At 32.4% G+C, this 144,179-nt stretch overlaps 1 protein-coding gene across 2 annotated transcripts; it reads left to right on the top strand.

Moving 5' to 3' along the window:
- The first annotated feature begins 26,265 nt into the window (after positions 1-26,265).
- LOC127704398 (uncharacterized) lies at positions 26,266-98,155 on the top strand. 2 transcript variants are annotated; one of them, XR_007983264.1, is made up of 3 exons: positions 26,358-26,371; positions 50,170-50,191; positions 98,099-98,155. XR_007983264.1 is itself a non-coding variant. In XM_052208440.1 (2 exons), the coding sequence occupies exons 1-2, from the start codon at positions 26,286-26,288 to the stop codon at positions 51,074-51,076; spliced, it is 993 nt and encodes a 330-aa protein (XP_052064400.1). In that variant the 5' UTR covers positions 26,266-26,285; the 3' UTR covers positions 51,077-51,115. The 2 variants fall into 2 exon arrangements, 1 of the variants encoding a protein (XP_052064400.1); XM_052208440.1 differs by lacking the exon at positions 98,099-98,155 and having other exon boundaries at positions 26,266-26,371; positions 50,170-51,115.
- The last annotated feature ends 46,024 nt before the right edge of the window (positions 98,156-144,179 follow it).

The following is a 144,179-nucleotide window of genomic DNA, read 5'->3' as shown; positions in this document are numbered from 1 at the left end:
CCTATTCTCAAATTTTGATATTTTGTTAGGTACACCCCAATGAACAATATATGGGAAATTTAAGAAAGTTCATTGGCTAGATTTTTTTGGCCTACAGTGTCCTTAGCAATTTATATTCGGATATTCATACGCCAATCTTTTTACAACTAGATTGCAATGTAAAATCGGACATGCTAAAAGTAAATACATGTATTAGAAATAATGACAAATACATAGGTAAATGGAAACATGAAAAGAGTACTGATTTTACAAGTAACATAAACAGAGATGAGGTTAATGAATTATTGTCACATATCTTAGAAATACATGATGATATCAGTAAAGTGGATCAAAGTAGTGTAAATGAAATTGTTACCAATGTTACTAAGATTTTGCTTGATTCAGCAGAAAAAACTTTTGGTGTATTTACGAAAGATTGTAGTAATTCAAAAGAAGATTATAACAATAAAGAATGGTTTAATCCCGATTGTAAAAATAGTAGAAAAGATTATAGAAAGTCATTAAGATTGTATAAACATTATGGGTCTAATATTTTCAAAGTTAGACTACGAAATAGTGAAAAAATATATAAAAAAACTATGGATGATAGCATTCGTCTCTTTAATCATGATTTGAAGAAGAAAATGAAAGCATTACGTAAGAAAAGTCCACGTGATTTTTGGAAAATTTTCAATAAGTTTAAACGTACAGTAAATAATGACATTGATATCAAACAGTTTTATGATTTTTTTAAAGAATTGAATAAAGATAATCTTAATAAAGCGAATATTGAACTAGATAACAATTTTGATACTGATAGATCAAATTATTTCTTGAATAAAACAATAACAAGAGACGAGGTTATCAAAGGTATACAAAGTGTTAAAAATAATAAGTCACCTGGTGACGACTTAATAATAAATGAATATATTTTATCATCTTCTGAATTGATGTTAGATATATATGTATATATGTTCAATTTAATTTTCGATACAGGTTTCTTACCTGAAATATGGCTTTTAGGAAATGTTATTCCAGTGTTTAAAAACAAAGGCAGTAAAAGGGAACCGAAAAACTATCGGCCAATAACGTTACTATCCAGTTTAGGTAAAATATTTACTTCCATTTTAAACAATAGACTTTGTGATTATTTAGATGAGTTTTTAATTTTACAAGAAAATCAAGCAGGTTTTAGACCAGGATACAGCACAAATGATCATATTTTTGCTCTTTATGCCTTTTTTGAACTCTTGAAATTAAAGAAGAAAAAGTTTTATTGTGCGTTTATTGATTTTCAGAGAGCTTTTGATTCTATTCAAAGAAATCCCCTTTTATTTAAACTTTTGAACAATAATATTAACGGAAAGTTTTTCCGAATTATACAAAATATGTATAAAGATATAAAATCCCGTATTGTCTTCAATAATGAGAAATCTGACTTCTTCCCTTGTGAAATTGGTGTACGACAAGGTGAAAATTTATCTCCTGCTTTGTTTTCTGTATATCTGAATGATTTACAAGCATTTTTAGAAGAGTTAGATACAAAAGGTTTACAGTCAATAAGTGCAGACCTAGAAAATGAACTAGATGTGTATCTGAAGATTTTCTTATTGTTATATGCTGATGACACTGTTTTATTAGCAGATAGTAACACTGAATTACAAAATATGTTAAACAAATTTGCCATATATTGTAACAAATGGCAACTTGAGGTAAATGTTGATAAAACAAAAGTTCTTGTTTTTGCTAATGGTAGAATTCCACAAAATTTGAATTTCTCTATTAATGATACTGAAATTGAGATTGTTAAAAATTATAAATATTTAGGAATATTTTTTTCAAAAAGTGGTTCATTTTTACAAACTAGAAAATATTTAAGAGACCAAGGAATAAAGGCTATGTATTCTATATTGAAGAAGAGTAGAATTAATAATTTATCTATTGAATGTCAACTAGATCTCTTTGATAAGGCTGTTGTACCTATTTTGTTATATGGGTCAGAGATTTGGGGTTTTGAAAACTTTGACTTATTAGAGCGGGTGCACCTAAAATTTTGCAAACTCATTTTACATTTAAAGCAATCAACCCCAGACTGTATAGTTTATGCTGAACTAGGCAGATTCCCAATACTTCTTTATGCAAAAGTTCGTATGATAAATTTTTGGGGCAGAATTATAAACGGTAAAGAGTGTAAAATTTCTCATGTTCTTTATAAATTATTACATATAAATTTAAATAACTATGGTTTCGAAAGTAAATGGTTGATTTATATAAAAAATGTTTTAGATAATTGTGGAATGTCTAATATTTGGAATATGCAGTTTGCTGACAAATGGGTATCAAAAAGTGTGGAACAAAAACTTAAAGATCAGTTCACACAATTATGTTTGTCACATATAGATAGCTTACCTAAATGCCTATGTTATAGAATTTTTAAGACTAATTTGAAATTTGAGAATTATCTCAACATATTGCCTAATAATTTATTATTTGTATACTGCAAATTTAGATGTGGAAGTCACCGGTTACCAATTGAGACGGGAAGATGGCGAGGCTTGTCACGAAACGACAGACTTTGTCATCTCTGCGATTCAAGTGGTATTGGTGACGAATATCATTACATCATGACTTGTAAATCTTTGGATGTAGAGAGAAAGAAATTTTTACCTGAATATTGCTGTAAAAATCCAAATACATACAAATTTAATGGTTTATTTAATTCAGACAATACTATCATTTTAGAAAAATTATGTAAGTTTATAAAAATAATACAGGTGAAAGTCAGTCCTCCAAGTTAAGTTACGTTTGTTCACACATGTGCATGCTTATATATACATATATGCAATTGTAGATATATATTTTCTCTGTAACTATGACATGTAGTTTTGTGAGAATAAAGTTCATTCATAAACATTTTCTACATTTACACGTGATCATGTTAAAGGTCAGTTTTGATTGGATGCAGCCAGTTACGACTGCGACCAATGGAAAGCATCACCTCGTGGATCCGAAATTCTCTCTTAATCCGCCAAGGGTGGATAGGAGGGGACTGGATCGTAACACTTGGCTAGCGAAGATGCATGTGTGTCAACCATGCCTACTCTGCATATAATCGATTCATTCATTTATACACTAAACTGTAAACTGAAAGTATGTCTATTTAAACATGCATATCCTTGATAACCAAAAAAAAAAAAAAAACGATTTCTAGAACAAATGAACAAATGTTTATGTTCTTCTCTCAGTATCATGAAATAATGAAAATCCGCGTATATTTAAAATAAAACCACATACACTTTAGTGCATGTTTCTATATCTATTTATTTCATTTATTTCAAATAATAATTATTTGAATATCTTGACGCTAAATTTATCTTCTTGTCGTTAAATTATGCTTCTTAACCCTTCTTCTCGCTTCTTGTCGCTGCTTGTCGTTTTTGACGCTTCTTGTCCCTAATTAGTGAGACCCCAGTTCTGCACAGGATAAATTATAATCATTTTATATAAATCTTAGAGCTCGTTCATATATTTTCTCGATTCAAGCTGTATTTTCAAACCGTAGAAGTGCCATGCAATGTATGATTAATTAAAATTTGACAATATAAATGAATAATATACAGTTAATCTACTTATTTTTTTTAGTTTTCTAACAATCCTTTTCGGTTCATTAATAATTGTCTTGACTATGTTTTTTTGTTTTTTTTTTGTCTTTTTTGTCTAAGATACTCGATTTCTTAATAAGTGAATTAGCTTTCAGTAACTGGCAGTACTTTCAGATCGGTACTTTGTGACTTTAGCGTTTTTGTTAGTTGTTTTTACCTGCTTCTCCGAAGGCGGAAGCAGGTCTAGTTTCCGATCTACTCCGTCCGTCCGTCCGTCCGTCCGTCCGTCCGTCCGTCCGTCCGTCCGTCCGAAGAAAAATAAAACTTTCGTCAAAGTTTTCTTGGCACCTATGAAAGGAAATGATTTAAATTTGGTCTGCAGCTTGATAATGTCAAATTGTAGAGAGTAAGCAATTTTTACATCTGCCGTGTAGCCACTTCCTGTTTGCCGATAATTTGAAATTTTACATTAATCATTGTACAAGGAAAACTTTAGTCAAAGTTTTCTTGGTTTCTATGAAAGGGAATGATTTGATATTCGGTCTGCAGCTTGGTAATGTAATGTAGTAGCCAGTAAGCAATTTTTACACCTGTCGGGTAACAATTGTTTGTCGATAGTTTGATATGTTACACACTCATTGTAGAAGGAAAATTTTCGTCAAACCTTTCTTGGCTCCGTTTGAAGTGAATGATTTTAATAATTGGTCCGGTTATAATCAGTTATGCTCCAGTAGCGACGCAGGTCCAAACCCTGTATTGGTCTTATTGTGCTTTGTTTCGATTTGGTAAGTCAAGTCCTTTTAAACCGATTTTAACAGTTTGTCCTTATGTTGTGTTGTATAACCACTGTTCTACAAAATGTAGGTTAGGGAAAGTGTTAGGCGCCCGTTGTTTAATCCCGCCAAATTCCGTATGCTCCAGTGCAAAGTCAGGAGCATATAATTCAGTGGTGTCGTTTGTTGCTGTTTATCATTGTTTTCGTTTTTCGTTTTTCGTTTGTTGTTTGTACATTTATCAGGCCGTTAGTTTTCTCCTTTGAGTTGTTATGGATATGGGTTTTAGTCATTGTTGATGGCCGTACGGTACCATAGTTGCTACTATCTACGCCATTTGGTCTCTGGTGGGTATTTGTCTCATTGGAAAACATACCACATCGTCATATTTTCATATATCATAATGTTTTTGTTATTTGAGCTTAAGTGTTTATTACAGATCTTTGGTATTTCCTGACGGTTCTGAGCTTGCCATATTGTATATATACCTGTCTAAGGATGAAGGCCGTATGTCGAAATCTAGATTTTTAGAGTTTTTTTTGTGTTCTTTGGTCGCTGACTCATTAACATATCATTCCCCATCCACCTTTAATCATATACATAGACTTGTAAATGTAGAGACATAACAGAGCAATTTAACTGCTAAAAAATCTAGACAAAACCTACAACATGTTATATGTCTGCCCTCTACATGCTCTAGTCTTGGAACTCGTCAGTGGTGGTCCTTACCAATTTTATACCCTTGTCCCGTTTTTTGAAGCGAGTGGTACATGTAAATGATGATAGGGGCGTCCGTTCGTTCATCCATTCGTCCTTCCGTCCTGCTATGATAGCCGCTTTTGCCTTTGAACCGCTTGACCGAATTTTGTGAAACTTTCAGAGAACTTAACTCACATAATGTACTTTTGTACCTCAACTTTCATTTTTTAATGATTTCTTTGGTATCACTGAAATATTCGCACACTACAGTACAATTTTATAGCCACGTCTACTCCTAAACCCCTAATGAGAATTTAATGATACTTTCTCAGAATCTTTCCCATATAATGCCACTGATCACCTCTTTTTAAATCTTTTATCATGAATCATTTCATGCGCACTTCGACTATGCATGATCTTTTGTACCGTTTATTTCATAAAGATTGTTAGTCCTTTTTGTGTTATACAACCTTAATAATGATATACACAAAACAGAAGATCCTGCATTTTCTTGAGTTTTCATGTCATGCTTTATGTTTTAGTACGTTATATTGCAAAGACAAACTTACTCCCTTTAGTGTTGTTAGTCTCGTTGGTGAAAGATGTTCGCCTTGAGTGCGAGAGGTCGTAGATGGTAGGTTGGTCGCCTGGAGCGCGAGAGGTCGTAAGTTCGATCCCGACCGGGTAAGACTTGAAAATTGGGTTTTCTTGTTCTTGCCTAAGTTTGCGGCAAATAGGAGTAAGAGCAAAGATTAGTCGTTATACAGTCATAATAATTTAATCGGCCTAGGTGTCTTCTTGTGGTCTTATAACTTATGTCCTAGCACGTTAAAAAACCGGCTCAGCGTGTCGGTCTTGTACAAAGCAGGTTTTACATTCATATCCCATTACATGTTCTCGTTCTGAAGTGCATGCACTATTTACAATTGGACGCGTTAGACATCGATTCGTTCATCCATCCGTCCATTCATCTTTTGAATGTTTTTTCGAAACAAACCCTAGCTGTCATTGGACTTCCGTAATATTGTTATTTGTATTCAATTGAAATCTCGTTATTCTTGAATCCTTTAAAGTGTTCCTCGAGTTTTCCCAAGTTGTGCTCTTTGATATAGGTTCCAACCTATACTACTGTGCACCAGTTGGCAAAAATTCCACTATTTCTTTTTTTGGAGTAGCATCAACTTTAAATTAAGGATAATACTGATACAGTTAATTTTGCCTCATATCTTTTCTTACATCTAGAAATTATAACGAGGGATGATTGAGAACAAAATTTTACCACAAAAGAGACTTTCAGCTTCCCAATTGTGAATTTTCATTTTCTTTGTAACAACATTCCAGCACCCGGTTCGTCGTTGGGTTGCTGTCTTATTGACGTATTCACACTTTCTTTTTCCATTCATTTAAGAATTAAATGCTTTTTCTTTAATTTTATTGTGGTGTTAAAGCGTTGACCGAAGCACATTTTGTATGAAGCGTTTCATATTAGAAATGTGCGCACGATCAACGCTTTTATACACCGAAAATATCACAAAAAAGTATTCAATTCTTATAATTACATTATTATGCTACGACAATGAAATTACAAGTTATATCAAGTTTTTGTTTAATTTCCTGTGCATTGTTGTGACTTTGTTATGGAAAGCACTTGTTGTCATCAATGTTGCAATTCATTTTACATTACAGGTATTTTTAATAAGAATTCGTACTTTTAATTGGCTGAAAGCAAATGCAAGGCATTCCAATATCATTTTTTTCTCTCTCAATATAATTCAAAATGCATGACACCACGTGCTTCTCATCACGTCACAACAATGCATAGGAAAAACAAACGAAAAAATCAAAAACAAAATCGTAATTTCAGGGTTGAGGCATACAAATATAATTATAAGAATTGAATGCTTCATTTTGTATTTATATAGGTTTGTAAAAGCCTTGATCGTGCTGACATTTTTAGTATGAAGCTTCTATGTCGTTGGTCTCTGGTAGAGAGTTTCTCACTGGCAATCATGCCATATCTTCTTATTTTTATAAAGCACATGTTTTTAAAGACTGTAATCATGGTAAAACATCAACAAACGTAAAATAGATCAGCAAAAAAAATTGAATACACCTTATACACAAGCATATATATAGTACAAGTAGACAAATAACATTGACTCATTGGTTTAAAGTAAAAGCATAACATTGACTCATATGTTTAAAGTAAAAGCATAACATTGACACATATGTTTAAAGTAAAAGCATAACATTGACTTATATGTTTAAAGTAAAAGCATAACATTGATTCATATGTTTAAAGTAAAAACATAACATTAATTCATATGTTTAAAGTAAAAGCATAATATTGACTGATATGTTTAAAGTAAAAGCATAACATTAATTCATATGTTTAAAGTAAAAATCATACCATTGACTCATATGTTTAAAGTAAAAGCTTAACATTGATTCATATGTTTAAAGTAAAAGCATACCATTGAACCATATGTTTGAAGTAAAAGAATAACATTGATGCATATGTTTAAAGTAAAAACTTAACATTGATTCATATGTTTAAAATAAAAGAATAACATTGATTCATATATGTTTAAAGTAAAAGCATACCATTGACTCATATATTTAAAGTAAAAGAATAACATTGATGCATATGTTTAAAGTAAAAGAATAACATTGATTCATATGTTTAAAGTAAAAGCATAATATTGACTGATATGTTTAAAGTAAAAGCATAACATTGACTTATATGTTTAAAGTAAAAGCATAACATTGATTAATATGTTTAAAATAAAAACATAACATTAATTCATATGTTTAAAGTAAAAAGCATACCATTGACTCATATGTTCAAAGTAAAAGCTTAACATTGATTGATATGTTTAAAGTAAAAGAATAACATTGATTCATATGTTTAAAGTAAAAGCATAACATTGAACCATATGTTTAAAGTAAAAGAATAACATTGATGCATATGTTTAAAGTAAAAACTTAACATTGATTCATATGTTTAAAATAAAAGAATAACATTGACTGATATGTTTAAAGTAAAAGCATACCATTGACTCATATGTTTAAAGTAAAAGAATAACATTGATGCATATGTTTAAAGTAAAAGAATAACATTGATTCATATGTTTAAAGTTAAAGCATAATATTGACTGATATGTTTAAAGTAAAAGAATAACATTGATGCATATGTTTAAAGTAAAAGCATACCATTGACTCATATGTTTAAAGTCAAAGCATAACATTGATTCATATGTTTAAAGTAAAAGAATAACATTGATTCATATGTTTAAAGTAAAAGCATAACATTGATTCATATGTTTTAAGTAAAAGCATAACATTGATTCATATGTTTAAAGTAAGCATAAAATTGATTCATATGTTTAAAGTAAAAGAATAACATTGATTCATATGTTTAAAGTAAAAGCATAACATTGATTCATATGTTTAAAGTAAAAGCTAAACATTGACTCATATGTTTAAAGTAAAAACATAACATTGACTCATATGTTTAAAGTAAAAGCATAACATGGACTCATATGTTTAAAGTAAATGCATAACATTGATTCATATGTTTAAATTAAGCATACCATTGATTCATATGTATTAAGTAAGCATAACATTACAAGATAACTACGAAAAGTTCTCTTCCTGCATTTTAAAAAGATAAGCTTGACAATTTACTTTAAAAACATGGCTAAGTTTTACTATTTAAAAAATCCTCTTTTTTATCAACAGTCTTCAGAAATGTACTGCTATTGAATTATTGTCGTATTCAGTGACCTTAACCATGACACCCTTCGTTAGAACTTCAACAATCGCACATAGCAAGTGCGATGGAAAACCGTGATGAAAGAAAATGCAAACAAACGTGAAAAGAAGATAGTATAACATATACCGATACTGAAATTAAAAAAAAAAATACACAAATCATTTAACAACTGTTATGACAAAGTTTACTTAACAAATGGGTACGCATGAAATACATAAAAAAATAGACACATCACACTATCGTCTCACTACTTTTCAACGTGTTCAATGATTCTATGTTGATTATTTATCAAAAGGTAACGATCAGTAAACTTCGGCACCAAAACCCGAAATTTAACTTGCAGGTGAAAATTTCAGCAATCACAGGATGAAATATTTGATATAGATTATACAGTATGGATTTGTATTAAAGGTGAAAGAAGACTCCGTTTAATATATATGCATGCACTAGTTCAATAATTTCCTCAACATGATAATTACCAGAAACTCGTTTCATATGACTTTAAGACCTGCAAAAAATTGAACTATAAATAAATTGTTCATTGAGGTAAGTTAAGTATAAACCTTTGACACGGTTTGCTTAATAACAAAAAGCAGGACGTAATAAGCAATACTATTTGTTTTAAAAATGTCAAAATGGCGAAATCAATGGAATATACAAGTATTAGAAAAACGCAAGTGCCAGTTTCATGCTATTTTTGCAAAATACAAGAAATTAAATGGGAATGTGAAGATTGCGATGTTCGCATGTGTAATTCCTGTAAAGTCACTTTTCACCAAGGACTTCAATCTGCACAAGATCATGACGTTGTTTCCATTCAGGATAAAAGCAGGTCATCACTCGGTTCCCAGGAGGTAACGCTTGCAATTTTTTGTCAGTTTTGAATTCATTCTCAACTACTTTGCCAGCTGTTCATACATTACTTAGCTCGGGTGACAATTTGCTTTACTTTAGCTCTAACCTTCAAAAGTATGAAGACAATCAATTTATGAAAGGAAAACTTTTAAAACAATCAATACAGATTTTGCAGACGTTAAACGAAAAAATGTGTGACATTGCAATAAATAAAGGCGGTGACATATTTCTTATTGAACACCATGACAACAAGATTCAAATGTTATTACCTGTGAGGGAAATAAAGACTGTTTTAAATACTTCTCCAATGATATCTTTGGCCATACATGTAAACAAAGATGATGAAGTAATAATTGGAATTAGAGAACAAGGGCCACCGTTTCCAGTCTAGGATTTTTCAGTCAGACAAGTTATAATTTTCAATAGTGATTATCAACGGAAAGTTACATTAGAATTCGACAAAAAGGGGAACAAGTTGTTCAGTTATGCATTACGCATTCGCACTGATTCTAGAAATGTTGTCTATGTTATTGATCGTGTAGACAATGACAACAACGGTAGAATAGTAGCTGTACATAAAAATGGCCGCTTGAAGTTTACCTATTATGGACAACTGTATTCAGAAATATTTAAACCACAGGGAATTACTGTTACGCCAAGTGATAACATTGTAGTTTCTGATTCAGGTAAAAATGCACTACATGTTATAAATTCGAATGGAGATTTACTTGCTGTGCAGTTAGTTAAGAACGATTTTGGAATTCAATGTCCACTCAGTCTATGCTTTGACGCTGAAGGATGTTTATTAATTGGATGTCATAAAGGAAAAAATGAAGACTACGGAAAAATTCATGCTGTTAAAATGGTAGACAGTCTTATGTAATATGAAGTGTGAAAAAAAGTTATAAAATGCAACCCATTTTCTATGGCGTATAACATGTATAATGAACCTATTCTATTCTAAATAGTATAGGTAGTCTAATTTATCTGTTAAGTACACCACACCACAGTTGCTTGATGCATATACCCCTTTATATGTGTTTTGAATATTTTTCATAGAACTTCAATATCATTTCAGCTTATTCTAGTTTTTTTAATGTGTTCTTGATATAACTGAATCAATTATACATTGAGAACATGTCACTCCTGTAATCTTTTTTTTCCAGACTTGAGTTATTTAACTGTAGTGAAGCAGTACATATAAACTGCTATCAAATATGAAATATTATGTTAGAAATAGAAATGGAAAGAACACATTAGATAAATTAAAATTAGCTGATATAATGAAGAGGTTTTTGAAATTAAATGTATCACAGAAAAATACAATTCATATGGTTAGCTCCCGTGCATCAAGATACAAATAAGGAGGTGTGGTATGATTGATCAACGAAACAACTATGCAACAAAGACGAAAGTAATGGATGTAACGAACGAATGGCATTCAACAAGGAGGAAAAACCTATACCAAGCATTCACCTATGAAATCCCGAGCATGACAAAATGTGACATTTTGAACGAGAAATCAGCGGTTAGATTTGTGGTAAAACAGTAAACGAATAACAAATATGACAGACAGCAATCAAAGACAACAACTGATTAACAAGTTCATGAAGCTCTTGACTTGGGACAGGAACATAACAAATGTGGCGGTGTTAAACATGTTTGTGAGGGCTCATTTGGAAAGGGATTGATTGTTCAGGATGGTTCTAAGCACAACACAACTAACAGAAACACAAACGAGACAACATGTTGATTCAAGAGTGACCTCACTTATTAAAGAACCAATTAATCTAAAGGAGAAAAGCATGAACTTGCGCAATTCCAAAATATCAGAATCAAAAGTTTGTAGTACCATAGATGGCCAAAACATTTTCGCCGTTTAATTATGGAAAATTTGTTATTTAAGCAAAATGTAAGGGGCTCACTTGCTCGTAATAGCAATACTTACCGTCTGACGATAAATTCTACTGTCGAAACGTAAATAAATATTGTCAACCAAGATTTTAGAGATGAATAAAGCATATAAATTAACAAAAACATACAAAGAAAATAATTCATTACAGAAAATCGCTTCAGATGCACAACATGTATAAACTTTTTTTTCCATTTACTAACACTCTGACGGTGGACTGTAGTCCCCATGGGTATAGTCAAATCGGTTGTTAGTGCTTCGGTACTGACATAATTTATAACATACATTTCTAAAATTCCATGTTGATAAATTATCTAGAAACTAAGGTTTCAATTCCCTCATGCAAATTCTTTACATTAATTTGGATATTTTTTATGTCCTATTTGGTCATAAAGCTACTAACGTTTCTATGACATTTTACATCATTGGCTTTCAGATGTGTAGGTATGAGAGTTCCTCATGAAGGAAACCAAGAAAAGTGGTTCGAACGCACGTTATTTACAAAGTGTTATCATGTTTATTTCCACTATTGTGTATGCTCTATTTCAAAATTTTAAAAGTACTTTATCAAGTCAGGAAACAAGTTTAAAGGATAAAACAGTAAGTTGTAGAACAGTTAAATGTTACGAGGAAAATTCAAGTTAAAATGTGGTAATTTATTGATTGTCTGATATCTGCAGTATAGTGTTTAGGTCATACCACTCCTGCACCTCGATGTTCGCTGCTTTGTCGTCTGATATTCACATAAAGCATGTTCCGATAAATTGAAGTCTAATTCTAATCTTGGATCTGGAGTATGTATTGAAAATTACAAAAGGAACCTTGTAAATATCATATGCAAATATCTGCAATATTCATACGTTTATTATTTTAAAACAAGTGATTTTATATCGGATTTCTCCAGTTACACCATTTGTTGCATTTGGATAAAAAAAAGCATGTATATTGCACTTTATTATCAATGGTGTCCGATAGTTTGATCCTTTCTTCCAGAAAAAGTATAACATCTCGGTCTTGAAGGATGTTAAGGTATCCTGTATACCAGCTTTTTATGGCCATGTTTAATTAATTTTTATTTAATTTTTAATGATGTATAAATTAAAAAGAACTTAATCATGGCGATCTGCAGTAATATCTTTTTTTAAATAGATACATTTTAGTTTTAGGTGTCTTTTAAAGGATTGGAGGCTTTCGACAGAGTATCATCAATTTATTTGTCATGAGAGATTTTTAATTTATCCACTTATTCAGTATATATTTTGATTAATATCTTAATTCGAATCACATTTGACAAATTTTCCGTTTTACTGTTTTCGTCGATATTTGATAACAATCTTGTAGTTTATTCCTAAAATACTTATTTCTGGTTACAAAATTTTGTCAATTTCCTAATACAATCATATTTGTGATGTTTTGAATAGAGTTACATTTGACAAAATTTCCGGTTTCTTGTTCCCTGAGATCTGATGATAAAAATCTTAGTTTTTGTAAAATTATATTTGTTTCTTGTCATTAAAATTTATCTATTTCCTTATACAATCATGGTTGTGATGTTTCAAATCAAGTTACATTAGACAAATGTTCCGGTTTCAAGTTTTCAGGGATTTGATGATACAAATCTTAGTTTTTGTGTCAAAATACTAGTAACAGGTCATGATATTTAAAATTTGTTATATTCCTTAAACAATCATATTTTTTGTGCTGTTTCAAAAAGAGTAAAATTGAAATTAAAGATGTAGCTCTATTAAAATGACATAAATACCAAAATTTTTGTTTTCATTGATTTTCTAAAATTAAACCCCACATCGTCAATTTCCACCTATTTAATCTTAATCCACCTAGTATATAAAAAGTAACCACACTATAAACATTAAAATACAGATCCTGTGTCCAAGCTTTGCTTACAAGGATCTGAACACGCTCCGTTTTACTTTCTGTTTTAAAGAAATTTCGGGATCTTCTGGTTTTTTCGGGTTAATATACAAAAAATTGAAGGATGAAATTACATTCGCTGATCGCATATCTTGGACATAGGGTCTGTATTTTAATCAGATTGTAAACACAATAACACTTTTAAAGTAGTTTCTGTTGCAATTTTCATTGAGCTTTAAACATTTTCTGCATAGATTGACTGCACTATTTCGCCACTTAAAATTTGCTATGACAGCAATATGAGAAGTTACTGCTAATATGAAGATTACGAGTAATCTCATCAATCGTTAGTAGATTATTTTCATACTGGATATATTATTTTTAAATGATAACTACTGAAATAAATAAACATTGAAAATTTTGCTCAATCTGGCTTAAAAAAGTCTGAACTTCCGTTTAGGATCAACTGGTGTTCGTAATAGTTTATTTTCTCATGGTTGTGGCCTGTTACATCTTTCGCGCATGAAGTAATTAACGAAGTATGCTATGAATAAAAAAGTATAACAAAAATACCGAACTCCAAGGTAAATTCAGAAAGAGGAAGTCCATAAAAACTGACAAAATTAAACGTTAGACTTTATCAACCAACAGAACGAATAAAAAAAAAACTGTCACATTGCTGACTTGGAACAGGCATTTTACGAAAATAACTTTTTCTTAGGTCAAAGTGACTTTAAGTGTCACAACGGACTATTTTTCCATGATAACGGAGGATTTTGATTTTTTCAATACTATACAAAACACTCACATGTTTCACCTAAAGGTGGTTTTTTGGGTTAAATATGAATCCATTCTGAAGCATTAAAAAGCTCGAAAAAGTCTGATATTAATGTTTGACACCAGAGGCAAACTTATAACGTCTTACTGTTTATGTGCAATTGACAATTACAGTGTTTTGCAGAAGGTTATTTTTAAAACATAAATTATTTTGTCTTAAGAGAACAAGTGTGGACACAGATCAGTGTGGATAGTAATTGTTAAATTAGTGTTAGTATGTCTGATAGTGTTTTCTCTAGATAATTCATGCATGGTCGTGCCCCATCATATGTTTTCTAGAATTTTTCTAGGGTTCTATGTCAGAGCTATCTTGATTTAAGATAAGAAGCAAAACCTCAGAATTAACCAAGTGTCATTTATTCATTCTCTGGTTATAATGTTCACGACTGTTTAAGAGAGTTAGCTATTTGTTTGGAATTCCAACATGATGATACCTTAATTTACTTTAAAAAGTGGTAGGCACGAAAAACTAAAAAATAGTTTTGATGTATTCTGAGAATCTGTATGCAAGTATTTAAAGTATGGTTTTATTTTGTTCTACCGTGGTGGTGATTTCTAATTTCGGTTTGGCAACAAAAACTGTAAATTACTATAGGATCATCTCTGTATCATAAGTGTAGGAATTCATGAGATTGTTTTTGACAAGGAACACAAATTTAGATTTCCAAAATAATCATAAAAGTTGAATAATGCAAGTTGTTTCAAAAACAACTCGGATCTTATCGCTGGTAGCAGTTTTTGGTGTATTGAATGCTTTTTTTATTTGACTTTCTTGAAGACAACGTTCAAATGGACATACAATACTTTAATATAACAGAAATAATGTAATGCTCCAACAATACATACCTTGTGCTGACTGTTATAATGGTAAATATATCCAAAATGTTTCAACCATCTTACCTAACAATAAAGGGTCTTTTCAAATCATAATTCACACGAAATGCATATGGCTGACAATGATCTCAGCTCAATGAAAATACTATATAAAATTGAGAATGGAAACGGGGAATGTGTCAAAGTTACAACAACCCTACCAAAGAGCAGAAAACAGCCCAAGGCCACCAATGGGTCTTCAACACAGCGAGAAAATCCCGCACCCGAAGGTGGGCTCCAGCTGTACCCTAAACAAAAATGTGTATAGTTCAGTGAAAATGACACTTAACTCCGAAACATATAAATGAACCAAAATTAAAAAAAAACATACAAGACTAACAAAGGCCAGAGGCTCCTGACTTGGGACAGGCGAAAAAGTGCGGCGGGGTTAAACATGTTTTGTGAGATCTCAACCCTCTCACTATACCTCTAGCCAATATAGAATAAACAAACACGCAAACAAATACGCACAGCAAAACTCAGTTTAGAAAAAGTCCGAGTCCGATGTTAGAATAGGTAACAGAAGAAACTAAGCAAAATGACAATGATACATAAATTAACAAAGGACTACTAGCAGTTACTGACGAGCCAGCTCCAGACCTCAATTAAACTGATTGAAAGATTATGTCTTCATCATATGAAAATCAAGCACAATTCCTCCCGTTATAAAATATACGAGAAGAACATAACCCGTATCATGCCAACAACTGGTTTCAGAATAAATGTGTTTATTTCCGATGCAAAGACCCCTCGAGTGAATCAATATTAATTCCAAAAATGCCATCTTTAATGACCTGACAACAGTATCGTAACTATATCCCTTCGAAATAAGTCTGTTTAGAGGTTTGATTAGGATTTGAGGTGAATGGCGACATTTTTGTGCTTTGTATAGATTATTACCATAAGCGAGTGGATGTGAAATACCTGAACGTATAAGATGTCTGCACGTTGATTTATATTCACGAATGATGTCTTTGTACCGATGATAAAATTTAGTAAATGTTTTGACAAGTTTGTGATATCAGTTGTCAGTAATACAGAGATTTCTTTCGTTAAAATCAACAGTTCAGCTGGATAAATCTCTTAAGTGTACATACTGAAGTCGTCATTATTGAGAGCCAATATATCATCCAAATATCTAAAAGTGTTCTTAAATTTTTGTATCTGATTTTGTTTCGATGGGTCTTTGGTGATTTTAGTCATAAATTGTAACTCGTAACAATACAGAAACAGGTCTGCAATAAGTGGAGCACAGTAAGTCCCCATTGGAATTCCGATAACTTGACGATATACGGAATCTCCAAAGCAAAGAAAAATGTTAACTTATAAAAATTCAAGTGCATTTATCGTATCAAAGCAGGTCCAATTGACATAGTTCTTTTGTTTGCTTAATGAGAAAAATACCTAAAAGAGTTTGAACATATATATTTGCATTCTGATTTTTTAAATGCCCATTTAATTAGGTGTGCGATTTTTTTCGTAATGAGATTATGAGTCAAAATGGTATATAGGGTATAAGAATCAAAACTTTGAACAGATTCGAAATCACCAATATGAGCATGCAATTTATCAAGTACTTCCAACGAATTTTTGACACTCTAAAAGTAATTAATTCCATTATGTTCAGAGGCCTTATTTGAACAATTCATTACCAGGTTTTTGATTGTACCAAGTGAACTAGTAAGTAATATAGACAGTTTAGTGGTGGAACAATGGCTTGAAGACGAAATAAATGTATATTTGTAAGGTGTTTTGTGCAGCTTCGGAAGCTTGTACATAGTTGGAACTTTCATGTTATTCGGCTCTGCTTGTAAAGAGGTAGCTGAAAGTTGATGTTTGTTACAGACGTCATTTTCCAAAAATTGAGTCAGTTGGAATGTTGGTGAATTCGTGATTTCCTTTTGCAGAACCTCTATGTAAAATTTACGTCAAACAATAATGATATTATTGGCAGCCTTATCAGCCGGGACAGAAACAAATTCCTTGTCGAGTTCTTTTAGCTTATGTTTGATACGAGAAATAGGGCTATCATTGTTTTGTTAGGAGTAAAATGTTATTTAAAATGTTTAATACGCATATAAGCTATGTTCATAACTGAATTACAAAAAGAATCTAAGGATTTTTTGTCAGCTTTTCTCGTTTTATCCATTTCGTGCAGTAAGTACGGAATGAGTCGTTGATGATGTTACGACACTCATTCCAATAAATAATTGACGGAGGACGATATTTAGCTCCTTTACTGAGGGATGATTTCAACTCCCGGTCATGGACGATGTTAAGGTCTCCTGTTATAACATGGGAACTGGGGCAATAAATGTATTTGGAATTACTGCAATTTCATAACGTAGGTGTATTGTCACTGATATTAACACCTTTACAAACTTCGCTATAATTAAACACATATTTCCGGGTAGATTTTTTTTTGTAAACATAACAAATAAGAGGGAGCGCAGTATTATTAAAATAGCAAGGAATTTGTTCTTTCACGGAATGACCATTAAAAATACCGGGAATATTCACAAAATCAAAACCTTTATTGACATATTTGATTTCAATGAAATTTTTTTTTATGATCTTCAGGGCGATCAATTCTTGGAAATAGTTTAGAATAACAATATGCATTTATAATTTTGACAATTTCATACTTAGGACTGCAATATGGAATTGTGTTGCAATCCTCTAAAATTTGGTAAAGATTAGATATTGGTTAAAAAATAATGTCTGCCGTTGTTTTTTGAAATAGTAATTAGGTCCGAAATATTTGTATTGTTGGTACGAATTTTTTCTCTGATTGCCATTTAATGTAATTTACTGTAATTTACTGTAATTTTTTAATCGAATTCAATTCAATTATTTTCCGTGATCGTACAAATTTTGAATGAGATGCCACAGGCTGCTTATTTACTACTTCTAAAGGTTGAACTTATAAATATTTAATATGATGATTGTGCTTCTTGGTTGTGTTCATGAATGATACTTTTAAATCTACGGGGTCTTCTAAAACGATAAAGGTGTTCTTGTGTGCGTTTAGATTAAAAGCGTCCGGTTTCACCTACGTACTGAATACCGCATCCCGGTTTGTTTCATGTAAGTAAATAGATAATACTGTTAGTTTTTCAATTTATATCAGTTTCAAAATTTAAGGAAAGTGTGCGACCATTAAACGTGGACCTTATCGTATTGTCGGCGGAAAAACGGGGACATTTTTTGGCATGACGCTTACGTACACTTCGGCAGAGTGCATACTCCAGTGATATACTTCGTAAAACTGGCTATGTCCTAAATTCTTAACCACTGTTTGTTACCAAACTGCTTGGGGGTCCTGAAAAGGACTAAAAATAAGAACTTCATGAAATTTGTTATGAAGCTAAGCCGCTTTATTTGAACATGCTATACCATGTAATGCGTCTTCAAATTTGTCGCTCGTCAACTTCCTGTTTACCAGATACTTATATATTCAAATTCATGATGGACACGTATCAAATTATTGTCTCATTTATCTATTTAAGGAACTATTATTTAGGAATTTCTAAAATTTGTTATCAGGTTTTATCGTGCGATGTTTTTTTCAGATGCATCACTCATTAACTTCCTCTTTACACAATTCTTATATATTTTAATACATGTACATAATGGCCATGTTGTAATTTTTAGTCGCATTCTTCTAGAGAACTATGGATAAGAGCTTCCTGAAAATAGGTATGAGGCTAAACCGCTTCATGTGAACAAACTATTCCGTGTGATGCATTCTCATATCGATTGCTTTTCATCTTTCTGTTTACAGAATACCTAAAGCGGAAGAATCAATAGTGAGGAATAGCTCATTGTTCTATTTGTTTTTATTAACAATTTTTAATGATTTTATAACTATAAAACGCATTCTTCTTAAACTACTGAAGGCCATTTTGATTTTTTTTTATCAGTTCTGTATAGGACTAATTATAATGTGTAGGTCTTAGAGGACGTTAATTTTTTTGGTGTATATCTTAGCTGTATTTTTCACATTGCCATGTAATTAGACAGTATTTAAAATTAAGCAATATAAATAAGTTATATACAGTAAATCTAACTACTTTATGTGTATGGGTATTTACCGATGCTTTACACCTTATATTTACAGCCCCTCTGGCCATGTTTTTACTGGGGATCTAAACATAATTCAACATGAAAATCTACGAAAGGTGATTTCTCATGGTCCTACATTTTGAGTTAAGAGAACCCCAACACATCAATTGGAACCATAACTTCAAAAATAATTATGGATTCCATTGAGAACTACGCCAGAGCATGGGCTAAACGAGAAGTTGAACTGGACACTTTGTCAGAATGGGTCAAAACAATCAGGTCTCTGATTAAACGTCGCATTCATAAGTTGAAAAACTGTGTGAATGATCGACCAAAGTCCATTTTCAGAGACAAAGAGGCTGTGAAATGTTTATCATCTCTTCATGATAAGTATGTTGTTGTTCCTGCGGACAAAGCTTCAAATAATATTGTCTTTGTATGTAAATCGTATTACTACGAATGTCTTGTAAAAGAATTAGGAATCAATGAGCACTCAGGTAATCCCACATACAAAGACATATCATTTGACAAGGATGAGATTCTGGTGAATCATAAGTCCTTCATGGCTTCAATGAACATTACATTGAATAACAAATCAGAGGACTTACCTTGCTTGTTTTAGATACATAAGCTTCACAAAATTCCGTACAAACAACGGTACATTGTCGGCTCATCTGCATGTTTCACCAAAGAATTGTCCATTAGATTGACTAAAATACCGTCCGCAGTGAAAGAGGGTCTTCAGAAATACTGTGAAAGTGTTTACTCGCGTAGTGGTATTAATCATATGTGGATTCTTAAAAATTCTAAAGAACTTCTGGATAATTTTTAATCTCGGTCTTTTTCTGAAATTAGTTCTATCAAAACTTTAGATTTTTTCAACCCTGTATACCACCATTCTCCATGTGAAATTGAAAAATCGCCTAAAAGAAATAATCCACAATGCCTTTCAACATAAAAATGGTAGCATACGCTATAAATTTATTACTTTGGGATACCATAAGACATATTTTGTAAATAGCGAACAAAAGGGTAAAACATGCTACACAGAGGAACAAGTGATCAGTATGCTGGAGTTTCTTATCGACAACATTTTTGTTGAATTTGGAGGTAGACTTTTTCAACAAATTGTCGGCATTCCTATAGGAACGAACTGTGCGCCTCTCCTTGCCGACCTCTTCTTATTTTCATATGAATCGGAATTCCTTCAGACACTTGTCATAAACAAGAAGATCAAAGAAGCCAGATTATTTAATTTAACTTTCAGATATACTGATGATGTTCTTTCCATTAACAATCCGAACTTTTCTGATTGGGTTCCATTAATATATCCCCAAGAACTAGAAATTAAAGAAACAACAGACACAGCTTCCTCCGCCTCATCTTTAGACTTATACCTCGAATTTGACATACACAGTCATCTCAGTACCAGAATCTATGACAAACGAGACGATTCTAATTTTATAATTATCAATTTCCCCCACCTTAGTAGCAATATACCAACTTCACCTGCATATTGGATATACATTTCCCAACTTATTCGGTATGCAAGAGCTTGCAGCTCCTACTCACACTTTGTAAAACGTCTCCAGTGTCTGAGCAGAAAGTTGATGAACCAGGGGTATGTCAAAGAAAGTCTCGTCTTTTTTCTAAAAAAGTTCATCGGAAGGTACCAAGACCTTATTGATAAATATTTCGTATCAACTTCACAAATAATACATAATGGTCTTGAAGTATAGATTATGCGTATTGACGCTGTTTATCACCTTAATAACGTGTTAAAGTGTTCTTTTATTTGTCTTTATTAATATTACTTTTACTGTTTGGTCTGTTTTGGTGATATACATTTGACGTGGCTCTGTACTTATGCATCCCGTCGTTGTGTTGTTTGTATTATTTTTCATTTTTACTTGTGTGCTTTGTTCGTGTGACTTTTTATGTTTCTTTGATACATATGACGTGTCTCTATACTTTAAACATCCCGCCATTGTGTTATTTTTCTATTATAATTTTTGCATACTTTGAACGACAAAATTATTTTATATCTCTACCTGTGTGAGGTTTACATTCTGACGTCAAACACGCGATTCTACGCCAGAGTTAATGTTAAAATTACGATTCGGTCCCAGTGCTTAAAATCCCTCGATCCTTTATGGGTTGATTTGGCATACATAAATAAAATACAAAAATAAGTAAGCAATGAACGAGGTTGTTAAATGTGATATATGCTTTTTTGTGCTTCTTTGTTAAATATTTGTTTGTTTTTGTTGTGATTAAGATTGTGACACGGTGTTGACTGCTGTACCCCTATTTTAACATTTTTACCTATTATGTCTGTTTGTTTTATTCACGCATCGTTGTCAATATCATGGAATTTGATGCGACTGTCATACAAGTGAGAGGTTTATCGCTATAAAACCAGGTTCAATCCACCATTTTCTACATAAGAAAATGCCTGTACCAAGTCAGGAATATGACAGTTGTTGTCCATTCGTTTGATGTGTTTGTGCTTTTGCTTTTGCCATTTGATTAGGGACTTTCCGTTTTGAATTTCCTTGGAGTTCAGTATTTTTGTGACTTAACTTTTTACAGTACAGTACTACCTGTGTCATTATCTTACTAATGGTGGCCATAAAAAATATGGTCACCATGATGGCCCTTGATGTCCATCATTGTACCTCCTGTTGCTTAATTAATGCACAAGGTATTAAACTAGTCAAGGATAATGGGAAATCAGGACTGCATTGAAGTGTTAAAATTATATAACTTACAGGTAAAGTGTCTCAGGTAAAATATATGTGTTTGTCAAATTTAATAACTGTGATTATGGCAAGAAAATTCTAAAATAAAATGAAATAATAAAACTAGTTAAACATATAGCTTCCTAACTTTTTTTTGTAAAATTTTTCTCATGACTGTTTGTTTTGATATTATACCATGTATACCTTTTAAATAATTCTCTCAATTCAAGGTATTTAATACATGTATTTTTTGGCAAGTGAATAACAAATGAATATCATCTTCTAATATAATGCAAACTTTCACATCACCTGCCTTTTTCTATTGAAAAGGTGTTTCTCAAATTAATTTTCTAAAATCAAAATTGTTTATACTTACTGCATTCAACATTGTTTAACAAATGTTTAAGATTATCTTTAGGACTTATTCTAAATAAAATTTAGGCAATTCATTATTTCTCTATTGAATAAATACATGTATATCATTACAGAAAAATTTGATAATATTTTTATTGTCATATAAACATTTTACAATTTAATCAAGTTTCTGACAAAAAAACAAAAACAAACATTATAATGCAAAGAAATAACAATTCTATAAGAAATCAAAACACATGGAAAAAAATTATTAGGTTTCTGCCCTCAGTTCTAATGACTTTTTTTTATAAAGGAGCCAATATTTTAAACATGTTCCATGTTATAGAGGTTTAGCATTTCTTTTACTTTTTGTTCTTGGTTAAAATTTTATTCATAAGATTCAAGATTTTATTCATAAACTGGTCAGAGACATTATTATGAGAAGGTAAACAATTTTCAAATTGATTATCTCTAAGTTGTTATGTTTATTTTACAAACAATTCTATCCTTTATAGGAATTTTTATCCACCATCTTCTATATCTAAATATGACCAATAATTCTTTACTTAGTGAAGCTTTTGAGTTTACTGTTTTCATCATAAGTTTTTATTTTATTTTCAAAAATGTTTTTAATTTTTTTCTTAAATTTAATTTTTAATCAAGGACTTTAAAGAATCTAATTCATTCAAGTACCCTGCAATTATTAACTTTATCTAAAAGGCCAGAGTTGAGTGAAATATTTTTTGCAAATGTATACCAAGAATAAGTATCATGCATATGCCAGTCCTGCACTTTCCAACAATATAATACACAGAACAAAACGTGATTTAATTAACGGACCATAAAAATGTCACAATCTATATGGAAGTGTACTTTATTTTTTTCTGGAGACAAATTTTGCCTGTTAATTGACAAAATTAGCCAAACTGAAGATAACATACTTGATAAGTTTACAATTGTTTCAACAGAGACATATATATGTGTATATATGTCTCGGGTTTCAAAAAGCAAGACATTTTTTTCTTTAAATACAATTTCTTTTCATAAGATTTACTTTATTCAGAGATAAGAACATTTTTCATTATGATTAGCATTTATCCAAATTTGATAATAACTAGGTAGCCATTTGGGAAATTTAAGTCTCTTTAGTGGTTCTTCATGCACAACTCCAGTTTTGAGATTTGAAAAATATAAAAGATAAACAAAAATAGTTTATTCCTATACCATATAATGATATTTGTAGTTTTCCTGAATAATAATCATGATATTAGATTATACAACTTTGTTGACAAAATTTATTGTAAAAGAATTGATATTCATGATATTGATAATTTTAATTTGTTAAGAAACAGGCTTGTTAAATTACTTGCTTGATGGTTCCTTTAAACATCATTTTCATGATTATAAGTTATAATTAATAATAATTCATATTATAATGCAAACAAACAATAGAATTCCATGCACATCATGCATGTCATGTACAATAACTTTTTTTTATTGAAAAAAAAATTATTTAAAGAATTCTCTGTTTTGTTTTCAAATGCTAGTCAATAACTTATCTTTGAATTTTTGTCATTTTTACTCAAAATTCTTTCCAAGCAGAAATTAAGAGAATAAGAAGCAAAAATACAATTAAAAAATAAAAAATAACATAAAAAAATAAAAAAATAAAAACATTAGAAAAAAAAGAAAATATGTAAAATTAGACAGAAAAACCAACAAATGATATGAATTAAGTTCAATTAACAAAGACTAAAGCAACAATCTATTCTACATTTTCAAGAAAAGGTGAAATTTCAATTTGAGAAAAAACCTGAGATACCTGTACAGGTAAATTTTAATGAAACATACAAGCTGAAAACTTTAATGCTGATTGATTTCAACAGGTAACATAATTGATAAAACATCAACCTATGTTTTATGACCCCAATAAATGGCCAACATCTCAAGATTGAATACCCCAATAAATGGCCACCATTCGATGGTGACCATACAAGAGGGTGGACATAACTAAGAGGAAGTCACAGGTTGTACTGTACATTAAGATGTCGTGATCTTTTTTATTATTACTAATTTCTGACATATGTTAACAAAACTTAATTTATAACCTGTTGTGACACCAAGTTATTCTACATCTTTTTCACGCTCTATCTCATTTCCATTTAAACTAAATACAATAAATAATTTAGTTCCAATAGCAACAGTGTGTGATTTATCTGCATTAAATTGTTTTCAAACCAATCCAGTATTTTTAAACTATCACTCTCAAAATTTTCAATAAGTTTTCCAATGTCATTACTGGCATACGACAGAGAGTTAGCATTTGCCTTGTTGTACATAATACTATTATCTTCAACATAAAATTTCGTATATAAAAATACATAGAAGAATAGGGCTTACTATTGATCCTTGTGGCACTCCTTTATACATAGGTTCAAATGTATAACTTTTCAAACACTGTTTTTTTGCATGATAAGTTCATTTTTAATAAAGAAATAGATCTTTGTGACAGAACAAAAGCTTGTAATTTCAACAAAAGTAAAACATGTGGCAATCGATCGAAAGCTTTAGATCGAAATTGCAGCTACAAATTTATTTTCATTTACTGTCTTTTCTCTATAATGCAGTTTTGACACCCATGTCAAGCTTTAAGTGCTGACGACAAAGGATTAAAATGTTTATTGAAGAACTCAATTAACTTAACATTAAAAAAAATATTGATTTAGTAGGCGGTTCACTGACTGAACGGTAGTTCACTTTTTCTTGTTTATTATTTATCTTAAAAGAATGGTCTGACCTGTATCTCCTTTAGTTTTTTAAGGAAAAAAAGCTGGCTTAATAGATATGTAAATATTTGTTATTGGTGTAACAATCATAGACTTTTACAGTTATATATATTTTTGGGTGATATACCATCATATCCTGTAGCCTTTTTAATATTCATCTTTTATTTGTTTGCTGACAAATTCTTAACTGACAGGTTTGCAAATAAGATCTTCAGTTATTACCATTTTTTTGGCGGATTGAATAATTTGTTTTTCCTTCAGCGCTTACCAGGCCAGGCTATTCATTTTCAAAATCCTCTTGCCATCCTCTCAGAAAATCTAATGGTCGTCCCCTTATGAAGAATTGATACCTTGGATGGATTATTTACTATCTGTCCAGCTTCACACAGTGTTATGTTATAAGTGTTATATTGTTCGATTGCACACCTTTATTCGACAAAAATAATTGTATAAATTTTAAATTATTTTTTGACATACGGTTTTATTCGAATCCCGTATTCATCCCAGTTTGTTTTGTATCTATTTTTAAGAGACACTTTATTTAATATTCTACTTGCTGATTTCTAAAGGACTTTGCATACAGTTTTATTCATGATTGGAGTGGGGAATGGTGTTGGTTTCCTTTTTTCACAGGAATATGTTTGTTTACAATATGAAAACATGATCTTTTAAAATTTTCACAAAGTCTATCTATATTTTTAATCTCTGAGGCTGCTTCTAATTTTGCCGTTTTTACGTTAAAATTTTTGAAACTTCTTTAAGTTATAAAAACCAGTATTAGCTTAAAGTGTATGAACTTCAATATGTACAGATATTATATTGTCATAATCAATATACGATATTCAAATGATAAAATTTCAGTTTTGTATATCTTTTATCAGTATCTATGCAGAAATCTTAGAGTTGAGTTTATCTAAAATATATCTTTATCCCGTGAAAAGGTGGAACTTCCATTACAACTTAGTCAAGAACTAACCTTTGACACTATTTACCGAGAAACAACGTACAAGGAAGTCATACGCGTGACCACTTTGTTTTTTCACTTCTAGTTAAGTCGACATTATTGAAATCATCAAGTATTAGAAAAGAACAAGTGCCAGTTTCATGCTATTTTTGTAAAGGAAAAGAGATTACATGGAAATGTGACGATTGCAATGTTCGCATGTGTAACTCCTGTAAAGTTACCGTCCATCAAGGGCTTCTGTCTTCACAAGATCATGACGTCATTTCTATTCAGGATATCAGCAAGTCATCACCAGGATCCGAGGAGGTAACGTCTGTCGTTATTTCATCAGTTTTTAATTCATACTCAACTACTCATGCTGTTCATCAGTTACCTTGCGTGAATGACGATTTGCTTTACTTTTCCTCTTACCTTAAAGAATATGAGGAAAACAAATTTGTGAAAGGGAAACTTTTGAAATCATCAATAAACCTATTGCAGACGTTGAAGAAAAAAATATTCTACTTTGAAATAAAGAAAGACGGTGAAATACTTTTAAAAGAATTCGATGTCTTTAAAGGTATAAAACCACTAATTCATAATCCCATTGCTTTCTATGTTAAATTCTGCAATTTCAAGCATGAATGGCTACTTTGTCTCAAGTTCAAATACAATTTTATGTCAAAACTATACCTTATCCTGACTTGTGCTGAAAAATTCAACATACCTTTAATTGCATATTAAAGCGTACTGGTTCCCGGAAGTTTGATAGTACAAAAACAGGTACTTCAGTTCTGATCTGGACTACAGGGAAAATGTGACCTCCTATTATAATTTTATATATTTTTTTATTATTCAAAAGAAACTTTCAACCAGGGTTCTACAGTGATCCCAAGTCCCCAAGCTTTCATTTGATACCAGAACTATCCAAATATTTCACCTATTGACAAAGATACAGGTATGCGTAGGAACTATTTTGTTTAAAATATGTACTACTTTCTTGAATGTTCTTTCCGACCGGGCCCGTATTAGTGGTTCTTTACCTATAACAGCACCAAACTTGTTATATTGACTTCTGATTTACATAATTTTCTGCTATGATCTATTTCTAGCATCGAAAAACAAATAAAGCTTTTGGCAAAACACTATATCACTAAATTCAAGCTCAAATTGGACTGGTAGAAACATATTCGTTATACAAAGAAAACTCCATATGGATACTAATAGTGACAGATATGAGACTTTTTCAATATTTACCAGTTCTGATTTGTTAACATCTTCTCAAATAACAATGTTCTTACCTATATGTCTTTTTTTTATCAGAGATCGTTACTTGAATATAAATATAGTGGTCCAAATATAAAATATAATTGATAACTTTGTCCCCCCCCCCCTTTTTCTACATGTTGAAAAAGGAGAGTGATTTGGTAAAGCCATACTTTTATGTAAAAACATGGATCAACAAGAGCAATTTATGTATCTCCCAGCTAGACAACTTACTAAACTGGTTATAAATTGCATTTCAAGTGAGATTTTGAAATTCCAATATAAGTAACCACAAATTTCATTTGAAATAAATGATACACTAAGAAATCCTATAAAACTTGAACACCCACTATACAATTTGACTTAAAGCTATATTTATACTATAAACCAGTCATAATATACATGTGTCATTGGTTTCAGTTTAAGATAATGCACAAATTTAAACTTTAGGTAAAGTCTTAACTGTACGCATGCTAAATGACCTAATTTGACCCCAACATGATTGTTACATAAAAAAAATAATGTTACATGATTACTAACAACAAATGTGAACAATTTTCATTGATATGGGTATGATTTATAAAATTTGGATTTCACATGCCTTTCAGTAATAGGTATAAAACCACTAATTCATAACCCCATTACTTTCTATGTTAAATTCTGCAATTTCAAGCATTGATGGTTACTTTGCCTCAAGTTCAAATAAAATGGCAGCCATTTCATGTCAAAACTATACCTTATCCTGACTTTCACCTATTGACAAAGATACAGCTATGCATAGGAACTTTTTGTTTAAAATATGTACTACTTTCTTGAATGTGTTTTCCGACCGGGCCCGAATTAGTGGTTGTATACGAAAAAGGAATGTTGGGATTGATTTTGGGGGTTATGACCATAACGGTTTAGGAAAAAGGGGCCAAAAACAATACTTTTGTAATACTTTGTATAAATTGATTATTTCTTGACCAATTTCAATGGAATTTAATTCAAAGTCTTGAAGTCTTGGGGTTCTTTAATATGCTGAATCTAACTGTGTATTTTAAATTTGGGTTTTGGGCCCAGTTTTTGAATTGGGCCATATTAAGTTCTAAAGGGTCCAAAATTTAACTTTGTTTGATTTCATCAAAATTGAATTATTGGTGTTCTTTGATATGAAGAATCTAACCGTGTATTTAGATTTTTGATTTTCGGACCGGTTTTCAAATTGGTCTTCATTTAAGTTCAAAGAGTCCAAAATTAAACTTTGTTTGATTTTAACAATAATTGAATTCAAGGGGTTCTTTGATATGCTGAATCTAACATGTACTAAGGTTTTTGATTTTGGGCCCAGTTTTCAAGTTGTTCAAAATTGGGGTACAAAATTAAACTTTATTTGATTTTAACAAAAAATGAATATATGAAGTTTTTTGATATGCTGAATCTAACCATGTATTTAGATTTTTGATTTTAGGGTCTGTTATCAAATTGGATCACATTGAGGTCCAAAGGGTCCAAAATAAAACTATGTTTTGTTACATCAAAAATTAAAATTCTAGGGGTTCTATGATATGCTGAATCTAACCGTGTATTAGATTTTGGATATTGGACCATTAAAGTTAAAGTTCAATTTCAAAATTTTTAGTTCATTCACCACATTTATTCTGTATCAGAAACCTATAATGTGTCAAATATTTAATCACAATCCAAATTCAGAGCTGCATCAAGTTTGAATGTAGTGTCCATACTTGCCCCAACTGTTCAGGGTTCGACCTCTGCTGTCGTATCAAGCTGCGCCCTGCGGAGCATTTTTTATTAACTTATAACATGAATTCAAACAGACCTAGAAAAATCCAATTGCAGGTGGTCGCAATCTATTTATATTTATGTTTATGTTTATATCGGGTTATGTGACCGTCGGTAGTCTTCGGAGGTCATCTGACAGCTAATGCCCCTTTAATTTAAATCCTACATTCCTATAGCATGTATAGTGTTTGTTTGTTTTAAATATGAATATCATGGATCGATTGCTTTTCAGTGACAGTATTACTGTTTACACACATCATGAATATTGTTTGTTTACAAGATTTCTGAATGGCTCATTTGTTAATAAATTCTTTGCTTTTGTAAGTATTTAAACAAAAATGACACAATAACTTTCGTTGAAATATTTTGATATGAAATGTGTCCAATATAAACAACATGAACAATGGACAACTTGTAATTTAGTCACATACTTGATGCCATAATTCTGTACTTCAGGGATTCTAATTTCTGTATACCTTGCCTGAAGACGCCGATCTAATCAGTTAAACCTGTCGACCAATAAAAGCAATTTACTTAAGTATTGTCAATTAAGCAGTATTTAAGCAGTATTTAATAAATTTGTATTCAATAACCCTGCATACCATCCATATCCACTTGAGGGAACTCTACCAACAGCAAATTTAGGGGCGTTAGGTCAGCATTTCTTTATTTCTTCCAATCTAAAAACTATAAGCCCACAGTTTAAATTATCTTAATTCAGTAATCACAGTATACAGAATAGTAATTTTTCAGTTACTCAAGCAATTATTTATCTTGAATAGAAAACATAATTTTTATTTCTTTAAAACTGACTGTACCATAAAATATATTTTAAGGTTCAGTGGTTTTGGAGAGCTTTGAGATCTTTTGATCAAGCAGACAGAGCCCAATTCTTACAATTTGTAACTGGTACTTCAAAAGAACTGGTACTTCAAAAGTTCCTTTGCAAGGCTTTGGTCTCTTGGAAGGAATGAATGGATACCAAAAGTTCCAAATCCACAGAGATGACAGCTCATACTTGGTAGGTTTGAAGTAACTATATCAATTCTGTCAGATCATTACTGACATTAAGGGATGTATATGAACAGGGACCGAGTAGCCTGCAGTTCATAAAATTTGATAGGAAAATCTAAAAATTTGTTAACCAGGTACAGAGGTGGCCCTTAGAGATGTGTCAAATTTTGTATGCCCCCGCCGTGGCGGAGGGGGCAATAAGTTTTACCCTTGCCCGTCTGTACGTCCGTACGTTTACGATTATGAATCTTATAGACAATGCTTATTACCACAAAACACAGATCAAGTTTGAATTTCGGTGATGTCACTTTTACCATTCTAGAGTTGTGACCCTTTGTAAATGGAAAAATTGCTGAATTTTTCGTTTCCGTTCTTTAACTTAAGTTTGCCTTAACCAAATGTTATGAAACTTATACACAATGCTTATTATCACAAATCTCAGATCTAGTACGAAGATTATAAGGTCCAAAATAAATGTAATTTAGTAACACAAGTTGCCATTACTTTAAAGGGGGCCTCGGTGGCCAAGTGCTCTAAGTAGTTACTACTGTAATCACTAGCCAGTCAACACTGAGGTTGTGAGTTCGAACCCCGCTCGTGCGGTTGCACTCGACTTCAATCTTAATTGACTAGGATTGTCAGTTTTCCTATCGAAGGTCGGTGGTTTTCTCCGGGCACTCCGGCTTCCTCCACCAATAAAAACTGGTCACCACTTTAAAACCATTTGATTTTGTATTTGCTTAAGCATAAGTAGTGAAAAAGTTATATTGTTATAGTTGTAAGTAATTTTATGTTATACCTTATAAATGCTATATGTAAACAGTTTAAAACAACATGGCTGAGTTGTTATAATTTGATTAACTTATCAGGTTCTTCTCTTGAATATATTTATTGAAATGTGCTTATAGATCTGACAATAATGTTTTCAGTTGCAAACACGTAAATTAAAAATTGTGATTTAATGGATAAGTTTCTTTTAAAATAAATGTTATCAGTGTTTTGTTTTGCTTTTTGTTTGTTTGTTTTTCTTTTCTTTTCAATTGATGAAATGCAATAACTAGTTACCTCTTGTATTACAAAATTTAAAAGAAAATATGTTTTCTTTTGTTTTACAGTTTTAACCAGTTAGATCTACCTGCCTATGAAACATACGACAAACTAAGAAAGATGCTATTGTTGGCAATTAATGAATGTTCTGAAGGATTTGGTCTGGCGTAGAGGACAATAAATGTCCCCTAAAGATTAGTTTGACATTCATGTAGAGGGCCATGATGTGTACGTTACGAGTGAAGTTTTGGTTGACATGGAAACCACAAGAAGTACTTTTGTTAGTGAAATTCTTAACGATACCAGAATTCTGTCTGAGCTAGTAAAATTAAATGGAACACTTTATATGTATATATATATATATATTTGAACTTGTAAAAAGAAAAGTTATTCGTAGCATATGTGAAATACATATTTACGAACTTCAAAACATTGACATTACTCACTGTATGGAGTATAAAAATTTTTGTTAAGTGTTACGTTAGGTATGTAATTATATGTGTGTACGAGTTATTTAAGGATGAATACTTTTATGCAGTAAATATTTTACCAGTATTTGAAAGGAATTTGACTTGAGTGTGGTGAAAGGGAAAGAAATAGAGTCAGACAAGAGAATTTTGCTTCATTAAAAATGAAATTATGGGCAAATGTTGCTATAGTTGTTATTGTAAAAGTTGTATCATGCACTATCTTTAACAGAACGGTTACATTTGCAGCAGAAGTGTAAAATTAATTTGTTTTATTTCACACACAGTGTATACTGATAAAATTCATTATGTGGTGTGAACCGTGCTAATTGTTTCGTTTCTTTATTTCCTTTTACATTTATTTGCTTGGTCTTTGTAAGTGTATAAGGCATAATTTGTCAGGACTGATTTTTATGTGTGTATTGCGTTATTGTTGGTGCAGTTGTATCTTATTTACTAAATTGCTTTTACAATGTTCCACATGATTGGATATGCATAATGTTGAGACTGTTTCATTTGTTTTCCAAATGGGACCATGCTTCTGAGAAATTAATTAAGATGTACAAAACTAATATAGAAATATGAGTAAAATTGGGTCGTGTATTCCATAACTATTGAAGTGCTTTACATGGATTGTCCAAACTGTTCTGGATTGGGCATTTATTTTCCTTCTGTTTGATTCGTTGTTTATAATTTATTTTCTGTTATATAAATATATACATGTATACCTTATATATAATTTGCTTGTAAAATAACAGTTTTGTGTAGCTTGTTGTTAAATGTTCTTCAGACTTCTAAAAGTAAAAAATAAATTGCACGCTTTAAGTATGCTTATTGGTTATAAAGGTGACATAATATGCCCATATTTTTACCACAATTCTGTGACTCTTTTCACAAAAAATTTTACAATTAAAATTAATTGTAAGTTATACTGAAATGTGTATGACTTACTTGTGATTTTACTCTTTAAGATTTTTCATGAAAAGAGCTACATGAATTATTTGTTGTCAGACCATATTATCACAGTGTAGATACTATTCTGTACGCTATCTGGAAGTCGCGATTTTCGAAGCGATGATTTCCAACTGGCTACAGGACGGTTTTGCCTACGGTGACTTTTCTCATCATTTGTTTACTCCTATATCTATTAGGTGCTTTGAACATCTTTAAGGTATGTATAGCATCATAAATATGAGTAACTGTAACAAAAACATGCATAAGAATATAAAATATACGTGTGCATCACACCAACTTGATAGAAAAAAGTGAAATCGATGGACAATTTTGCTCTCGTAGTACAAAGCAAATAATCTTTTAATGCAAATATTTGCATCAGTTTACAGTTAAATATATACTGTTTCAATATTATTTTCGTATTTAAGTAGAATATTCGTATTTCCCATAAAAAAATATGTTTTCCTTGAGGATCCCAAAATAAATTACTGTACGATCAGTCTAGAACTGACTGTATTCTAGAAGCGATTTCAGATTTTTTTACCGTATGACCAGTCATGATTTTGAAAAAGAAACAACGGCAATTTGAAGGTATATACGTGTCTATGTGATATTATGAACTGTCCAGGGAACTATAACGTGTAATTTCTTTCATCAGACAATACAAATATACTTCTGATGATTTTTGTAGACGGCATTTGTATGGGAACATATATTTGGAATCTCTTTTCTCCTGGATTGGACCCCCTCTCCATTTAAAAATAGCTGAACCCACAATGTATATCAAGTGGTTTATGAGGAGATGCACTTACAAAACCGACGAAACATATTGTACCGGTCCAACAGAAAGACGGACTTCATTATCACTATAAACCCCCGCTTTACAAAGTGGTGTACAATTGAGTGTCAAAGAGACAGCTCTACATCCAAAACAAAGTGAAGGAACTGTGATCAATTATAGGCTACAGTACGGCCTCGAATGTGTGTAAATACATGCATTTTTGTATAACAATTAAATCTGTGTGTTTGTACAATTTTAAGTATAACGGAGGACATTTCTGAAACTTATATATACAACAAACCTTCCTCTTATTTTAGCAACATTTAATCATCCTTATACTTAATGTAGTAAGTCGAGTACACCCCATCAAGCTAAAACATGTTTCATAAGTTTTCAGGATGTGAATTTATTGAAATATATTTGTGTTATTTAGAAAAATGCCACCTTCTAATGTATCGTAAATAACTTTGAAATCACCACTAAAATACAGTGAAATAAAGACTGATCATACAGTTTCAAAATATACAAGCGAGACTGATCGTACAGTGAGAAATTTAAACAAGTGTAATTTTCTTATTTCTGGCTTCAAAGATCTGGTTGAAACTTTTACCACCACTTGAAATATACATCATTTAGTTAATTACATCTGGTTTTACGTTAATTTGTACACTAAGAGGGTAAAAAGATTGTTTTTAGGTTCACCGACTGATTTTCCTTAGTGATGCACTTGAAAATCTCTTAATTAAGGCAAAGATACAAATAATGAATGTGCTGAATTTAATTCTAACCATTTTAGAATATCGATGTCAGCTGAATTAATCATTAAGCAATGTACAGATGATCAACTTACCGTTTAATTCAGTATATCCATCAAATTTAAAATGTGACCCAAAAAGTTCTCGCTTCGAAAATCGCGACTTCCGGATAGCGTACAGAATAGTATCTACACTGTGATTATGCCATGACATTGATGAAAGTTAAATCTTACACCAGGAAATGAATACAGAATGACACTTTTAAATGTTACTTTTTGATTTTGATTGAAATCATATGTTATTTATATACATTTGATATGTAAATAATATCTAGTTTATTGCTGTTGCAGGTTTTGTTTTCTCATTGTATCTTTTTTTTTTATTGGAAGCAAAACTTATCATTAAAACAGCAGTAGATAAATTCAAGTTTATCTTTATATAAAGTAAGCAGAAACCACTGCAGTGTTGAAATGGTAAAATTACTCATCTCAATTCTTAGTTATAAATTTTTGACAAGTTTGTGGGTTCTTGTTGCTTTCACTTTAGTTTTCTGTCTTGTACTTTTTGATATTCATTTTTCAATGTCTTGTGTTGTTTCTGTAGGTACTGCTCTTGTGAAAATCCTTTGTAATGAAACACATATACTTTTTTTTACAATTGGCCATATATGTTTGTTTTAGACTATACATGCGCTGATTATGTATAAATTTTGATATGTATAAGGTTTCTACTTGAGACATCTGCCAATTCCCTATTGCCTTGTCACCAATCATGATTTTTCATCAGAGTTTTAACACAAAATAATGTACGTCTTACATGACGATGGAACAGCTGGCCATTTTTTTTTGCATCAAAATTCCCTCATACTGTTTTTATACGACCGCAAAAAATTTTGCGGTCGTATATTGGTATCACGTAGTCGTCGTCGTCATCCGTAGACATTTGGTTTTTGCACAATAACTTTGGTGTAAGTAAATAGAATCTATGAAATTTAAACACAAGGTTTTTGACCACAAAAGGAAGGTTGGGATTGATTTTGGGGGTTATGGTCCCAACAGTTTAGGAATTAGGGGCCAAAAAGGGGCCCAAATAAGCATTTTTCTAGTTTCCAGACAATAACTTGTGGAATGGTGTATGAATCTCTCTGAAATTATACTACAAGTTTCCATACCACAAAGGGATGGTTAAAATTGGCTTTGGGGGGTTATGGCTCAAACCGTTTAGGAATTAGGAATTAGGGACAAAAAAGGGGGAAAACAAGGGTGTCCTGGTTAATGGACAATTACTTAAGTACAAAACATAATTTAAAAGCAGTGTAAGGGAAGTAATTCAAACACAAGATTTGGTTGCAAACTTCATTGGAAATTTGAATTGAGATTATGACCATATCTTGAGGGAAAGAATATATTTTTTTTGGGGGGGGATGGTCAATTCGCAACAGCATAGTGTATTGCACAAAAGCAAAAAAATGAATATAATTTCAAATCACATAACCAATTCAAGTTCTTTGACTACAGTTATTCTGTGTCAGAAACCTATTATGTGTCAAATATTTAATTACAATCCAAATTCAGACCTGTATCAAGTGCGAATATTGTGTCCATTGTTGCCCCAACTGTTCAGGGTTGGACCTCTGCAGTCGTATCCAGCTGCGCTTGGTGAAGCAATTTATTTTTTAATGGGATTGTGTTGTTTGTCTTCCTTCAACTATTTTTTATAACCACTTTTACTATTTTTGGTCAAACAAACAATTTTTACTTTAAATAGGCAGGTTTCATTTAGTTGAAAAGTAGAAGCAAAAAGCTAGTTGACATGGAGTCGGAAAGAATTGATTGATTGATTGTTGTTTGTTTAGCATCCAGTGGCAATTATTTCATGCATATTCAGGATAGGAAAGTATTATCACTTAATACAATGAGAAAGTAAGCAAGAAGGGATGAAAGGTGGAAACCAATGGTATGTTGGATAAGAGAAGTAATTTCACATTGCCACAGGCCACCTACAGGCCCCTCATATAGTTGCAAGGGTTCTTGAACATAAAGATAGTGTTGCACTCTGTTTACAGAAGGCATCAGATTTAAAGTCCTAATTATGATCAGATGTTTGACTTTAAAATTTTGCATCCTGCACAGCTAAATGGCAAGGGTTTTGCTGCCTTTTGGAAGAAGCCCATGGTGACCATATTTCTATGACACCTTCACCCTTGGGGTGGAGTCTGTAAGAAATTTCCATTGGTTAAAGTATGCTTACATGTATGTATAAAGTTCTCTTTTAAATTTTTAAAATACAGTTACTGAATAGAATTCACTAGACTTTTCTTTTTTTTATACGACCGCAAAAATTTTTTTGGGTTCGTATAATGCTATGATGTCGTCGTCGTCGTCCGAAGACACATTTGGTTTCCGAACAATAACTTTAGTTTAAGTGAATGGATCTCTATGAAATTTTACAAGAAGGTTCAATACCACAAAAGGAAGGTTGGGATTGATTTTTGGGGATATGGTACCAACAGTTTAGGAATTAGGGGCCAAAAACAAGCATTTTTGTACCTTCTGGACAATAACTTGTGTGTAAGTGTATGGATCTCTGACATTGTACCACAAGGTTCAATATCACAAAGGGAAGGCTGGTATTGAGTTTGGGGATAATTGCCCCAAATGTGCAGGAATTAGGGGCAAAAAGGGGCCAAAAGCAAGCATTTTTCTAGTTTCCGGACAATGACTTGTGTTTAAGCGTATGGATCTTTCTAAAATTGTACTACAAGGTTCCATACTACAAAGGGAAGGCTGGGATTGAGTTTGGGGTAATTGTTCGAAAAGGGGGGGGGGTTCAAAAAGTTTTGTTTTTTTTCTAATTTTCTTAAGGGGTTCAAATTTTTGAAAAGTTTTAAGAAGAAATCTTCAATTGCACAGTATTTGCGCAATAAATTTTTAAGATCTTTGACCACATTTATTTTGTGTCAGAAACCTATATTGTGTCAAAAATTTGATCACAATCCAAATTTAGACGTACCAAGCTTGAATATTGTGTACAAATTTGCCCCAACTGTTCAGGGTTCGACCTCGGGGGTCGTATCAGGCTGCGCTCAGCGAGGCATTTTATTTTCTGTGTGACCTTTCAGAAAATACTCCTCAGGATTAGTGTTTTTTAATTCCAATCTCGAGTACAAAATTAATTGGATGTCTGAATGTGTAAATTTCTGCTGAATGGTTAAAATGGTTTCTCGCCATATCTTTAAACAAAATGATTGGAAATGTGGGATGAGTAGTTCTTTTTTGTGCTTTTCTGAACTTGTGATTTTGCAGTCAATCTTAAATTGGTGATTGCTTTCACAGCACAACAACTTGTAGTTTACTATAGAACTGTACTATAGTCCACAGGAATCACAATACAAGCTTCAAAATAGAAATATTTACAGTTTTTATTAATATCGTATATGGATTACAATACACTGGATATCTGATTTAAGACTACAATCAGATGGAACAACAATGTCATAAACACTAAGGTTGTGAGTTCGAATCCCGCACAGGGCAGGTGCACTCGACTCCAATTTTAATTGACAAGGATTGTCAGTTTTCCTACCAAAGGTCGGTGGTTCTCTCCGGGCACTCCGGCTTCCTCCACCAATAAAAACTGACCTCCATGAAATAGCACCATAGTGTCGAAAGTGACGTTAAACACCAATCAATCAATCAATCAGTCGTCAACACTATTACAGTTACAATACCATTCTTGCATCAGCACTTAAACTATATACATTAGGAAAGCTGATTGGATAAAAATGACAGGCTGTCAAACGTCTCAATTTTTAACCGGATTTTCGAAGTAAAAATCGGTTATAGATTTGGGGATGTACGGCGGGCGGCTGCCAAACAGTGTCCGTTCATTTACATAAAAACGCTTTGAAGAAATTTTTTCAAATTTAGATATGTTGTTTCCCATGACCAAATGAAGGTCAAGTTTAATTTTCACGATTTTAGCTTTTCTCGTTGTTCAGTTATAGCCCTTTCCCAAGAATTCAATTTTTGATGAATTAATCCATTTGTGTTCAAAGGGAAATAACTCATTTTTTTCAAGTTTTTTAATTTTTGTTGTGTGTGTTAATTTTAATTTTTACTTGATCCTGTTTGGGGTTCCAGATTTGCAAATTCATTAGATAATAATCTATTTTCATTAAAGGATATATTTCATTACATAACATTGTGTAGATAAAGTTGTAGACATTCATAGATAAGTTGCAGATCTATATTAGTTTGTTACAGATGAAAGAAAAAATACTGGGAACTATTAACTACATTCATGATTGTATAAATATAAAGTTTGATTACACAAAGTGTTTTTAAATGATTTTCACCTTTTATCAAGTTAACACACCATCTGGTAGTTGTCAATCACCCAGTTATAATTGGAGTGACAGATTTGTTTGAAAACTATTACTTATATTTGATTATAATTTGAAAATAAATATAACATCATATCTAATTACGCTCGTACGGGCGCACTCGACTCCAATCTTAATTGACTAGGATTGTCAGTTTTCCTATCGAAGGTCTGTTGTTTTCTCCGGGCACTCCGGCTTCCTCCACCAATAAAAACTGGCCGCCACGAAATAGCCCAAAAGCGGTGCTTAAAAGTGACGTTAAAACACCAAAAATAAAAAAAATCATATCTCATTTTAGAGAACTATGGTTAAATCATATCTAATTTTAGATATACATTATTGGTTCATGGAAATAAAGTTTGAGTTATTTCCCTTTGAACAGAAATGGTTTAACTAAGAAGTATTTCATTAAAAATTGAATTCTTAGGGTTCTTTGATATGCTGATTCTAGTAATGTACTTATATTTTGGATATTGGACCATAATAGGTAAATGCCCAATTTCAAATTTTTCAGTTCTTTGACCATATTTATTTTGTGTCCCAAACCAATGCTGTATCAAATATTTAATCACAATCCAAATTCAGAGCTGTTTTAAGCTAAAATATTGTGTCCATACTTGCTCAACTGTTCAGGGTTCGACCTCTGCAGGAAAATCCGGTTTGCTGTTTCTCTGACAGCCTCTTGTTACCTTTTGTATTTAAATTAGCCTTGAGTAATTTATTTTATTGCCAAGGAAATTAAACCTTTCACTGTATCAGTTGATGTTAGTCAGGGTATTTATAAAATAATTTTGAATAGCTATTGTATTTAATCGATGGGACAGTTCTTCCAAGAGGTAAAATATCCCAGCTGATATTTTTGAAAAGTTTTGTTACTTTTACAATACAATACAATATGTTCTGATTAATTATTAATTTACAGTTTCAATTGGCATTGTAAATGCAATGAAGCCACGGAAAATGTATTTAAACAACATTTTTAAAGATGACCTCTTTGACTGTTTAAACCAAACCATTAAGTTTTATTATCACAGGATTTTCTCCCCTATTCTGAGTGAAAAGTAAACTTTAGCTGGTGTATAGACTTATTAAAAGGTCTGCATGTCTGTCGTGTAAGATTCCCCAGATTTTGACCTCATTTTATGGTTGGAAAATTTTTGGTCAAGTAGGTTCCTCAGATACTATAAGTTATAGGTCAACTATATTTAGTGTATGAAATGATTGTTAAGTACACATTTTAGCAAGAATAATCTGACCTTGACCTCATTTGTATGGTTTATTGGTCCAAGTTAAGTTTTCGTGGTAAGGTTTTCTTCTCAAGATACTGTAAGCAGTATGTCAACTATATTTGGTGTATGAAATGTATGTGTACATGTCCATCTACTTGGGTTTGTCTTACCATGACCTAATTTTCATGAATCCTTAATAATCAAGTTTGTGTGACACCTATAGCATAAACACATGAAGACTCCACATAAAATTCAATCATGATCAGTAAAGCTGGTAAGACATTCCAGAATGTGCACACATTGTCTTCCTATTGGAGGTTTATATAAATATTTTATGTTTTCATTAAACCAGGGATTTACTTAACAAGATCTTATTAATCTGTGTTTAAACCTTTATTCATTTGAATTTTAAATTTTGCAAGTAAGATTGGGTTCATTTTCTTTAGACTTGTTATTTTGAACTTGGACATGCTATTCAAGGTTCCTATTGCCTATGTACATAGTTAAAATAGATACCACATAGTCACATGTGTAGATGCTATGCTATCAGCTGTGTAGGACTGGTGATCAATACAGGATTTTTTGGAACCCCTTTAGTGACTTAGTCTAAAGATTTCTTATAAAATAACCCACCTACATATTGTCTAACCTGAAATGAAGGTCGTTGAACAGTGCAAGACGAGTATCAAATCTAAATCTATGAAGTCATTAACCCAAAGTTGGTCACAAAATGAATCAACTTAATTCTGTGCTAGAACCTTTCCTGTTATGTTTAAACTGTTGTTCAAGTTTCAGCTGACCAATCAACATGACCGGTTGTGTTATTAATGGTTTAAACAGTCATTTGATTGCTATAAAAAGAAAAAAAAATATAGACAACTCTCCACCAGAGACCAAATGAATTAGAATCTACTTTTGTTAACAGGCTCAGTTGAGACCATGCACTGTCTATGACAATGAGGGATATTGTGTCTTCTGGTATGTGCATCCGTTTGTTTTCGTCCCGTATCATGTTAAATGTTTTGGTTATGTAGTTCCAAATTTCACGATTCACTGAACATGGAAATGTGATAATTCTCAGCTTAAAGTTAGATCTAAGTTTAATGTTACTTTGTAGATAACCTCCAGGTCATGGTCAAATAAATTTTTGGTATGCATGTTTATTTTTATGTGTTTTAAGGATTCACTCAACATGAAAGTACAAGCGGGCTAATATGTCATGTGGACACATATTCTTTTTAGTAAATATTCTTTAATATTTCAACTTATTTTCCTTTATTTCATGTGTTCTTGATTTTTTCCATACAACATTGAAGAAAGAAGATTAAAGGGGCAACACGCGTAAACTATACAGTTATTTGAAATTTTATGGATAACAGCAAGCACACATAAAATAAGGGATCTTAAGTTGAAATGTTAAAGATAGACTAAGTTTTAAAAAAAACTTGTACACAAAACAAAATATCGAGATAACGAAAGTCCATACCCTAAGCGTCTGTTAATATTATAATGCAGCTTGCTGACATTGTTCGGCCTTGTTTTGTTGACACTGATATATTGCATCTACATGCTTGGAATAGTATACCATAGATAAACTACTCAGAATATTTCCCACTAAGTAGTCCCTTTGAAATATCAAAAGCACGGCTAAAATATGTAAGTGTATATATGAGAAAGCAATGAAAATTGAAAGGCTGTAAAAGTTGTTTAATTGAAATTTATTTGGAGAACATCGGTATACAAATAAGAAGGTTATGCTGCTGTTGAAAGAACGAAATAGATAAATCATAGAAATGGAAATACAATAAACTGCTTCGCCGAGCGCAGCTGGATACGACCGCAGAGGTCCAACCCTGAACAGTTGGGGCAAAAATGGACACAATATTCAAGCTTGATACAGGTCTGAATTTGGATTGTAATTAAATATTTGACACATTATAGGTTTCTGACACAGAACAAATGTAGTCAAAGAACTTGAAATTGGTTGTATGATTTTAAATTATATTCAATTGAATATTTCTTGCTGTTGTGCAATACACTGTGCTGTAGCCTGTTGCGCAATACTCAGTAAATCTGTTTTCAGACTATATACAAAGAATTAGCAAAATAAATTGTGACCCCCAATTTTTTTCTTTGGAAAATTGACAATTTCTTAAATCTTGTGGGAAAAAAAAATGACCCCCCCCCAAAAAAATTATATTTGAAGAGAATTTTCTTTTGAGGAAAAAAAATTGCCCCCCCCCCCCTAAAAAAAAAATTTACCCCCCCCCCCCCCCCTTTTTCCAAAAAAATTAATTTTGAAGAAATTTTCTTTTTGTAAAATGTGGTACAAATGAAGAGACATCCATACACTTAAACACAAGTTATTGTCTGAAAACTAGAAAAATGCTTGTTTTAGACCCTTTTTGACCCCTACTTCCTGAACGGTTTGGGCAATTACCCCCAAAATGAATCCCAACCTTCTACTTGTGGTATTGAACCTTGTGGTACAACCCTGAACAGTTGGGTCAAAAATGGACACAATATTCAAGCTTGATACAGGTCTGAATTCGGATTGTAATTAAATATTTGACACATTATAGGTTTCTGACACAGAATAAATGTAATAAAAAAACTTGAAATTGGTTGTATGATTTGAATTTATATTCAATTGAAGATTTCTTGCTGTTGTGCAATACACTGTGCTGTTGTGCAATACTTAGTAAATCTGTTTTCAGACTATATACAAAGAATTAGCAAAAGAAATTGTGACCTCCAATTTTTTTCTTTGGTAAATTGACAAGTTCTTAAATCTTGAGGAAAAAAAAATTGACCCCCCCAAAAATTTTTTTTTACCCCCCTCCAGAAAAAATAATATTTGAAGAGAATTTTCTTTTGAGAAAAAAAATGCCCCCCAAAAAAATTTTTTTTTTTTACCCCACCCCCCTTCCAAAAAAATTAATTTTGAAGAAATTTTTCTTTTTGTAAAATGTGGTACAAATTAAGAGACATCAGTGGCGGATCCAGTGGGGGGGGGGGGGGGGGGGGGTGGGAGGGTTCCGGGGGTTGGCACCCCCCTTTTTTTTGACGATCAATGCATTTGAATGGGGACATATAAATTAATTTTGAAGAAATTTTCTTTTTGTAAAATGTAGTACAAATGAAGAGACATCCATACACTTAAACACAAGTTATTGTCTGAAAACTAGAAAAATGCTTGTTTTAGACCCTTTTTGACCCCTACTTCCTGAACGGTTTGGGCAATTACCCCCAAAATGAATCCCAACCTTCTACTTGTTTTATTGAACATTGTGGTACAATTTCAGAGCAATCAAAATACTTATACACAAGTTATTGTCCTGAAACTAGAAAAATGCTTGTTGTGGCCCCTAATTCCTAAACGGTTGGGACCATCACCCCCAAAAACATTCCCAACCTTCCTTTTGTGGTATTGAACCTTTTGGTTAAATTTCATAGAGATCCATACACTTTAACTAAAGTTATTGTCCGGAAACCAATGTCTTCGGACGACGCCGACGACGACGCTGACGACGACGACAACGACGACGTGATCCAATATACGACCGCAAAAAATGTTTGCGGTCGTATAAAAAATGAAAGCCATACAAGAGCACTGTTTATAAATGATAATGATAGGCACAATAATAAGCTAGATGTTAAAGCACATGCAATAAAAGCTGATATAGCCAAACATTGGTAAACTTTGAATATAAGACTAAAGATGGGTATGATCTAAATTGGTAAAATACTTTGAATATAAGACTAAAGATGGGTATGATCTAAATTGGTAAAAATTTAACAAATGTATTACGGTATTTACATTGTAGGGTTGAGACCTAAAATCTAAAAGGTTAACTTAATGTGTTGTTGGTGTGCTGTCTCTTATTCCATTCATATGTATACGATTTTAAATAAAGAAACTAAATGTCATTCACCCAGATGACGTAAATGCAGTTTACTTTTCAAGATTTATACCCAGTCAGTATTTGTTGAGAGTACAAAGACCTAACACAAAGGATACTACGTTGTTATTAGGGTGTGTTTGGGGCTGAGGCGCTCACAAAGATATTACTCAGGGAAGGCGTTGCTGGCTTTAAATCGGAAAATATGTTTTTGCAAAAACAAATTTTGAAAAAAAATGAACAACGAAAGAACAAATGACAATTACACCAAAAACCTTTTGTTTTATTAAGATCACTTTCCAATACAATAATTGTGTCACTCACCAAGACGGTTTCTTGAAAACAAAACTTTTAAATTGATTTTAACACTGCCAGCGTCAATATTTATTTCACAGCCATTTTTCTCATGTTTGGGTGGTCTCCTTTAGCACCAATTTGGTTGACAATGCTCGTTGTAAGTTTTGTTTTTGGTGCTTTTAGGTATTTATTTTTGCGAAAGATTTTTGATCTCGTCCGTCTCTGGATATAAAAATCCACATCTGTGTTGCTCTCATTCTTCCTAACATCATTTTCAGCTACAACGAAAATGAAAAAAAAAAAAAATAACGCTTCTAACGCTTGATAGATCATGCCGCAATACGTGGACCGCAAGTAAAATAATTTTATTATCATAATTAGGAGAAATCGTTCATCTGATGACGTTGTTTTACTAAGTGTTGATGTGAAAGCCACAGATTGTTCCTTGGACAGAATAGTTAATTACGAATTTGATTAACAACCTAAACCTCATCCCGTGTACAAAGTGCAGATCGAAAACTTGCTTCATGAACTAAGGGGCTACACATTTTTTTTTTAATTTTCAGATGTCGTTGATAAGCGTTGTATTGTATTATATTCCTATACAGGCAATAATATCAGAATTTTCAATAAAAGACTAGTAAATCAACACCAAATCAACGCCGGTGAATATAAGACACAGAAAAAAGGAACACGTAACCACAAGTTAAAGAAATCAATCGTATGTCCGATTCGCACTTTGTTCGTAGTGATCCTTTTTTTCTTCTTCAGAAAACGATGTAGTATCTTGAAATTAAATAACCGTAGGTGCTAGATTAAATCATATGTTTGTTAAATAAGTTTTTATACAGTTTGTAATTGTGTAAAATTTTTTTAACAAAAAACCATTTTCTGCATTGAATTGAGTAAAAAATGGGGAGTTATTAATAAAGGTATTTTTACTATGAGTATATATAACATAAAAATACGAATTACATTTGTTTCCTTCCAATGTATTTATAAACAGTCTCAAACACATACGATCTCAAAAGTAAAATTGATTGTCAATGAGTACAATAAATATATATTAAGCACAAAAACAAGGATATTCACACTTACAATGCTTTGTTTTGAAAGAAAAAAAAAAAGAAAGCATTGTTAACATGGGGAAATCGAGGGACAAAAATAATATTTGTCGGTACTAAACATGAAAAAAAGGACAGCAATACGCAAAAAAACTATAAAATGAGCGACACGAACCTTGCAGAAAAAACAGGAAAGGGGGGTCGGGGGTATTCATGTGGTCCGGTTTAGAGCCTTCTCGTGGGGTTTTTGATTATGTGATTACTAGGCCGTTTTTATAGTGATTATTTGATTACCAGACCAAATATTTCATGATTATTTGATTATTTGATAATCTAGGACTGTATTTTTGATTATTTGATTATCTTGTTTCAAAAAATAATTAATGATTATGTGATTATATTGGCAAAAAATTTGTGATTATGTGATTAGGTAAACAATAACTGTCTCTTGCAAATAATGGAGGGGATATACAGTTATATATATAATGTTTATAAATGTGGTCAGATTATGTTTGTATGTTTATGTATAGTCAATGTTTATTGTCTTGGTAACAATCCTATAATTTTGGATTTTGAACCAATAAAATTATCTTATCTTATCTTATCTGCAAGACAACCGCCGAGTTAAAGTCAATTTCTGTGAACGAGGAAGAAAGAGGGGCGGGGGCCTTCGTCATACGGGAAAATAATGAATCAATATATTTTTTTCATGTATAGTAGGTTAATACGTCTGATTGATTTCTTGATCGCCGGATATTTCATGGCAATGAATTTAGATATTATAACTATATTAATTCATTTTTGCAAGTAAAATATATAATATTTGGATCATAATTCTCTAATAATTCATTGAAAAAAGGTGGGAATCCCAAAGAACAAAAAAAACAAAATTTAAAATTGCTTGCATGCTTGTTATATCTTCATGTGCGCTCATTCAGTATATTTAATAGTGTTGTATTTGAAATAAAACCGACTGCGGTGTACTCGATATGGTTGAATCTTTTTCTGCAACGTGAACCTAATGAGAAATAAAACCCAGAAGGAATAAGGAAGTAATAGGAGAGGGCTTATCACATTTTAAGATATATATAAAACTTGCCATTATTAGCTGCTATAACTAAATCCTCCTCGATTACCGCACAGCAATCGTTAATATTTGAACACAGATTTGAATTTAATCCAAAGTTTGAAACAACAAAATAACTATATTCGACATCCCTATCTTCTTGTCGTAAAGAATTTTGCATTAAGAATACTTTCATCGTCTTAATCCATTTTTAGACACCAAATGCATGTGAAGGAATTCACGGATAATATATATAATGTATTTTTAGCGCACGCAAAAAGCATGATACATATGTACTAGGTTTTTATGTACATGTAGCTATACATTTAGTATACTTTCAACTATACTTTATCTTTTTCTATTGTTATGATGAGCTACTGTTTAAAGGGGCCAACATGTAGGATGATATTAATAATGTTTATCCAGAACAATTTACAGACTTGATAAAAATAAATCTTTACAAAGTTTGTATTTGTTTACTTTTTTTACCTTCTTTGACAAGTTAAACAATGTTTTAAGTAAGATATAAGCCTCTAACAGTCCATTCTGTCAAATATTGAACAGAATGGACTGTTATCGGCTTATATCCTTTACTTTATAAAAATAAGGAGTTGTGGTATGATTTCCAATGAGACAACTATCCACCAAAGTTCAAATGAAGTGGATATAAGCAATTATAGGCAACCGTATGGCCTTCAACAATGAGAAAAACCTATACCGTATGGTCGGCTATAAAAGGCCCAATTTACGAAAAACAAATATGACTTACATGAACCAACGACAACCACTGAACTACAGGCCCCTGACTTGGGACAGGCACATAAAGAATGTGGCGGGGTTAAACATGTTTGTGAGCGCTCAACACCCCCACCCCTCCCCTAACCTGGGACAGTGGTGTAACAGTACAACATAAGAACAAACTATAAAAATCAGTTGTAAAAGGCTGCAACTCATCAGATGGATACAAATAGAAATGCATCTAAAAAAAAACACAGAGTGGACGTGGACGGGTACTTATACATCCCAAAAACACAAAAAGACACTAAGTTCATATCTGAGAGTATTCGCAGTTACTGACAGCTAGTTCAAAGCCAATAAAAACTAATGGAAAAAAAATCATGTATCTAAGACTAAAATATCAATCAGTACACATCCAACATCCAAGGGATTTAGTGTAAAGACGTCATTAACAATCAGAGAAAAACATGACCTTGTGCAATGCCAAAGGTCCAATGGAGGCAATTTTAGCGGAGGGGGCATTAAGTTTTACCCTTGTCTGTCCGTCCGTACGTACGTACGTCCCAAAATTGGTTTCCATTCTCTAACTTTAGGTTGTCTCAACCAAATGTTATGAAACTTATACACAATGCTTATTACCACAAAACTCAGATCAAGTACAAATTTGGGTACCGTTCTTGAGCCGTTCTTGACCCTTTATAACGTTATATACAAGCGGGGGGCATCATCTGTGTCCCATGGGCACATTCCCGATTTATTTATTTATCATACCTGAACTCGGATGTTGTCCATCCACTGCAACTGTATCACTACCAATCGTTTTTTATACATATATAAAAGAGAGGCGAAAGATACCAAAGGAACATTTAAACTCGTAAGTCGAAAATAAACTGACAACGCCATGGCAAAAAAAAAAAAGAAAAAGACCAAAAGATAAACAATAGTAAACAAAACACAACATTTTAAATGAAAGACTGAGCAACACGAACTCAACCAAAAATCTGGGATGCTCTCAGGTGCCCCGGAAGCGTAAGCATGATCCTGCTCCACATGTGGCACCCGTCGTGTTGCTCATGTACATTTGTAAATACAAACCCAGTGCATATGTCTAATTCGGTAGGTCACATTCAGGAAAAAGAGAATAGGGTTGTGGTAACTACAGTATTCCATAACGGTCAACCAACTGGTGATGATGTCCGTAAAATTTTCGCAGGGATGATTGAACTTCACTAATTTCTTGGTTTAATAGCTTCCTTGTGAACATCAACCCTCTATCAAGGAAATCATGATAGGAAATGCAAGCCCTGGAATATCGTACCAACTGGAAGATATATACTACATATGCAGGCGCTGCTGGAATGTTGCTACATAGAAATGGGATGTTAAAAATTGGGAAGCTGAAATCATCTCTTTGTGGTAAACTCTCATATCGTCAATTTCTATATGTAGGTCAAGATTCGAAGTATAAAGAATTATTAATATTTCTGGTACCTTGGGTTGATCATTTACTACCTGTCTATCTTCACACAGTTTTATATTATTAGTGTTAAATTTAGGAGATAGCTGTATTGCATTTTAAACTTGGCCTTTCGTAAAACATAGATTTTACTGTCGCAAATTGAGTTTACCTCGCGACGCGTAGTCAAGTTTTACGAAGGCTAAGCTTAAAATACAATACAGTGATCTCCATTCTTATGCCACATATTAAAATAAATTTCATTAAAGTAAATGTTTTGGCTTGAAAATGCCACAAATGAAAAAAGTCCGCGAAACTGTTACATCATCTTTGGCATCTGAACAATGTGACATCATAGGTGTACTCCCGATGTCAAACATTTATATATAAACCCCATAGACGTATTTATACTTTTCGTACGTTTATGAATTATTTAAATATTGACAAAAAGAAGATTTTGACACAGAAAAATGTGACTTTTTTGTTTATTTTTTTGAGAAATAACATACCAACAAAATTCGGAATTCAAAATGGTGGCTTTCCTTAGTTACGGACTGGTAGAACGTGGAATCTAACCCTTCAAAATCTTTGTCAACGTCCAATGAAAATTATCGTTCCAAACGAATTGCATTAGAATGTTAGATTTTGTATCTTTATTCGACAAATATGGTCAGATACCCGTAAACATGTTTAACCCCGCCACATTCTGTATGTGCCTGTCCCAAGTTAGGAGCCTGTAATTCAGTGGTTATCGTTTGTTGTTGTTTATCATATTTGTTTTTCGTTCATTGTTTTGTACATAAATCAGGCTGTTAGTTTTCTCGTTTGAATTGTTTTACATTTGTCATTTCGGGGCCTTTTATAGCTGATTATGCGGTATGAGTTTTGTTCATTGTTGAAGGATGTACGATGACTTATAGTTGTTTTAAAAACTTCTATGTCATTTGGTTTCTAGTGGAGAGTTGTTTAATTGGCATTCATACCACATCTTCATATTTTTATATATCATAGTTAGCAAAAAATCATCGGATTTTGGTCCCACAATAAATTAAAAAAAAAAATTAAAGCTGTATTTGTCCCAGATTGTTTTAGATTTAAATTTTATTAAACACATTATGTAACTTTCTCTTCTTGAAGATTTCTTTACGTAAGGTTTTGTTCTTGAAATGGGTGGGGTGGTGCTGATTTCCTTTATCATTGGAATATGTTTGTTTACGATTAAAAAAAAGGACTTTTAAAATTTTCAAAAGTACTTTCTATACATTTTCATATTCTGGGGCTGCTTTTGAATCGCTTTTAAATTTAATAGCTTGATGACACCGGAAGGGGGGGTCTCTCTTCCTATAGAAAGACCGGTATTCACAGACGTGTCTTGGCATTGATTGAAAATATCTAGTTTTCATGTAACTTATATAAGTTGTAAAACCAGTTTTAATTTTAAGTATAGTACCTATAATCATTTCAGATACTGTGGCATCAATAAACAATATACAAAATTTAATGATACTGTTTTATCTTTTTCGTATATATCTTTTATCACTATCTTTGCAAAAATCTTTAGACTTATGTATATCTATAAAATTTCTAGATTTTTACGCCTTGAAAAGTAGTTAGTCAAGTTATAATCTTTGACACTGTTTACTGAGAAACAACGTACAAGGAAGTAATACACGTGACCACTTTGTTTTTTCACTTGCAGTAATGGCGACATCAATGAAATCATCAAGTATTAGAAAAGCCCAAGTGCCAGTTTCATGCTATTTCTGCAAAGGACAAGAAATAAAATGGAGATGTGAAGAATGCAATGTTCGCATGTGTAACTCCTGTAAAGTTACCGTCCACCAAGGACTTCCGTCTACACAAGATCATGACGTTATTTCTATTCAGGATATCAGCACCAGGTCATCACCAGGTTCCCAGGAGGTAACATCAATAGTCATTTCATCAGTGTTCAATTCATACACAACCACTTTGCCTGCTGTTAATACTTTACTTTGCACGAATGACGATTTACTAATCTTCAACTATTGCGGTAATACGTGTGCCAAACATCAAGTTATGAGCGGAAAATTATTAAAATCATCAATAAAGATATTGCAGACGTTAAAGAAAAGTATATTTGACTTTGCAACAAATAAAGACGGCGAAATACTTTTCATTGAATATGATACCAACAAAATTCAACTTTTATCACCTGCGGGTGAAGTCAATACTGTTTTAGATATTTCTCCAATGAAACCGTTGGCCATACATGTCAACAAAGATAATGAAGTAATAGTTGGAATCAGAGAACAAGGACCACCGTTTCCGGTCCAAGATTTTTCGGTCAGACAAGTTATAATTTTCGGCAGTGATTATCAACGGAAAATAACATTAGAATTTGACAAAAAAGGGAATAAATTGTTCAGATATGCATTACGCATTCGCACTGATTCTAAAAATGTTGTCTATGTGAGTGATCGTTTTGACAATGACGGCAACGGCAGAATAGTAGCTGTAGATAGAAATGGCCGATTGAAGTTTACCTATGATGGACAAACGTATTCAGAAACATTTCAACCACAAGGAATTACTATTACGCCAAATGATAACATTGTAGTTGCAGATTACGATAACGATGCACTACATGTTATAAATTCGAAAGGAGATTTACTTGGATTGCAGTCCATTTTCAAAGACTTGGGCATCAATGATCCATGTAGTTTATGCTTTGACAATGAAGGATATTTATTAATTGGATGTGGTAAAGGAAAAAATGAGAACTACGGAAAAATTCATGTTGCTAAAATGGTAGACAGTCTTATGTAATATGTAATGCGACAAAATCTCTGTTGCAAATGTTGTAAGAGAAAATTAACTTCTCGAACTCATTACATTGAATCTACTCCGCCAATACCGGATGGTTAGAATGTACATACTATTTATACTGTCTTTTTCAATCGTCTGTTTACATTTTGTTGAAAATACTATGTGTGATGAATTTGTTTACCAATGCAAGTACACATAATATATGTCAAAAGCGAACATGTGCAGTTTGAAATTGATAAAAAAAAAACATAATACTTTTTGTTTTCACTGAATGTTATTTTGTTCATCTTTAATCTCATCAAAAACACACATGTGTTGGAATGAAAATGTCCAATTCTTAAGATTTATATGAACGGAAAACATATATTTTAGTTTTCGATCAAAACAATCGGAGTTATAGTGATTTCAATACAACGAAATTTACTTGTTATAACATTTAAAAGTTTTCGTTATTCTTTTTCAACTACGGCAAAATTCTCAATTGTAGCTAATAATCACAATCGGATTGTAAAACATAATATCCCTTGATTATTTTTTCAATGACATTTCTATTTCTTGCTTGCTGTTTTTAAGTGCAGACATAATTAGGAAGTACTTCCGAATATAATTCTATGCAATATTTACCGCAAAAAAAAACCACTAAAAAAATCATGTTGACAATTTTCTTTTTATCCTGAAATAATTAATAATAAATGTTTCTTTATTATGCCTGAAAAGAGTTAGACTGCATATATTCTTGAAGAAACTTAATTTTCGTTTAAAAAATGTCAAAGGGACATAATTATACCCCCGCTTTAAAAAAGTGGGGTATACTGTTTTACCTCTGTCTGTCCGTCCGGCCATCCCTCCATCCTTCCATCCATCCGCCCGTAAGTTCGTCCGTCCGTCCCATGAATATTTTTCGTCGCATCTTTCTCAGGAACTACACTACATGGATTTCTGAAATTTGGTTTCAAGGTTTATATAAGTCTGCTATATCGTGTGGTGCGTTTTCAGATTCATCACTCAACAACCTCCTGTGAACCGTCAAGTATTTGGGCGGGGTATCATCAGTGAGCAGTGGCTCAGAGTTTCATTTGTTTGAGCTTCATCATTATTTCAGTGATTTTTTATGTGTTTATTTTATGTGTTTTTTTATTTTAATTTTATCATACATTATCAATAATTCTGACATTTGTTAGTAGGATACAAAAAATACCGGTACCTTATCCAGGACTCGTTTAACAGGGTTTGTCCCGCTATTCCAACACCCCGTTGGTCCGACACCCCCTTTGTCCGACATCCCATTACTTCGACACCCCAATAGTCCGACACATATGCAGGTCGTATTTGAAAATCTAGTTCATAGAATTGGAAGACGTGGTATTTGTACTTGTGTCTACCCTCCCGTCTTAGTATAAAGAATTAATTGGAAAAAACAGCACCTCACGTCTGGTATGTAAGAAATACAATCATAATAAGGCAATCTACAACCTTGCAAAATTTTGCTTTACAACTATAAAGTGTGACCTAGCTTTTTCATAAAAACAGAATCCTCTAATGAGTGAATTTGATTGATTGATTGATCGCTGTTTGCTTTATGTCCAGTGGCAAATGTTTCATGCATGTGCAGGACGAGAAATAAATTAATAATTAATACAATGAGTAGGTCCTGAAATAGGATATTGCCCGTATTAAAGGGCGGCAAATTTGTGCTGCCATTGGATAATGAGGTAATATTGTCTTCATTTTTGCGCCTGTCCCAAGTCAGGAGCCTCTGGCCTTTGTTAGTCTTGTATCATTTTTAATTTTAGTTTCTTGTGTATAATTTGGAGTTTAGTATGACGTCCATTATCACTGAACTAGTATACATATTTGTTTAGGGGCCAGCTGAAGGACGCCTCCGGGTGCGGGAGTTTCTCGCTGCATTGAAGACCCATTGGTGGCCTTCGGCTGTTGTCTGCTCTATGGTCGGGTTGTTGTCTCTTTGACACATTCCCCATTTCCATTCTCAATTTTATTCCTGACAGAGTTCTGACCGGACGCAGCTTCTTTCTTTTTTTATACATCCTGCTAAGCCAAACGGACGCTCCACATTTGCAAGGGTTTTTACTGCCGGCCGAAAATAACACCAAGAGTGAGCATATTTCTATATCACTATCCCAGTCACCCTTGGACTGAATAGAATTTGAAGAGCAGTCTCTCGTCCAAAAGGAAAATGTCCAGACCACAATACATTCCCCAAAACGGTCAAACCTGATTTGCAATGAAAAGAAACTTTTATTTTATCCAAGCATGTTGGTTTCCATTTATCTTTTAAAGATCGAGAAAATAAATGAAAGTCAACATATCCATAGTAAAATTGTACAATCGATAATATTTTGTTCTTTATTGAACACTTCTTTAAGGTTGTTAAACTCAGCTAAAATAGTGAATATATACTATAAATTTGTAACTGGACGTTAAGCAAACAAAAAATATCAATTATGTAAGAATGGCTGGTAGTGTACTCCGAAAACAGTGATTTACATATTCATTCAAGATCAAACTCTTAAAATCAAAATAATACTTTATTGGTGTTTTGTTCTTTCCACCTAAACAAATAATCGTTTATCGGTCATGCACAGCATAAGCAATGTGTGAAAATAATTCTGTTACAACACACTAGGACAATGACACAGGAATACAATTAACGTTTGAATGCGTATAGAAATGATCATACACAATACTTTTTATGCATTTTTAACGTGCTAGAAATAACGGGCATATTATGAACCAGTCTTTGCACTTGCTTTACATAAAAGTAGTAAATATCAAAGTATGTTTTTTAAATCTACCGAATATCGACCTGACGTCCTGCTGTACTATGCAAGACGAGCAAGACCCCATTGATACGGTAGTTTACGGAAATAATCTGGACCATAAATAGGACAAGGTAGCCAAATAAACCCAAAACAGAGTCGTGTATGTCTCATATTCAGGCAAGAACGATATTGTTTTACACTAAATTCTTTCTCTTCTTTTTTGTATGTTTCAGATTCTTTTTATATTTTGATGAAGACTTAGTTTTTGGCATGCAGGTGTATAACCATAAGAAATGTTTGGCTTGTGATTATATGTATAATTACTAATGCATAGCCTTCAATAAAAATTGTGTAAAATCATCAATTGTTTTGCCAAGTAAGTCTGACCGGGCGATTTTATAAAATCATTATTGATTTTGGCAAGTAATTTTGTCTGGGCATGATATGTCATGTACAAATAACGTTCATCTGAATTTAACTAGATGTCTTAATTCCAAAGTAATATTAACCATTGCTTGATATCATTCGATTTTCTTGTTTGTTCTCTCTGACCCCAAACATTGCCAAACATGACTGAGTTTAAAATATGGTCATCACTTGGTCTTCTTCCTACCGACAGTATAACCCTTTTCATATTTGGCGGTCCGTTTGGATGTGCTGGATGTTTGAATTTGCAGCCGCGTCCGGTCAGAATGGGGACGTACAATCCGATGCCTCGTGTAACCAGAGTGCCAAAATCTTTGCAATTTTTGAAAGAACCATTACAAGAGCTCCTTCAGGTTCTGTGTGCGACCTGGTGTAAGGCTTAATTTCTTTCCTTATCCAATGTACCTTCATTTTCAAGCGGCATTCCAAATTCCTTCATTCCGGTCGATCCCTATTTCAGGACTTACCGATAATTGTATTTATTGTTAATTAATTCTAATCCTTAACATTTTTGAAATATTTGCCACCGGACGTAAATCATACAACAATCAATCAGCAGTAGTTTTTTGTTTAACTTCTCTGCTCCAGCTGACATTGGCATGTTTCTGTGATAAAAACAGCTACAAAAGAAATAAATAGTGGTTAGCCTGTAAGGATCTGAATTGTTTTCAGAGCAAAGAACCATACTGACTTAATACAAAACTCCAACTACCTTTTGATCTCATCGTTTGTCATGTTGAGGAAAATTATGAAATTATTTATTATATAATATACATATCGTACTGTTATTTTTTCCCCTACATGTATTTCTTTATTTACCAGAACATATTTTGTAAACTCATAAAGTCAATAGACTCCTTATGACCAACGAGTCAAACACTGAAAAGTATTACTTATAATCATTGAACAAGTTTACTCACTGTTTAGATAAAGAGCGAAATTACGTAGAATACTTCGAGACAATTGTTCTGCCTCTATTTCATTCTTTTTTTGATATTGGTGCCCATATAGACGAACTAGACTGCATGGTGTTCTTCTTCAAATAATTACATTACTGTTACATTTTAGAAAACAAATCTGTAAAATCAGAAGTTCTAATCGGGTTAAATATTATTACTTTTTGTCGCTTGAGTTATACCAGAAAAAAACATGTCTATCTTATTCACTCAAGCAATATGTACACATCTAATAGTAAATCCACAAAACTCCATTGATTCCTTTATTTTCTTACTGCGTCACCTTCAACCTGTATCTGAGAGACAGTGTATCCAGAGATGTCTACGTAATTCGACAACACTTTACAAAGAATGATGTGCTTATACTTACGCAGATGACGACATTTGCTACTTCAGCACCATGTACCTATCTTGATAACTTGCATCACATGATCACACAATGGATAAGGTCCTCCTCTTAATATCGAACTAACCTTTTATTTGGCTTATAAAAATAAATCCTTTTATTCCGATGTCGGACTAATGGGGTGTCGAACTAGTGTCGGACTATTAGGGTTTAGGACTAATTTGATGTCGGAGTATCGGGGCTGCACCCTAACCCCCCCCGTTAAACAGTAGTAGTATTGGTTAATAATGATAGGTTATCTTAATTCTTAAATATATACATTTCTAAATTATATTAAATCCATATAATATATACATATCAATAAAGAATAAAAAAATATCTTTGAAAAGAAGAAGAATAGACTTAACTTAATTTGGATTTAATGTGTTATCAATATTAGATTGTTGTATGAAAGTAAGATAAGTGCAGATCAACTAAGATGACAGAAGCGGACAATTATGGTGAAATAAGTTGATGGGCACAATATGATTAATCAATGACCAAGAAGTTATGATGTCGGGAAATAATCAGTTGACAATACATTTACAAGTCGAAAATTATACAGAAAGTGAGACGACAAGAAACACAATATACCTGAATTTTAATTGAGTAACCATGAAAAAATAATCAGTATGAAAGCTAGTTGCTACCGGATAGTACACATAAGTTATCTTTACAGCAACGAGAAGACAGTCAATATTGACACTTTACAAATGCTCATAACTAACATAAATTATCCAAACCAAACACGAAATGATTTTTGAAATTAAAACGTGAAAATCCTTCACATTGGCCTTTTAAAACAGCATTATTATATGTTAAATGGTTATTATATGCACAATAATAAAGTAGATTTAAAAACTGGATGCAATAGAAATTGATATTGTTAGACATAGTTATGTAAGATAAGATGAAATTACAAATACAAAACATTTGGGGCCTGAATGTTTAGGTAAAGTGGTGATTTGGTCTAGTTTGAAAAGGTCAAAAATTAGTATGTCTGAAGCTGTCAAACTGAATTACAGACCCCCTTAACATAAAATTGTCCATATTTTGAGTTAGAGCTGATAGGCTTTTCTATAATTTTGATATAATTTGTCCCAAATGTAGTGCACTATACTCTAAAAACCTTTTTAGAGCAGGTGCGATTGTTTTAATTTGCGTTTTTTGTCTAAAAAAAAAATGCACTACGAAAAAACTGTGTTCCCAAAAATGGTAGGGTTGAGATCTACAATGTAAAAGTTTAACGTAATGTGTTGTTGGTTTGCTGACTCATTTTCCATTCGTAAATTAATAATTATTTAACATATACATTTACATGTACATTTTGCTAGTTAATTGGTCCAGATTAAAAGGGTAGTGTTAAGACATGCAATTCAAAAGTTTAGCGTAATGTGTTGTTGGTTTGCTGTCTCATTTTTCATTCATATGTATAAGATTTTGAAAAAAGAAACTAAATGCCCTTCACCCAGATTACTTTAACGTTGTTTTCTTTTCAAAATTATTCACCATTCAGTAGTGTTGAATTTATAAAGATCTTATATAGAATACTATTTTGTTCTTAGGTTTAGGGGCGGGGGCGGGGGTCAAGACATGTTTAATCCCGCCACATATGTAATGTACCTGTCCCAAGTCGAGAGCATGTGAGAGTGGTTGTCGTTGCTTGCTGTCTTTTGTGTTTTTTTTTAATACCGTTTTAGCATTAATCAGGCCGTTTCTCAATTGATTTGTTTCACATTTTGTAATTCCGGAGTCTTATATAGCTTAGTATTCGGTATTGGGTTTTGTTTATTGTGGAAGTCCGTATAACGACCGATAACGGTTTACATCCACGTTTTGTGGATAGTTGTCTCATGGGCAACCAAATCACATCTTTTTTTAAACTTCTACATCAATAAGGTAATATTGTAAAAGGGACTACACAGTTTTTTCAGAATTTATTATTGCAATTCGAAAAATAGACACAGGGGCGGACTCAGACAGGGCGTACAGGGCATGCACCCCCACTGAATCGAAATATACCATTTTTCGTTAAAAAGAAATTTAAAAAAAATTCTGCCACACCATTCTTAATAGTCTTGAAGACTTTTTTTCTCAAAAGTTTCTATAGCTTTACAACGCATTCTTTTTACTTTCACTGGAGGCAACTTTGATTTTCCTCGCAGTTCTGTATAGGATAAATTATAATCCTTATATATAAATATTAGAGCTCGTTCATATATTTTTTCTATTCAAGCTGTATTTTCACACCGCAAAAGTACCATGTTATGTATGATTAATTAAAATTTAACAATATAAATTAATAATATACAGTTAATCTACCTAACTGTTTTTAGTTTTTTAACAATCCTTTACGGTACATAAATAATTGTATTGATGTTGAAGATACACGATTTCTAAATTAAATGTTATTGGCTTTGAATTAGCTTTCAGTAACTGCCAGTACTCTCAGATCGGTACTTTGTGTCTTTATTTTTTTTGTTAGTTGGTTTTACTTGCTTCGCCGAAGGCGGAAGCAGGTCTAGTAACCGGTCGACTCCGTTAGTCCATCCATCCGAAGGAAAGAAAACTTTCGTCAAAGTTTTCGTGGCATCTATGAAAGGGAATGATTCAATATTTTGTCTGCATCTTAATAATGTCAAATTGTAGCGAGTAAGCAATTTTGAAATCTGCCGTGTAGCCACTTCCTGTTTGCATATAATTAGAAATTTTACAACACTCTTTGTACAAGGAAAATTTTCGTCAAAGTTTTCTTCGCTTCTATGAAAGGGATTGATTTAATATTTGGTCTGTAGCTTGATAATGTTAAATTGTAGCAAGTAAGCAATGTTTACATCTGCTGTTTGTCGATCATTTGAAATTTAGCAATACTCAATGTAGAAGGAAAATTTTCGTCTATGAAAGGAAATGATTTAATATTTGGTCTGCAGCTTGATAATGTGATGTAGTAGCCAGTAAGTAATGGTTGCACCTGCCATATATGAAGTGAATGATTTTAATATTTGGTCTGGGAATGATCAGCTATGCTCCAGAAGCGACGCAGGTCCAGACCCGGTATTGGTCTTGTTGTGCTTTGTTTCGATATGGTGAGTCAAATCCTTTTAAACCGATTTTAACAGTTTATTCCTATGTTGTGCTGTATCACCACTGTTCTACAAAATGTAGGTTAGGGGGAATGGTAGGCATCCGTTGTTTAATCCCGCCACATTCCGTATGTTCTTGTGCAGGAATATATAATTCAGTGGTTGTCGTCTATTGCTGTTTATCATTTTTTCGTTTTGCGTTTGTTGTCTGTACATTTACAGATCGTTGTTATTTCCTGACGATTCAGAGCTTGCCATATTGTATAAATACCTGTCTAAGGATGACGGCCGTATGTTGAAATCTAGATTTTTGGAGTTATTTGTGTTGATTGGTAGCTGAATCATTGACAGATACCCCACCCACCTTTAATCATTTACCTAGATTTGTAATTGTAGAGACATACCAGAGCAATTTAACTGCTAAAAATCTAGAATAATCTCTACACCATGCTATATGTCTGCACTCTAGTCTTGGAACTCGTCAGTGGTGGTCCTTAACCATTTTATGCCCCTGTCCCGTTTTTTGAAGCGGATGGTACATGTATATGATGATAGGGGCGTCCGTTCGTCCATCCAGTTGTCCTTCCTACTTTTATACCCGCTTCTGTCTTTTAACTGTTTGACAGAATTTTGTGAAACTTTCAGAGAATCTAACTCACATTATGTACTTATGTACCTGTTGTTTCATTTTTTAATGATTTCTTTGCAAATCCCTCAAACATCCGCACACTACAGTTCAATTTTATATCCGCGTCTACTCCTCAACCCCTAATGAGAGTTTAATAATACTTTCGCAGAATCTTTCCTACATAATGCCACTGATCACCTCTTTTTAAAATCTTTTATCATGAATCATAACATGCGGACTTCGACTATGCATGATCTTTTGTACCGTTTATTTCATAAAGAATTCTAGTCCTTGTTGTGTTATACAATTCTTAATGATGTACACAAAATAAAAGATCCTGCATTTGCTTGAGTCTTAAAATTTCATGTCATGCTTTGTTTTAGTACGCTATATTGCAAAGACAAACTTACTCCCTTTAGTGTTGTTAGTCTCGTTGGTGGAAAGATGTTCGCCTTGAGTGCGAGAGGTCGTGGGTGGTAAGATGCTCGCCTGGAGCGCGAGAGGTCGTAAGTTGGATCCACGACCGGGTAAGACTTGAAAATTTTTTTTTCTATTCTCCGCTGATCTTGCGGCAAATAGGAGTAAGAGCAAAAATTAGTCGTTTTGCAGTCATAATAATGTAACCGGCCTGGGTGTCTTCCTGTGGTCTTATACCTTTTGTCCTAGCACGTTAAAATAAAAACAGCTCAGCGTGTCGGTCTTGTACAAAGCAGGTTTTTACATTCATATACCAGAAACATGGTCTCGTATAAAGGTGCATGTACTATTTACAATTAGACGTTATGCATCGATTCATTCATTCATCGTTTCATTCATCTTTTGAATGTTTTTTTCGAAACAAACCCTGTGTCATTGTTATTTGTATTTAATTGAAATCTCGTTTATATTTGAAACCTTTAAAGTGTTCAAAATATTCCTCGAGTTTTCCAAAGTTGTGCTCTTTGATATAGGTTCCAACCTTGTCTACTGTGCACCAATTATCAAGTATTCCACTATTTCCTTTTTTGGAGAAGCGTCAACCTTAGATTGAAGATAATGCATTTAAGTCTGCTTCATATCTTTACTTACATCTAGAAATTACAACGAAGGTCGATTAAGAACAAAATTTTACGACAAAAGAGACTACAAATGTATTTCACCTTCCCAATTGTGAATATTCCTTTTCTATGTAACAACATTCCAGCATCGCCTTCTTATGGAGTATATGTGTAACAGTTGATACGATATTCAAGGGCTTGCGTTTTCTATCATGATTTCTTTGATAGGGGTTTGCTGCTTACAAGGAAGCCATTGAACCAAGAGTTACAGGTGGTAAAGTTTGTCACGATCCAGATGAATTTTATAGATTTATACAGATGTTTATTCAGTCAGACATTATATAAATAATATGATTTGTGAAATCGTCGTCCAGAACAAAGAATTGCACTTGCGGTCTTTGCGCGAGACGCCTTTTTCATAGTTTGTTTTATACATAGTTTTACCATAAGCTTTTATACATATATTCACGTTTGGCCTAAGTTTAGTTCACCTGTGTTAAAACGCACACTGATTAGGCATGGCCTTATTATATACCTGTTGGCTATTTTTAAATAGTGGTCAGTCGAGTTCTTCGGACAGGTTTACACACCTATTCAGGTAGATTTATTTCTGCTCGAGGTTTTGGTGCGGAAGGATGCCACACCCGTCAGATCATTTACATTTTTGATATTTAGATTTAGCCTACAGTAGTTCTTCTGTTTTTGTCGAGCCTTCGACTTTTGTCGAAAAAGCGAGACATAGCGATCCTAAATTCCGTCGGCGTCGTCGTCGTCGTCGTCGGCGTCCACAAATATTCACTCTGTGGTTAAAGTTTTTGAAATTTTAATTACTTTCTTAAAACTATCCTGGATTTCTACCAAACTTGGAAAGAAGCATGTTTATGATCATAAAATAGTATCCAGAAGTAAATTTTGTAAAAAAAAAAATCCATTTTTTCCATATTTTACTTATAAATGCACTTAGTTTTCTGCCAGTTAACATTACATTCACTCTGTGGTTAAAGTTTTTAAAATTTTAAAAACTTTCTTAAACTATCCTGGATTTGTACTAAACTTGGACAGTAGCTTGTTTATGATCAAAAGCTAGTATCTAGAAGGAAATTTTGTTAAAATTTTGTTCCATTTTTTCCGTATTTTACTTATAAATGGACTTAGTTTTTCTTCCATTTAACATTACATACAGTCTGCAGTTTAAGTTTTTAAAACATTTATTAGATTCATAAACTATCCTGGGTTTTTACCAAACTTGGACAGAAGCTACTTACAAATCTAAAGATAGTACAGAGAGGAATATTTTTATTAATTGTTTTCTTCATTTTTGTTGATCCTGCGATTAACAGCAAAAGTAGGCGAGACATTGGGTTCCGCGGAACCTTACGAATTTTTTGTATATAGTGCATCAAATCTGAGGTAAGTGTTTTATTCTTACAATTATTTATACTTTTTCTGATGCTTTTTAATGAATTTCTTAAACTTTCAGACTTCTGCCGACAAATTTCCATTATATAAATTGTATAATTTAGAATGCTTTGTAAACAGATTTAAAGATATAAAAACATTGTTTTATATTCAGATATTTGCCTTTTTTACTAGCAAATACACGGCCGACACTCGGCTAACCGAGAGATTGGTCGGTTAATCTATATTGAGTATGCGGCTATATGGGCGGTTGGTCTGTTAATCGGGTCGGTTATATGTCTGTTAAGAGTAAAACGCACAATTTACATGTTCAACTCTGTTAAATATACAGATTTTTGGCATATTATAAGAACCAAATAAAAAAAAGAAAAGTGTCTGACAAAATGATATCTATCATAGAACATTTTCCACCTGTAAAAACATTTCATAGTCTGCGCAAACTTCAGTAAAACTAAAAGGCGTCGCGCAAGTATGTGGTATTTATGCTTATACGCATAGCAATTGTTTTAATAAAAGGCGAAACAAACAATTTTAGATATCATTTAAAGGACACAAAATAGTACTTTGGTTCTAAAAAATAAATTGACATTAGTAAATATTTCATAATTGTAATATAAAGTGAGTAATACCACGTTTTAGTGACTATTAGGGGAATAAAGTCTGTTAATGGGTTGGACAATTAAAATTGTGTCAGTTAAGAGTTATTTAGCCACGACAATAATTTTGCTACCTTTATAATTTCCCATTAAAAAAGTTAAGAATGAGATGTACTTGAGTAAAAAAAAATGATAATACGGTGCAACAGTATCCTTGTAGTAAGAGCATTTTTATTTTGACTTTCTTTGCATATTGAAAGGTGTGTCACTGCAATATAGCGTGATATTATAGATTGGCCGCTGGAATATGCATGCATTTATTATTAACGTTTTCAATCAGCCTTGATGTTTGTGTCTTTTCAAAGAAGCACGTTAAAAAATCCGACTGAAAGTGTCTGTCTTATACAACACCGGGTACATATAACGTGTTGTCGTTCTCATATGGACATGATATTTGCCACTGGACGTTAAACCCTAATTCGTCAGCATCATCCAATTGGTTCTTTTGTTATATTACTTAATCATATGTTGTTTACAAAACATTCTAAAGAAATAAATGGAAAGAAGCGAATGCAGCTACATTTGATTATCTTAAGTTTTAATTCATTTTATTCCGTTTAGTTCCTTTCTACATAAGCGCAGAGGAGAACTACAGTTGTGCGCTTGTAAAATTCTAGCATTTGTCAACAAATTGAGTACATCGCAATCCGTTACTGTTTCAACCACCCCCTCCCCCTGAAAGTTTGTTTTGTTTGCACTTTACAATATTTACTGAGTTATCAGATTCAGGGGTTGACAGGAGGCCAATGTTTATCGGACTCCAGTCTAAAATAACATAAAGTGATATACAGTAAATAAATTGCAAAGCATCTATATAGATATCGTTGTCTATACTATTAATTTAAAAATAAGGAGATGTGGAATAAATGCCAAAATTGTTTTAACAATCATCTTGGAGGGTCTAAGCAGTAAAAAGGGGTGTTTCATGTCTGTATTCTTAAACAATTGATATTTTTCTCTCTTTTTTAGCAATGCATCACTCTCTACTGTCCTTATCTATTATTCTATATTCTGCGTCTCCATCCAGATTCTCGTGTAAACCATGAGGGTCCGGATTGGGGGTGTTGTTTATTTTTGTATTCTTTAAATTGTTATGTCACTTTTCTCTACATTTTATTTATTTTTCTCATTATTCTTTCTCTATTCTTTATATTTTAGCATCCCAATATATTTTACTTACTGATGTTTAGTTACATTACGACGTTTAACTTTGATATACAAAAGCAGATGTGGTATGATTGCCAATGAGACAACTCTCCACAAGAGCCCAAAATGACACAGAAATTAACAACTATAGGTCACCGTACGGCCTTCAACAGTGAGCAAAGCCCATACCGCATAGTCAGCTATAAAAGGCCCCGAAATGACAATGTAAAACAATTCAAACGAGAAAACTAACGGACTTATTTATATATAAATAAAAATGAACGAAAAACAAATAGGTAACACATAAACAAACGACAACCACTGATTTACAGGCTCCTGACTTGGGACAGGCACATACAAACATAATGTGGCGGGGTTAAACATGTAAGCGGGATCCCAACCCTCCCCTAACCTGGGACAGTGGTATAACAGTACAACATAAGAACGAACTATAAAAATGATGTATATACTGGTTACCAATGTAGATGACAATTTGGTGTCATTCATAACAACGAAACAGAATTCATTGCCATTCATAACTCTTAACAGACCAAATAACAGACCGGGTTTTATACATCCGACCCATTAACAGACCAGGTTTTTAATAAAAATTGATTAATATCACCAAAATACAGATTTTCGTGTAGATTTTTCACACAATGATATTAATATGGTTAGCAAACATAATGCCTGTCTTTTTTCGATGTTCAAAATATTGCATGCAAGTAAATTCAGCCAAGTTGTCATTTTGTGTACATTTTGTGTGTGTTAAATGTGTATAAATTTATTGGTGAGTAACCCGCATTTTCATTTTATTGATTGTTTATCGAAGCTAGAAAAAAAAATAATTACACCACTGGATTCAGTACATTGAATTGTTTTGTCAGACATGAATATTTTTATGATAAAAAATATATTTAAAAAGTTATACAATGAAACATACTGAACTTGCAAGTATTTTCTCGATAACACCTGATTAACAGACTTTAGCCAACCCAATTAACAGACCAACCGCCGATATAGCCGCATACTCAATATAGATTAACCGACCAATCTCTCGGTTAGCCGAGTGACGGCCGTGGAATAAGAACAAGCTTATTAATTACGGGTACACATTGAATGTACGTGATATTTATGTGTACAATGTACCGAATTTCCTTATGTACGTGAAACTATCATGCAAACTATGATATTTATTGTATATGACATATTTGCTACATATGAAATGTATGCGCGTATTTATTTTCGTAAATTAATAGAATACAAGTGTTCAGTATATGAACGTGAAATATAGAGTTCATTTTTGTGTTATATGAACGTGCGAGTAAAATACATATCTAAAATTGACAATCGTATTAAAGGATTTGTACAATTATATTATTATTAGGTTCTAGCCTGCACCCGAGTAATACAATGCTGCGATGTTAAGGAGTGGGTCCTACAGTTATAACAACATGAACATCATGAACACCATGAGCAACATATCTACAATTATAGTGTGAAACTGTCGTGCACGTTACAGGTATCCGTCCTACCGATTAATTGATTTTCTTTGTTTATTAAATAATTTATTTTTTCTAATAGTTGATTCTTTGATCACATTGTAAAAGAGCACTGAAAGACTGCTTCATTTGTTCGTCCGTGACAAAGTTGAAGTTCTTCCCTGGAAAGTTTTACGGACACCATCAAGAGTTGTTAAGAATGATGGAAGATCTGTTCACAGATGGCCTCTGATATTTTCGAATTGTCGTAATCACACTACCGTCCTCTCATCCTCGATTGTGACATCATCGAATTGACATACGTGTATATAGTTCCTGATGAAGGACGAGAGAAAGATTCGGTTCTTATCATATAAAGGGTACAGTCAACTTGTTGGGAGGTAGACAAGGTTGCCAGGTTTGAGTAGGTTTTACAGAATTTCCTGGACGGGTTGACAGGCTTGACATTTTGACATGGTCGACAGATTGGTATGGTTGACAGGCAGACATGACAGGCAGACAGGGTTGATATGGGCGACAAGTTAATTGGTTTGACAAGTCTTTCCGTTTGGACTGTGTTTTGAGCTAGCACATAAAAGTGAACATTTCCTATAATTACTTGCATCCACTTCATTTTAACTTTGGTGGATAGTTGTCTCATTGGCAATCATACCACATCTTCTTATTTTTATATTAAAAGACAATGGCCATGCATTGTTTGTAGGGGGTAGGGGGTCTCGGGATAAACTATGTATTTCGACTCAATTTTTGTTGTTGTCAATAACAAACAGGAAGAAATAATGATTTTGAAATAAACTCAATGCTATATTATTTTTATTTTATTAATTCATTTTTAGTGTACTAGTAACCCATTCATTATTGTCCAATCTTCATCAATGAGTTAGTTACACAATTTATGAGTGTAATTAGAGTATTAAAAAAAACCTGACGCATAAAATGAGGAATATTTTATGATAAAAAAATACATGATTATTGACTTTGAATTTTAATTATTTAACCGGAACTAGTGTCCATATAATCTATCCTTCTTGAGCCAACGAAAGAGAATTATCACATATTTTGTACTAACCATGATCAACATGACGTGTGCCACTAGTGCATGACGACCAATACCTGTATACATATTGCTTTATCCTATCAACACGATGGCAATGCTTGCGACTGGTATCTATTTATTGATATTCAATATACCAGAAAGATATTAATTTGGCTACAACCTCGACAAAAGAATAGTATAACAACCGCGAAATCTAAGTCAAAACCCTTGTTTTGTATACATTTTAAAACGTTCATATCATAATGACCAAGTTTTAAGTTGATGTGACCATCACTTTATGGTAAAATACATTTAAACAGAACTTTAAGCTGATCATTGAACATCAAAGTTTGTAAAGGTTTGGGTAAAATTAATTAATTTGGCACACATCTTCAAAATTTCACACCATAACGAACATGTGTCCTTAGTGTCAAGTTGATATGAGCACAACATTATGGTAAACTACCTTTAACAAAAACTAGCATCTGATACGAGAAGGACCGACTAACAGATGGACGGACGAACAGAACGGAATTATTTTATGCAACCTACTTTAGTAGTCGGGTATTAAAAATCAAAACAGAAATAAACTAACGAAAATCAATATAGACCATTTCAATTAACAAAGAGGATAACTGTAATTTATTTTATTAATCAAATAAAAATAATTGTCAAAAAATATCTGGATGAAGCAAGATAAGTTATTCTTCAAATAACTGCTTTACAATTAGGATACATGTACATCAATGAAGTATTCACTATTTCATGGATGTTACTAATTAATTTAATGAAATATTTACCATATTCGTAAGAACTATAAAAGTCTTCTGAAAACCAAACTGTTACAGGTTGTAAACTTTTGATGGGCAAAGTTTAACTGGAAACAGCCATAAAGGAAAAAACATCAAACGAGATGTACTTAATTGTCTCAATGGAAACTTTTAATTAGATCACATGTCAAATTGCCGTCTTGAGATCATTTGTTGTAGATTAAAATGCCGGACATAAGGACAGCACAACGATTACATATTCTCATATTTTCTCAGTCTGTATGGTCATTTTATAATATATGGAAAATTGAATTTTTAATTTGGTAAAGTGCATTCATAGATTTACACCGCATTTTTATGAAAGGAAAATTATTTTTTTACAATTAATAATAAAAATAAATGGTAGGCGGATCCAGGGTGCGAAAAAGGTCCGCCTCACAAGGTCGAACATTTATTTGTACTATTTTCATATTTTTTTACTGCCAGTCTCCCTAATTTTCGATAGGCTCTCCAGTCCCTTTCAAAAGTTCCTGATTCGCATATGGAAGTGTAACTCAAATCGCAACGCGAACTCTTTCACCAACTGTTATTCGAATTTTGACTCGAACTCGAAGTATAGTCATAGAAAACACTTTTTTCAAATCTAAAATTAGAAACAAACCGTTTATTCAATGTACAACTTAATCTGTATATCTTAATTCAGACTTCAATTATATATTATGGTACCCAATCTTGTAAACTTTTCATAAGAACCGATTTACTCAAACACTAAGAGGTATTCCTCCGATAGAGTTACACTTACGTGTTCTTTACTTGATCCGAGAACTAAAATCCGATCAACCGGAACCCAATTAAATCTAGGGGTGATCTAGGTGCTCCGGGAGGTTAGGCAGAGCCAACTCCAGATGTGGCACCCGTCGTATTGTCGTATCTTTTGGTATATTTTTTTCAAAAACTACCCTACATTCTAAAGTTCATTATGGAGCAGAATCTGCTTACCCTTCCAGAGCACATGAGATCACCCCAAGGTTTGGTTGGGTTCGTGTTGCTCTGTCTTTGGATTTCCATGTCGTGTTTCATATATTTTTGTTTGTCTTTGGTCTTTTTTGTTTTTGTTTTTGCCATGGCGTTGTCAGTTTGATTTCGACTTATGTGTTTGAATGTCCCTTTGGTATCTGTCGTCTCTCTGTCATTAGTCATCAGTATAGAAATATCGTACAAACAAAAAATATACCGATTAAAAGAAAGTTCGCAGTTTCATATAGCAAGCTCTATAAGTACTTAACCTGCTGCATCAAATAATGCCGTCATACTCTCTGATATTTGTGGCTGCATCTCAAAGAAGGTATAATACAACAACGTCGTAAACAGTACAGGAAATCGACATCTTGTGAAAAGTGTACAGAATGTTTACAGAAAACAATAAAAGAATCGTTTTGTATTGCTTTAGACTATAAATTAAGCACTTTCATCATGATCAACGATAGAAATATCAAGCTTTTAATTGTCACGTGTATTTGCAAATTGTGTATGTATTTGAACAGAAAACACCAATGCTGTTTTATGCACAAAATATTAGACACATTAACAATATGTTATTTACATTTTGGCTCCGATTTTCGTTATGTTCATATAATTGTGATTTTACCTTATTATACTCTTCAGTTAAGTAAAACACATCTTTATCAATTGCTATTTGCCTTTTTGAAGCAAACTTTTCTGATAAAAACGATGCTAGAGGGCCACCTTGAACTTGTAAAGTGACGTGAGAGTGTTTCTTCATCTCGGGGCTACAGTGTGACTGTGGATTAAAGAAAAGCAATAGATGCGCTTGTTCTTTTGAATTTTGGTTTATTAAGAGCAATTTTAAACGATATAATTTCTTTTGAGGCACTGATGAAGTCTATTTTATACACAGTCCCTAGAGCCTAAAGATTCTGTAATGCTTTTTTATTGAAAACTTCTCCTATGTGATGGGTAGTTTCTTTTAAACAGCTTTGATATGGGTATTAAACCACCTTTTATCATATATAAAATCAAGTATAAATGCATTAAACTGATATGTATATATGTTACAGTGAATTTGTAAAATCAAGGATTGTGTAAAATCAAGGATTAATAAAATCAGGGATTTTGTAAAACCAACAAAATCCCTAACAGTTTCGGTGATTTTGTAAAAGCCCTGAAATTGTTAGTAATTTTATAAAATCACCTTTTAAAATCCCTAATTACAAGTTTAAACTAAATATCAGAAACGTATTTTTCTTAGACACTTAATTGTTTACATAATATATTATATTTAGATATAAAAGACTACTTATATATTTTTTTTTTCATAATAAGTTTAGATGACATCTGCCGGTATATAATTTCTCTGCTTTTCGACAGTCACACCTAGTTGTCACATCTCCACATTGTAAAACTTCATACCCACCTTATAAATAATACAAACAAAATTTACTTATTACCTGATTTTGATCTAAAGAGTGGAGAGAATATAGAAAACTATGTATTCTTATATACTAGCATGGGTTTTTATCAAAGTATCTAAGATATGATAAAAGCAAGTGAAGGATGAAAAAATTATCAAGGTGACCTATACTTTGTTCTGGTTGGTTACCTATCAATTGAAATGTAAATCCAATACGAAATACTTTTTCGCATACTATCTGTAGTCTTTTCTTTTTTTTTGTGTGGATATAATCTCTTTTTATATGTGGCATATAAATGAAACAACACTTATTTGATTTTTAAATTTCCTTTTTACTGATCAAATATTAAAAAATCTACGATGAAATTATTTATCTTGTTTCCAGAGTTTGAGTCAGAATAATGTGTTTGGGTAGGGTGACATGTCTTTCTGCGGACTTAACAATGTGAACTAGCATGTTTATATTCTACTGGATTAGCGTGTCGGTCTAGCAAAAAACAAGGTCCATATTCACATCACATTAATGCATTCTCGTTCTGATATGCCTGTGATACTTGAGATTAATACGTGACACAGGAAGATAGGCCAAAATCAAAATCAATTTATTTCTAACTTCTTACAAGTTTTTTCTACTCTTCAATGTATAATGTCCTTATATTTGATTTTAAAAATGAATAAGCAGACTTAAGCTATAAACATAAACTAACTTCCAATCAAGGTATTAATATGATCTTGTTTTGTCTCTTTTGTGGGTCTTTGGAAATATGTTCCACAATTTCCTTATTTCTTGTCATTTTATTAATTAAATATGACATGTTCAGTGTTACTGTTGTAGGCTTTTGTCTTTCTTCTAATGAATTACCTAAACAAAAATATTGATTTTTTTTTATTATATCGGGAATTAAATCAGTGAATCTGTCTGTAAAATCATTTGAAATACTCCATGTTTTGTGATTTGCTGTCCTTTTTACCACAAGAAACAATTCCTGAAAGGAATTCGTATTTTTTTCAATCAGCTGTCGTAATTTTCATCAAGTTGGCTGCACAAAACGCCGATTTTGATAAAGAAAGTAAAATGAAAAGTTACAGGTGTCATTTCCATGGAGGATGGAATAAGTTGTTAGACAAAAAAAAGTGTCAGACTAGATTAAGCACATACAATGATATTAACTAGAATTCATATTTAAAAATCGACACACTGCATTTACTAATAAAAATTCTGGCGTACTGTTAACTCATATGACCCTCAGATTTTAATTGCTTGTGAATATATCATACAGAAATCCACGCCAGTTTTGTTTCTGATTTGTTATATGATATCAAACAGTTAATGCACATTCGACAGTCACCTTTTTAAACACCTTTCTTTATGGGAGTTATCTCCCTGTATACTGTTTTTTCAGAAAACGTAAAAGTTATCGCTTAAGTTTTTCTCAAAACTGTTTATTACCTCCACTTTTTGATTGCAGCAGTCCGGTTATATGTATTAAGAATTATTCCCTTCTTTGTGTTTGATATGAGTGGTATTTTGATGTAGCTTATAAACTGTAAGTCATAGATATCTAGAGTGATTTGATATGAGGTGCTTGGTCGATAAAAAGAAAATGAATTCATGGAAAAAAATCACGTTATGTTCTAAATCTTTAACTTTGCATGTTATTGAAAATCTGTAAAAAAAACCGTAAAAGTTATCGACATAATGTTTTATCAAATTATAAGTTACAATTAGACTCAACGCCAATACATTTTAACCGAAGTTTCTGGTGACCGTTTATTGAAGTTTCTCCCCATAAATATTCAAAATAAGTTGTATGGTAGGATAACTTCTTAATCATACATATAAGAGACTTCGGGCTTATTAACTCATTATTTTTCAGAATCCGTGTGAAGGAACTACAATATGAACCGTTTTGTTAACCGGAAGTAGTATATTATCTCCCTCACAAAAGTTATAAAACATGATATTTTTCGAACCAGTGTTATGAAAGATATCATATGACACCGGAAGTGGGTTTTGGTAGAGCGGAAGTATAGCCAAGTTGTTTTATTTCAAAGCGAAATACATATATATTTATATATATATTCAGTGAAAAGTAAGCCTCCAGTTTACCTTGGACTTTTTGAAACCGAAAGTAGCGGATCATCTCCTTTATCTCAAATAAAATCACTACAAACTATACTTTTTTGGAATCTGTGTAAGATAAGTTAACTAAGGGTGATCTCGTGTGCTCGGGAAGGGAAAGCATATCATGCTCAACTATAACTATGATTAAAAATCTAAACATCGTTGAGAACTTAACTTTCAAGTTTAGTATACGAGAAGCTTAAGATCTTGACATATATAGAATATCAACTCTCAACGGTTGAACTTTTTCGAAATACTAGAACTTTTTTACCCCAGGAATAAATAACCTAAGCTGTATTTGGCAAAACCTTTCGGAATTTTTGGTCATCAATGCTCTTCAACTTCGTACTGTATTTGGCAATTTTAACGTTTTTGATTCGAACGTCACTGAAAAGTCTTTTGTAGACGAAACGCACGCCTAGGGTGCATAGTTTTAAACCTGGTATCTATGATGAGTTTATTTTGGAAATAAACTTCGGAAGACAGTATGTCTATTGCGTGAGTGTGTGCGTTTGTTCGTGCGTATTCGTATCAAAGAAATCAATTTATTTCGCAAAAAATATGCTAATATTTACATAAAGTAACAGTTTCACAGCTCCATCTATGCACTTTGAGAATCTTGCAATAAAACGGATAATTCAATACTGTTGACCAAGTAAAAAATGCCCGAAAATATCCCAAAACGAAAGTTTTACAGAATTTAGCAAGTTATGAGTATCTATACACAAATGTACGAGAAAGACTTTCATAAGTAAAACTAAAATTATGATGGAACTAAAGTTTTATATTGTCTTTCTGATACATATTATTTTCTTTTGATTAGTGACGTCATTCAATTCAAAATTTTACAAACACATGTAGAATTTGTAAAAGTGACAGACATGTTGAAACTGTTAAAAAAAGTGAATGATAATCACGTAGACTCTTCAATTTTTAAATTCCAGTAGGATTTGATAACTTTTAGATTTAAATCTTTGAGTGAAACACATACCATCATGTTTATAGGAGAAATTTGTCAAACCTCTTTCTTCAAGCCTCAATTCAATTTTCCAGGAGCAATGTTTACACATGATGTTGACCAGATGTGACAAAAAATTGACACCATTGATGGCAAAATGAATCGATATCCTGAAGAAATTGCTGATGACATGTATTACGGATATACATTATATTCATTGGAAACGGTTCAAATGGTTCAGTTATACGTATCATTTTCATAAAAATTCATTGATAAGATTTATATATATGGAGAGATAAAGATTGCGAGTTTGCACTCGATAGTGTTTAAAATATCAACTGAGAAAATCGATCAGCCATTCGATCAGTCTCAAGCTTACCCTTTGCTTGACGATATAGTAAAACTGTCAGAGAATTCAAAATACCTTAAATTGGGGGATAGCATAACTATGGATTGTGTCCTTGTAGAAATATAAACAATTCATTTCCTGACAGACCTGCATACTCTCTTTCCGCTAAGCTGAGCAATCGATCACGGTAAGATTGAATCTGTTTCTGTTATATGATGCTCAGTAGCAGGTTGCGGGACATCAATTGCGGACAATAATTTAGTTGACGCATAATGGGCTTTTAATGAATTTTCTTAAAATGATTCACTAGAAGGTAACATGAGCAAGCACGGGTATAAAGGACACTTTAATTAGATATTTATGAAAACACCCGAGTCGTTCTTTATTTTAAGCTCACCTTGTCCAAAGGGACAAGTGAGCTTTTCTCATCACTTTGCGTTAGTCGTCTGTCGTCGTCGTCCGTTAACTTTTACAAAAATCTTCCCCTCTGTAACTACTGGGCCAAGTTTAACCTAACTTGGCCACAATCATCATTGAAGTATTTTGTTTTAAAAATGTATCCGATAACCCCGGCTGCCAAACAAGATGACCGACATGGCTAAAAATAGAACAAAGGGATGAAAAAGTTTTATCTATTACCTTGAAAAATCGTAATAGATATTATTGCTCTTGAAAAGACGAATTTTACCATTTTTTTCATTTTTTGTTTATTAGAGAACCTTTAAAAATCAAAGATAAAAAGCAAGATAAGGTTTACAAATACTAGTAAGTCAAACATTGCAGAAATCTTCGGACGACTTCTTATTAGAGTGACTTAGGTGAGCGACCCAGGCTCTTTAGAGCCTCTAGTTTTCTTAATTTAAGTTTAAATGAATTTACCAGTAAATAACCGTCAGCGTTTTTCTGTAGTGATTTTTGTTGTTGTAACGATTCTTTCATTTATGTACTATTTGAAGAGTAGTCAACTGGTCAAGATTTGAAGAGGTTGAAGTCTTGGGGCTGTCTTATTGACGTATACACACGTTTTCTTTCCATTCATTGAAGAATTACATGCTTTTTCTGTAATTAAAAAAAAATTAAAAGCGTTGACCGAAGCACATTTTGTATGAAGCGTTTCAACCAGAAATGTGCGCACTATCAACGCTTTCCTAACCATAAAAATAGCAAAAAAGTATTCAATTCTTATAATTACATTCTTATGCTCCGACAATGAAATTACAAGTTATATCAATTTTTTGTTTGTTTTCCTATAATTTGTCATGGAAAGCAAGTGCTGTCATCAGTGTTGCATTTTATTTTACATTACATGTACGTTTCATATGAGTTCGTACTTTTGATTGGGTGAAAGCAATTGCGAGGAATTCCAATATCAAATTGTTTTTCTCAATAAAATTGTCCGCGCTTCATATAAAATGTGTGCATCGGTTAACGTTTTTACAACCCAATCTACTTACAAAAAGAGGCATTTCATTCATAAATTAAATCCAATCTTGGAATGCCTTGCGATTGTTGTCTGATATTCACGATAACGGATTCTTGTGAAACAGAATAATAATAAAAAAAATAATAATAGTAATACCAAGGATAATAATAATAATATTTTCAGAAGGTAACACAGTTAACAAGACAGAAAATCCACCCGTGACCTTCTACATCTACATACAAGCTAGAAATATCTTTTAAAGACTGTTATACATCAACAAACGAATAAAAGATCATCGCACAAATTGAATACACTCAGAAATGTACTGCTATTGAATTATTGTCATCCCGTACTTTAATTCGCCGACAGTTTTGTCGTATGCAGTGACCTTTACCATGACACTTTTCGTTACAACTCCTTCAATCGCACAACACAAGTGCGAGGGAAAACCACGATGAAAGAAACAAACGCGGAAAGAAGATAGTATTAACCGATTCTGAAAAAAAAAAAAAATAATACACCAAATCATTTAACAACTGATATGACAAAGTTTAGAATACAAATGGGTACGCATGAAAAATATAAAAAACAAATATACACCACTCTATCCTCTTACTTATTTTTCACTTGTTCAATGATTCTGTGTTGATTATTTATCAAAAGGTACCGATCCGTAAACATCGCCATCAACACCCGAAAGTTAACTTTCAGGTAAAAGTTTCGATCAGCAATCAAAGGATGAAATTTTGATGTCGATTATACTTTATGGATTCATAATATAGTTAAACAAAAAACAAACGTGCGTAGATGTCTTGGTTCAATATATATGCATGCACTAGTTCAATAACTTCCTCAACATAATAATTACCAGAAACTCGTTTCGTATGACTTCAATGATTGGACAAGATCGAACTAAAAATAAATTGTTCATCAAGGTAAGTTAAGTATAAACCTGTGACACGGTTTGCTTCATGACACCATACAGGACGTAATAAACAATACTATTATGTTTTAAAACTCTAAAAAATGGCGATATCATTGGAATCCACAAGTAGAAGAAAAGCGCAAGTGCCAATTAGAAGAAAAGCGCAAGTGCCAATTAGAAGAAAAGCGCAAGTGCCAGTGTCATGCTATTTTTGCAAAATACAAGAAATTAAATGGGAATGTGAAGATTGCGATGTTCGCATGTGTAATTCCTGTAAAGTCACTTTTCACCAAGGACTTCAATCTGCACAAGATCATGACGTTGTTTCCATTCAGGATAAAAGCAGGTCATCACTCGGTTCCCAGGAGGTAACGTTTGCAATTTTTTTGTCAGTTTTGAATTCATTCTCAACTACTTTGCCAGCTGTTCATACTTTACTTAGCTCGGGTGACAATTTGCTTTACTTTAGCTCTAACCTTCAAAAGTATGAAGACAATCAATTTGTGAAAGGGAAACTTTTAAAACCATCAATACAGATTTTGCAGACGTTAAACGAAAAAATGTGTGACATTGCAATAAATAAAGGCGGTAAAATATTTTTTATTGAACACCATGACAACAAGATTCAAATGTTATCATCTGTGGGGGAAGTAAAGACTGTTTTAGATACTTCTTCAATGATATCTTTGTCTGTACATGTAAACAACGATGATGAAGTAATAATTGGAATTAGAGAACAAGGGCCACCGTTTCCAGTCCAGGATTTTTCAGTCAGACAAGTTACAATTTGCAATAGTGATTATCAACGGAAAGTTACATTAGAATTCGACAAAAAGGGGAATAAATTGTTCAGTTATGCGTTACGCATTCGCACTGATTCTAGAAATGTTGTGTATGTTATTGATCGTGTAGACAGTGACAACAAAGGTAGAATAGTAGCTGTACATAGAAATGGCCGCTTGAAGTTTATCTATTATGGACAACTGTATTCAGAAATATTTAAACCACAGGGAATTACTATTACGCCAAGTGATAACATTGTAGTTTCTGATTCAGGTGAAAATGCACTACATGTTATAAATTCGAATGGAGATTTACTTGCTGTGCAGTTAGTTAAGAACGATTTTGGAATTCAATGTCCACTCAGTCTATGCTTTGACGCTGAAGGATGTTTATTAATTGGATGTCATAAAGGAAAAAATGAAGAATACGGAAAAATTCATGTTGTTAAAATGGTAGATAGTCTTATGTAATATGTAGTGTGAAAAAAAATTATAAAATGCAACCCGTTTTCTATGGCGTATAACATGTGTAATGAAATTGTTCTATTCTAAATAATATAGGTTGTCTAATTTATCTGTTAAGTGCACCACACCACAGTTGCCTGATGCATGTACCCCTTTATATGTGTTTTGAATATTTTTCATAGAATTTCAATATCATTTCAGCTTATTCTAGTTTTTTTAATGTGTACATGATATAACTGAATCAATCATACATTGGGAACATGTCACTCCTGTAATCTTTTTCTTCCAGATTTGAGTTATTTAACTGTAGTGGAGCAGTACATATAAACTGCTATCAATGAAATATTATGTTAGAAATAGAAATGGAAAGAACACATTAGATAAATCAAAATTAGCTGATATAATGAAGAGGTTTCTTTGAAATTACATGTAACACAGATAAATATGATTCATATGCTTAGCTCCCGTGCATCAAGATACAAATAAGGAGGTGTGGTATGATTGATTAACGAAACAACTATGCAACAAAGACCAAAGTAATGGATGTAACGAACTAATGGCATTCAACAAGGAGGAAAAACCTATACCAAGCATTTACCTATAAAATGCCGGGGATGACAAAATGTGACACCTGAATACACAGTTAATCAAAAATTACAAGGGATAAATAATTAAAGTCAAAATTAAATAAACAGGTTTAAACAAAGATAAAGTATGATATCACTGTGAAATTTCAAACAATTTTTAGAAAATCATCACTTTTGAAGAAACCTGCGTCATATTATACACAGGTAAATGAAAATAATTTTGTTGTTAAGTATACTTCTTCTTCTGTGTGTATAAAATCTTCCGTTTAGGAATACCAAGAAATTTCTTTAATATCAATAAAACTAATCTAACACTTGGTACATATGGGGTGAATATCAACAATGAAAATATACAATTAGTGCTAGATAAAACTTCCTGTACAGGTCCAAAACAGCATCTAAGGAAAAATGAAATAATTTTGATGTTCATAGTATGAAGAAGTGAAAATTTGTAGTAAATTAAATACCAAATAATCAAAGCTGGTATATAGACAAGATCCATGTTAACATTAAATAACAAAAAAGCATTACAAATAGTATCAACAGGTCAAATTAAAAAGAAATACGATTTGAGAGTACTCGCAGTTACTGACAGCTAGTTAAAAGCCAAAACAATTAATAATAAAAAATCATGAATCAGAGACTAAAATCAACTAAAATACATGCCAGGGATTTAGTATTTTAACGTCACGAACAGTCAAAGAAGACATGACTTGTGCAATGCCAAAAATAAATGTATCGACAGGTAGTAGGATAGTTAGGAGTGACTTCTTTATAGATAAAAATGAACGTGTGTGTGTCTCTATACATCCCGTTTGAAAAGAAAATACAAATTTAGTTATGTTTTAATTTGCTAATGACAAAATCGATATCAGTGCCAATGTAAACTATATTCAGAGATCTAATTACAACATTGGTACGATAACCCTTACTAGTAAGTTTGTTTAAAGGTTCGATGAGTTTACACGGATCACATAATGATTTCCGCGCTTTAAGTACAATATTACCATAAAATTTAGGATGTGAAATACCATTTTTAATAAGTTTTCTACAGCCAAATTTACTAATCAAATCTTTGTATCTATGAAAGAATTTAGTAAAAGTTTTAAGTAATTTATGGTAACGAAATCCCTGACTTAATAATTTACCAGTGATGCATTGATTACGTTCGTTAAAATCTATGACATCACTACACATACGGGCATACCGAACGAGTTGGGATATATAAACACCGTATGATGGAGCCAAAGGCACATCGCCGTCTAAAAAAGGAAAATTAACAATAGGGAATGAAAAATCGTCTCTTTTGTCGTAAATTTTAGTATGGAGTTTCCCTTTAGAAATTGAAATGTCTAAATCTAGAAAAAGACAACTGCTACTGTTTATGTTAGATTTAGTTAAAATAAGTTCTTTTGGGTAAATTTCGGTAGTATATTTAGAGAACTCTGGATTATTTAACGAAAAAATATCATCCAGATAACGGTAGGTATTGTTGAATGTATCAACCAAATGTAACAATGACGTGTCTTTACTGAGTTTTGTCATAAACTGAGATTCATAGCAATACAGGAATAAATCTGCTATTAAAGGGGCGCAGTAAGTGCCCATATGAATACCTACTACCTGACGATACACTTTATCGCCGAAACGTACATATATGTTATCTAGGAGAAAATTTAAAGCTTCAATCATATCCTCACATTTCCAGTAAGTGTATCTAGCATATTTTCCTTTTTCGTCACAGAAAAAGGCTTTAAACGAGTTACAGCAAATAAATTTACAATGAGATTTTTCAAAAGACCATTTTATTAAATATGAATTTTTTTTCTTTATTAGATTGTGTGGAAGTGTAGTGTAGAGAGTAGAAAAATCATAACTGTCAACAGAACCAAAGGGACCATCAAAAGCATGTATTTTATCTAAAACCTCTAAAGAATTTTTAACACCCCAAAAATAATTAATACCATTATTTTCATAAGCTTTATTACAAAAGTTAACAACCAGTTCTTTGATAGTAGTAAGGGAGGTAGTAAGAAGCACTGATATATTAGTAGTAGAACACTTACTAGATGCGGAGATGAAACGGAGTTTAAATGGTGTTTTGTGTAATTTCGGTAACCAGTACATGGTAGGGACTTTCAAATGTTCGGAAGAGGCTTTAAGCTGGGTAGTGGCAGTGATATGCTTGATAACGATTTGACTCTCAGTGGTGCGTACGGACCTGAATGTAGAGGAATTGATAATTTCGTTTCGAAGAACTTCCGTGTAGTATAAGCGTCATACCACCACTACATTATTGGCTGCCTTGTCTGCCGGTACGAACACAAACCGCTCTGCGAGTACTTGGAGTTTATTTTTTATTCTAGAAATGGGAATATCATGGACCCTATTATTAATTTCAGAATTGTTTTCAAAATGAGATATTCGAATATTAACAGTATTCATAATTTTATTAGAGATTTTTTATCAGATTTTTCACGTTTGCACCAATTTTTACAGTAGGCAGACAGAGCGTCTTTATGCTCTATTTCAAAATTTTAAAAGTACTTTATCAAGTCAGGAAACAAATTTAAAGGATAAAAAAGTAAGTTGTAGAACAGTTAAATGTTACGAGGAAACCTCAAGTAAAAATGTGGTAATTTATTGATTTTCTGCTATCTGCAGTATAGTGTTTAGGTCATACCACCCCTGTACCGCATTGTTCGCTGCTTTGTCGTCTGATATTCACACAAAGCATGTTCCGATAAGTTGAAGAGTAATTCTAATATTGGAACTGGAGTATATATTGAAAATTGCAAAAATAACCTTGTCAATGTCATTTGCGAATATCTGCAATATTCATACGTTTATTATTTAAAAACAATCGATTTTATATCGGATTTCTCCAATTGTACCATGTGTTGCACTTGGATAAAAAACATGTATATTTCACTTTATTATCAATGGTGGCCGATATCTTGATCCTTTCTTCCAGAAAAAGTATAAAAGGGTGTTAATGTATCCTGTTATAATATGGCCAAGATATCATCTTTAAATTGATATTTCGAAAGCATGATCTCAAGTTGGAGGAGAATTATGTTCTGTACCGACGTCTAAAGAAACAAATGAAATTTAATAAAAATCAATGTTGCTTGAGTATGGACATCGGTAGTATTCACGACTTCTGAAAAAGCTCGTGTTTCATAGTCAACTGAAGAACAGATTATAAATTTTACATAAAAACTAGTAATTTTAAATAATTAAATGTATAAATACCAGCTATTTATGGCCATGTTTAATTAATTTTTAATTAATTTTAAATGATATATAAATTAAAAAGGACTTAATCATACCTATCTGTAGTACTACTTTTTATTTATATAGATACAATTTAGTTTTAGGTGTTTTATTTTAGGATTGGAGGTTTTGGACGGAGTATCATAAATATATTTGTCATGAGAGATTTTCAATATATCAACTTATTCAGTACATATTTTGATTAATATTAAACAAAAAATCAAAGTTAATTCGAATCACATTTAACAAAGTTTCCGGTTTCCTCTTTTCGGCGATTTGTGATAAAAATCTCCTTATTCAGTACATATTTTGATTAATATTAAACAAAAAACCAAAGTTAATTCAAATCACATATAACAAAGTTTCCGGTTTCCTCTTTTCGGCGATTTGTGATAAAAATCTTCTTGTTTTTTCCTAAAATACTTATTCCTAGTTACGAGATTTTGTCAATTTCCTTATACAATCACATTTTTATATTTGTGATGTTTAAATAGAGTTACATTTGACAAAATTCCCGGTTTCTTGTTCCCTGAGATCTGATGATAAAAGACTCAGTGTTTGTCAAATTTTACTTGTTTCTTGTCATCAAAATTTATCAACTTCCTTATACAGTCATGTTTCAAGTCAAGTTACATTTGACAAATGTTCCAGTTCACTGTTTTCGGAGATTTGATGATACAAATCTTAGTTTCCCCTCAAAATACGAATAACTGGTCATGAAATTTAAAATTTGCTTTATTCCTTACACCAAATATGTTTTTGCTGTTTCAGAAAGAGTTAAATTGTAATTAAAGATGTTCTCCATTAATGACTGAAATATTGAAATTTACGTTTTCATTGATTTTTTTAAAATTAAAAATCTTTAATTTTAAATCAAAATCGTCAATTTCCACCTATTCAATCTTTAAGTTTATAAAATATGACGACATCCTGGTCACAATAACACTCAATTAGTTTCTGTTGCAATTTTTTTTATTGATGTTTAAATTTTTTCTGCGAAGATTGGCTGGACTAATTCGCTACCTGACAATAACTATAACAGCAATATGAGAATTTAGATATGTAGATTACGGGCAAACATTAACCAACTCGGAGCCAAATTTCATTTGCACAATAACCATAGACTTCCTAGAAATTTCTGCCGCGTTATTTGTATTAGTAAATGTTCCGTTTTCCTACTTCCATGTAAACTTTGTAGTCTTATCGCGCTTTATCTTTGTTTTGGAAAGCCATAAAACAACGTACAAATTCTCAAAATTACATCAAAAAACATTTTTCAGAAAGTTTTAGGTCATTAAAAACCCTTCATTTACTCATGATGATTTGAACAAAAATTAGGTCGAACAATTGCTTAAAGGTCTCTCGGATTGTTTGGAGATTATTATGCTTAAATTGTTTTAAAATGATAACTACTGAACTAAATAGAAATTTAAAATTTTGCTCAATCTGGATTTAACAGGTCGACACTTTTGATGTACTTTGTAAAACTGGCCATGCCCTGAATTCTTAAACACTGTTTGTTACCAAATTTCCTGGAGGTCATGAAAAAGGACATTGGCTAGAGGTATGGTGGGGGGGAGCGGTTGAGATCTCACAAAAGATGTTTAACCCTGCCGCATTTTTGCGCCTGTCCCATCCAAGTCAGGAGAATCTGGCATTTGTTAGTCTTGTATGTTTTTTTAATTTTAGTTCAGTTATATGTTTCGGAGTTTAGTATGACGTCCATTTTCACTGAACTAGTACACATTTTTGTTTAGGTGTCATCTAAAGCTTGCTTCCGGATGTGGGATTTTCTCGCTTTGTTGAAGACCCATTGGTGGCCTTGGGCTGTTTTCTGCTCTTTGGTTAAAGTACACGGCCTAATATTGATCATTGTTGCACTGCTTTATACATAACTTCAAATATACAACTTTGACACACTGTTTTCTGCATGATAAGGATTTTGTTAATGAAGAAATACATTGTTGTGACAGACCATAAGTTTATACTTTCGATAAAAGTAAATTATAAAATTAAAACTACACATTTATTTTCATCCAATTTCTTTTTCCAGTCTTCACTATTATTTTCAGTTATCCAGTTTGACATCCAAAACCAGCTCTAAATGGTGACAACAAATTCTTCACTGGCATGTTTGAAAATGAGATCTTCCGTTTATAACTTCTTTTTATTTATCATACATATACTTGGATATTGTTCATTCACTACAACTGCATCACTGCCAATCTTTTTGGCTATATGTGTTAATAAATATCATACCTTGGATGGAACATTTACTATCTATCCATCTTCACACAGTGTTATAAAATAATAATTATCATATAGTTAGATTTCCCACTTTTATTCGACAAAAATGGATTGATAGTTGGCAAAAAATCAAAATGTTTGGTCTTTCAATACATCTTTCAGAAAAATAATTTTGAAAATATTTTAAATTCATTTTTGTGACATAGTTTCTTTTAATCCAGTATTGTCCGAGTTTGTTTTTGGTCTATTATTTTTAGAAAAAAAATATGTAACATACTGTTCTTGTAGATTTCTTTACGTCAGGTTTTGTTCATAATAGGGGTGAAGAATGGTACTGGTTTCTTTTTTTCAAAGGAATATGTTAGTTTATAATAATCAAAAATTATGTTTCAACATGTGCATTAGTTCTACATTTTCATTCTATGAGGCTCTAAAATTGCTAGTTTCATGTTTAGATATTTTGAAACTTCTATAAGTTATAAAACCAGTATTGATTTAAACTATATTACCTTTAATCTGTACAGATATTATATTGTGAATATACGAACTACAAATAGTAAAATTTCATATTTTTCGTAAATCTTTTATCAGTATCGTTAGACATGTGTATATCTAAAATTAACGCTTAACCTTAGGAGTCCAGACATGATGAAATCAAATACCAAATACAAAGCTTTCAATTGAGGTCCATTGCGAATGATGGCATTTTAAACAGTGTATATTGAGTGAAACTCACAAGGCCAAAGATACGTTAAAGTTATTCTTTGCATTTTCAGTATCATTATTAAAAAATTTCTATGATAATCTGAAGTATTGACACTCTTGCATTAAATTCATATTTTCAATTATCGATCTTTTTTTTTTATTTCAATCCGTTAAATTTCAGTTTGTGTTCTGGAACTCATTCATCATTTGTTCTTCATGTGATCATCATTTTATATTGTTTATGTTTCATTGCTTACATCACATTATGTGCTCCAGTTTTAGGAGTTTTATACAGGACAGTGTAGGAACCCGTGTTACGTTCCCCTTTCTTCTGAGTGACGAAAACTGCTCAGCAGGTCGTGTGCACAACTGCAGGGAACATTCAACGGGCACGTTGTCCAAAGGAACAATTCGTGGCTAACCACAGCGTGAGTTACCTTTAAAACATTACAAATTATGTCTTTACATCAGCGATGAACTGTTTTAATATATTTTCCTATGTTATAAAGGAACTATGAACATTTAACCGTTCAAACTGTTCGTATCTGCGATTACACAATTTAATTCAGACAGAACCCGACGTGTGCAAGAATATTCATCTATTTATTATTATAAAGAACATTAACAGCTTTATAAATCTATGAACTGTTTATCCGTATTTTTAATGGACTTTAATTATCATTGAACACATTGTAAAATTGTATTTATATTTGTATTTTCAGTTTTTCACCATTTGGATTGGTAGTGAAATAAAAGTCAGCTCCTGATTGTTTTATCTTTACATAAACCCAGTCATCTTGGTTAAACTCGCTGGTCCGCCCAGTACAGTTTGGTCTTGGGAGTCTAGGAATGAAAATATCAAATATGCAACACACTTGCAGAACCACGTCAGTCATGGTAATATTCAAGTGGTTCACGGGAGAGTTGTCCTTCATTGATAATGTTTTATGAGTTCCTGAAGTATCTATTACTTTTCCAAGTTAAAAATTGTTGTGACGTCATTCTGTTGTTGTACCCGTTCTTTATTTTAGTGATTGGACTATCATTTACCTGTAAGAAACCATTATGTTACCTTTAACTGTCCAATATTTAAAAGAATAACCCTCCTTTTTCTTAAAAATATTGGACAGCTGAAGGTAGCATAATTGATTCTTACAAGTAAATGTTAGTCCAAGGAAAGAAAAATCTATTAATTCACACAATTTGTTTCTTCATTTTCAAAGCTATTTACAACGAAAGAACAAATGATAATTACACAAAAACAAATTTTATTGAGTTAACTTCCAATACAATAATTTCGTCACTCATCAAGACGGTTTCTTGGAAAAACTTTCAAATCGAATTTAACACTGCCAGCGTCAATGCTTATTTCACAACCAATTTTCTCATGTTTTGGGTTGTCTCCTTTAACACCAATTTGGTTGACAATGTTCGTTGTAAGTTTTGTTTTTGGTCCTTTTGGGTATGTCTTTTTTGACATGATTTTTGGTATCCTTGTTCGTCTTTGGATATAACAATCGTCTTCTATGTAGCTCTCATTCTTCCTATTATCATTTAAGCTTCAATGAAAATGAAAAAAACAAATAATGCTTCTACCGCTTAATAGATCATGCCGCAATAAGAGGACAACAAGTAAAATGATTTTATTATCAAAATTAAGAGAAATTTGTTCATCTGAAGTACAGAAGCAGATGTTTTACTAAGTGTTTATGTGCAAGCCATTGATTGGTTGGACACTCCTTGGACAATTAATTTGATTAACAACCTAAAAACCTCACCCTGTGTACAAAGTGCAAATCGATAAATTGCTTCATGAATTTTGGGCCACAACAGTTTTTTATAGTTTTCATGAGTTTTTAATAACGGTATTTTTCCTATATATAACGTTAAAATACGAACTAAATTTGTTTCTTTCCAATGTATTTATGAACAGCTTCAAACACTTCACTTTAGTTAAGATCTCAAAAGTAAAATTGATTGAATACAATAATTATACATTAAGCACAGAGACAATGATATGTACACTAACAATGCTTCGTTTTGAAAGAGAAAAAAAAAGCATTATAATTTGCAAAGGGAAATCGAGGGACTTTTTTTCTCATTCGCTTAAAAAGAAAATAAACCCAAGACGGAATAAGGAAATAAAAGGAGATGACTACATTCTAAAATATTATATATGAAACTTGCCATTATTAGCTGATATAACTAAATTCTCCTCGTTGTCCCTACTGAAATCGAATATATCTGAACACAGATTTGATTTTAATCCAAAGTTTGAATTAACACAATAACTATATTCGACATCGCTATCTTCTTGTCGGAAAGAATTTTGCATTAAGAATTTACTTTCATCGTCTTTATCCATTTTGAGAAACCAAATGCATGTAAAGGTATGCACGGAATATATATAATATAGTCCTAGCGGAAACAAAAAGCATGATACAGATGCACTGTGTCTTCATTTACATGTAGCTTTACATGTATTTTACCTTCATCCGTTCTTTATTTTTTTCTATTGTTTAACATGTTTAAGTCAGGGGCGTTATTTATACAAGTTATTTTTTTAGTTACTTATATGGGTAATTTTTGTTTTTAAAAAATGATTAAATTACTCAAAAGAGTTATTTTGAATTTCAAAAGAAGCATTGACTAAATGTAATTTTAAATCATTTCATCGCATAAAATTAAGAATTTATTAAATTTGAAAGGAGTTAGAGATACAAGGTTACTTTAAAAATAATGACAAAAATATTACTTGTTTAAGTAATTAATACATCTTTGAAAGAATTGGTAATTATAATTATTTAAGCAACATCTGTTTTTGTTTTGGGTTACAAATTATAAGTTACTTCAAGTCTTACTTAAATCACAAGTTTCTATCTATTTATATCTGTCTACCTCAAGATTTTGAAGGAAAATGATATTTTAATAGTCCCAAGAGACCAATATTTGACCAAGAAGCGTCGATATGAAAGTTAATTGCGCCAGAAAGGCAATTAGTGTTTCAGGAGGATTAGTTTTTGTATTTCATGGGGAAAATAACCGGTGTCTGTGAAAATTTGTTAAAGCTAGTAAAATCTGTATGAATGGAAACCTATAAAAATAATATTTACAAAAGTTTCTTATAAAAGTTATATTAAAAAAAGCCTCGTTTTAAACATAGCTTGTATAGGTAATTTTAAAAGTTACCTTTTTATGAAATACCCCTGACTGTTTAATTGCTACTGCTTAAAGGGGCAAACATTTTAGATAAATTAATAAAGTTAATCCAAAACAATTTACACACTTGATGGAAATAAATATTAACAAAAGTTTGTGTTTGTTTGCTTTTTCACGTTCTTTGAGTGGTTAAACAATGTTTTAAGTAAGATATAAGCCTCTAACAGTTCCTTCTATAAAATATTGAACAGGTCTTCGGTCTGCTGCATCAGACCTCTCCAATATTTTACAGAAAGGACTGTTATCGGCTTATATCCTTTACGTAAAACAGTGTTCACATTCGCCCACCAGACAACACTACAGAGTTTTAGAATTTGCAGTGGTAAAAGTGCCTGCTGGTTCCACCAGAATCCAGCTATGCGCAAGTCATTATCAAAATTCGCCCATCAGACAACACAAATCTGTGTCCACACTTGTGTATATCTATAAATATATCTTTACGCCGTGAAAGGAAATTCTATTACAAGTTACTCAAGTACTAACATTTGACACAATTTATCGAGAACCAACGTACAAAAGGTGAACCACGTGACCACTTTGTTTTTTCACTTGTAGTAATGGCGAAATCGATGAAATCCTCAAGCATTAGAAAAGCACAAGTGCCAGTTTCATGCTTTTTCTGCAAGGGAAAAGCAATTAAATGGAAATGTGGAGATTGTAATATTCGCATGTGTAACACCTGTAAAGTTACTGTTCACCAAGGACTTACATCTGCACAAGATCATGAAGTTGTTTCTATTCCGAAACAGCAAGTCATCACGAGGTTCCAACGAGGTAACGTCAGCAGTTATTTCATCAGTTTTCAATTCATAAACAACTACTCTGCCAGCTGTTCATACTTTACTTTGCTCGGATGACGATTTACTTTACTTTATCTATTTTGTTTTATCATCGAAGGATAGATTCGTGAAAGGGAAACTTTTACAATCATCAATAAAGATATTGCAGACGTATAAAAGAAAAATATTTGACATTGCAATAAAAAAAGATGGCGAAATTCTTTTCTATGAACATGATGTCAACAAGATTCAACTTTTACCCCCTACGGGTGAAATCAAGACTGTGTTAGACATTTCTCCAATGCGACCTTTGGCCATACATGTAGACAAAGACAACGAAGTATTATTTGGATTACGAGAACAAGGACCACCTTTTCCAGTCCAGGATTTTTCAATCAGACAAGTTATAATTCTCGGTAGTGATTATCAACCGAAAGTTACATTAGAATTTGACAAAAAGGGGAATAAACTGTTCAGTTATGTATCTAGAATTCGTACTGATTCTAGAAATATTCTGTATGTTGTTGATCAATTTGACAGTGACCACAGCGGTAGAATAGTAGCTGTTGATAGAAATGGCCGTTTGAAGTTTACATACGACGGACAAAAGAATTTAGGAACATTTAAACCAAAGGGAATTACTATTACGCCAAGTGATAACATTGTAGTTGCAGATCCAGTTAACGCTATACTACATGTTATGAATTCGAAAGGAGATTTACTTGGATTGCAGTTCATTTCCAAAGACTTGGGCATGACTGGTCCATGTAGTTTATGCTTTGACGCTCAAGGATATTTATTAATTGGATGTAGTAGAGGCAAAAATGGGGACTACGGTAAAATCCATGTCGTTAAAATTGCAGACAGTTTAAAGTAAAGCTCGGTTGCAAATGTTGTAAAAGACAAAATTTAATAAATATATTCAAAGTAGCCTTTTGTTTTTTTCATTAAATTTCCTCACTCATTGCGTTGAAACTACTCTACCAACAGACTATTTTTATATTGCCAACTTCTGACTCCAGATTATATCTGTGAAATGATGTTTTGGTACTCGGTCAAGTAACAGCAACTAAAAGAAGTAAAGTCCAACTAACAATCGATGCAATGTAGGGAAAAACTTTTTTATGTCTAATTTACATAAAAAAATCATCGGAAAACAGTTTAAAGTTTCCCCAAATTGCATCGATTGTCCGAAGTAAAGATAAATCCTAAAATTAGTCGTAAAGTTAGGACATCAACATACATATCTTAAGATGGTATCAGGTTGGTCAGTAATATTTTTCCTTTAAAATTGTATCGATAACACATTAATTTTGTTATTCTTTTAGACTTTTAAAGGTGTTATTTGACTGTACATTGTATTGAAAATTATAATTTCAAAACTGCCAACGGCAATTTATGAAATACACATTGTCCGTTAAATGTATTCCCATGGAATTCTCGTGTTATGCATACATGTCTTCCATGATTCAAATGTTATGTAACTTGCATGTACTAGCTTGTGATAAAGAGTTGTACGTATTAATCATGAAAAGAGGACATGCACCGTATAGAACGCCACATGTGAGATGTTGGCTATGTTTGACGCAGAGTGGCGGTTACGAAGCTAAGGAAAACGATCAAGGTATGTAAAAGAATCAAATTTTCCTTGTTTCAGAACTGTTAGCACCAAATGATGTATTACACGGATGGTATCGACCCATGATATATTGCCAGCAAGCAGAAGCAGACGTCCACATTGCTCTGTTTTCTCAAATACCCGTCCTCTCACTTTTCCGTGTCGCTGATTTTGAGACTTCGAATGCAAATTTCTGGATAAAAACTACTTTTCGGCGACCTATTTCTGTACTTTTTATATAGAAATGAATTCATATCATAAAATCAGACTCGCTTGCTTGCCTCCAGTCATTATATCTTTGTTTTAAATTCAATCTTTCATCAAAATGTAATGTGTCATTTGAGCCAGCAGATTTTGCATCTCATGGAAGTGGGGCATTCATTAAAACAATTAAAATTTAGCCTTTAATTCTGTCTTCATAAAAAAGTTATAACATTACTACATGTATAGAAAAATTTGGGCTTAAATGCCAAGAAGACAAATTTTCAAAACAAACAAGTAAAAAACATTGGCATATTCTAGACTGACAAATTCTTCTGCATTCCACCTCTGATATGACAAAGTTACGGGATAGAAAAATTGGTTAGCATATAGACATTGTTTTGATGTTTTTTCATTGTTAGAAACAACGATATTGTTTACCAATAAAAAATAAAGAAGATAAAAGAAAGGCGAAAGATACCAAAGGAACATCCAAACTCATAAGTCGAAAACTTATAAAGAGAGAATAAATTAAAAAAACGTGTATTCCCCAGTAAAGAGTATAGAGTGAACCATGGCTCTTAACATTTGACTTAAAAACTAATAAGGCCATCTTTGTGTCATAACATTACCAAGGTAGATACACATTTCTTGTGGTAGTCACGAACAATTTATTACTAAGAAAATTATGATTCAAACAATAGGTATGTAAAATGGACATAATGCTTCATATTTGTTAACGTTTGATAGACGTGGTTTTCAACAGACAGTTGACATTCCTATGGGAACCAACTGTGCTTATCTCTGTACCAACATTTACCTTATTTTTCATGAACCAGACGTCCTAGTTAAACCAGTTATAATATATACATGAATCATGTAAACGTATAAAGCTACAAAACATGATTGGCCTTTAACTTTAAAATCGCCGAATCAGTACTCTAATTTCGGTGCTTTGTTGCTATTCTTTTTATGTCAGTTGTTTTTGTTCCTCGTATTGATGGCTTGAGTTAAGCCTATTGCAACTGATTTTTACAGTTTGTTCTTATGTTGTGCTGTTACACTACTGTCCAAGGTTAGGGGGTTAAGCGCTCACAAACATATTTAACTCCTCCACAATCTTTATGTACCTATCAGGAGCCTGTAGTTCAGTGGTTGTATATGGCTCATGTCTGTCATATTTGTTTTTCGTAAACTTGTTTTGTTTTAAAGTAGGCCGTTGGTTTCACATTTTTCATGTCGGGACCTTTTATAGCTGACTATCCGGTATGGGTTTTTCTCATTATTGAAGGCAGTACGGTTGCCTATAATTGCTTACACTTATACTTCATTTGAACTCTGGTGGATATTTGTCTCATTGGCAATCATACCAAATCTCCTTATTCATATATATATATATATATATCTATATACAAGTCTAAATTGAAAACAACGTTCAAACCTATGATTGCGTTGGATAAAAACCGCAATTTTTATACGTGTGCATGCAAAACAAATTTCTTGTTAGAGGGGTCTAAATGCAGCACAAACAACATTTTCCAAAAGATCAAAAAAGTGAAAAAGTATATTTTAACAAAACGCATTTGACTAACAGGTCGAACGACAAATGTTCTTAAATCCTGCTGACTGCCATTGGCGATTGCCAAATAAACGGATCACAAGGTGTAATAAATGGATCTTAACTTTAAATTTAATACCAAACAGAAAACAATGAACTTGCGGCGAAGATGGTATACCGCAAACAAAGGTGCAAATATTTTTTGTACACCATATACGGATTTCGACAATTAATGTCTCTTCAGTGATGTTAGGAATCAAAACGGTTTTTGGAAGGCCACATAACTTACCTCAATTTGGGATAGACTCTTGAATTTTGAGGAGTCAAAATAGGATGAACGGATCATATAAACCCGAAGGCAAATATAATACAAGCCCAAACGAAAAAATATAAACAAGTCTAAATTGAAAACAACGTTCAAACCTATGATTGCGTTGGATAAAAACCGCAATTTTTATACGTGTGCATGCAAAACAAATTTCTTGTTAGAGGGGTCTAAATACAGCACAAACAACATTTTCCAAAAGATCAAAAATGTGAAAAAGTATATTTTAACAAAACGCATTTGACTAACAGGTCGAACAACAAATGTTCTTATATCCTGCTGACTGCCATTGGCGATTGCCAAATAAACGGATCACAAGGTGTAATAAATGGATCTTAACTTTAAATTTAATACCAAACAGAAAACAATAAACTTGCGGCGAAGATGGTATACCGCAAACAAAGGTGCAAATATTTTTGGTACACCATATCCGGATTTCGACAATTAATGTCTCTTCAGTGATGTTAGGAATCAAAACGGTTATTGGAAGGCCACATAATTTACCTCAATTTGGGATAGACTCTAGAATTTTGAGGAGTCAAAATAGGATGAACGGATCATATAAACCCGAAGGCAAATATAATACAAGCCCAAACGAAAAAATATAAACAAGTCTAAATTGAAAAAAACGTTGAAACCTATGATTGCGTTGGATAAAAACCGCAATTTTTATACGTGTGCATGCAAAACAAATTTCTTGTTAGAGGGGTCTAAATATATATATATAGAGGGCGGTCGTATTTGTTTAAACAATTACAAATTAACCATGATCATAGTATATCACATTACAAAAAAATAAATAAAAATAATATCATAGTATACATTCTAAAGTTATGATCATCCTAAGACCATCGTAAGACAACTAAATAGGTGTCATAAATTAGGACAATTCCTGTGACTTTTCGTAAGTTACGACACGTTTGATTAACCCACTTTGGACAATGACATGCCCTAAGATGGTCTCAGGACATGTCCTAGTCATAAGAGCGCTTCGATTAACAGGCCCCTGTAGCTTTGTTTCTATTAACTTTGTTCTTCCAAAATCCTTTTGTGTATCTTTTTGATAAATTTCGAGGATCATTAACGAATTTTTGCTGATAATTGGTATAATTGTATGCCCTTTTTATTGATCTTATTATATTGTACATTGCCGATATACTGTAATATTCGCCACCGGGTATATAACACAAACAGTCACTGTAATCGATGATGTCACACGTTTCCGTTGAAAATTGAACATAAATCGTGCCCAATATTTAAGTTTTAATTTTATCCACACCCCTAAAGGTATCCCTTATAATTAGTAGTGTATTAAAATTTTAACAATCGGAACATTCAGACTAGACCGATTTTGCCATTTCGACCATTTCAATTTCTTGAAGTTTTTGTTCTAAACACAATACTATTGTAGAACCAAGCAAATAACGCTATAAGTATTAACAACAGTGTTGTATCATGTACATCCACCGACTATATCTTCTTTTTTTTAATGTATTAAAATGCAAAAAAATCTTTGCCGTACGTAATCAAAATACAGCATTTTAAATTCAAAGAAGAAGAAAAATAATTATACTAAACAGTTGAATTGAAAAACATTTTAAAGAGAGGTATGTGTTTTCTCTAACTTTCATTATTGAATTATGTTAATGTGTTCAATATTACAAAATGATTCAACTTAGTTTAATAGCACAGTTAATATTAAGTAGATGAACAGAAGAGGAATGGCACGAAATGGATAGTGATCGTTTTTTACCCGCTTGATACTGTATGTGACAGAAATTCTGCCCGAAAATGCCGTCGAAAATAAAGTTTTGATTATAGATAATTCAAATAGAATCCTATGTGTACTTTTTTGGGGGATATTGTTGCTGAATTGTAGTGAATACGATACTTTATTTTAAACGATGGAATTACGACTCGCAAATCAAAACTGTTTGCTAATAATAAGATAGTTGGTGTCTTTTTTATTACTACGCTGTCATTACTCCCACCTTTAACTCCAGTCTCAGCCGTTTTAGTAATAAATTTGCATCTTCATTCAACATTGCGCTATGTCCTCTACATGTATAATAAAAAAAAATACAAAAGATAAGTGAGATATATTTAAAACAGGAAAAGTGTATGCAAATTAGTGGCAGGTTTAATGGGGGTGGTGGTGGAAAGAGGATGGGGTAAAGTGAGTCCGCCACCCTTTGATCGAAAAAAATATAATATTTTGGCATAAAATCGTAAAAAAGACATTTCGACGACTTTTGTTTACCATTATGCACTATTACGCCTCCTTTTCTCGGACCCTGGATCCGCCCCTGCACATGTTTTATTAAACAAATTTACAGTATATACAAGCTTTATTTACTGCGTGTGATTTCATAGGAATACACACACCTTTTACTTTCTTAGCATTGAAATTTAAAATCTGACTCGGTAATAAAAAATAACTTGATTTTATTGTAGTTGAAAAAAATATAAACATGTGGTCATCTGTTGACCTCTTCCCCTCCTTGAAGTTAAATGATTGTTCCTAAAAATATACGCAAGATGCGTATATTTTTTATCATAGATCAAAACAATCGGAGTAGTAGTTGATTCCATACAACGAAATTTGCCTATTCATAATATTGAACCTTTTGTTATCAGATTCGGCAAATCCACAAGAATAGCTTATATGATTAATTTGGCCATGTTTTTAATCAGCTTAATCCGGCTGTATAAAGTATCTCCTTTTTTCAATGAAAATTCTGTTTTTGTTTGCTATTTGGAAGTGCAATTTGGACCTTGCAGACATAATATAGAAGTACTGCAAAATATAATTATGTAATAGTTTTTAGTTTTTACCGTGTAAAAATATTAAATTTCTCTTGAAAAATGTCATAGCGAAATATTTTGTTTTACCTCAATCAGACTGTTCCTAAATGATGATGCAGAAAATGAACTAAGTTCATTTTTTAGTAAAATATGGAAACAAGGAAAAATATCGAAATTTTCTCTAGATGGTTATCGAGCTAAATAAGTTAGAATTGCAGATTTTCCGAACCTTTTCACGGATCTCTTTTTTTATGATACAGATATTTTCCATAGATTTTCAGCTTATTCTATTTTATTCAATGTGTTCCTGTTATTTCTCAAACAATATAACATTGGGAGCAGCACGTGTTTGTCTTCCCTGTAATCTTTTGTTCTGTACACGTGTTGTACACCAGTCTAGATAAAGAGTACATGTACATGTTAAATTCTCCCAATATAAGATTATGTAAGTGATAGAAAAAACACATTGGAAAAAGGAAATTAAGCTTAAATAATAGAGAAATGTCATTCAAAGAATGTGTGAGAAAGAGGGGATACATGCCCTATTCATGTGTATTAACATAAGGAGATGAGGCATGATAGCCATCGAGACAACAAACGACCAGAGACCAACGAACGAGGATGTAAATAACTATAGGTCATCGCAGGGCTTTCAAAATGGGCAAAACCCAAACCGTATAGCAATCTCTTAGAGGCATCACTATGACAAGATGTTAAACGATTAAATAAAAAAACCCAAAATCAGAGGATGTATGCTAAAACAATAAACGAAAACAAATATTAAAGACAGCAACAACGACAACTACTGGCCATCGAGTACGGGCTCAGACTTTGGGCATGAAAAACGAATAACAAATATGACAGACACCCGCCTCTTTAGTCATTGTTTTTTACTATGAAGCTTTTGCATAGTTTACAATTTGAAAAGGTCAGTTAACAGTGGTGGTGCATTGAATTTGAAAGATTTCAAAACTTTACATATTGAAGTCATGTCATTTTAATTTTAACATTTGTATTTTATATTACTATCAAAAATGCATATAGGCGAGCCATGCTATTTCTGTATTAACAGTTTGTTTTAAAAAAGAAATCGTTTCCGGACAAAAGTTTTACACTTAAGGCCAAAATCTCTTATCCCGAGTTTTGATGTCTGTCCTGAATTGTCTTACAGAAGTTGGTGTAGATTTTTTTTTTATTGAAAATGAGATCATAAAAATGTCCAAATAGCTTAAAAAACATTTTTGGATCCCCTTACGGTTGACAACTCAATTTCAGTTATCGAAAAGGAATAACACTTAAAAGTTCTTACATTAAAATATGAGTCGTGGTATGATTGTAAATGAACAACTATCTACAACTATTTACTTTACCACTGAAATAAAAAAATATTCTGGTCGAATAAGATATATAACAGTAAAAGACATTTTAACCAAGTCGTATGTTTATCCCTTAAACAATATTCAATAAGTCAAATCATGCTATATAATTCATTATAAACAGGATCCAGAAGCAAGCAACACTGCCTATTTCAATCTGTCTCTCAAAAAATGATTACATATGATGTAATGAATACTTGGATCATGCTCTGTCAATTGGAAAATAGTAAAAATAGTACATACAAAATAGGATTGATTGTATTGTAGTGTGAGAAAAAAGGGAGAGAAAAAAAAAACAACAAGTGAATGAAATAAATTAAATAGAATGAAACATATTAAAGAAACTTTTATATTAAGGTGTGAACCTTTTACTTATCAATATATATTGTTGTACCAAAACAAAAAAAGTACTGTTTCCTTCGTCATTTAACTAAATTAATCTGACCCAAAAAAGCAAAATGTTAACACCAATATACTGCACAAAATCATTCATGAGAATTCATTAGCACTTGGAGTATGTTCTAATAGTTAGAGGACACGTTAACAAAAAATGAGAGCGTGTTTCTATGACACCACAACGACAATTTTGGCTAAAATCCACTTAATTACGTAAAAATAGATGGGAGTTTATTCGCAAGCGTACAAAAAGAGTTTGTCCAATGCGGTTTCCAACATAATAATATGTTGGAACTTTTTTTATTTTGTTTACACATAACTTTATGTTTTCTTTATTAAAAGATAGAGTCACATTGTCTATATTAAAAGATATCTTATTCCATAATTTTACTGTTGCAGGGAAGAAGTGTTCAAAATAAAAGCGAATTCGTGTAGTGATTTCTAAGACATTGTGACTTTGCCTTGTATAATGGTATATCTACTTCCTACTTAACGTGGTATTTGTTCACGAAGACAGCTAGGTGTTTACGTACTAAATTTTGTGACAAGAGCATTAATGATCTATGATTTTCCAATCTTTCTGAAAACTTTTCCCACTAAGCATATAATTTACAAATGTACCAATATTTATGAGTTTTGTCCGACCTGTATTAAACTATGCGTGCGGTATCAAGCTGAATATTTTGAAGTCTTTGTATTATGTTTGTTAAATGTCTGTCCGATACAAAATTCTAATATTGGCCTTATAAACGACATATATAAAATTTTTCAGAGTGAACCGTTCAAGTACGTTTCCAGTGTCCTTAAAATATTGACCCGTAAATAAGATTTTTCATTATGTATTCGATACGGTTTTGCGGAAATTAATTATTAGAAAATCAAACACAAATATGTTTGTGATTGTCAACTAGTTTGAGTTCTTTGTTATTTAGGTTTAAAAGAAGGTGCTACAATTTAGTTTTGTCTAAGAAATATTCATGGTTTAACATTAAAATTAGCAAGCCATTTCGTTGATTAACTGTATTTTTATTCTATATAAGTCATTGTTTAGTGTTGTAGCAGCTTCAATCGGGTACTTCTAAGTACAATGAAGTATCATTAACAATAGTCTTATTTCTGCATGACTACCTCGACAATGCCATTTATACATAAAACAGTAGAGGCCTATGATAGATCCTTAGGGTATCCTTGATTGAAGCAGTAGCCATTCGAGACTTGGCCCATTTATTGCCACACTTTGGTTCCTTCTGATAGATAATTTTCAAACTATTTCAATAAATTACCAGATATTCCAGCTTGATGTAATTTGAAAAAAACCCTTTATATCAACCTTTATCGAAGGCTTTGCGCATATGTATATCACAGAAAACAACCCTTATTTTTTTACCACTATCGAGAACTTTACCAGTAAAATTGGTACCGTTCATAGTATTACAGAACCCATCTAAAATATTTTACATTTGATTTACTGTTGAGTCCCCTTAGTGATAATTGCTAAGAAACTTATAACTTTTTAAGTGATTGTAAACATGTTTATAAACACAGCGCTCCATACATTCTGACAAAACACCCAAGAGGGAAATCGGCCTTTAAATTTTCATTTAATTTTGGTTTATTATTTTTTTTAAATAAAAGGGAAACGTTAAACTTTTGCTCTATTCTATTGATTGGTACAAAACGTTTCAGTCTAATTTGTAGATAGAGTAAGTAATCGAAATGAACAAGGACGCCTTTTGAAAGAAAGATATACACTGCATTAAAAAAATGTATCTATTTGAAGAGGCTAGATAGAACACCAATGTAAGTAAAACAATTTTGTAAGTTTTTACACGCATAATGGGCTTCCAATGATGAACTTAAATGAGGTATAACTCCTTCGGTTATCAACTTCTTGATTGAAATTTAATTTTGACTATGAACAATTTTTTTGATATATTGCCTCTTTATTTTGAAGGATGTTTGCTCCTCTTATTTTTGAAATTTTGTCAGATATTTCGTTTCATCTGGCTTTATCAGTGTAGTGCCATTAAAAATATTGCCCGCTTACCCTTCATTTTCTTTTCATAATTTTATTACATATAGTTTAAAAAGCCATAATTCAACTAAATCTATGTTATTTTTTCATAGTTTTTGGAAGGTATAAAGGTGCCAATGTTGAATGTATGTTTTTTTTTATTTTGAAACAGAGTAGCGTACATCCTTAATAAACTGTAGGATAGATTGAAAGTGTCGTATTTATCTTTCATCAGTATCGTTGAACTAATCTTTAGACTATATATTGATGATAACTTTTTTTATCTATAGGCCATGGGAAGGCAACACTTTAAATAGTATTACATATAAAAAAAGTCAAGTATTAATCTTTGACACTGTATATCTAGTAACAAATAATAGAGAAATACACGTCACGTAATGTTGTATTTTTACTGTAGAAATTGCGAAATCATTGAAATCATCAAGTATTAGAAAAGCGCAAGTGCCAGTTTCGTGCTATTTCTGCAAAGGACAAGAGATTAAATGGAAATGTGACGATTGCAATGTTCGCATGTGTAACTCATGTAAATTTACTGTTCATCAAGGACTTCAGTCTGCACAAGATCATGACGTTGTTTCTATTCAGGGTATCAGCAAGTCATCATCAGGAGGTAACGTCTGTAGTTATTTCATCAGTTTTCAATTCATACACATCTACCTTGCCTTCTGTTCATACTTTACTTTGCTCAAATGACGATTTACTTTACTATAATTGGTGCAGTAACAAATGTGACGATCATCAGTTTGTGAAAGGAAAACTTTTGAAATCATCAATTAAGATATTGCAGATGTTAAAGAGAAGTATATCTGACTTTGCAATAATAAAGACGGCGAAATGCTTTTTATAGAATATGGCACCAACAAAATTCAAATTTTATCACATACTGATGAAGTCAAGGCTATGTTAGATACAACTCCAATGAAACCTTTGACCATACATGTAAACAAAGACAACGAGGTAATAGTTGGAATACGAGAACAAGGACCACCGTTTCCGGCCCAGGATTTTTCTGTCAAACAAGTGATAATTTTCGATAGTGATTATCAACGGAAAGTTACATTAGAATTTGACAAAAAAGGGAATAAATTGTTCAGTTATACATTACGTATTCGTACTGATTCTAGAAATATTATCTATGTTCTTGATTGTTTGACCGAGAACAATGAGAAAGTATTAGCTGTAGATAGAAATGGCCGTTTGAAGTTTACCTACAACGGACATAAGAATTCATGAACATTCAACCCACAAGGAATTACTATATCGCCTAGTGATACCATTGTAGTTGCAGACATTAGTCATGATTCACTACATGTTCTTAATTCGAAAGGCGAGTTACTTGGTCTGCAGTTAATTTACAACGATCTTGGTCTAGAATCCCCACGCAGTTTATGCATAGACAGTGAAGGATATTTATTAATCGGAAGCGCTTATGGCAAAAATGAGAACTATGGTAAAATCCATGTTGTGAAAATGACAGACAAGCTTATGTAATATGCTATGCATTAAAACTTTTGTTGTAAATGTTGTCAAAAAAAAAAAAAAAGAATTATTTAAAACATATAGGGACCGTCGAGAGCGCGTTAAGAGTTTCTACTTCACGATGGAGGCCTCACTGACTTTGAAATTAAGAAAATTAACGGTGTTTTAATTTTTGAGATGAGTTTTGTTTTATGTGCTTCATCATTTGATCGCTTGATTGATTTATTGAAATTGTTTTGCAGTCCACAAGAATTGTTTGCATTCATATGCAATTCCCCACCAAATATCTGATTTGAAAATATATCTTGATGGTCCCTATCGTTATCTTGATGTTTGTTTTATTTCTGAGCTATACAGTTACTGCCTTTATCTTGCTATTTATGACATCATTGATTGGATGTCTTTGCTAGCCATAATATATAATTTGTTGACATTACCGTTCAGCTGTGTGATGTACCAGGATTAACATTTAGCAAAGAATTCTGCCAAAAGGCTAGACGCCGTCTTTAACATACACTGTGTTGAGAGAGTTTTTGCTCCATATTGATGGCCTGACTGTGAATTTGAGAAAAAAAACAAGAAAACAAGCACTATTCTTTGCTTTTGCTTTTTCATACGGGCGTAATGATTTCGTGTCATGAATGGTTCAATTATACTTATTATATTATTACAGCTTTCTATGCATTATATGGAAGGCTGATTTGAACGCCCTCACTCATTGCGTTAAAAATATTCCGCTGACTACGGATGTTTGGAACCTTCATCTTTGATGTGTGTGCAAATTATTGTACTTAACTTATAAATTATGAATTAATAATTTACTAATAAAAACTAGTAAATTATTAAGTCAGGGATTTCGTTATCATAAATTACTTAAAACCTTTATTAAATTCTTCAATAGATACAAAGATTGGGTCCGCAAGTTTGGCTGTACCTGTAGAAAACTTATTGCAAACGGAATAGCACATCCTAAATTGTACGGTGATGTTGATAAGCGAGCCTGGAAATTTAAATACGATTCGGGTAAACTTGTCAATCCTTTAAATAAACTTATTCTAAAAGTTTCCCTATTTAATACTGTAACTAAATCTTTGAATATTGGTTTTTATTGGTATAAATACTAATTTTGTTATTAGTAAATTAGAAATATACTAAATATTACACATATGTATTTGCACGGTACTACAATCCGTCGATACCTATTTTTTTGCTTTGCACAAGTTCATGTTTTTCTCTGACTATTAATTACGTTTTTACACTAAATTTATTAGATGTTAGATGTGTACTGATTGATATTTTAGTCTTAGGTACATGATGTTTTATTAGTTATTATTGGCTTTGAACTAGCTGTCAGTAACTGCGAGAACTCTCAGATCTGTACTTAGTGTTTTTTCGTTATTGTTAGGGATGAGAGTGGATATAAACCCTACCACGTCCTGTCTGTGTTTTTGTTTGATGTTTTTCTTTGTACCGAGCTGATATGTTAAGCCTTTTTCAACTGCTTTTTATAGTTTGTTCTTATGTTGTGCTGTTACACCACTGTCCCAGGTTGGGGGAAGGGTTGAGCGCTCACAAACACGATAAAACCCGCCACATTCTTTATGTACCTGTCCCAAGTCAGGAACCTGTAGTTCAGTGATTGTCGTTTGTTCATGCCCGTCATATTTGTTTTTCGTAAATTATTTTGTTTTAAATTAGGCCGTTAGTTTTCTCAATTGAATTGTTTCATATTTTTCATGTCGGGGCATTTTAAAGCCCACTATACGGTATGGGTTTTTCTCATTGTTTAATGTCGTACGCTTACATATAATTGCTTACATCCACTTCATTTGAACTTTGGTGGATAGTTGTCTCATCGGCAATCATACCACATCTCCTTATTTTTATATAAATGGAAATGTGTTTCGCAATTTTGTGCAAATATTCTTTTGTGAATTACATTCTTCGTAAAGCATGTTTGTTCACAAGAATAATGTTCCATCCGTACAGTTTGGGGTGCCGTTTGGTATTATTTAGATTTTTTCTCATCTTGCTATATTCTATACGGTATACGGATATCTTATATAGAAATGAGAAATATGTGGTGTGATTGACACCGCGGCAACTGCATGTTTCAACCAAATGACCAAAGGACAAGGATGTAAACAACAACATCACCGTGCGGCCTTCATCAATTATCAAAACCTATTCTGTGAAGTAAGCTATAAATGGCCCGGGTAACAAAATGTTTGTTTTCGATCAAAACAATCGGAGTCATTGTGGATTCTATATAATGTACATAATGTACCAGACAGTCTTGTCTACCTGTATAGGCAAATTGATTTTAATTACCGGGCGAAATCATTCTGTTTTTCAATACCATAATAATTCTTAAAAATGGTCAAATCAAACTTATGGTATAATTTGGTCAACTAACACTTGATGTCAAACAATCCTATCATGTATGAGAGCTTTCTCTGTATCAAATGGTATCAGAAGAGTAGCATCCACAATGTGACACTTTAACAATACCTAAAATATAGTCAAAACCCCATAACTCCCGTGTCACATGATGACAAACAATACTACCAAGTATGAGAGCCGTCTGTAAAACGGTCTCAGAAGAGTTTGGTTCAAAGGTGTTGTTTTTTTAATAATCTAACAAATAGTCAAAAGTCACAGAACTTTACAAAACTAAGGTATCATATGTTCAACTACACATGATGGCAACCAATCCTACCAAATATGAGAGTTTTCTGTCAAATGGTCTCAGAGGAGTTCACAAGGAATACCAATATTCCTAAAATCGTTAAAGCCATAGAACTCCCGTAAAGATAGTTTAGTCAAAATGACGGTATAATATACAAAACTACATACTATGACAAACAGTCCTACTAAGTAAAAGACCCTTCTGTAAACTATCTCAGAGAGGTAGCATTCACAATGTGTCATTTTTAAAATGTTCCAATAAATATTCAAAGTTCCATAACTCGCGTTAAAATGTTCATCTATAAACTGGTGCTAAGGTTCATAAATTCGAAGGTCGATTGAAGGAAAAATTTAATTGCCTATTAATATTTCTAAAAGTCTCTTCGAGGCTCATTGATTTAAAGATGTCACTTTTTGTTGGCATTAAAACTCGAATATAAATTTACTTCTTCTTGTTTAGCGGAAGGCATAAAACCATAGTATTACATGTATGAGTATAAAGTAAAATCACAAAAATACCGAACTCCGAGGAAAATTCAAAAAGGAAAGTCCCTAATCAAATGGCAAAATCAAAAGCTCAAACATATTTAACGAATGGATAACGACTATCATATTCCTGACTTGGTACAAGCATTTTCTTATGTAGAAAAATGGTGGATTGAACCTGGTTGTATAGCTAGCTTAACCTCTCTCTTGTATAACAGTCGCATCAAATTCCATTATATTGACAACGATGCGTGAACAAAGCAAACAGACACAATAGGTAAAAATGTCAAAAATAGGGATACAGCAGTCAACATTGTGTTATCATCTTAATCACTATAAAAACAAACAAATGTAACGAAGAATCACAAAAATGCATAGATCAAATTTAACATCCTCATTTTGCTTTATTATTATACGATTATATTTATCTATGTAAAATTAACCCATAAAGGATGGAAGGTTTTAAGCACTGGCTTAAAATCGCGCGTTTGAAATTCGCACAGGTAGACATAAAATATATTTTTCGTTCAAAGTATGACCGTGATATGAATAAAATGAGATTTAGACAAACGTCGATAGATTCAAGACAGTATCCGCGTGAGTCTAAACACGGATGGAACATTACATATGTGTCCATCTTCACAATGTGTTATGTTATAAGTGTTATAGTGTTGACACCTTTATTCGACAAAAATGGTTTTATAGTTGTCAAAAATCACCTGATTTTGGTCCTCCTATACTTTTTAAAATTTTTTTTTTCACTTAGTTTCTGTATTTGTCCCAGATTGTTTTTGATCTATTCTTTTATAAAAAAAACACATCATGCAACTTTCTCTTCTTGAAGATTTCTTTACGTAAGGCTTTATTCTTGAAAGGGGTGGAGGTTGTGGTGGTTTCCCTTTTCATTGGAATATGGGAATATGTTTGTTTACAATTTCAAAAAAATGATCTTTAAAAATTTTCCTCGGCACTTTTTACATTTTCAAATTCTGAGGTTGCTTTTAAGTTTGATAGCTTAGAGTCACGGGGGGTCCGGTATACACAGACGTGCCCGGCTGGCATTGGTAATTTTTTTGGAAAACAAAATTTTCAATAGGGTGATATTTCACGGAAGTAATACAACAATAGGTAGACATGTATATGTAAATGGGTCATACTTGTTCATCTTCTGTTAAGATGTCTGTAAAAACTGTGTACTGATCTTTTTATCTAATCATATGAATGATTCTATATGGTTAACATTTACTGTACAAATGCAGATAAAATGTCACAGATTGGATGTCTGATAGCTGGAAATATATATATGGGAAAAGGGTTATGAATTTACTATGAAATATATATGAGGGTCTGGATAGGGTGTAGGACGGGGGGTGGGGGGTTTGGGGATGGGTGTTCATTTATTCTTTATTTTTTCAGACTATTTTTCGGCCCATTTTACTCTATTCTTCATAATTTAGCGCCCGACTATTCTCTATTTTTTTTCGGCCGATATTTCTCTATTCCTTATTTTTGGGGACTTTATTTTGCCCATTATTCTCTATTCTGTAAACCCAATGCAGACCCATAATATATATTGGTAGTGATTTTGGCAGAAATCAATATATGAAAAGGGGGAGAGTTTTTGCCTGCCGTCAAAATTATACGACATGTATGATGAGACACCGGCCAATCCATCGTGTGATCAAAATTTATGAAACTTCTATAAATAATAAAGCCAGTCACGTTTGTTGGTATATCACCTTTAATCATTTCAGATATAATGTGACATCAATATGTCCAATATACAAATGATACTGTTACCGTATATATTCTTATAAGTAGCTTTGTACAAATCTTTAAACTTGTGTATATCGATAAATATATCGTTACGCCGTGAAAAGTAGGTATTCAAGTTCTTATCTTTGACACTGTTTACCGAGTTACAATGTACAAGGAAGTAAAACACGTGACCATTTTGTTTTTTCACTTGTAGTAATGGCAGTATTAATAAAATCCTTAAGTATAAGAAAAGCATAAGTGTCAGTTTCATGCTATTTTTGCAAAGAACAAGATATTAAATGGAAATGTGACGATTGCAATGTTCGCATGTGTAACTCCTGTAAAGTTACCGTCCATCAAGGACTTCCGTCCACACAAGATCATGACGTTATTTCTATTTAGGATATCAGCATGTTATCACCAGGTTTCCAGGAGGTAACCTCTGCAGTGATTTCATCAGTTTTCAAATCATACAATACTACTCTACCATCGGTTTATACTTTACTCTGCTCGGACGACGATTTAGTTTACTTAACCAATTGCTGTGTATCATCTGAGGGAGATTCATATGTGAAAGGTAAACTTTTGAAATCTTCAATAAAGACATTGCAGAAGTTAAAAATAAGTATATTTGACTTTGCAATAAATAAAGACGGCGAAATACTTTTTATTGAATATGATACCAACAGAGTACAAATTTTATCACCTACGGGTGAAGTCAAGTCTGTGTTAGATATTTCTCAAGTCCGACCTTTGGGCATACATGTAAACAAAGATAATGAAGTAATAGTTGGATTAAGAGAACAAGGACCGCCGCATCCAGCCCAGGATTTTTCGGTCAGACAAGTTACAATTTTTCGAAATGATAATCAATGGAAAGTAACATTAGAATTTTATAAAAAAGGGAATACATTGTTCAGTTATGCAGGAAGAATTCGCACTGATTCTAGAAAAGTTGTATATGTAATTGACAAATTTGACAGTGACCACCACGGTAGAATAGTAGCTGTAGATAGAAATGGCCACTTGAAGTTTACCTACGACAGGCAAAAGGATTAAGAAACATTAGAACCACATGGGATTACTATAACGCCAAGTGATACCATTGTAAGTGCAGATCACGATAACGATGTACTACATGTTATAAATTCATAAGGAGATTTACTTGGACTTCAGTTCATTTTCAAAGACTTGGGCATTACCTATCCATATAGCGTATGCTTTGACACTGAAGAATATTTATTAATTTGATGAGGTAAAGGCGAAAATGAAGCAAACGGAAGAATTCATGTCGTAAAAATGAACAATAGGCTTATGTAGTATATTGTGCGTCAACAGTGTGTTGGGTAGTGAATTGTAATTTTGAAAAGGACAAAATTTAATACAACATATTGATGACAATATCACAGTTTTCAGAGTTATTAACCTGTTCGCATATATAACTAGAGGCTCTCAAGAGCCTGTGTCGCTCACCTGTATCTAATGTGGTTTTTGAAATCATGTAAAATTATATAACGATTGAGACCAAGGTTGGTTTAATTTGGCACAGTATTTAAAATTAAAAGCAGGTCATCTTAGTGTAGTCTTACAATAGCTACTGAAGACATCTTATCATTATTACTTGAATAAGTGATCAAGTTGTGACCATTCAGAATTTTTTTTACAATTTTCTCATAGACTTCTAAACTTCTATGTTCTATTTTAGCAAAGGCGGTTTGATGGCAGGGTCATCTGATACATTTTTTCAAACAAGTCATGATAACCTACTGAAAATTGTGGCCAAGTTTATTTCTATTCGGCCCAGTAGATCAAGTAGAGAATTTTGTAAAAAAGTTGCATATAATGGCCTTAAAGGGGTCAATTGACCAGTTTGGCCATGTTGACATATTTGTAGATCTTACTTTGCTGGAAATTATTGCACCTTACAGTTTATTTTTATTTATTATAATTAAAAGCTGCAAAATGGTCTTACAATTACCTAACAACAGGTTGTCCGATTTGTCTGGAAATTTCAGGGCAGTTAGATTTTAACCTGTCTTTAGTTTCATAGATCTAAGCAAAAAACTGCATTTCGTCCCAATGTTCTATTCTTAGCCATGTCAGCCATCACTCATTTTTTAAACTTGATACCCTAATGACTGTGGTCAAGAATGGTTTAATTTGTCTCAGTAGTTTCAGAGAAGATTTTTGGAAGAGATCATGCCATATTTAGTGTCATTCCATTCAGTGGTTCTCTAAAAGAAGACATTTGTATGTATTTCTCATAGGGTCCTATGTTAAACTAAGTCCCCTGCTGGCGGCCATCTTGGATGATGGATCGGCTACAAAGTAACAACACTTGGTCAGCACCTCATAAAGAACATTCATGCCATATTTGGTTTGATTCCATACTGTGGTTCTCTAAAAGAAGTCATTTGTATGCATTTCCCATAGGGTCCTATGTTAAACTAAGTCCCTCACTGGCAGTCATTTTGGATGATAGAACGGCTACAAAGTAACAACACTTGGTCAACACCTTGTAAGGAACATTCATGCTATGTTTTGTTACATTCCATTCAGTGGTTCTCTAAAAGAGTCATTTGTATGCATTTCCCATAGGGTCCTATGTTAAACTAAGTCCCCCGCTGGCGGCCATCTTGGATGATGGATCGACTACAAAGTAACAAAACTTGGTCAGCATCTCATAAGGAAATTCATGCCATGTTTGGTTTCATTCCATTCAGTGGTTCTTTAGAAGAAGTTCAAAATGTAAAAAGTTAACGACGACGACGGACGACGGACGCCAAGTGATGAGAAAAGCTCACCTGGCCCTCCGGGCCAGGTGAGCTAAAAATAAGAAGATATGGTATAGTTGCCAATGAGACAACTCTCTACTAAAGACCATATTACATAGAAGTTAACAACTATAGGTCTTTTTATGGCTTTCAACAATGAGCAAAACCCATACCGCAAACATGTAGTCAGACCCCGAAATGACAAATGTAAAACAATTCAAACGGAAAAACTAACGGTTTGATATATGTACAAAATCAGGGATAAAAAAAGATACAAAGCAACAATCGACAACCACTGAATAACAGTCTTTTGACTAAGGACAGGCACATACAGAATGTGGCGGGGTAAAACATGTTTGCGGACGCCCAACCCTCCCCTAACCATGGACAGTGGCGTGATAGCACAACAAATGAACAAACTATGAAAATCAGTTGAAAAGGGCTGAACTCATCAGACCGATACAAAGCAGAAAAAAACAAGTAACACAAACACACACTAGACATGGCAGGGTATTTATACATCCCCACAACAAAAAAGACACAGATATGAGAGTATTCGCAGTTACTGACAGCTAGTTCAAAGCCTATAACAACTGATAAAAAAATCATGTATCCAAGACCAAAATATCAATCAGTATACATCCAACATCCAATTGATTTAGTTTTATTACGTCAGTAACAATCAGGCAAAAACATGATCTTGTGCAATGCAAAACTACAGGTATCGACAGATTGTCGTGCATTTTTCATTATTATGCAATGCAAAATAAATATCTAAGATACCTGGGATGATCTCATTTCACAAAGAATCTATGTTTGTTTACTTATTGTACCTCGAACTTATAAACTCGGTGTAGGCCTTTAAGTTGAGGTTCTATTTACTTAAAGTTAATCGAGAAAGTATAATTCGACACGCCCCCTTAGAATCAGAATATGATCAGGAAAAAATGGCCAGCGACATACCATAATTTACAATTTCAAAGAATATAAGCGCCTTTGGTTGATTGTCTACAGTTAATAATCAGACGGTATATGAGTGGAAATCCAAATTTTGGCAGCTAAAGAAATTTTTCTTCAAAATAAGTGCCTACCTCATTTACTAATAGTGCCCATTATTGCCTGTGTGTCCATTTCGTTTTGTTTTGGCATTCGTCTACCGTGGAGAAAAAGGGGGATGAAGGTAATTGCTTAACTTTCGATTTTCATCTTGGTTCAGCTTTTTTCTAGTAAGGCATACGTTTCACTTATATCTTATAAAAGAGTGACTCTAAAATTGTTAATATCTGTTTCAGGCCGACCCACTTTACATCTCGTCACGAATATGCATGACATACTTGCCACTGGACATGAAGGGTGATTAAATTAATCAGATTCATTTATTGATGTATAATCATTAGTCTTCAGTGGATAATTGTCTCAAACATATATCAAATTTTTAAATATTTGATTTTTTAAGCAAGGGTTACAGTAGATACATTTACACGGAAAGGTTCAAAGTCTAAAATAGGAGATTCTACATTTAAAAAATACGATGCTATTTTTTGGTAAATTATAATCAAAACGATCGATTCGGTTTTATCTGCAATAAAAGGTTTAGTATGATAATTTACATTCAGCTAAATATTTTATACAATTCAATAAAACGGTAAATTCGTTTCGGATTTTCAATTGCAACAATGCCTTAATTTAAAATGTCGAAGTGTAAAGGGCGACAAGCAATGGGATTGATTTATAATATGGTATTTGATGACCAAGAATTGAATCATGTTTAAATCGTGTATGGACTTTGGATGTTTTATGATTTTTATGATTTTATTTTAGATTTGTTCACCAATAGCAAGAAGGTCTGCAATTAATAAAAGTTAATTTTAGCATTTCTTTCCTCCTTTGTGGCTTTCCATATTTTTTATATATCAAATAGTCACATCACAGTCCACAGCCACAGTCCGCATCAGGGGTTACATTGTATCCTTCTGGCCAAACAAGGGGAAGGGGAGTGAAACAGAAAACAAATACAATTGTGACAATGACTTATTATAAAATGGAAAAGGTATTAATACAAATCATTGAGTTATTAATGAGCTTGGCCTATAACATTCATCTTTGAAGTTAGCATTCATTTACAAGGGACATTAAAAATGTTGTGGCATTTTTACTCACACGGTAACTTGCTCATATATAGCTTAAAAGTTTAAGGAAAATGTTGTGAAAACATGGGAATTTTCTAAAAAAAAAATCATTTTGAGCGTTCTCGTGCGACAGCTTTTTTTGAAATAAATATCAAAAGTTGCTTCCCGTACACCATGGATCTGACACTTTGAGGACTCTTAAACTATATCATTGGAAACTACACTTAAATATCGATAGCCGACTTCAGAGTATATTTCATGCATCAACGCTCCCTGCACATTAAAAACTCTTGCACCAATTCTTTGAGGGGTCCCGTATGTGGCCAACTGTCTGTCCTTTTCAAATATATACTCTCATTTTTCAGTGGTATTCAAAGTTTCCCTTCCAATCTCACAGTCAGCCTCCTATTGAAAGACCTACCTATTGTATTTGAAATTAGGTGTTCTCGTCATGAACATGCATGAAATATTTGCCACTGGACGTAATTCAAACAAAAATCAATCAACTTTATGAAATTATAATACCCCCTTAAAAAATAAAATGCTCCGTCCAAGCTAAACAACATATTAACAATATGCACTTTCTTACAGCTACGTCATTTGGTTTACGGCGGATAGTTGTCTCACTGGCAATCACACAACATCTTATTTTTATTTTAATTTGAAATATGTTTTATATCAACTATTTCCCTTTTATATAAAAAGTGAAATATAGAATTTGGATTATCTATCATTTAAACTATTATTGAAAATAACTGGCACTCAATATTGACAAATTTGATGGTTTAGGAGCATAACATTTATCTATTCACACTCACATTTCTACATTTATGCCTTTTTGATTGGTCCTGAAATTTGAGTCAAGGAACAAACAATGAGTCAGCAAGTTTATTTGATTTTTCAATAAAATAAAAGATCTCAAAAAATCTTGTTGGTTTGTGCAGGTTCTGTTCTTACCTGCTATAAATCATATAATTAAAAACGTGAACTATCAGTAACTTAAAAAATGAACTGCAAAAACAAAATAGATAAAAATAAAATTAATAAATAAAACAAAAAAAAATAAATCATCATAATTATAAATAAATCAAATAATATTGGAATTAAGAGAAAAATCAAAATTAAGGAATTACGTTACACCTAATGCACAAGTTCAAATCAACAAGCTCACCATAAACTGACACAATCTATTTATACAGAAGTTAAGATTAAAGTTTCAGACATAGAGTTTGATAAATTGATTGAAATGGACTGTAGTTTCTACTTGAATAGATTGAATATAATAACTGTAGACTCACAGAAAAAAACGAAAAACAAGAGCCTAAACAAATAAACAAATAATTTAGTTTTGGTCATTTGAAATGTAATCAAATGAAAACAAACTAATAATTGTATAAATATTTTTTTATTTAATACCACTTTGGACTATGTATAGGTTTTGGTGTTTCTAGTATATATATATATTGTAGAAATTTTAACTTCTTATTTCTTTGCCAACAACATAGAAAAATAAGGTAATTTTGCATTAAAAGGGTCTACAACTAGAAATTTGATTTAATGTAAAGTAACATGTTCTTCAAAGGTTATAACATTCTAACTATACATGCATGCATGTTTTTGTTATGGTTATTGTGCTAAAAGGAAAAAAAAAAAAATTTGCAACATACATTTAAAAAAAAAAATCCAAAGTTGCGGAAATAAGTTTTTTAACATTGATTATTTTTAGGTTATAATTGCACCTAATAGTTTATTTTCTTTGTTTCAATGATTTATTCATTGTTATGTTTTAGAAGTATATTTTATTTTTAATAGATGTATATGTTATATTATGCATATTTTATGGTACACCTAGGGGTGTCAGGATTGATCAAATGACACTAGTAAGTATTAGGTGTTTTATTGTATTAATTTTGTAAATTTTTCAAGTTTCATATAATATAATTTAAATTTTTTTTGATCTGATTCTAATTTAAAAAAAAAAGTTGAATCCAAGTTTTGTATGAGAAATAGGTATAGACTCACTTGAACCATCAGATTTAATTGAAACTTTGTGTACTTAAACAACATTATGGAAGAAGTCCATAAAAGAAATATTTCATCTGGTTCCCATGCCTTTCAGTTAGGAATGCTATAATGTACCGGGAACCAGTTTTCCCATTTTGGAGGCAGTATTTTTCTAGGAAAATTACAAATTCCATCACCCTGAAACTTATAAATGCAGAAAACAACGAATTGAAAAATGATGATTTATTGAATAATCAAGTCTTGAAGCTTTAATAACTCATCAGAACTTAAATTTACAAGAAACAGTTTGTGAATTATTCCAAGGGAGATAATCCAGTAAAACGTATTTTCAGAAAATCATAAAAAGTACATGTTTTTTAAACTATCCAGCTTTGGTCCATTAAAAATATTAAGATAACTCCCTATGTTTTATTAATTGGAAAACTCAATTCTATATTTTTAGCTAATACACTTGCTGGGGTCTCAATGTAGTACATTCTAGAGTTCTACTCGAAAAGTGCCTAAATTTACATTTTCTCTCAATTAATCAATGAATTTAAAATATTATTCTGTAGATAAATTTGGAAATGTAAGTGTTTCTTTTTCAAAAGCACTATAATACAAAATAAGTCAAAGTAACAATGACCATAAGTCAATTACAATTTATGATGCCATACATATTAAATTTATATGGTACAAAGGAAGATTATCCAGTAAAAATGCATATCTTTATTTGTTTATTTTAAGTGACAGAGTTAATAACGCATTTTAACATTTACGATTGGTGGGCTCTTGTTTTAGCACTTTCTAGAATTCTCCTTGAATAATGTCAAAATTTACAATTTCTCTTATAGAATCAATGAATTAATTTTAAATATCAATCTGTAGATAATTTTGGAGCATTATTTTACTTAAATAATTATTTTTACTTAAACTAACAATGAAGATAGCTGACAACAGTCTCAAAGTTCTTAATCTGAAGAGATACAAACAAGTATCTAACATATAATTAACATACACTATCATAAAATATTATTTCTATCGATTATCGCGCGCGGAAGTCGTCAAGAACATGGTATTATTTTATTTAGGGGGTTCTCTCGATACACGTAATCGTTATTAGTCTTAACTTCAAGGTTAATCAAGCAAATTTATTAAACAATGATTTTATACTTTGTTTTACCTTTACACGGGGTTATAAGGGTCTTATCTCTGATCTTTTTTCTGTGTCCACAACTAATGATTGTACGTATTTCACTTGTATCTGTTTGGACAATTCCGTTGACGATTCCATACACCATTATGCTTAAGGGGTTCATATGTTATGTCAAGATAATGTATACTATTTACCGTTGTTTGCGACAAATAAATATGTGTTTTTCTGATAAAGTCACTATTCTAAAAACCAATATAAATATAGTTAACATATATATTTTATCTAACTGTGTACATTAATCAGGATGTTAATGACAATATACACCTAAAATTCTTTTTGGTCTATCCCGTTTAACACATGACATTTTCGCGGGAAATCTTCCATAGAGGTCATAAATTTGGATTAATGCATATGTAATGTGAAATATATTGTTCTTTGTGTAATATTTTTAATGAATTGATAGGATTGTATGTGATGCTATTTTCTTCAACATAATTTGACGTCAGGTTTGTACACATTTAGTCCCTATTCTATAAAATAATCAAACTGAAGTAGATGTACATGTAGGATACTGCATATCCCATCACATTTCATTTTCAACCAACAAACAACTAATTTCAACTACTGAATAGACCTTTATCAGCTGTTAATGTACATATCTATATTTATTTCATCTCATTTCAGTCATGGATACCAACTGACAAAATCAACTGAAACAGTGTATTCGCGGATTCTATGTTTTTCACCAGCTATGCCTATGGACGATTCCATATACCATTGTATTTTATGGGTTGTTTACATTTTGAGACGTTATTATGATAAACGTATGTTTGTATGTGTTTCTTCACGAAAACAGCTCAATTTCATGATACACTTATTATACAGAAACATGACACATAGTTGACATATTTTTTACACTTTGGTTTGTCTACGGCCGAGTTCATTTGAACCTCTCGAGTTAACTTTACTAACTCGGGTTTCAACAATCCGAGTTTACTTGAACCACTCGAGTTAACCCCTCGTACCCTGGTTCCAACCCTCCCCGAGCCAGGGTTAAACTCGAGAAACCCTTGAATGACGTCAAACCAATTAAATTATTTCATATTTTCATGCTTGGTCAGGGCCTTAACCTAGAGTTACTTAGAGTTGTTCCTATAGCAACTCTAGTGCGTTCACGTGATACTCTTGAAACTCTGAAGTCGATTCTAGAGTTTCAAGTGAACTCGGCCTAAATTCCCTACATTTTGTAAATATGAACGACATTACAGCCCTGAAAATGGTATATCCCGATTTAGACATGGCATTTACGCGGGAATTCCTGAAATACTGCCATGTCGAATTTGCTAACAATTTGAAATATACATGATATTATCATACAAATATAGTGTTTCTTTCCACGAATCCTCCTCAATTTCATGATGTACTTTATTATAAAAAAAACAATATATATAGTTGACATGTGCTTTACACTTTGGTGTGTCTAAAAGACCTTAAAAAAATTGAAAAACAACACTTTTAATAATTTCATGCATCCGAAGCGCTTTTCTGGAATTACCTTCATCAGTTTGGGAACAAACCCTCTGTATCAGTGTATAGTGTTTATACCTGTATAGAGGAATAATCTTTCCTCTTTAGAGGGGTATTTTTGTTAAGACTGGATTTAAAGCAAAATAGGGCAGAATTTGGAATATACAACTATATAGATATAGGAAGATGTGGTATGAGTGCCAATGAGACAACTCTCAATCCAAGTTACAATTTATAAAAGTAAACCATTATAGGTCAAGGTATACATGATACAGATATAAAATCTTCAGATGGCCAGATGGGCTTCAATCATTATTATTAATTAAAAATAAGTAGATCCCTCTTTTAAAAGTGCTTTACACTTTCGTGTGTCTAAATTACCTAAATATGAACGACAGTATACATTGGAGAACCAGAAATTTCTAAAGGGGGGGGGGGGGGGGGGTAAGGTCCTCCCAGGTCCCGCCTCTGGTTTATATGTAAAACCTTGGTGAATTATTTATACATATGTATATATTGATGTAAGCTCCCTTTTTGATTTTCATAAATTTCTAATATGGCATTGAGAAGTAATTGAACTTTATTCTTTGTAAATGTGACTGAGAGTATCATGCGCTTATGGCGCAGCTGTTTATTGAAGGGTTGCCTATAATTTCTTACATCCATTTTATTTGAATTTTAGGGAATAGTTGTTATTTATATAAACAAATCCCCCGTCGATATATTACATGTACAGCAATCAGACATCAACCCAGGCCAACCTGGATGTAATTGAAAGACATCTAGAGGTCAATATATAGTCTCAAACAAAAGACAAAATAAGGAAAAATATAGCGAATTTTTTAGAATTATTAGGGAAATGTATTAGCAATATTTAAGATATATCGTTTAAAATATTTTGAGTTTTAGGTTCCACCTACCATTTTAGAAAACTGGTTATCGTTACAAGAAAATATGTCAAGCTCGAAATCGCCTCAAATCATTCAAAGTTGTCGGTTGGAATTTTCAAATATTATGCTCATTTGTTTTGTGTCCTTTGATCCTTCACAACCATGTATCTTTAATATCTTAAATATAGCATGAATAAAAGAGAAGCTTACGTCAATGAAACAGCAACCCAACGACGCAATAACTTAAAACTCCTATTTAATGTTTCCAAATAATCGACTTGAAGGCAATTGTGTTTAATTAATTGAAAATGTGTTAAGCGATTCTATCACCGCCTTTGAACTGGCAAACATAGAAACTGCACGATCTCATATACAGCATCTATATTTGAGTGTGTTCAAAAACAACCATGCTTACATTGTTGTACAACAGTAGTACCTTTATTAACTACCTACCGAAAAAAATAACAATCGTAACAATTCTCAAATAAAATTCTTCTTAAGTTAACAAAAGGATAAATGACAAACTGCGTTACCAGTTTGTTGTACTTTATTTTCTATAGCTTAAGAAGAATGCATGGTTCATCTAGAAAACAAGCAAGTTTTGTGCGTGAAATACACTCGAAAAGATCAGCTTTAAAAATATGGTTTCATTTAATTGCAAGTATTTAGATGTTGACTGCAAGAACATTTCGATTACAAATCAAAGTCCTTTAACGTAAATCATTTCAAAATCACAATATGAATTTTTGCACTGTCTACAAAATTTCACGGAAATAATCAATGTTCAAATACCAGATAATGTTTCCTTGTGTTTACAATTCTAAACGTTGAATACCTAATTAAAATTCGACATATTCAATAAACTTTTCATATTTTTGAAAGACGATACTATATCAAATAAAAAATTTGAAGAGACTTCTTTTATGTGTACTAAATGGAAATATTCTGTAAACTCAATAATCAACTTACTCCAATTTTATTTGACACAGAAATATCACGTGATATAGTGTTGGGATCAGTACAACATCATCTACATGAAAACATCACCATTTGGACGATATCACCATACAATATATTTTCATCACTGGAAAAAAGGTAAACTAGACTTTTGTCATAAATTTTGCTTAATTTGCCTGTGTAACTATCTAGCCATGTGCATAGAAAACTGTCGCTTGATACGATTTTTTTAAAATTACACATTGAAAACAACAACTTTCCTGGAACTCTCCTATAAGTTCGAAAAGGCAAGCTAATTCATTACAAAACAATTTACAAAAACAAACAAAAAATGAAAATCATGAACAAATGACAATCTTCAAACTGCAGTTTCCTGTCTTGGGACAGGCATATAAAAATTTGAGCGTAGTGAAACATGTTCGATGGCGTCAACCCCTCCCCTAATATGGAATGGTGATGTTATAGTACCGTGAATGTGCATACATGTTTGTGTTTAGAAATAAAATATAATATGGTTTTATTGAACTGAAAAAAAAGCAACATTAATAAAAAAAAATAAAAGCAATATCCACAGACCTTATTGAAGTGTTGAATTGGTAAGATAAATAGCTTGATTGTATATTCTATGTAAAAAATGAAATTCGAATACCTTTTTGGAATGTTTATATATAAATATTAATCTTGTATTATATTTAGATTCCTGATCATTCTGTATTTCTATACAACTGATATCAGCAAAACGACAATTGAATTGATATTTATTTCAACGGGAAGTTGAAATTGCACGATAATTTCAAAAGTGGAAAATAACCAGTAATAATAACATACGAATCTAACTCGAAAGTATTGTCTATTCTATGCTTTATTAAACAGCCCAATTAGTTCTTTGTAATCTTATATCCCAAAATGCAATTACAATTCCTTTTGCAGTCCTATTAAAAAATGCAGCTGTTCTGCAAGGCAGCAAGATTAACCTGTTAAACATTTTCAACAATACTGTTGAAGTTAACTATAGTCTGAAAACAACGCCATTCTCAACTTGTCCCATCCATTTTCAATTTCCTGATCTGACCAAGTCACAAGAAAAACATCATCGAGAATACAATCGAGTTCGATTGGGAAGTTCTCTACTTGGACGTTTTTGGTAATGACAATAATACGCTGCAGATGTCCAGTGTACTTTTCATACTTTGCTCTTTGAATCTCGAACTTTCCCCATGTTTTTTCGGTGAATGATTCAGAAATGACAAATACTATGTTTTTACTTTCATGAATAGACTGGGAAATAGCATCAGATCGGATAATTCCAGCCAAAATATCCCGATCCTCTATACACACTTTCATTTTCCATGTGATCTCAATTTTCGGTATTAACATGTCTTTGACCCAATCGAAGCAATCATCTGAATATGATAAGTAAATATCGTATTTGAATTTTAATTTTAAATCATTTTCAACAACTCTTTTAAAAACCCGATATACCCAATATGCTATTCGCCACCTGAAATTAACTATGACTGCAATAGGAGTAGTAAATGTTATGAATATCACGAGTAAACATATACCAACTCGGAGCCACATTTCATTTTCACAATTACCATAAAATTCATGGAAATTTTCTGCTGCTTTCTGTGTATTAGTATATGTTCCGTTTTCCAACTGGCACGTATAGTTTCTCGCAGGTTTATCAAGTTTTATCCTTGTTTTGGAAATCCATAACACAAAGTCAGAATTCTCACAATTGCATCTAAAAACATTTCCTGAAAGTTTTAATTGAAACGAAGCCTGAATTCGCTCATTTCTCCAATCGAACAACTGCTGAAACGTCTTATTGATCGTTTGGAGATTATTATGTTCTAAATTTAGAATTTCAAGATTTGTTAATGTGTGCAACGCTATTGGTACTTCCGAAAATAAGTTGAATCCCATATCAAGATGTCGTAAGTGTTTGTTTGAGTTGAATGCGTCAATTGGCAGGAACCATAAGTGGTTATATGATATATCCAATCTTTTTACTGTTGGCACAAGACTAAATATTTGCTTACTTCTGCGAAGTGTCAAATCAACCCTTGCATGTTTTAATATCAAAGTTTTGGATTCTTTAAACAAAGGAATATTCTTCCTTCCTGAGTACAGAGTTGAGTCAATACCGGAAAGGTCAACATATTCCAAAAAGTTCGTTCCATTGAACACAATATTTGGAAAATACTTCATCTTGAAATAGGATAAATCGAGAACACGCAAATAGTTTATATTCGATAAGTATATTGTATGTGGAGTAGTTCCTTGAACTCCAGCAAATTTCGACAAAACAAGTATTTGCAGTGATTGGGGGAACGGGAACGTTATTTGAACATCCGATTTCCTATTATTTGCAATCAAATGATCCAGATTTTCTGCATATTCTGTATCGGCCGTTAAACCTGAATTAATTTCGTCAGTTGAAATACTGAGAATCCCGGAATAGTTGAAAGTTACAAGATTTGATAACTGCAGTATGAACTTTGACAGTTCAACTGTTTTAAATCCATTTGTCATTGAAAATCGGTCTCCAGAAAAAATTATTGTAATAAAACATTCAGGATGATTGTAAGAAAGTAAAGAATTTGGCTTGAAATCCACAATACCATTTCTTATCAAAATTAATTTTCTTAAACATACTTTTCGCAAGTATTTTGTCATATCAGCATTTATTATAACTGCATAAGGAGCTCTAATAAGTCCATCACAATAGCCAGGATTAACTTCTGTAATGTTTAACTCTTGCATTTTTTAAAAAGGATATACTATCTTCAGTGCTGACTCAATGTCCATGCAAACTTGGAATAAGCGAAGAATCTTCAACGAATGAAAAGGTTTAAGAAAGTTTAGTTCAGCCAACTCACGAACCTTACAGCCAGCGAAGTGCACATTTTCTATTGATGGTGGCATACCAGCGAAGGTTCCATTGGTCATTCTATCTAAAAAGCAGAAGTTGAAAGATAAAGTTCGTAACTGTTTCAGTTTTGACAATCCACAGTTATTCCACACTGGCTTTCGAGCAAGATCCATTTCCAGAATTGTAAGTTTACGGCAATATCCGAAAAACGGATAATAAACTGGCAAATCTGTTCCTACTTGCATATTTCTTGAAATGTACAGCCTATCTAGAGATTTCAGAGGTCCAAATATTTCCGAGACATATGATGTATTAAGATCAAGCCTGTTTTCAGCCATTGACAGATGCTTTAAATGTTTAAGTCCTCTAAAAGCATTTGATTGCAGTACGGAAATCTTGTTTTTGTCTAAAATTAATATTATCAATTTTCCATAAAATTGGAAATCGCCATGTGATATTGTACCTATTAAATTTCGTTTTAAGTCCAGTGACGTAAGATTCCGAGGTAAATCCTGTGGAACAGTGTATATCCCTCGTGAGGAACAATCTCCTCTGTTGTCTTGAATCAAACATGTATGACAAGAAACAAATGCAAATAAGTATATTGTTATAAAATAAGCAAAAGCAAACATGTTCTCTAAAAAAAGTTTTTCTTCACGGTACACAGGTTAAACCAGCACAGAATTAGATATTTAATTGCATGATGATACAATATATAAACTATCAAAAGTTTCCTGTTTAACTTAATAATGATGAAAATAACACAGTATTTAGGGAAAATGTTATAGTTGTTATCTCAAGGAAGTTAGAACTATCATAAAATGAAATATGGCAATATACAGACATACTTATTCATACAACTTAATTCAAAAAAAAAGATCAATTGTATCATTGAAACATATGTGAAGACTTTCAGTGTTTACAAATAGTTTTGTCGAAAAATACATCTTTATCAAATAAATGAATATATACATTTGTACCAATATAAAAACCTTATCTAAACTTGACGCAGCCCTTAGATACATATTTTCTTGCTTTATATATGAACTCATCGAATCCGGTTTCCCATGTCATAAGCCCCATGAAGGGTGCGCTTCTGGTTCGACAAAGTTTACCCGGAGTTAAAGTAGGGTTCGTGTTGTTCAATCTCTATTGAAAAGTAAAAGTTTTGCTTATAAAATGTTGTTTGTATTCAACCTCTTCCTTTTAACTATGTTTTTTTCAATGATATTTTTTTAATTTGCACCTTATTTTACCAACCCATCAGCAAATTAATATTCTTTTATTTATGTTTGAGAAATATTTTTTTCAAATGATAAATGCGGAAATACTTAAGATGTGTTGACCTTTTGCCGAATCAAAATAACATAGCTCTTATCATCCGTTTGGAGTCAAGAGGTGCAATTAGATTTGATTTGATATACAATGTCACACTAGTGAATTAAGGAAAACAGGAAGTATTTAAGAACAGAAAAAAGGGGGATCATATTTTAAATTTTATGAAGTTTTGTTAACTTTAAGATATATAGAAAGTCTTAGAAACATGAGAAATACATCAACTATTTGAGACATTGATACATTTCGAGTGATAAAATCAATTAATACGTGTACAAAATATCTTTGAAAATACTTTAAATTTACATCATATCATTTATTAACAATGTTTTATTTGATTGTATCTAATGATTATATTTCATCATGTAGGATTTTTCGATATTCAGATGCAATTCAATAGATTTTTAATGCATACAAAATTTCATAAAAATCCGAAATACTACAAAATAAGATAAAATAGATATAAAGGCTTGTAATGGTGATGTGGACCGCCTTTAACTTGCGGTGAGATGTCACCTTTTGTTCCATGTATAAGACCTCCATGTGTTTTGGAGATGAATAATAGCAATAAAAAAGCAGTTCAATTTGTTTATCACTTGTTCTGTTGATAGGGTTTGATTTGGCCAGTTTTTATGGACTTCCCCTTTTTAAATTTGCCTTGAAGTTCAGTATTTTTGGCTATACGTTTTCCCTTTGCATTTGTTTTTGTCGAGTGGTTGTTTTTGGATGTTATATCATGAATTACATTACATTATACTGTTATTTTCTTTATATATGGCCAATGATTATCAGTGTTTATGACTATCGATCATATTAGATTAACTGAATACATTTGTTCTTTTACAATGCGCATGTACTGTAGGTTGCACTTTGTAAATACATCTGTTTCACAAACCACGTCTCTTTTTATATGATATTCATAGATATTTTGTTTCGTTTACGTACTGGTTCCAAGGTATAATCTATATGTTTCATCTCATAGAGATATAACTTGGGATTGTTACTAGTATATATACACATGGTTGCGGCGAATTTTGAATTCTGAGGAAGACCTACAGTGAAGTAAGGGGTAGTACAGAATTTATGTATAAGTTTAAACTCATAGAAGTTCAGAGCATATAAATGTTGAATATATGCCACACAGCCCTATGTTTTGACCTTTGAATAAAATAGTGGTGCATGTCAACTTTACATTCTAGAATATAATTTTTCACGAAACTTCATAGTAAAAGTGGCACAGTTTAGCCGTAAAGGGATGTTCAGTTGGGAAATTGCATTCTCTATATTTACAGAAATGCAACCTGTATACGCATTTAAACATATCCCTGTTAACTAAAACCTTTATGGAACAAAAAGCGGTCATAAAAGAAGAAAATTTGGAACGCATACAAAATCACAATGATCGGCCGTTGTCAATCGACAACCAATATGCCATCTAAAGTAGAACTTAGTTTTTCATTAAAGGGACATAATCTGTCATATTCATGATCACCGATTTGACTCAAATTCTCATATTTGATTTTGTAACATACTAAAACGTATATCCAAATTCTAAAAAGTCTAAAATAAACAATTTACAATGCATTGGCTCGATAATATGCATCGGCATTTCATGTGTATTTTATTGTAGTCGCCTTCTAATTAACTATCGCGGTGACCTCCAAAGACTGCCAACGGTCATATAATCCGATATAAACATAAATATAGATATGAATATATATAGCGAACTCTTGCGATTGAATTTCTAAGTCTGTTTGTTTCATATCATAGGTGAGAATATATATCAATCATCGTTTTTACCTGTATAAGAGTGAGATTTTAGTGCATCGAATCAGTCAATCAAATGGTTTACCCTTGTTTCACTTTTAATGTTGAAATTTGTTTCCTTTTAATAACTGAACACGCCTAATTCATGCGTTATCCAGCTCAGCTAAGGGGTTAAAGTGAAGGTCACATGAATATGGATTCAATGAGTTCGAATTATTCACTTGCAAGTGAACAATTCATCATCGATGTTTCTTTGCTTATTTTGACAAAATTGAACCAAAATGGCCGTTAAAAACGATATATTATTTCACTATTTCCCTTTCATTAATCATTGAAGAAAAAAAAATCATATATTATATTTTTTCTATATCTCGTAGCTAATAAAATTGAGAATGGAAATGGGGAATGTGTCAAAGAGACAACAACCCAACCATAGAACAGACAACAGTAGAAGGTCACCAACAGGTCTTCAATGCAGCGAGAAATTCCCGCACCCGGAGGCGTCCTTCATCTGGCCCCTAAACAAATATATATACTAGTTCAGTGATAATGAACGCCATAGTAAACTCCAAATTGTACACAAGAAACTAAAATTAAAAATAATACAAGACTAACAAAGGCTAGAGGCTCCTGACTTGGGACAGGCGCAAAAATGCGGCGAGGTTAAACATGTTTATGAGATCTCAACCCTCCCCCTATACATCTAGCCAATGTGAAAAAGTAAACGCATAACAATACGCACATTAAAATTCAGTTCAAGAGAAGTCCGAGTCTGATGTCAGAAGATGTAACCAAAGAAAATAAACAAAATGACAATAATACATAAATAACAACAGACTACTAGCAGTTAACTGACATGCCAGCTCCAGACTTCAATTAAACTGATTGAAAGATTATGTCTTCATAATATGAATATCAGGCACAATCCTTCCCATTAGGGGTTTAGTATCATACCATCATAACATATATGAGAAGAACATAACCCGTGTCATGCCAACAACTGGTTTTTAAATAAATGTGTTTAGTGCCGATGCAAAGACCCTATAAGTGAATCAATATTAACGCCAAAATATGCAATCTTTAATGACTTGACAACAGTATCGTAACTATATCCCTTCTTAATAAGTCTATTTAAAGGTTTTGTTAGCTTCAGAGGTGAATACTGACATTTTTGAGCTTTAAAAAGAATATTTCCATAAAAAATTGGTTGTGAAATACCTGAACGTATAAGAAGTCTGCATGTTGAGCTATATTTACGAATGATGTCCTTATACCGATGATAACATTTAGTAAATGTTTTGACTAGTTTGTGATATCGAAAACCCTGGTGTAATAATTTTTCAGTAATACATAAATTTCTCTCGCTAAAATCGAAAACATTGTTACAAACACGAGCAAATCGTACAAGTTGAGATATATAAACACCGAAAGATGGTGACAAGGGAACGTCACCATCTAAAAATGGATAATTAACGATAGGAAATAATAAAAATCATCTCTTTTATCATATATTTTAGTATTAAGCTTTCCATTAATGATATAGATATCAAGATCGAGGAAAGGGCAGTGGTCATTGTTAGTATTAGCTTTATTTAAAGTAAGTTCAACAGGATAAATTTCTTTAGTATACATACTGAAGTCGTCATTATTGAGAGCCAAAATATCATCCAAATATCTAAAAGTATTATTAAATTTGTGTATCAGATGTTGTTTCGATGGGTCTTTGCTGATTTTTGTCATAAATTGTAACTCATAGCAATACAAAAAAAAAGGTCCGCAATAAGTGGTGCACAGTTAGTCCCCATTGGAATTCCGATAACCTAACGATATACGGAATCTCCAACGAACAAAAATGTTATCTAGTAAAAATTCAAGGGCATATATAGTATCAAAGCATGTCCAATTGACATAGTTTTTTTGTTTATTGATACTTAAAAATGACCTAAAAGAGTTTGAACATATATATTCACATTCTGACTTTTTAAATGCCCATTTAATTAGGTGTGTGAATTTTTTCTTAATGAGAATGTGAGGCAATGTGGTATATAGGGTAGAAAAATCAAAACTTTGAACAGATTCAAAATCACCAATATATGCATGTAATTTATCAAGTACTTCCAACGAGTTCTTGACACTCCAAAAGTAATTAATTCCACTATTTTCGAAGGCCTTATTTGAACAATTTATTATCAGGTTTTTGATTGTACCAAGTGTACTGGTACGAAGAATAGACAATTTAGTAGTGGAACAATGGCTTGAAGACGAAATAAATCTATATTTGTAAGGTGTTTTGTGTAGCTTTGAAAGCCAATACATTGTTGGGACTTTCATTGTATTTGGTTCTGCTTGTAAAGCGGTAGCTAAAAGTTTATGTTTGTTACAGATGTCGTTTTCTGAAAATGGAGTCATTTGGAATGTTGGTGAATTGGTGATTTCTTTTTTTCAGAACCTCAATGTAAAATTTACGTCAAACAATAATAATATTATTATATCATATAAGTTTCCCCAAATATCTTGACACAAGAAATCATAGTACTGCATCATTTGATTAAAATTGTGTTTCATAGTCAACTTATCCCGAAACACAAATGCTTAAACAAGCAGAAAACTTTCAATGTCTTATATTGTTATTAAAAACACGATTTTATTTGACCCAGGTCAATTTATACCCTAAAAAATACAGACAAGTGTCAGAGTTAATTAATCAAGTTTAATTTGTTTTAAACATAAAGTACAGCCCACAAAGAAAAAAATATTATACGTACTATCCTTAAGAGCATATATTCATGACAGAGTATGACAACTTGAACAAAGTGCATGTAAGCTTTTATAATCCCTGAAACAAAGCCATCAACATGTTATTTTAGGTATCTATACCGTAAATCACACTCGATTCTAAATAAAAAAAGGGATTTTAAATGCAAATCAAACATTGTTACTTTATCAAAAACTCCAGAAACACTATTCAGGCAGGTATTTTTTCTTCAGAAATTAAATTTAAATTTACGGGTTTTTAAACTCCAGAACTTTATAAACCAAATGAAATTTAATAACCCCCAGTTTTTGGTGGGGTTCGTGTTGCTTAGTCTTTAGTTTTCTATGTTGTGTCATCTGTATTATTATTTGACTGTTTGTCTTTTTATTTTTGGCCATGGCGTTGTCAGTTTGTTTTCGATCTATGAGTTTGACTGTCCCTCTGGTATCTTTCGTCCTTCTTCTTTATTAACCTTTACCTTGATTATTCAAAATACATATATGGATATTTGAACACGTTTAGACTTATAATTAATGAGCACTTAATCAAATAGGCGTAGTAGGTGTTTGCGGCACGCGATGCAATGTCTCAATCTACTGTTATGAAATACCACATTAAGATTTGACAACGTCCATTGTTTTACTGTATGAAAATCTCAAAGTTTTCTCCAACAAAAAAGCAATACAAAGAATGAGACGGACCATACCATCTTCTACTACAATCGTATTTAGTACCAAAAGTATTTCAAATACGTAAACTACTTGAAATTGTCTTATTTTTGTAGTGTTTATTTTCATAATCTGCAAACAAAAGGTGCAATTATTTGTACACCATATTCAGATTTCGACAATTAATGTCTCTTCAGTGATGTTAGGGATCGAAACATCACCGAAGAGACATTACTTGACAAAAGAAGACTGGAGTGACCTTAGCTTATGTTTGCGACTTTATATACATATCATATAAGTTACCCCAAATATCTTGACACAAGAAATCATAGTACTGCATCGTCTGATCAAAATTGTGTTTCATAGTCAACTTATCCCGAAACACAAATGCTTAAACAAGCAGAAATCTTTCAATGTCTTATTTTGTTATTAAAAACACGATTTTATTGACCACTTCAATTTTTACCCTAAAAATACAGATAAGTGTCAGAGTTAATTAATCCAGTTTAATTTGTATTAACCATAAAGTACAGCCCACAAAGAAAAAAATAGTATACGTACTATCTTTAAGAGCATATATTCATGACAGAGTATGACAACTTGAACAAAGTGCATGTAAGCTTTTATAATCCCTGATACAAAGCCACCAACATGTGACTTTAGGTATCTATACCGTAAATCACACTCGATTCTAAATGAAAAAAGGGATTTTAAATGCAAATCAAACATTGTTAATTTAACAAAAACTCCAGAAACACTATTCAGGCAGGTATTTTTTCTTCAGAAATTAAATTTAAATTTACGGGTTTTTAAACACCAGAACTTTATAAACCAAATTAAATTTAATAACCCCCAGTTTTTGGTGGGGTTCGTGTTGCTTAGTCTTTAGTTTTCTATGTTGTGTCATCTGTATTATTATTTGTCTGTTTGTCTTTTTATTTTTGGTCATGGCGTTGTCAATTTGTTTTTGATCTATATGTTTGACTGTCCCTCTGGTATCTTTCGTCCTTCTCCTTTATTAACCTATACCCTGATTATTCAAAATACATTTATGGATATTTAAACACGTTTAGACTAATAATTAATGAGCATTTAATCAAATAGGTGTAGTAGGTGTTTGCGGCACGCGATGCAATGTCTCAATCTACTGTTATGAAATACCACATTAAGATTTTGCAAAGTCCATTGTTTTACTTTATGAAAATCTCAAAGTTTTCTCCAACAAAAAAGCAATACAAAGAATGAGACGGACCATACCATCTTTTACTACAATCGTAATTAGTACCAAAAGTATTTCAAATACGTAAACTACTTGAAATTGTCTTTTTTTGTAGTGTTCATTTTCATAATCTGCATGAATTTATTCATGTATTTAAGAAATAAAAAAAGTTATTTTTATGCCCCAGTGACAAAATATCGAGGGGCATATTAATTTTCTCCTTTCCGTCCGTCAGTCCGGATTAGGATACAGTGTTTGTCCGGCTATCTTCTCCTACAGGATTTTGATTTTTTTCAAATATTCTGAAAATGACAGGTAGTTGGACTTAATAATTTTTTGGGTACTAGCTGCATAAAGAGAACAGGGTTTGTCTAGCTATCTCCTTCTATAGTTTTAGAGGTACAGCTTTAATATTGTGTAGGATGTTCATACACATAATGGAGGTGTGCATGGCCACAGAATTTTTTTTCAAATATTCTGAAAATGACAGGTAGTTGAAATTAGTAATTTTTTGGTCAGGCGGGGGCATCATTTGTGTCTTACAGACAGTGTAACAAATTCAAGTTGTATGCTAACATTATTGTTTGTCAAATCTAAAATATGTGGAACTATACTCATGCATATGGCAGAACAGAAAAGGGAGCATTGTCCATATCTAGTTTAGAGTTTTAATATGTTTTTTTTTTTTATCAATTACGGAATAACATAAGATAGTTTTATATCAATCTAGAAGCAAATCAGAAAGTCTGCAAACAATTTTTACACATACAAGGTTTCAAGTTGTTCAATGCTATGCTATAAAATGGTTGGGGAGAATTCCATTTCATGCTCGATAACGATAACCTCGTCCTTTAAAGAGTTTTAATTTTAAGTATTTATTGTAGATTTTGTTTGTAAAATGGGAATTTAAAAAAAAATGGTTTCAGACCCTTGCGTTATTATGACAAGGACAATTAATTGTTTTATAAATCTATGATATTTCCAAAAATGCTGTAGCAAGATTTTCTGGTTGACTCCATGTCAACAAAATTTGAGGCTTTGTTGTTTAATTCATATTTGACACATACATTGAACTTAAAGATAATGATGTGTAGGAAATGAAGAATATGACAAATCAAAAGATTATAACATTTGAGGGATTGAGCTTATTTTCATAACAGTGACAATCTTATTATAGTATTATAGTAAGTCTTGGTCGTATGACGCTTTCATGTAATCATGTTAGAAGTTATGATATGTATATAAAAGGGTGTAAAGGGAAAGAAGAAAACAGTAATAAAAGGAACACAGTAAACGACATGGTGAAAGAAGGCAAATAGACAATGACGTTAACTGAACACTAAACAGAAGCTACAGCATGACTCACATGAACCGAAACAAAACACCGATGATATGTCAAGTGTTCCGTATATATTATGAAATGTCGACAAAAAAAAGCAATATCTCCCTCATGCATAAATTTTGAATCCTTGTCCGGGTTGGGTTTTACTTTTGGTTCATTTTGGTTTAATTATCTCTTTACGGTTGTATTAGGTTTTGGCCTTGAAAAAATACTGACGGGTAATGTTATAATGGATGCATGATAAGCGCTCGGATCATGTACATGTATGTATTAAGTAGTAGAAAAAGTAAAAATGAACACGTATTTCTGTATTGCATTCGATATTCAAACTTTAAATGATATACAAAATATTAAATTATTGTAATGCAATTTAGTATTTATTTTACACAAAGGTTATTGCCCTCAATATGTAAATCTCTACATCACCAATGTCCAAAAAAGAAGTTATTCAAAAATTCTTCAAAATCTTTTTGATTAGATATGTCAAATCTAGATAAAGTTGAAGGTAGCTTTCATCTGCTCTTGATTATGTTTTTACTCGGGATGGAACCTCTACCATAACTCTATCAAAAACGGGTTTTGTATGATACACGTTTATATTTATATCCTACTATTGGTATTTTCTTTTTTTTTAAAGGGCAGAACTGCCAGAATCAATTCAAGGGTGGAATTGTCAGAATCAGGGTAGAACTATCAGAATCAGTACAAGGATAGAAATGTCTTAATCCGTTACAAGCCATATGGCGACTTCTTCGTGTCAATTTATGGCAGACTAGTGGCTTTTTGATCTGATAAGTCTCCTTTGATCATCAGAGATGGTTCTATCCTTAAAAGACATTTAGTACACACTGTATGTTATGATTTGTTAGTTAATAGTCGTAGTTACCACAAAAAGGTAGCAATTTCTACAATAAAACAAAAATTATAATAGGTATTGTAGGATTACAGACTTAGTTGGCCCTCTCAAAACAAGGTAGTTCTATCATAAAAACTCGCAGGTTTAAGTCCCAGTTAAAGAGGGAATTAACAGTTATATCTACAACACAAACATTGTCAGGCTGAATTCAGCACCATGAAATCCAGACGACCTTTTTGAAAATGCAGAAAAACTCCAACAAAAATTCTAACATGACAAAAATCTGGCATATAGTAATTTGCACCGCTTATTCCATTGAAAAGGGGGAATTAATTACATAGCTCGTTTAGGTATACCTTGGTTGTGCATCATCTGAATTACATAGCTCGTTTAGGTATGACTTGGTAGTGCATCATCTCTAACAATAGAATCTTTCACGGTATGACTTGGTAGTGCATTATCTGAAGACAATGGAATCTTTCACGGTATGACATGGTAGTGAATCATCTGAAGACAATAGAATCTTCCATTGAGAATACGCAAACAAACTTACAAATTTTTTTTTTTTTTAGATTTTATAAACATATAATGGATTTTTAATGCCGTTTTGAAATGTGGTGTAACTAATTTAAAATCAAACAGATAAGTTACATCCCCCAAAAATAAAGTCCTATTCCGTGTCCAGTTTTATAAAAGATAAATGGTTATACATGTACACGCAATATAACCGAATGTGCTTTGGTATTGGATACAGTACAAGGCCTCGTTGTCGATAATTTCACAAAAGTTTGTGTTCTAATCCTGTTGAGGGACTAATAAAAGTTTGTATTCTTACTTTGCATTTTAAGGCTAAATTGAAAACATTGACGATGCTACACAGTCAGGAAAAAAATATCAAAATCTTATTCTCAGACTGTACATTTTTATTTTGAAAATTTATCAACGTTCACGAAGATCATTTGTTTTGTAAAATATTTGTCTTTCTGGTCAACGTTTTGATCATAACAACTTATTCATTTATGTCTTTTCTCATTTTCTTGCACTACTCTTTAGACTTGGATAAACATAGAAATGATGAATTTAGTTTTATATTCATAGATTATAACTCATATATTTAGGACAAGACTATTTAAGTTGTGATATCTAGTGGTTGATCCTTTTTGTTATATATTATAGCAAATAAAATAGGTTTAAATGAACAAAAGAGTCATTCTTTATATTTAGGACATTGAAAGATAGAACTTTATATTGTATACCAGTACATGTTAGTTTTAAGTGTTAAACCTTGTCACTGTTTACTTACTAACAAAAGCACAGAAGTAATACACATGACGCTTTGCTGTGTTGTTGTTTTGTTAACAGAAAAAATGGCAAAAGAAATGAAATCCATAAGTATTAGAAACGCACAAGTTCCAGTTTCATGCTATTTCTGCAAAGGACAAGACATGAAATGGAAATGTGAAGTTTGTTCGCCTTTTTACATAGTTTCCAAGTGATAATGTTTAATGTGTGGTTTGGAATTGTTAACACATGCAATCCGTATTCTTTCGGTGAAAATTATATATATATATTTTTTTTATGTTTCAAAAATTTCAAGAAAAAGGCGAAAGATACCAAAGAGACATTCCAAATCATAGGTCAAAAAATAAACTTACAACCTCGTGGCTAAAACGAAAAAGACCAACAGACAAAAACCAGTATACAAAACATAACATAACATAACATAAAAAAACTATAGACTGAGGAAAACGAACCCTTCAAATGCTGATGTGATCTCAGTTGCTCAAGAAGGGTAAACAGATGCTGCTCTACATGTGTCACCAGTCGTATTGCTCATGTAAATACTAACCAGGTAATAAGTCTAAATCGGTAGGTCACATTCGAAGAGAAGAGGGACGGGATAGTTGCGTTTAGAACATAACTGTCGTCATCTGTGAAAGAGATATTCCATAACTGTCAACCAACTGGTGATGGCGTCCGTAAAATTTACAAAGGGATGATTTCACCACTTCGAACTCTTGCTTTAATAGCTTCTTTGTGAGCATCAACTATCTATCAAGAAAATCATGATAGGAAATACAAACCCTGGAATATCGTATCAACTGGTATATATATATACTCCGTATGCACTGCTGGAATGTTGCTACATCGAAATGGAAAGTTCACAATTGGGAAGCTGAAATCATCTCCTTTGTCATTCAGTTTTGTTTTCAACCGACCCTTATTGTCAATTTCTAGATTAAGTCAAGATAGGTGTCGGACTTAACTATATATGTTGTATCCTTATCTCAAGTTCGAAGGGATAGATGCGTTCAACATAGCCACTCACTAAATTTTGAATTATTTAGTGAGAGAACATCATCTATATAGCGGAAAGTGAAATTAAAAGATATTGCTAACTTCTTTCTCTTCTTCCAAAGAATTTCATGTATGCAGTCAGGAAGTATGTTAAAGAATATAAGAAAAATGAATATCTTAGGATACGATCAGTTTAATTACTATTCATAAAGCATCATCCTCCGTTTTTACAGACGCATTAATACTATTTTGATGAACATAAGTTCTCTGTTATTCAATAATAATTTAATGGAAATACTGGTATCTGAATATCTTCCGAACCCGATTAAAAACAACGATTTCTTTTAATACTGAATAAAAGTACTATTTCAAATACTACCCCGCACTTTAAAGGCTCATTTGTCAACATTTTAATGATGCGTACGCCTATGAAGTCAAAAGTTAAGTCGAATGAGTTAAATGTTTTATAACCAAAATATTTGGAAGTCTTTATAAGAATAAAATTGAGAATGGAAATGGGGAATGTGTCAAAGAGACAACAACACGACCATAGAACAGACAACAGCAGAAGGTCACCAACAGGTCTTCAATGCAGCGAGAAATTCCCGCAACCGGAGGCGTCCTTCAGCTGGCCCCTAAACAAATATATATACTAGTTCAGTGATAATGAACGCCATACTAAACTCCAAATTGTACACAAGAAACTAAAATTAAAAATAATACAAGACTAACAAAGGCTATAGGCTCCTGACTTGGGACAGGCGCAAAAATGCGGCGGGGTTAAACATGTTTATGAGATCTCAACCCTCCCCCTATACCTCTAGCTTTATAAGAAGCATTAGTTGAAAGATTCGAGAGTCTAAAAAGGACTTTTGGTTCTAGTCGAATGTCTCTGATTGAGGTAAATTTCTTGAATGTATTTTAACTGCATCAAATTTCAAAGATAAACAAGTATAAATTGAAAACAACGTTCAAACCTATGATTGCGCTGGATAAAACCCGTAATTTTTATACGTGTGCATGCAAAACAAATTTCTTGTTAGATGGGTCTAAATACAGCACAAACAGCATTTTCCAAAAGATCAAAAAAGTGAAAAAGTATATTTTAACAAATCGCATTTGACTAACAGGTCGAACAACAAATGTTCTTAAACCCTGCTGACTGCCATTGGCGATTGCCAAATAAACGGATCACCGATGTAATAAATGGGTCTTAATTATAAATTTAATACTAAACAGAAAAACAATAAACTTGCGGAAAAGATGGTATACCTCAAACAAAAGGTGCAAAGGTTTTTGTACACCATATCCGGATTTCAAAGATATATATTCATAAAATATATATACGTCAATGAGATAGCAAATATGCACTACAACAAAAAACCAACACAAGATGTATGAATTTCAACACCGTCTTGCACGAAAGATATATGACTATACAATATGTTGAGATATAAATAGCCCGAATCCAGAAAAGAAATGAATAATTTTGAAAGACGATATCAAAAATTTTTAATCAGTTTCAATTGTTTAAATTATTCTGTTTAGTATGTAACAAAAGGAAACCATTTTCGAGGTTTCTGATTTACTACAGTCACACAAAAATGTGGTTGAGTTACACTAGTTAAATATTTCACCCCCTTTACATTTCAAATCAGAGGAACACAAAAGGGCATACAATCAATATAAGTAAAGGTAAAACACCTAGCTAGAATTTAACGGTATAATAACACACATATCATAAAAACAATAACAAGCAAAATTAACAACTAATTAAAGTAATAGTGTCTCGAACCAAAAGTGATTTTGTGACTTCGAACCTTTCAACCAATGATCCTTTTAAAAGCTCCCAAAAGATAAATTTGAAAGAAATAAAACTGACAGCCTGCTAAAACAATAAATGAAAAACAAATATATATAGCCTTTCTGTTGGTTTTATATTTTGTGCTTCGTACCAACATGATGAGGAAATCCCTCTCAACTGATGTTTACAGTTTGTTTATATGTTGTGCTGTCACTCCTGACCAAGGTAGTTGGAGGGTCGGGCGCTTGCAAAAATATTAAACCCCGCCATATTCTTTATGTACCTTTCATAGTCAGGCACATGAACATAAGTGGTTGTCTTTTGTTGCTGTATGCTGTATTTTTTTCATAAATTGTGTTTGCATAGAAGGCCGTCGGTTTCCTCGTTTTGATTCTTTCACATTTCGTCAGTAGATGTACTACATGGTATTGGGAAATTCAAAACAGAAAGTGGCAAAATCAAAAGCTCAAACACATCAAACGATTGGACAACAACTGTCATATTCCTGACTTGGTACAGGCATTTTCTTATGTAGAAAATAGTGGATAAAACCTGGTTTTATAGCGAAACCTCTCACTTATATGACAGTTGCATAGAATTCCAATATATTGACAACAATGTGTGAGCAAAACAAACAGAAAAATTAAAATAGCTAAAATTGGAGTTCAGCAGTCAACATTGTGTATAATCTTAATCACTATAAAATAAAATACAAAATGGCATATAGACATTCTATAGACAAAAATGCAAAATAGATGCAAAAATGAAAGTTAAGAATACAAAATTGACCATAGTACAATAAACCAATGGCGAATTGCATAAACACTGAGCCTCGCTAAAAGCTTAAGTATATAACCAAAATAAATGGACTAAACAGTAAAGGTAACAGATGTACAAGGACAAATAAAAAGAACACTATTACACGTAATAAAGAGGAGAAACAACGTCAGTACCTAGAACCTATACTTCAAAACCATTATATATTATTTGTTAAGTTGATACGGAATATTTATCAACAAGGTCTTGGTATCTTCCAATGAATTTTTTTAGAAAAATGACGAGACGTTCCTTGTCATAACCCTGGTTCATCAACTTTCTGCTCAGACACTGGTGACGTTTTATAAAGTCTGAGTAGGAGCTGCAAGCTCTTGAATACCGAATGAGTTGGGAAACGTATATCCCATATGCAGGTGAAGTTGGTATATTGCTGCTAAGGTGGAGAAATTTATAATTTCAAAATTAAAATCGTCTCGTTTGTCAAAGATTCTGGTACTATAATGACCTCTTATGTGAACTTCGAGGAATACGTCTACAAATGAGGCAGAGGAAGCCATGTCTGTTGTTTCTTTAATTTCTAGTTCTGGAGGATATATTAATGGAACCGAATCAGAACAGTTTGGATTGTTAATGGAAAGAACATTATCAAGATATCTGATTGTGAAATTAAATGATAGTGTAGCTAATTTGTACAATGTTGTATCTAATCCTTTTAAGAGTTTGCTTGTATATTTTCTGTAATGTAAAGAAAGGCAATTCTAGCATAATTTTGGAATGTTTATACTTTTATATATTCATGTATACTATTTAGATTCGTGATCATTCTAGTTTCTACATCAGCTTATTGTCTCAATTGATATCAGCGAACTCGATATCGTTGGTTTTACGATTGCTTCTATATATTTATTTTTAACGAGAAGATGCAATTAATTGATTTATTAAAAAAGGGAAAACGAATAGGTTATAATAACTTAAGACTCTAACACGACAGTTTCGCAACACCTATATATGCTTTAGTGAATAACCTAATTTGTTGGTTGCAATATTTTCAGATCCCAAAATTAAGTTAAATTCCTTTTGTAGACCCATTAAAAAACCCAGTTGAATCTGCAAGGTATCAGTCTAATAGAACTAACGAACGATAAACCAGTTATATGTATTACTTGCAATCCCAGAATCTTCAGTAATACTGTTGAATTTAACTGTAGTCTGAAAATAACGCCATTCTCAATTTGTTCCATCCATTTTCAATTTCCTGGTTGGACCAGTCCACGAGAAAGACATCATCAAGAATACAATCGAGTTCCATTGGGAAGTTCTCTACTTGGACGTGCTGGTAATGACAATTCTACGCTACAGATGCCCAGTGAACTTTTCAAACTCTGCTATTTCAATCTCGAACTTTCCCCATGTTTTTTCGCTGAATGATTTAGAAATGATAGATAATATATTTTTACTTTCATGAAAAGACTGGGAAATAGAATTAGATCGGATAATTCCAGCTAGAATATCCCGACCTTCTATACACATTGTCATTTTCAGCGTGTTCTCAATTTTCGGTTTTAACACGTCTTTAAGCAAATTGAAGCAATCATCTGAGTATGATAAGTAAATACCGTATTTGAATTTTGACCTTAAATCATTTTTATCAACTCTTTTAAAACCCGATATACTTAATATGTTATTCGCCACCTGAAATTAATTATAACTGCAATAGTAGTAAATGTTATGAATACCACGAGTAGACATATACCAACTCGGAGCCACATTTCATTTTCACAATTACCATAAAATTCATCGAAATTTTCTGCCGCTTTCTGTGTATTAGTATACATTCCGTTTTCCAACTGGCACGTGTAATTTCTCTTAAGTTTATCAAGTTTTATCCTTGTTTTGGAAATCCATAACACAAAATTAGAATTCTCACAATTACATCTAAAAACATTTGCAGAAAGTGTCAGTTGAAAAGAAGCCTGAATTTGCTCATTTCTCCAATCGAACAAGTGGTGAACGTCTCATTGATCGTTTTGAGATTATTATGTTTTAAATTTAGAATTTCCAGGTTTGTTAATTGTGCATCGGTATTGGTACTTCCGAAAATAAGTTGACTCCCATATCAAGATGTCTTAAGGTTATTTTTGAGTTGAATGCCTCATTTGGAAGAAACAATAAGTGGTTATATGATATATCCAATCTTTTTACTGTTGGCACAAGATTAAATATTTTTCTACCTTTACTAAGTGTCAAATCAAGCCTTGCATGTTTTGATATCAAAGTTTTAGATTCTTTTAACAATGGAATATTCTTCATTCATGAATAGAGTTGAGTCAACTACTGAAAGGTCAACATATTCCAATAAGTTTGTACCATTGAACACAATATTTGCAAAATACATCATCTTGAAATAGGATTATCGAAAACACGCAAAATAGTTAATATTCGAAAAGTATATGGTGTGTGGAGTAGTAGTCTCTTGAACTCCAGCAAATTTCGACAAAACAAGTATTTTTAGTGATCGAGGGAACGGGAACGTTATCTGAACATTCGATTTCCAATTATTTGTAATCAAATGATCCGGATTTTCTGCATATTCTGTATTGGCCGTTTAACCTGAAATCATTTCGTCAGTTGAAATACTGAGAATCCCAAAATATTTGAAAGTTACACGATTTGACAACTGCAGTATAAATGTTTTAGTTCAACTGTTTTAAATCCATTTGTTATTGAAAATCGGTGTCCAGAAAAAATGATTGTAACAAAATATTCAGGATATATGTAAGAAAGTAAAGAATTTGGCTTGAAATCAACAATACCATTTCTTATCAAAATTAATTTTCTTAGACATATATTTCGCAAGTATTTTGTCACATTACTAGTTATATTTACTGCATATGGAGCCCTAATTAGTCCATCACAGTAACCAGGATTAACTTCTGTAAAGTTTAACTCTTGCATTTTTTGAAAAGGATATTTAATCTTAAGTGCTGACGCAATGTCCATGCAAACTTGGAATAAGCGAAGAATCTTCAAGGAATGAAAAGGTTTACGAAAATTTAGTTCAGACAACTGACGAACCTTACAGCCAGCGAAGTAGACATTTTCTACTGATGGTGGCATGACAGCTAAGGTTCTATTTGTCATTTTCGTAAAGTTCGTAACTGTTTCTGTTTTTACAATCCACATTTATTCTACACAGGCTTTCGAGCAAGATCCATTTCTAGAAAATAACGAAAATATAATCCGAAAAAAAAACGGATAATAAACTGGGAAATCTGTTCATACTTGCACATTTCATGAAAGGTAAAGCCTATCTAGAGATTTCAGAGGTCCGATTATTTCAGAGTCATTTGATGTATTCAGATCAAACATATTATCAGCCGTTGACACTTCAAATTTTTAAGTCCTCTAAAAGCATTTGATTGCAATACGGAAATCTTGTTCTTGTCTAAAATTTGTATTATCAATCTTCCATCAAATTGGAAATCGTCATGTGATATTGTACTTTATAAACTTCGTTTTAAGTCCAGTCACGTAAGATTCCGAGGTAAATCCTGTGAAACAGTTTTAAGCCCTCGTGAAGAACAATCTCCTCTGTTGCCTTGAATCAAGCATGTATGACAAGAAACATATGCAAATACAAATGCTGTTATAAAAAAAGCAAAAGCAAACACATTCTCCATAAAATGTCTACTTTATGGTAGACAAGTTAAATACAGCACTGTTTTAAATTTTTTATTGCATGATGATTCAATATACACACTATCAAAATTCAAACGTTTCCTGTTTAACTTCATATTGATGATAATAGCACAGTATTAAGTGAAAGATGTATGACTTTTGCCTCAAGGAAGTTAGAACTATCATAAAAATGAAATATGAAAATATAGACACATACATATAAACAGAACTTTTTTCTTTTTTTGTGATATAATATATTAACCCACACTTAGACCTGTTTTCATCAAAGATGCAATATTACATGTAACTAGGCATCCAAGATAATAGGACCTCCAGGAGCGTAAATTGTCGAAAAGTAAATATCTTTGTACATGTATATAAAATGCGTAATGCACCCACAAATGATTGAATCGATAGAGGGTCTGGTGGTCTTCTCCTGGAAATATGTTAATGCGTAGGTTTTTGTTTTCGGAAGGGTTTGATCAAATAAGCTTTATCATTTAAATTTTACATACAGGTAAAATTTACAATACATAGTTTTCTGATTAGGTCCTATTAAAAGTCATGAATTAGACATTAAAGACACCACATATACAGCTTCATCGGCCTCATTTTTAGACATATACCCTGAATTTGACTACAGCTGTCATCTCAATAACAGAGTCTATGACAAACTTGATGATTTCTATTTTGAAATTATGAATTTTCCTCACCTTAGCAGCGATATAACAACTTTATCCGCGTATGGAGTATACATATCTCAACTCATACGATTTTCAGGAGCTTGGTGCTGCTACACAGAGTTTGTAAAACGTTATGAGTGCCTTAGGAAAAAATTAATGAGCTAGGGTTTTGTGTAAGAACATCTCGCATTTTTTCTCAAAAAGTTCATTAGAAAGTACCAAGACATAATAAAATAATATTCAGTATAAAAATAAGCAGGTGTGGTATGATTTCCAAAGAGACCACTATCCACCAAAGTTCAAATAAAGTGGATGTAAGCAATTATAGGCAACTGTACGGCCTTCAACAATGAGAAAAAGTCATACCGTATAGTCGGCTATAAAAGGCCCCGACATAAAAATATGAAACAATTCAATTGAGAAAACTAACCGTCTAATTTAAATAACAAAACAATTTACGAAAAACAAATATGACAGCCGTCAACCAACGACAACCGCTGAACTACAGGCTTCTGACTTTGGAAAGGTACATAAAGAATGTGGCGGGGTTAAACATGTTTGTGAGCACTCACCCCCCTCCTCCATCTAGCCTGGGACAGTGGTGTAACAGCACAACATAATAAAAAACTATAAAAATCAGTTGAAAAAGGCTTAACTTATCAGATCGATACAAAGAAAAACATCAAACAAACAGACAGGACGTTGCAGGGTATATATATCCTTTCCTCATTATTAACAACAAAAAAAGACACTAAGTACAGATCTGGGAGTACCCGCAGATACTGACAGTTACTTCAAAGCCAATAACACCTAATAGAACAAATCATGTATCTAAGACTAAAGTATAAATCAGTATACATCCAACATCCAATGTGTCTCCTTAAATAATACAGGATGGTCTTGAGTTATAGATTATAGGTGCAGACTCTGTGTAGCATTCTATCTACTTTACAGTTTTATCTTTATTTGTCTTTGTACTTTTATGTCCCATTTAGACTTATGCCTCTCGGTATATGTGCATCCAGCTTTCAGGTTTTTTTGCTTTTGGCGTTCGTTATGAAGGTGAATTCACATATGCGATTCGGACACATGAGGTTTTAAAGTGTTGTTTCATTTTGTAGGCCCTTGTATTTATATTTTCCTTTTTTTTTGTATTCTATCGGGAAAATGTATGTGTCATTATGTAAGGAGCCCTTAAGTGCCAAGCAAATAGAAATATTTTCGTTTGCAGGAGATTTAATCAAACAAGTGCTCACCAGATTAAATCTCGTATGACATTTGGAAACTGGTGCGCACGAATTCCAAACTAGTGCTCGGACGAGTTTAAAAGTCGTGCGAACCAGTGCTTGAACGTCATGCGCACCATTCTGAAAGTCATGCACACCATTTTGAAAATCGTGCGCACCAGTTTGAAAGTCATGCGCACAAGGTCGAAAGTCGTGAGCACGAGTTTAAAAGTCGTGCATACAATTTTGAAAATTTCTGCGCGCCAGTTTGAAAATCATGCGCTGAAAAAAGACTTGCGCACTAGTTCTTGAATGTCGTGCATACAATTTTTTAAAGTCATGAGCACGAGTTTGAAAGTCGTGCATACCATTTTGAAATTTCTGCGCGCCAGTGTGTAAGTCATGCGCACCAGTTTGAAAGTCATGCGCACCAGTTTGAAAGTCGTGCTGAAAATACTTAAGAGGCTCCGTAATTATGCTTTACTACACTGACTGTATTATCTCCTACAAATTTTTTGTTGTTGGCGTCTTTGTATGATTAAATTGTGAGTGCCACACTAACCAATTATGTCTGTATGGGTTGTATTTTTCTCGATATACCGAATGACAGCCGTGTTCAGTGTTTACACTGTCGAAAAGATGTTTTTATCAAATAAACAAAGACATAACATGAAATCATTACATCATTTCACACTAATATAATTACCTTTAGTTTGTCATAAACCTGACGCAGCCCTAAGATACATATTTTCTTGTAATATCTTTTACGTCTCTGAATCCGTCTAATTAGCAGAATTTACTTTGGCATAAGCCTCACGAAGTGTTCAACTCTTTTATTAGAAACAGATTTCCCTCCTGAAGCAACTGAGTTTACCCGGAGTTTATGTATGGTTCGTGTTGCTCACTTTTCAGTGAAAAGTGCAAGATGTTGTAATCTGTTGTTTCTTTATTCAACTTATTAGTATCCCTTTTGACTATGTATTTCAATTGTGTGTGTTATTTTTTGTTTGCACCTTTGGTATATTTGTACAATATCTGACCATCTCAGGCAAATTATTTTTCTTTTATTTGTCTTCAAGAAATAATATTTTCAAATGATAATAGCGGAAGTCCATAAAGAGGTATGTATATTTTGCCCAATCAAAATAACATAGCTCTTAACTTCGGTTTGGAGTCAAGTGGTGCAATTATAGTTAATTTAATATGCAATATCACAATGATGAATTAAGGAAAACAGGAAGTATTTCAGAACTTGACAAAGGTTTGTTTCTCGAATTTTTATGAAATTTTGTAGACATCGATATAGGAAATTTATATTTTCAGAGCAGAGATACAATCAATTAAAATGTTTTCAAATGATTTATAAACAATACTCCTAAAAGCATTCTGTACATCATTCCATTTGTCAACACTATTTTATTTGAGTGTTTTTAATAATTATAAATTCATCATAAAGGATTTTTCGATATTAAATGCAATTCAATGGACTTTTAATGCACACAAAAATTCTAAAAAATCCAAATTACTAGAACGTTAGATATACTATATTTGAAACGTCCGTCCTTAACTTCCGGTGAGAGGTCAACGTTTGGTCCGTATAGAAGACACTAATGTTTTTAGGGATAGAGAGTAGCAATAAAAAAGTTCCTTTACATTTGGCTCGTTTTTCAAGTGGATTTGTTTTGATTTTATGGCATGGGTTAATTTACATTATACTGTCTTTATCAATATATTCATATTGACAATGATTATCATAGTGTATTACTATCGGTCATATTAGATTGAAATAAGTCATCTGACTGAATACATTTATTCTTTTTCTATGAACATTGTACTTTATACGCTTGTACACATATCCCTGTTAACTAAAACCTTTATGGAACACAAAGCGGCCATAATAAAAGAAAATTTGGAACGCATAAAATATCACAATGATTTGTTGTCAATCGACAACCACTATGACATCTAGGATAGAACTTAGTTTGACATTAAAGCCGAGTTAAAACATAAGTACTATTGTTAATTGCTATAACATGTAAAAGCAAGAATGATAGACATTTCTGTGTGATGATTCGCAGAAAGATTTGTTTGAGTTTTATTTCCGATTGACCGATTAGTTTGTTCACCGTGAAATTACTTTAACAACGCATCTTGAACAACTATCTAGAAGAATGGTCTTTGACCGGCTGATACAAATATTCATTATATATTATTCGGAATGCTGCTACCGCCGCTTGTAGACTATCAGTCCCCGAGGATATCATCATCTCAGTAGTTAGTACTTAGGCACTGACATAATTTATAGCAAATCTTTCTGAAATTGTCTGTTAGTAGATTAATTAATTATAAACAGTTTCATTTATTTTTTACCACTCATTTCTTATTTCCGTCTATATTTTTCTAGAAGTTTTATCTACAACAAATTAGGACATGGTAACTGGTTCAACATCCGGGATGTTTGGTTATAGAAACCCAACTTCTTGGTTCTATCCGGGTTCTTTTCTAATATTCCTGTTGAACTTTGAGAACATATCCGCAAGTATCCGAATAAAGAGATAAAGTAGGTCCAAGACGCTTACCTTGTTTTATATCATTTACAGAGGCGTATTAAGGTGGGGGGGGGGGGGGGGGGCAGGGGGCCCGGGTCCCCCTTTTTTGGGAAAAGTTTGGTTGGTTATATAGGGAATCACTGAAGCATGACTGGAGCGGGCCCCCTCTTAGGCAGTCAGTGGGCCCCCACTTCTGAAAATTTCTAGATCCGCCACTGATTTATACATTCGAGCATCGCTGGAAAATGAAGCTGTAAGGTAAATACCTTCTCATTTTAATTATTTAACATGGGGAAACTGGACAAAAATATAACATCGTATGCATCTTAACCCAAATATACATGTGCAGTATATCTAACATCCGTTATTAGAATCAGAGTCGTTCCGTTTTCATTTATTTTTCACTACTCATTCCTCATTTCCGTCAATATTTTTCAGAAGTTTTAAAAACACTAATTAGGACATGTCGTTCATTTGGCCAATGATATGTGCATATAGCACTTCGATCCTTTTGTAGTAGCGGTGAGCATCTGGGACATCCATTTCCCCTTTTCATATATTTTAAAAATATGTATCCTATCATGCAATGCGGGATTAAGCTGTTCCGCAGAGAAATAAATAGATTTGACAAAAATCTGATGCACATGACACCCCACCAAGACTATGTCTCTAATTACGATTAACCACAAGCCCTACTGCCATGGCCAATATAAAAATCTGTCTGGTAAATTAATTTGTTCACGACTAGCCATATAAACTACACCAGTAAATTTCATCACTGTTAAGAGGCCTTACAAGTTACAATTTATATACAGGCAATGTAAAGTATAAGAAATTTGATTTAAGATTGATTTTTGGTCTAGAAAGTCAAGAAGCTTTTCAAAGACTGAATTCGCCCTGAAAAAAAATGCCTCACAAAAAAAAGCCATATAAACCAAAAAGAAATTCCATGAATTACTGATTTTCGGGTTTGTAAGGGAGAATTTTCCTCGTACCAGGAGACAATAGACCATATCGCTAATTGAATATCAGAACACTTGACCTGATAATCTGCTACACTTGAAGTATTGACGTCATACAACAATCACTTTTCCTTTGTGGCGTCACACATTTTGTATTGTGAAGTCAAAATTTTACAGGAACCTTTGTGATGTCCAGAAATGACAGACAAATAGCGATAAAGTCTATCCAGTTTACCAGAAAGTTGAATATGTTGTTCGCATCTTAATTGCACGGGTCTGAAGGGAACAAGTATTTGAAATTCTTAGTGGGGGAAGGGGGGGATTTATCTGACATAACATTCATTTTCACCTGTTACTCTAGAGGCTTACCTTAAAGTCTGATAATACTGTGCTCATCTAGCAAGTTGGTTGATTTAATAGTTCATATCATTAAAACTGAGGGTCGAATCAAATCACAAGGATCATATGTGTCATGATTCAGGGGTGGATCCAGCCATTTTCAAAAGGGGGGTTCCCAATCCAGGATAAAGGGGGGTTCCAACTATATGTCCCCATTCAAATGCATTGATCGTCAAAAAAAAGGGGGGGGGGGGGGGGTTCCACCCACCCCCTGGATCCGCCACTGCGATTCCACAGCTAATACAAATGTTGAAAAGGACCCAAATCAGTTAAGGAACCAGAGTTACAGCATATATAATAATAAGAAGATGTGGTATGATTGCCAATGAGACAACTCTCCACCAGCCTGATACCATATGTCATTGAAGTTAACAACTATAGGGTACCGCGTACGGTCTTCAACAATGAGCAAAACCCTTACTGCATTGTCATGTATGAATATTAAAGGGTGAATGTCACTATGAATTCTATGATGTAAATAATGTTTAAGAAAGGAGCACATATAGATTTATCGACTTAAAATAAAATTTACTCTAATACATATATTTTTGTACTTGAAGAAATAAATTTGCTACATGTTTGTATGGGTCAAGCTAGTCCTATATATATATATATATATATATATATATATATATATATATATATATATAACCAGTCTAAAAGGGTACAACATCACCAAAAATTGACAATAAACGAACAAATGTTACTATAAATATTTCGGATAACAGATATCCTTCATCAATATGAGCACGATGTAAAATGAATCAGATAAATCTATTCTGATTATTAAACTATAGCAATCTTGAATTCTATACAATAAAAAAAGTGAAACAGTTTCACCCGAACATCATATGTAGAGACGCTAATAAATTTTTTAAATTTCCAAAAAACGACCCAAAGACATCCCTAAAATGAAAATAGTAATTATAGATATGAACTGGCACAACTTTAAAATTCCAAAATGACGTCAGTTAAGATGTTACAACAACTGCGTGTAAATACATTCCCAAAAGAACAGCACTGATCGATATAAGCTGGTAAAATATGACAAACAGAGGCTGCGTATTTATCATTCCAAATAAATAGCAGTTTTATAATGAAAAGAACAAATAATAGTAAATTTGGGCTAAGGTTAAAAGTTGGACGTGGATGCGTACTTGTATATCCCTACCAAATGAAAAGAACCCTGGTATTTAAACTAGTAAAATTCCAAAAATTCCAAAAGAATCCTTAAAACTGTAAGAGTCAAGAAAGGAAGCCGGAGTAACTGGAAACAAATGATGTCAGGAAAATGAGTGATGGTAGGGAAAATGAGCGACTCATTCTATGTTTTTTCATTTATGCCCTCTGAGGAAACTGTCCTTAGCTTTCTTATCCAAAACCTTTCCCGAGCAAGTCTTTCGGCCCTTGACCAACCCTCGTTGTGGTCTATGATTGTGATTGTAAGGTTTTTGAGATCAGCTTGGGCGTGCCCAGGTGATCTCAAATGACGACTTACGGGGAGGTCGGGCGTGCAGGTGTAGTCACTTCGATGACCATTCATGCGTTTGTTGAAAGGCTGTTCTGTCTCGCCAATATTCTGCATGCCACATCGACACTGAAGAAGGTATACAACATTCTGTGTTTTGCAAGTTACATTACAAAATA

This window comes from Mytilus californianus, unplaced genomic scaffold (genome assembly GCF_021869535.1).
Source record: "Mytilus californianus isolate M0D057914Y unplaced genomic scaffold, xbMytCali1.0.p SCAF_1, whole genome shotgun sequence".
In the NCBI taxonomy this organism is placed as follows: domain Eukaryota; kingdom Metazoa; phylum Mollusca; class Bivalvia; order Mytilida; family Mytilidae; genus Mytilus; species Mytilus californianus.
This window is presented reverse-complemented; position numbering and strand designations above follow the sequence as displayed.

What these genes read in the sequence shown, in the direction of transcription:
- LOC127704398 (XM_052208440.1), top strand. Translation starts at nt 26,286, where the DNA reads ATGTGTAACTCCTGTAAAGTTACCGTCCATCAAGGGCTTCTGTCTTCA. An exon ending in TCTATTCAGGATATCAGCAA is followed by an intron (nt 26,372 to 50,169) that starts GTCATCACCAGG and finishes TATCAGCACCAG; the next exon opens with GTCATCACCAGGTTCCCAGG.